Source organism: Ascaphus truei, chromosome 3, assembly GCF_040206685.1.
Source record: "Ascaphus truei isolate aAscTru1 chromosome 3, aAscTru1.hap1, whole genome shotgun sequence".
NCBI classification, from domain to species: domain Eukaryota; kingdom Metazoa; phylum Chordata; class Amphibia; order Anura; family Ascaphidae; genus Ascaphus; species Ascaphus truei.
In genome coordinates this window covers 290,184,592-290,328,770 of record NC_134485.1, presented here as the reverse complement: position 1 = coordinate 290,328,770, position 144,179 = coordinate 290,184,592, and positions in this window count along the sequence as shown.

Here is a 144,179-nt window from a genome sequence, read left to right as displayed (position 1 = left end):
CTAAATCCCCATTGAAAACAACGGGTTCCGCCGCCATAGACTTTCAATGGCAAACCGCCGCCATTGGCGGCTATGGGAATCCCCGCCATAGACTTTCAACGGGGCGATGCCGCCGTTGAAGTCAATGGGGGATTTCCGCCGTAGCCGGTCAATGGGGTTTGGCCACCATTGAAGCCTATGGGAGAAATCCTGAACTTTCAAGGGGGTCCATACTCCGTCGGGTTGGTCCAAGCGGGTCAAGGATGGTTCTGCAGCGATGCCGGAGCAGTGGCTACAGATACCCCAAACTCTGATCCGCTGGGCCCTCCGGAACCGGAGCTATGGATTACCAATATTCAGCTTTTCACACTTAGTCGTTTTCTCGAGCTGTTTCTGCCGCCGCCATTGGAACCTATGGCACGGCCCGCTCTTCTCAGTTCGACCCTTATCGGGGTCCAGGATACGGGGATCCGTTGTGGTCGAGTGGGGGGAGGTCTAGGAACTAGGGACCGAAAGAATTTTATGTCTAGGGGCCCTAGAACTGTTTATTCCCACGCCACTTGTCGTTGAACTTGACTTGTAAGTGATCAAAGCTCTCCTATTGAAAATGTATCTGCTTTGCGGTTAAGCGGTTTGGACGGCAGCCAACTCGTTCCTGGAAAGCTCTCTTGAGGATTTCTCCATCTGCTGGTCTTCTCAGGAACAGGACCCAAACAGCAAGATTCACCATTAGAAAGCATTGAGCCCTAATGACAGCCTATGGGAACCTGCAAAATGGTGCCTGAAAAGGTGGGAAAGTTACACAAAGGGCTATAATCACTATACCACTATTAACCCTTGTGCTCCCGGATGGATCCCAGTGTGTGTGTGATGCAGACACTGATTAACAATAAAACATGGGGGAACAGGGAATATACATTTTCAGGTTATGACAAGGGTTAAATCACATGTCTGGGCCTCAGCCCAGTTAACCCCTTGTCTCCCCGGTAAGGTTAAAGGGTGGCCAATTGGGGTGTAACCCCTTAATCCCGGGCCAAATCCTCATGACTGTCACGATACCCTCCCACACTAACCCCCCACCCCGTGAGGCCTAACCACCCTCACCCACTACCCACAAGGGGAGGCCTACCCACACACCATTGGGGCCAATAACCCCTCCCCCCACCTCCAGTACCCACAATAAAAACAATACACAGCCCCACAACAAGCATCATTCTATTTATTAAATACATTACCCACCCCCTGTGCCCCCCCATAAATACATGATTTTCCTTTTACATATAGGGTTCATACCCCAGCCCCACGCGAGTCCCCGGCGGGCTGGCGGGGCACCTTACAGACCTACAGGGTACCAGCAACTTGTTTCACACAGGTTCTGGAGGCCTGTTGGTGGGTCCCGCCAAGCGCCATGGCCCCCAGGTGGTCTCCTTGGGTCACCGTGGGCCACAATTGGGTCCCTACGGTAGGCCCGCGGATGTCTGGGAACTCACGAGTGCTCAATACGGGTCCACGGTGCCCCCACGGATGTGGGACCACTGCTTCATCCCTGCAGACTATGGGTCCGCGTTGCCCCTATAGATGTGAGGCCACCGCTTCATCCCTGCAGGTGTCACACGTGGAACCACCAGCCTGATACCCGTGAGATACCCGAGGAGACCGCAGGTGGTCTCCAGAGGTCTCACGCAGAACCAAGGAACCAACCCAGAATGTAAAAAAAATAAACCTGGCCTATACATTCAATACACACATCCCCCTCCCCCCCAACACATAAAATAACTGTTATCCAGATAGGGATCATAGATTATTTGCCCATTATTAAACACATTAACTAGCATATTAAAATACATAAAGTATTACTGACCTCATCAATAAGAAGCCCCCGTCGCCAGCAACATCCTTGTCTTTCGTTGCCCACAAAATACATAGCCAATACAAAGCCAATACATTGCAATTACATTCAGATATCAATTAACCCCTTAAACACCTTATCGGATAATAACCGCAAAGGTAATTAAGGGGTTAAGCCACACTGGCCCGATACCCACCCTTCACCCATTCATTTGTACAGTGGCTTCATCATGCATACATATATATAAACCCTGTCTTCCCATAAGAGAAGGCACAAAAGCAGCAACACTCAGATAAAGCAAAAAGACATGTATTAGCAGTTACAAAACAGCACAAAACAGCACACTATAAACCCAACGTTTCGGTCCTAGGCAGGACCTTCCTCAGGGGGTTAGGGTTAGGACCGAAACGTTGGGTTTATAGTGTGCTGTTTTGTAACTGCTAATACATGTCTTTTTGCTTTATCTGAGTGTTGCTGCTTTTGTGCCTTCTCTTAAGGGTTTCTATATTGATTTCTATGGAGCATGCACCTTGACTTTACATTTGTTGCTTGGAGTGCTGGCTGCTGCTTTTTGTTGTATGTATATATATATATATATATATATATATATATATATATATAGAGAGAGAGAGAGAGAGAGAGAGAGAGAGAGATACACACACACATGATGAACCAATATACAAATAAATGTAGAAGGGTTATCAAAAACATGCTGTACTACAAATACCACTTCTCCATACAGACACACTACAATAAAATCAATTTCCTTTAATAATCCAATCTGATCTTCCAATCAAAATCCTCAAATGCCAATCAAAAACCTCAAATGACAATCAAAACATTGCATTTACATTGTATATATGATGCATACAATCTGTGCACCATATACATTCTGCAAATGAATGTTAAAAATAACATATTCAAAACAAAATACCAATACATCCTAACAAGTATACTATTTAAACCAATCCAGTAAACATAAATCAATTAGCATTCATTAATTACATCCATAAACCATTTACATTCCATCCCTAACAATTAAACAATTAACTAATTCAAGCGTTGAACAGAACAAGTTATCCTGTGAAAAAAATATAAGTACCAACAAGAATACAAAATACAAAAGCAAGCCTCACCCTGACCTAAAGAACACCATACAATAGCAACAATTACATCTATCTAATTTTAAAATACATTATACACACATTTATGCATAGCAACATAGCCAAATTAATTTAAAACACAGCTAATCAAGCTTTTAAAACAACATCATTTCTTACCCTGTATGTATATATCGATCTAGACATACATACATACATACATACATACATACATACATACATACATACATACATACAGTGGCAAGAAATGATATACCAAAAATAAATAAATACACATGTTTAAAAAGCTTTTTAAAAAATTAACAAGTTAAATAAAATACATTTCTTTAGTTCACTTACCATTACTTGACCCCACCGACTCCCGTTGAACAGCTTACTCTCGAACCAATCCACCAGGCACAGGAACCCATAAAATAACAAACCATAAAATAATAAACATTAAAATAAAAATCCAAAACAATCCACGGGTCTTCTATTTGTAATCCATCTTCATCTGTATTCTTCTTTCTTCTATCTGCGTCTCTCTTCCGGGGTCTTCTTGTCTTCTACGGCCACGCCCTGACCTTCTTCTTCTGTAGGAGGTCCTTCCTCCTCGGCGTCTGGCTTCAAAATGAGACGACATAGGCTTTTAAAGGCCTATGACGTCACATTTTTGTCATGGTTCCCACGGCCCTGATTGGGCCGTGAAAACCATGTGTTTTGGCTCAGAGAAAAAAAATGGGGCTGGGGTATGAACCTTGTATGTAAAAGGATGGGGGGGCACAGGGGGTGGGTAATGTATTTAATAAATAGAATGATGCTTATTGTGGGGCTGTGTATTGTTTTTATTGTGCGTACTGGGGGTGGGGGGAGGGGGTATTAGCCCCAACGGTATATGGGTAGGCCTCCCTTGTGGGTAGTGGGTGAGGGTGGTTAGGCCTCACGGGGTGGGGGGTTAGTGTGGGAGGGTATGTAGGCGTCTCGAGTGGTGGGTGAGGGTGGGTTAACCACTTAATGACTGTAGCGGTTAATAACCGCTATGGTGATTAAGGGGTTAGGGGACATTAAATTGGATGTTTTCATTCTTGTGTCTGTTTTGCTGCAGCGGATGGGGCATGGGCAGGATGAAGATGAGGATGGCCTTCATCGTGGCAGCCGGACATGGGTGAGTACTATATGTATTTAATGTATTGATTGGTGTTTATGTATTTAAAATGGGCACATTCACTATTATCCATTTGTGGATAATAGTAATTGTGGCCATAACTATACTGTTTGTGTTAAAGGGGGGGTTATTTCTTTATAAGTATGTATGTGTTTTGACATTAATTTGGGGGGGACACATAATTGGTACTGCAGGCCTGCGGGTAACACCCGAGGGCCCCCGCCGACCTATAGTATCATTGATGTGCATATATGTGTATGTTAGGGGTTGTTGGGGTTATATATATATATATATATATATATATATATATATATATATATATATATATATATATATATATAGGGAACCATGTTACAAATGGTTATTGAGGCAAAAAGTGACACTATGTGCTCATTTGCATGTCATTTCCCAGAATCCCTTTCTGCAGTGGAAGTGCTGTATGCTGGGTGATAATGGGGAAAGGCGGGGTTGCAGACCTGCCTAAGACATGCAGATGAGCATACAGCTATATTTGCATATATATAGCATATATGAGCATACAGTTATATTTGCATATTTGCTTTCCTGTGGAGGGTTTTTGTCACTTTTTTACTCATATATTTATATATATTTTATTTATATTTATTTTATTTATATATATATAAACCATAATACTGAGTTAAGTTATGGTGAGTAAAAAAGTGACAAAAACCCTCCACAGGAAAGCAAATATGCAAATATAACTGTATGCTCATCTGCATGTCTTAGGCAGGTCTGCAACCCCGCCTTTCCCCATTATCACCCAGCATACAGCACTTCCACTGCAGCAAGGGATTCTGGGAAATGACATGCAAATGAGCACACAGTGTCACTTTTTGCCTCAATAACCATTTTTAACATGGTTCCCTATAGGCTTAAGCTTGCTGCATGGTCACAGCTTTGAGCACAGCCAGGGTTAAGGTGCCTACCCAGAAAACCACCCACAGACAGCTGTTTCGACTTTTTTTTTTTTTTAAATGTTTTATTCACATCACATATATTTACAAACAGAAAATGAGAACTTTTCCAAAAGATAATAAATCACATAATTACATTTCTTCAAATACACATACTGTAAATACATTACTTTCTTTATAGAAAAGGTCAGAATTTATCTTGTCATTCCACAGCTTTTCCTTCTAAACACACAACAACAAAACCACTTTTCCACACCTTCAACTAACACCACCTAGATTCTCATATTCTCCCTATATATACTATTCTCATTACATTTTCTTTCTCTTTTTCCTCTTCATTTCTTTACATAATGTTATACCTCTATTCCTTTTCTAAACCTCCTTTCTTTATTTTTGCTTTCTTTTTCTGTTTTTTCTGCTTTTCCTGCTTTTTAACATACACCCATTCCATTATCTCCTCCCCATTTACAATCCCCACAAACTCCAAAACTTTTTCCACCTCTTCCCCTGAACAAAACTCTTCTCTCCTCCTCTCCTCTTCTTTTGCTTTACAGGATGCTGCTTCTACCTCTGCTGCATATCTAATTATCCAATCGTCCTCACAGTCTTCCTCCACTAACTTTTCCCTTTCCACAGAAAGACCCTTCTTACTTCCCCTCTCAACCTCTACCTCCTCCTCTACTCTAGTCTGACATTCTTCATTCTCTTTATAATCACACAGAAAGTCACAAAATAACCTCTCCTCTGTTGTAAGCTGATATACTTCCTTCTCTTCAGACTCACACAATATTTCACTCACAAACTCCAAAACTTTTCCCGCCTCTCCTTCTTTTCCCTTTCCATCCTCACTGACATAACCTATGAGCTGACCTTTCTCACTATTCTGCACCTGTACATTAGTCTTTTCCGGACTCTGTCTCGTCATTTGTCTAGCACGATTACCCACAATTGATGACATCGTACTTGTCCTTTTTGTGCACCAAATCTCACTCTTCTTTAAACACTTTCTCGCCAAATGTCCAGACTCATAGCAAAAGTCACATTTCTTTTGTACTCTGCATTTTGCAGCCACGTGACCCTCTTTACTACAGTTGTGACACACCATTCCCACCTCCCCACATCTCTCTTCCAAATGTCCATATTGTTGACAGTTCTTACATCTCTTGGGTTGGCCCCAATATTCCAAAAAGCCTTTTTTCCCACCCACCTTGAAAACAGCAGGGGGGTGCATCATTCCCCCTGCACATGCTGGGTCCGGTCTTAGACGTACGTGAAATTCCCGCTTGCCATTAAATATCCCATAGCAATTCAAAAGTTCTTCACCATCTCTTACAGTTGCACAATAATGTCTCAAAAAACAAGGCTATCTCCTCCTTCTTCACAAAAGGATCATACATGTGCACAATTATGCTTCTTTCCTCCAACAAAAAACTTGGGATAACACTGATCCCCTTCATCCTCTGGTCACTCGCGTTTTTCTTGCATCTCTCATATGCACTCAAGCAGTCCTCCTCCTTGCAGAAGGTCACATCAAAGATTCCCTCTTCCTGGAAGTCCTGCAGACAGTAGACTTGTGCAATCTTCATCTCCACCAGGTCAATCAAGATCTCCTCCACGATATACTGGAGTCTCACCCGGGCTCTCTCCGCCTCAACCACCAGGAATCTGATGGTCTGCTTTCGGTTCTCCATCGCTGCCGTCTTTGTCCTCGTCATCCTGAGCTTCGGTGCGACGCCCTAATAGCAGCAGGGGGGTTAAGCCTATTATGGCGATCCCCCCAGGCCAAGGCGTCGGCCCGTCACTCTCTCTCTCTCTCCTGCTCACGTGCTTGTCCGCTCCTGACCGCCCCCTGCGCTCAAGCTGTCATGCTCCGTCTGTCCGACCGTCAAGGATCTGGTGCGGCACCCCAAAAGCAGCGAGGGGGTTTAGTCCATCAGGACGATCCCCCAAGGCCAAGGCGCCGGCCCTTCACCATCTCTCTCTCTCCTTGTCCGCTCTTGATCACCTCCCGCTGCCTGAGATGGCGTACCCCCCTAATAGCAGCATGAGTCTTAAGTCCCTTCCGGAACGATGACTCAAGGCCAAGGGGGCACAGTCTCAGCTACACAGCTGTTTCGACCTTGATGGGTCTCATCAGTGTGGGGTTGATTTTACTGGGAATGCAAGAGAGGCTATGGGATAGGCTAAACCATAATACTGAGTTAAGTTATGGTGAGTAAAAAAAGTGACAAAAACCCTCCACAGGAAAGCAAATATGCAAATATAACTGTATGCTCATCTGCATGTCTTAGGCAGGTCTGCAACCCCGCCTTTCCCCATTATCACCCAGCATACAGCACTTCCACTGCATATAGGGAACCATGTTAAAAATGGTTATTGAGGCAAAAAGTGACACTATGTGCTCATTTGCATGTCATTTCCCAGAATCCCTTGCTGCAGTGGAAGTGCTGTATGCTGGGTGATAATGGGGAAAGGCGGGGTTGCAGACCTGCCTAAGACATGCAGATGAGCATACAGTTATATTTGCATATATATATATATATATATATATATATATATATATATATATATATATATATATATATATATATATATATATATATATATATATATATATATTTATTTATATTCATTAATTTATTTATTTATGAAGATATATTTATTTATTTAGTGTGAGGCTGGTGTGTGTGATTATTTTTTATTGTGGGTAGTGGGTGTGGGTGAAGGGGGTATTAGCCACAATGGTGGTTGTTTAGGGCTTGCGGGTGGGTAGCGGGAGGGCTTAACCCCTTCATGACCATAGCGGTATTAACTGCTACGGTCGTGAAGGGGTTAAGTGCACCCGCAACCCCCCGCAAGCCCTAAGCAAACAACAAGGGCCAAATACCCCCTTCACCCACCCCCGCTACCCACAATAAAGCTGGCACGGTGGGTTAACCCTTTCATTGCCTTAGCGGTTAGCCGCTAAGATAATGAAGTGGGCTTTACATGCATTTTTCCTGCCTCGGATGCATGCCGGGGGGCTCCGGTGCTGGTATTAATGGGTATCAGCTCCGGAGACCCCCGGCATCAATCACAGAGAGGAAAAAGGGCTGATTTTTTCTAAGTGTCGCCCTTGCCGATGCTTCTCCTCCACCAACTTGTCAGCTTTAGTTGGCGGGACGAATTGCCAAAAAACTCTCCATTCTGGAGTGCCGATCAGCAGCGAAAAGCTGATCGGGGCTACCTGAATTCAGCCGAGTTCAAAAAGTGCCGATAAGTGGCTTATCGGCACCCGGTTGCTGATAAGTTTTTATCGGCAGCAAAAATTGCCGATTTTTCCCACTTATCGGCCCTTACTGAATCGGGAGGGCAAATTTGGCGAAAAAATTGCGATAAGCGGCTTTTCGGCGCTTACTGCATGAGGACCTTAACCCTGAGTATCCACCAGCTATCCCTTCCCCAAAGAGTGTGTGTGGGATAGCGCACTTCCCTGATGTGTTGGGGCCCATTGGTGCATGTGTTAATACCTCCCTGGTCTCAGTCCAGACCAGGACAAATAGTAGAACGCCTCAGATCAGTGACGTGGTTCAACGCCGCAATCTGCTGCTCCTTCCTGGATGAATCCTTAGGCGATGCCTCTGGAGGGGCTTCCCGTCGGAGCGTACCCCTGTAAATAGTCTCTGTCAAGGAGTCTTGGTAGGCTCCATTGCAACAGGCTGCACTTCTCTTCAGGCAATGTCCTGCAGCATATCTCACACTATTACTACTTTGAAAAGGTCCCTATCTGAGGCCTACAGTACTCACTGCACACAGTATCTACTGGGAGTCAGGGGATCTAACTTGGACCTTGGGGGGCATCTGGTCTAGTCCAAGAGAGCATTGCTCCCTGGACCCTACCTGCACCCTCTCTGTCCGGATCCTGACTGACATCTGCTCTCCCAGCATGTAATATCTCTCTCCCTTCCAGGGGAAACAGCCGTCCCATTGGCTGTCGTTGGTCACATGGTGCCATCTCCCTAAGCAGCATGGGACTTGTAGTTCCCCACTGAGCCCTTTTCTATTACAGCCACATGCGTCAACATCACTGCGCATGCGCGACTGTCATGGCCACCGCGAATCTCTCTGCGCATGCGTGAGCCTCCGTGAGTGTGCGCGCAACCTAACATGGCGGCGCACTGCAGAGGCAGCCACCGCAGCCTCCGGCAATGTGCTCACCCCAGCAGCAGGCCCACGCCTCCCGCATCACCCCATATGTCAGTGGAGGTAAGGTGAAGACATATTTACACCAGGGGAGTGGAGGGGACCTGGCTACACACATATCAACATTTTTGCAGCATTAGATGATGCATGTGTTGCCTAGCCACCGGCCGCTACTTCTTTTCCTGGGCCCTACCAGTGTAAGGCCTGATAGGTGCAGGCAGTGGATGGGCTAATTCCTTCAAATCGGCCTTGTGTGCTTTTGCAGCTTTAGATATATTAGATGTATCCAAGGGTAGGCTTAGCAACAGCCAGAGAGTGTAAGCCCAGTCCTGGACTGTGAATATCGGAAGTGCAGCAGTGAGAGAGCTACACTTCCGTGTATGCGCGCGCACCCCCCTGGGAGGTTGCTGTCGGTACACGGAGCGGTCCCACGCAGCTAGGGGTCGCAGGAGGGGAATCCAGCACAGGCAGTGTTGTCCTTACGGATCATTATTGGATTGGCGGTACATGCAGAACAAGACCTTCCACAATTTGGTGTAACATCTAGTTTCCAGAGCTGGACCCTGGATCTGAGGAAGACATATCCCTAATGCCCTTTTGCTTTTGGGTTCTTGCAAGTAGGGTTTGAATTTTTACCCCTCCTGGAGCCAAGCACCAAAGCCACTAATCCAGTTTATGTCATTTATTACAAAGTGTATTTTATTAAATCAGGTTTTTTTTTTTTTGATTCATCATTAGATGTTGTGGTGTTTCAGTTAGTTTAAGTACTTTGTTTTATGTGTCTTGGTCTGTCTGTTACTGTTTGTCATATCAGCAGCTAATTCTTTTGTATGTGTATATATCACATATTTATTTATTATTATATTTTTTAATGTTCGAGTGTCCTTCAGTTATACACTATGATTGGTCTTTCATTTTCTGTTTCCCACATGTATGAGACAACAATCAAGACTATATAAAGGAACTCTGTTTTCAACAGGACTGGACTTTACCACTTTGGTCAGGTCTCTTTTTCACTGAACTATGTCATAAGGCGCCGGGTTTTTTTCTTGTTATGAGTCAGAGGTACAGTGACACCCAAAGGATATTAATACTGGCACTTTCCTAAAGTGGGGGTCTCTCTTTCCTTCCCCTGCGGAGTGAATACAGCTACCCTTTGTCTCACTAGGTGACAGAGGAGGAGTCCTGAAGACCTGGTCTGGGCTTTAAGCCCTAATCAATGCATCTTTATTAGGGGAAGCTAGGAGAACAATGCCCCTGCTTTGTACATCTGATCTAACTGCCATAAATATCATTGTAACATAAGAAGTGTGTTTCAATGTCTGGCTGCTGAAAGAAAGGTGTCAGTGTCGGCCATCCTGCTGCTATCCAGAGGATCCGTGCTGACTGGAGGCGCTGCACCAAAGAACTAAGGTACCCTGAAAACCTGTCCTGCCTGTACTCTCCACAACACTGCGGAGCACTAAGCCCTTCTGTTGCAACACAGGTACAACACCACACCTAAATGGAGTAGCCAGAGAAGCAGATGACCCCAATCTCACTTAGGGGGTGGGGGGTACAAGGGCTACACATGTGATGTGGGTAAGAAATGTATTTGCAATTGCAGAACATGAATGAAAAGATATTTGATCCCCACATTTTTCTTGGCAAAAATATTTTAATGAACGAATAAAATAAATACTTTGGTAAGCATGTTTCCAATTGAAACTGCTATGTTATGAGGAGTACATTGGAATATGTTTGTTTTGATGTGTCTTGCCATTTGGCCAAACTATGAAGTTTATATCCCTATTTTTTACAATTCACACCCTTCTGCCCACCCTAAAGCCACCTTCACACAGCTGATGGATGTACAGTCCTACATACTCCACACATTTCTCATCATCCCTTTCATCCATTTATTGCCCTGTCTGTTTATTTACTATCCCCTCTGCCATGACTTCTCTACATCATCTGCCTTACATATGTAGCAGGGTTCCCCCTGGACCCCCCCTCCTTATTTCCGCTGCGGTGGTTGGCGCATGTGCCGCCGGAGTCAGCATCAAAACCAGCGGCTAGCCAGACAGGTGCGGGCAGGGAGCGCTCCAGTGTTTCGGAGGTTCCATAGTGCATCCGGATAGCAGGGACAGCCATCTTTAAAGCTGCGCATGCGAAGAGTAGCCAGGGTATGGTGGCCAGTAGGGAGAGAGGCACATGCGCAGTAGCTCTGGCAGAGCGGCGGCCATTGCCTAAAGGCTCCGCAATGGGAACTACAATTCCCAGCAGCCCCAGGGGCTGTTAATTAACTGAGCCAGCAGAGCCTATAGGGCTGTAGTATTCCCCCTGCAGGAATTAGATACATTTGGTACGCTAGGACCATGCCAGTCTGTGCTGGGACTTGGACAGGGTAGGAGGTACATGCAGGTGTCTGTGGCATCTGCACTAGGACAGAAAAGCCTTGTTAGGCCCCAGCTAGGCCCCGACTCCCCTCAGTGTGTGGTTGCTGCAGGGACCGGCCCATAGGATAGGGACACGGCCCTGTAGTACCAGAGAGAGTGAGGACCACAGCCAGGATGCTTTGGCGATTGGTGATTTGGTGATCTGGGACTAGATCACCCTCTGAGACTAGAGACATTCTAAAAGGTGGATCACTCCACGTGGGAGTCACCCACCATAGAGTCGGAGGCGTCACGGAGCTCCTTTCTGCATCCGTGGATCCCAACGACGCATCTGCGTGCACGGGTGTGGCATCACCTGGCAGGTACCTCACCGCTACATGTTCACCAACGTACACCTCAGTTTTAGTGGGCAGTGCTGTCTCACACACTTGGGTGGGTGTGGGACTCTGAGGACACGATGTTGGGGGACATGGTGTAGGACGACCCGGTGTGGGGTTACAGCCCTGCGAGGCCTAGTGCTACATGTGTGGCACTATTGTGTATTTGGTTTATGATCATTATTGTGCATTTAGTAAACTTGTTCTAATTACACCATTGTGTATTGTTTATTGTATGTATCCTGTAACGGGGTCATTCTACACCATAGAATCCAGCCCAGGAGGAGGCGCTACCGAGCATCGTTCCAGGATACACCCGAGGCTCAGGCCTCCTGTGAGCCACCAGGTATTGCACCCTACACACACCGCAGCTACACATCTCCCAGGGGGTGGGGGAAAGTGCGCTACACATAGTTATCTTGGTTTTTACATCTGTTTTAAACTCATGGAATATTTTGTAAAACAGTATTAACCTGTAACGGGTGCTCACCACAAACAAGATGGGACCCCAAGGCTGAGGTTGGGAAGTTAGTGTACACCGACCTCCAGCCGCAAGAGCGCGTCCGGAGTGCAGAGGGTTGGAGAATTGAGAATAGTCAAGATACTCGCCATGGTCAGGGGTTTGAGAAGTCGGATGGTCGTAGAGGGTAGCCGGGGTCCAGGGGTAGAGAAGGTAGAGGTCAAGATGCAAGCCGAGGTCGAGGTAGAGAGAACTCGGGGGTCCAAGTACAAGCCGAGGTCAAAACACTGAGAGAGACAAGACAGTATCAAAATTCACAAGGCAACAAGAGAAGGCAGCAGATGCTTGGGATTAGCACTACGTTCAAAAGAATTATGCTCAGGCAATTTGCCAGAGGTCTAGCTGAGCATATAAAGGGCAGGTAGCCAATGAGCAGCCAGCAAGCAGCTACCACACATTAGCATCAACCGCTACAGGTGCTGGTGATCCTGTGTTAGTGTGGAGTTTAAGGATTAACCCCTCACGTGCGCTTCAAAGCATGGCGCCTGCCCGTGGTTTTCTGTGGGCGTGGTGCATCACCCGTGTCATCACGGAATGTGACGCGGGGGTGGGGCCTAAGCCCGAACCAGGAGGAATCCCCCTGCCTGGTAGTGCGACGCCTGTGGTTAGCTTTCCTGTTCTCCGGCGCGTCACACGTGTCATCACGGGGGCGGGAACCAACGCCGATCCTCACAGAGGAAGAGAGTAGACCTTGAAAGCTTATCTTATCATTTCAATTGTTAGTCCAAATAAATAAGGTATCAACTAATACCGAGGTACTCATTTACAGTACTCTGCACTATCCATATTACAAATATTTACTATTTCTGTTATATGCAGAGCCAGTGCAAGGGTATTTGGTGCCGTAAGCAAACTTTGTCTTGTGCACCCCCTCCCCCCCAAAAGATAAATTTCCCCAAAAATGACAGAATCTTTGGTATGTTAGTTGGATTTGCCAAGGCCTGACACAATTCTCTCTCTATCCCATTTCACACCCATTTATTCACTCTTCATCCTATCTCACCCCTTCATCCTCTCTCACCCCCACCTTCCCCCCCTCTATTTTTACACCATCCTTTCCCCTCCGTTTTTACACCTCCCCACCCCCCTTGGTTCCCCCCCCCTCTTACCCTGAATAGTAGCAGAGAGAACAGTGGAGCATGGAAGAAGAGGGACGCACACGCAGAGTATAATAAGCTGCCTGCTTTGCTCCCAGCCTCCTGCTGCCTCCTCCCCAACCCCCCAAAATGTGCCGCCCTAGTCACCTAGTGGTTACACTGGCCCTGGTTATATGCATATTATACTGCAGCTGTTGGCAGGCGAAAATACAATACTGTGTAACTTGTTACATTTTTGTACTCTGAATATAAGGCAAACAGGCAATGTATTTATCGCAGAAATAACACTTTGGTCCATGTTTACAGCACTGAGCTATCTTCTGCCATAAGCCACCTTCTGGCATTGGAAGACACTTTACAGCCCATTGACTTGAATGCGTTGCAAATTGCCATCCAGTGTCAAAAAGAAGCCTTGTGGCAGAAGACTTCTTAGTTAGGTGGGGCCTCTTCTGGTGCTCAAAGGTACCTTACGGCAAGAGATGTGCACAACTGTACAAAAAGCATTTGCTAAATCATAAGCGTTTATTTCCCAAATTTGTTTCCTCTTCACAACATTTTGCTATTCCTCAAAGGGCTAATAATGTTGCCAAATTAGTAAACTTTAGGTGACCGATCACACATCTCTACTTATGGTGAAGCACAATTTACTAAAAATGGGCATGCATTTACCATGTATTTGAAATCATTAGGCCGTGATTATACCCAAAAACCCAGCGATGCCAACACAATATGCTTAATTCCACTTAAACTGCTCATACCGCTGCCGATGGTCGCGGCGCGCTGTACTGTAAAGCGGACGACCGGGGAAGAGACTTTGGAATTTGGTTTGATTTTTTTTTTGCGATGGCCTTGTCATGTGAGCGTTTCAGCCAATGAGGGTTAACCGCTCACAGCCAGGCCTCCTCTACTCTCCTTCCCCGGTAAAATCAAGATGCTGCTCGGCTGGGTGATGTCACAGAATAGCGCTGCCGCCTTGCAGCACTTGGTATAATCAACGCCTTAGAAAGAACAGTGGAACAGACAAAGTGGATTTAGGATTGTGTATCAATAAATAGCATTTGATAAAATCCCAGTGCTCACTCCTCTATCTAAGGATGTCATGCATTCACAAATGTGGTAGGACTGCTGTACAGAATTGTAAGCACCTGTAGAGGAATCGCAAGTATATTCTTACTAATTTGGAGTGAAAGCAATATTAGAGACAAGCTCTGTATCTGTGCTCAGAGAAAGTGCATGTATCACTTAGTCCAGTAATAAATCCAATATTTCATATCGCTTTCCACATCAACACAGGCAATAATCCAATAATGACTTGCTAGCAGATATAGTCAAATAATGCTCCTATAATGGGGAGGTATAGGGAAATACAACATAGGTTGGCCACAATGCTCAAAATAAATAAACAGTGGGACCCCAGCTAGTAATCCCAAGCATGGTAACACTCCCCTAGAGCTAGACTAGATAACATCTATGGAAGAAAAATAATAAAGCCTACTCACACTTGGCAATGTTGCCAGAAGTCCTGTGTTTAGCGTGCAGCTGCAAGATAGATACTGAAGGGTGTATCCCTGGAGGGGACGTGCAGGCAGTGCACTGCTTTGAGGTGCATATAGAAAAAAAGATGTGATGGTGGCTGGATCAGGTGCAATAAAAATAAACGTATTTTTTGAGGAACAAGACAAACAGGGTTCACATGACGCTGTAGAGGTACTCTGATGCGTTTCGGGCTCCCAGCCCTTTGTCAAAGGATGTCATGTATTCACAAATGGGGTAGAATTGCTGTACAGAATTTTAAGCACCTGTAGAGGAATCGCAAGTATATTCTTACTAATTTGGAATGCACCAAGGAATTACAGTACATTGTTTTAACATGTACAGTAGTTAACATGTATTTAAATTGGGTAAGCCTTCATCCATCCTTAGTCCAGGTTCCCCTTTTTTTTTTTTTTTTAACAATGTTGCTGGCAAATCACAGGTGCCAAGTATTTACAGCTGATTTTGATTCCTCTAGAACAATTCTTTAAGTGTGAAAAGATTTGGTAACATGGTGTCTCCCTGTCTTGCTCTCTAGTTGATCCTTTTTTTTTGCTTCTATCTTCATGTAATCTGTGGATTGATGTGGCATTCTTGTAAATGTTCCTTATAATATTTATTTATTTATTTCTAAAATGTTTTACTTGGAAGTAATACATTGAGTTACCTCTCGTTTTCAAGTATGTCCTATCAATGTATGCTTCTTCAGCATTTTGACTTCTTCATACATGTAAAATGGCTGAGTTGTCGACAGAATCAAATGCATTTTCATAATCTATGAATCGAAAGATGAGTGGTAGATCATAATCATTACTTTGAGAAATCACTTCTTGTACAACTTGGATGTGGTCAATTGTGTTGTATCCACTGCTAAATCACACTTGGGGCCTCATGCAGAGAGCATCGTTATTTCGAAATTCGACATTTTTTGTACAATTTCGCGCAGAAACCGGCAGAAAATGGCGAGTTACGAAAAACGCGCCATTTTGTTTTTTCTATTGCTAAAACTCGCCTCGCGGCTGGCGAGAACCTCCATCTCGCCATTTTTAAAACTCTCCGAATGCAGAGAGGTGCGAACGGCATGTAGCGGCTGTTCGCGCCAAGAAAATGGCGCGATTCTCGCATTTTTGCCGCGCCAGGAAAAGATGGCAAGATAGCGCTCGCCGCCTATAGTAAAGGGGGAAAAAAAGGCGCGAATTTGTTTTTACACGTTTCTGAAGCGCGCATCTCGCCAATTTAAACTCGCCACACGCATCCATGTTAAACATAGCAGAATTCGCACTTTTCTGCATATGGAGAATAAAACTCTCCAAAAAAGCTACTTTTTATGAAATTCGCCAATTTTAAAATTCTATGCTCTCTGCATGAGGCCCTTGTTCTTTATGCTTATGCCTAGTTCAAGGTCTTTTGCAGGCAATTGGTGATTATCTTAGTAGAAATATTGTAAGTGATGGAAAGTAGCCTGATTGGTATATAGGTCTTGAAGTATTCTTTGTCTCATTTCTTATGAGGATAACTACTTTATGGCATTGCTTCTCTGTTCTTGAATGTTCCTGTTCCTCAAGCAATATGTCATGAACTCTGCAAGGAATTTTCCCACATACCCAAGCATATAGTATACAGTATGTAGAATATACTCCAGTAATTCTCATTTTACTTGAGAGAGAGAGAGAGAGACATAATGTTTAAAATCTCTTCAGACTCTAATTTTGTGCCTCTAGATAATTTCCTGTGCAGCACTAACAAGTAGGCAAGATACCAATGATAAATTGATTTCCCACTTGTAAAAGTATAGTAACACTGTGATTGGATATTAGCATCTAAAATCCTCTGTCTTAGATTTTTTTTCTCTTTATTTTTTCTTTTACATTATCTTTTCCCCTGTGTCATCAAAAACACAAGCAATTCTCTGTATGTGTTCATATTAAATTAAAACCAATATAAATTACATGCTACAAAAATAAAAACAGCAATTTGGCAATTTTCTACATCGATCCAGCATACATAGGTCATTTTATTTGCATGATTTGCTGTAAAAGTGTCTGCCCATGGAGGAATGGAAGACATTTGGAATCAGCACTGTCAAAGGTCAATTAAAGAGAATTCAATAGTTTAGAAATGAAGAAAAAACGGTCAACAGACTGAAATTGGAAAATGACAATGAAGGTCTGAAAAATAAGCAATAATGTTTGTATTAGTAAATTAATGCTTAACTATCCCCACTTCCAGGTCTCTCACACATACACCAATTCAAAATCACTTGGGATCACTGTATCAAGCTAACTATTATTGCCAGCTATGTACTGTCTGTACCTTTGTTTCCTATGCATAGCACAATTAGAAGTATTTGAGGGAGTATCAATTCCAGTCCAGACTGTCTGATAAATAAACCCAATACCTTCCAGTCCTTGATGAAGGAATTCCAGACTGTGTGCAATTACTGTATTCTCTGCAGCACATCACTAATCTTCAAAACTCCAGATCAAGTGATATATCGCTGATGCATCCATCAGAGTAGAGATAGAAGGTGCTCAAAATTTTGTTTTAGTAAAAGTTTCTTCTTTATATTAAAAGCAACATAGCCAACCGGATTCAGAGTACATAAACACCATCATCGGTGCATATGCACAGGGTGCTACCATGACTTCTCATGCCTCAATCTGGTTCCAATCTTTACCCCAAATAACCACACTGCAATGACATTATGGGAGGATAAATCGGGCACAATTTTATTTAAATAACACTATATATGAAACATATTGATTAACCCCGGGGACCCAGGGAGCTTGCCCTACCATCATTATACGAGCCCGAGAGATACCCTCGACTCCTACCCAACATTGCGACTAGCCACACAACCCGCATGGGCCTAAAGCACATCACACCGGAAGGTCACTCCCAAGCCGGCTGCACCAGCCAGGCATAACACAGCGTCCCCCATGCATATAATACAAGACTGAAAAAAATGGAAATCGAAGAAGAAACAGGTGCACAAATCACATCAGGACATGGAAGAGAAGTAAAAATACCAAATAGTGCAATATTGTCAATCCCAACAATGAAATCAGTGCTGATAGCTCTATAAAATTTGCACTCACGTGTACAACGTGATAGTAAGGCATTGTGGTTATTAGAAGTTACCAACTTTAGTTTCCAGATAGGTACTCCAGATCCATAGAGAAGGAAGGGATATCCATATACAAAAAAGGAAAAAGCAAAATAGTATAATACTGCTTTTAATATTAAAAACACAAAGTATTCCACTTACATAAGTGCCTTTGTGGTGAGTATTCAGACCACCCTGGGTCATATGGACAGACAATTGTTTTTCACAGCAACATCATCTGCTCCGCGGCCGTCAAAGCATACACTGTCTTCCTGAGGAAGACATTTATGTGGAAACGTGCGTTGGGTGAATCATTGACTACAGAGTGGCACTTTGTTGGTGACATCTAAAGTGGAGGACTACTTTATCAGCCCAGTGTATGCTGTAACGGCCGCAAAGCAGATGCTGTTGCTGTGAAAAACAATTGTTTGTCCATATGACCCAGGGTGATTTGCGCACCTGTTTCTTCTTCGATTGTTGATTGGATTTGGTCTGAATCCTGTGTCGGGAGCTGCACTCTCTAAGGACAGTATATTATTTCATATTGTTTGTTTTAAATGATGTTATTTGCGCTTGACTTTTTCTTCGCTATTGAAAAAAATGGAAGCATGTGCTTCCAAACTCTGGGCTCTAAAGTGTGCAGGTACACCCAAAGAAATATATAACAATGTCTATAGGACATGTACAATATGTACAGTTGTAACAATGATGAAGTTGGTAATGTGTCCGGGTCCACTGCAGTGAGTTAGAGCAGGGTAAAGGCAGGTCAAAAATGCTCACAAGTACAGGGTGTAGCCATATAAAGATACTAGGGATGTCAGAAAAACCCAAAGATGGGAAAGTCAGACCCCTAGTTGACTGAAAATACACAACCCATAAAGCTAGACCTTGAAGAAGTTAAGTTTGAGAGTCCATATAATTCAAAATTATAATGGGTGTTCACGACCTTGTGGAGCTGGTTGCCCAAACACAGCATGCTCTCTGCCTGGTTAGATGCCAGAAACGGTGTCCCAAGAGGGAATGTGATGGCGGTGCACTGCGTTCCAAAAAACGGAAAACGGAGGCCGAGTTGCTAAAGAAACTTGACTTTATTCAATCCACTGCAACATACTGACAGACAAGAATCCTGAGAGGAACCTCTGATGCGTTTATCGCATGCATGCGCTTTGTCAAAGCTCGACAAAGTGCATATAATTGCATCCCACAATTAAGGGGATGTAAATCTTTATCCCGCATTAATGTTTCCCTGATGGCATCTATACCCTTGTTATGGGGAATACAGGTATATAACGACTGAACGTCGAATGTTGCCCATCTATAATTCTCTTTCCACTTTTTAGTTTTTAGTGAATTCAAAACGGCAGTCGTATCTTTTATATAAGAGGGCAAAACTTTTACATATTTCTGTAAAAAATAGTCCACATATTGGGACAAATTTGCCGTCAGGGAGTTAATGCCAGAAATTATCGGTCTGTCAGGTGGATTAAATAGATTTTTATGTATTTTCGGCAGATGGTAATATACTGGAATTCTGGGAAATTGAACATAAAGAAATTGATATTCTAATTTTGTAATCACTGTGGACTCAACAGCTTCATCAAGAAGAGCCTTCAATTCTAATAAAAAATCATTGGTAGGGTCCTGTGGAAGTTTACCATAATAAATGGAATCATTTAATATGCGAAATGCCTCCAATTCGTAATCATTTCTATTCTGAAGAACGACTCCCCCACCCTTATCCGCTTGTTTTATAATAAGATCCTTGTTATCTTGTAATTCTTTTAAAGCTTGATGCTCTTTAAACTTAAGGTTATGTTTGATGTCTGAAAACTTAAAATCTTTAACCAATGTGGTAAACTCATTATTAACAACATTAAAAAAAGAATCTATAAAACTGCCTTTACTATGGGCAGGATAAAATCTAGATTGTGGTTTAAATTTAGTATGTTGGCATGTGTTTACTTCATCCTCATTAATAGATACCGAATCAACCTCAATATTAGGTTGATCGATACCCAATTTATTCCTCATGAAATGTCGTTTTAACGTCAAATTTCTAGTGAATTTGTGTAAGTCAGTAAACAATTGAAACCCATTCGGCCCACTTGATTGGGAAAATTTGAGGCCTTTGTTTAAGACTTGTTCCTGATATGAGGACAAAACAACTGAGGATAAGTTAAATATGCCTTTTGATTTATCCTTATTGGAATCTATTGTGATTCCCTTCTTTGTTTGGGATTTCCACCCTCCCCTTGTCCCTCTTCGGGTGAATGATGTCTTTTCTGAGATCGTACTGTCCCTTGACACTGTTTCTCTTTTTCCGATTTCCCCCCCTCTGTCGGCCCCAAATAACGAGATTTGAGTGCCTCCAGAAAAGGGAACGTGGAGGGGATTGTCGATCAGAATCGATTCTTGGGGGTGTACTTGCCCGTTTATATTGTTCCTGATAATGTTCTCTCTGATAAGTATCTCTATATTGTGTCTCTTTCTGGGGATGTTCAGATCTAGTATTAGAGCTGTCTCTTCTTTTGTTCTGATATTTATTGTTTTTAGAACTATCCCTTCTTTTATTTTGATATTTATGATATTTATCATACGTTTTTTTGGGGTAATATTTGAAAGGTTTTTGATATTCTCTATCATGTTCTCCTTGGCTCTTCTCCTTCCCTCCCTCAGTCCGGTAACTACCGGGTCTCTGTTTTTGATGTTGTCCATTTGGTTGTTTTTTGGGGGGATTTTGGCCATTATTTGAGATACCTTTTTCTCTATCAAATTTAGCCCAATCTTTCTGTCTGCCATTATCATAATCGTGCTTATCACGGTATAATTTATTTTGTTTATTTAACATTATTTCCTCCGTAGTTGACTCTAAAGTAATTTTGAGTTCACATTCCAATTTGGAACAATCTTGATGTAAAACCAAGGGTTCCAAAATAAGAATTTTCCTACCAATATCTTTTTCTAATTCAGCAATGGTTCACCACATGTACGAAACGCGTTGGATAAAGAGGGCGCATTCCTAGCACTACCCGCTGTGGATTTACCCTTTCTGTCATTCGTTTCAACCTCCGACATCCCCGTTACTCCTTTGGCTGGCCGAGACTGCGTGAGACACCTGTCGGCGCCACCTGATGACGTCACTAATGCGCGCACTCAGTGGATGCCGTGCACGCTAACCGACGCCAAGGAACCAAAGAGAGAGAGTTCACCTTCCCACAGCAGTTGCTGTATCCACGCCGTGTAGCAGCTGATTTCTACCCGAGCGAGTGGAGCGATGCTGGGACTACTTACGGGAGACGTGAAAGGAGATTCCATCCGGTGATCGTTGCTAACCCACCAGTTGTTACTGATTGGTAACATGTCCATATACATGTCCTGCTACTAATTTTTAATCTGATGTACGTGCAATACTCACCTGTTTTACCACAATATAATTTTATATACTACACTATGAGGTTTTTTGCGCTGTTTCTTTTGTCTTTTTTTGTATACATGTTCCTGAATTTAGAGGTAGATTCTTTTTGGGTTTAGAGCTGCTACTTTCTCCTTCAGTTCACATATTAAGCGCCGGGTTATATTCCTACATCACCAAAACATAGATTATAAGGTCTGCGGGGCAAGGACCTGTGCAGAAATTCTATGTACAGCGATGTGTACACTTTCAGCGTTATACAAGAGAAAACATTAGCAGATATTAAAAGGCTAAACACACCTCACCTACAGGACCCAAGAAAGAGTGGATCCCAACCCCGGGCCACACATTTCCCACCACCAGAAAGATTATTTAACTAACATTAAACTGGTCTTAGTGAAAAATATAGAAAAAGTGTCACACCGCTGCACATAGAAAACTAGATAAAGTGTTCTCTCTCTGGTGCTCACCCTTCATTGATCCCAAAGTCTCAAAGCTGGACCCAGAATTTTGCCAATAGTGATGAAGTAAGCACACAGGAACCAGGATTGTAACTTACTTACTCTGTATTTAATGCATAAGCAGAGCAGGTACAGACATCTGACGTTTCAGCGCACAACAGCCCTTTTCTGAGACCTACACCCCTATAAACAATAAACACAAATATCCCTAGGGATTTTATTAACTCCCACAACCTGTGAATTAGGCTGTGTCCATAGAAGCACCGACAGCACTCCTCCGCGCTGACGCTGAGGCTCGCCTGCTCAATCAGGAGCAATTGTATGGACTTGCAGGCGAGCCAGCGTGCGCGATCGGGAGGCGAAGCACTGATGTCATGGGGCCAATAGCCCACGAAGCGTCGACGTCAATGTCACGGCGCCAACATCACGGCGCCGACATCGTGACGCTGCTTTCGCTCCGATTGGGTGTTTCAGCCGACAGCGGGTTCAGATACAATTTATTTTGTCAGCTGAAAATCCCTGCGCCTCAGCACACTTGCGGACGCTCGCGGAAGCCCCCTCTCAAGACATCCTCATTGAGGATGACGGGGCTCATCGCGGACGTCCGCACGGCTCAGCGCTGTCGGTCCTTCTGTGGACTCAGCCTAATACAGGGCAGTGACTCCAGCCTCCACACTTCCTGATTGACGTCTGATGTCATCACGCACCACAGCGTCAGTAGACGCACGTGACTCAATGACGCGATGATGTCACATTACCAGATAAAGAAACTACTAAAAACGGATGCGCAGACACTGGTGATGGTTCCTATGATACTTGCAGCACTACCATAGTAACCTTGTGCTAACAAACTACGCATTAATAAGTTAGGAGACATAAAAGGACCTTACAAAGTGGTACAACAGTTTAAAATGACCTTCTATATATCTGAGATAGGTAAAAGGAAACCAAAAGGACAAAGGCAGGTTTTCACAATGTTCTTTGTCTGAATCACAGATAATTTCAGACAGAGGGGAGTATTAAATGCTGAAAAGGAATAAGGTATATCTGGTTAATATCTTAAATTATAGTATACCACTCAATATTCAAAGTTAATATACAACGTTAATGTAAGACAATTATCCACAAGGAATGTAAAATGAAATGAAGATAAAAGCTGAATATAACATAGGCGACCAAGGAGGATCACAGATTCTATATCCGCTGTACTTTCAATAAAGGAATACCCAAGTTGGAAAATTGAGCTTGGGAGATAGGTATACAGGATCAACCCATAGCAGACATGGATCTGGACCACAGTATATATGAACTGTGTCCCTAAGTAATCCACCCGCAACATTTGGATTTAAGATGCAGCTGACCTTACCCTAGAACCACTTAAGTTGCATCTTTTCATTCAGTCACCTGGGGGCTACAGTGTCCAATATATAGGTCCATTTATCTTCTTTCTGCAGCAAAAATGTTTCTCTATCTCCACCTCTCTGTGGTGGTTTCACATGGTCAATAACCTGGTATCTCAACTGTGCCAAGTTATAACCCATAAGCCTAAAGTCACGTACTACAGAGATATCAGACATTGGGGCCTAATCACTAAACTTCGATAAGTGCGTTAATGCACTATAAATGCCCTTTTAGTGCAATATTGTGCTAAAACAGCTTTTTACTTAGCTATAACACTCTGGCCGTGTGGTAGCTGAAATAATGCCCAAGCTTGCATTTTTTGCCAGCAACTGCTATTCACTAAACTTTGATATGCATATTGTTCTATGAAAACTTGCATTCTTTTGTCGCCAGCTAAAGGGTGGTGAGATCAGGTTTGTGATATGCATATCAGGGGGTTTCTTTTATTTTTACTGTAATTGATAGCGGGGATCTCCTGGTGTCAATGGGGGTCTCCGGGAGCCTCCGGAGCTGACACGCATTTTCTTTCTGCTCCAGAGACCTCCTGATTCAATCCTATGCAGTAAAAATAAAATTGCAGCCAGTTTCATTACCTTAACAACTAACTTCTAGGGTAATGAAAGGGTTAAATAGCCGGCACTTTTTTGTTGTTTGGACAGGTGGTGGATGAAACTTGTAGTTGCCCCAGGGTGGGTGTTTAGGCCTTGTGGGAGGGTGGCAGTAGGAGATAACCCCTGCATTACCTTACCGGTTACAGCTGCTATGGTAATGAAGGGTTAACCCCTCGTGCTACCCTCCCGCAAGGCCTAAACACCATCCTGGGGCAACTACCACCTTCACCCACCCCATGTACCAACAACACTACACCGGAATGGGCAAAAGGGCTTTTAGCCAAAGATGGCTACAGTAATAGCGCTTTTCCGCATTCAAAAAAACATAACAGTGCAATACAGTAAAAATCAATACAACCCATCCTCTATTTCCCCCCATTGTCACGATGACACCAACTTTTATCAACACATTTATATTTCTGGGTACTTGATTGAAAAGAACAAGTCGCAAAATAAATTGTGATTTATTTCCTTAATAGACAAACACACGACATCTGCAGAATACACTGAAAACAACACTCACTGGGATAAGGGAACGAAATAAATTGTCCTTGGAACGAAAGAAATTGTCCTTTGCTTGCAAGCGCCAGAAATGCAACCTTGGTTTTAAAAGTCCTGTGGTTATGTTGTTATTAACCCCTTCACTCCTGGACTGGTTGCTGCTGGGCTGGAACAAAGTCTTGCATCTTTACATCATGGATTAAAATTCAGGAATCACACTGGGGATACATGGGGAGCCACAGTTATAGACTGCCCAAAGCTATCTTTAACATGTGGGTCCAATCCCCTCGTGGGAACAAAAAACCCCACGAATAGCCAAGTTACCCACAGTTCATAAGACCGGTCAAAAAGGCTGTCCGGTGGGCAGGGCGCATGGGTCAGGTTGACACCCATGCCACTTAGCATACCTGGGCTACACCCATAACTTGGTGCCGCTCCGTCTGATTTTTGACCAATAAATGTCAATAAACTGGCATCTGTGATACCTCAGAATGCCGGCCGTGTATAACATATGGGTATCTGGGTCTTTTCATAACTGATACCCTTTTAGACAGGGAGACTCTAAATCTGTAAGACCACTTTTGAGGCTCCGTCATAAAAATACCTACAGCTCATTGAGACCCCTTTGAAGCTTCGTCATAAAAATACCTACAGCTCATTGAAATGCCGGTTTCTATACTGCTATCATGTGTCGGTTAGAGGGTATGGCGAGCAATGCATTTTGTCTTTTCACATGGCAGCCAGGGAATGGCTTGTAAATGGGGAACAAAAACGTCTGGGACAGGGCAACCACAGTAATGCATAGCAAATCAGGTATTAACCCCTTCCTTCCCGTCACACCCATCCCCCAAACCCCAATAAACACTGTAATGGGCAAAATTCCTATTACCCAGATCTGGATAATAGCGCATGTGCGCATGTGCCCATTAAAAATATAAAATTAGCCAGACAGCATAAAGTAAATGAAAGTTTGTTACCCCTGCCAGGATGAAGGCCGTCCTCATCTTGCTCCTCGTCCTCTACGTGCAGCAAAATTACAATAAAAAAAAAAAAACAATTGGCCACTAACTCCTTAATCACCTTAGTGACTGCTATAGTAATTAAGGGGTTAACCCCCTTTCCCGCTAGCCACCCGGGTAGTGAAGAGAAAAAAGGGATCCCGGGGCAACTACGCCCACCCCCTGTACCCATTGATTGTCACAGTGGTAAACCACACCCACAATTTGGGCTTGGAATGCCACTATGGCAATGAATGGTCAAGCTAAAAAAAAAAACGCCACAAAATAAAACACATTACATTTAAGTAAAAACAAGCATTTTACAATAAAGCCATTGATTGTGACTGTGGTAAACTATGTCCCAAATATGGGCATGGATTGCCAAAATGTCAATGAATGGGCAACCTAAAAAAATAAAACATAACCAAAAACACAATACATTACAGGCATACCCCGCATTAACGTACGCAATGGGACCGGAACATGTATGTAAAGCGAAAATGTACTTAAAGTGAAGCACCACCTTTTTCCCACTTATCGATGCATGTACTGTACTGCAATCATCATATACGTGCATAACTGATGTAAATAATGCATTTGTAACAGGCTCTATAGTCTCCCCACTTGCGTACAGCTTCGGTACAGGTAGAGAGCCGGTATTGCTGTGCAGGATGTGCTGACAGGCGCATGCGCGAGCTGCCGTTTGACTATTGGGCGATATGTCCTTACTCGCGAGTGTACTTAAAGTGAGTGTCCTTAAAGCGGGGTATGCCTGTACAATAAAATAAAAAGAAACATTTGCCTAAAAATGCATTGATTGTCACTGTGCTTATTTATACCCAGAAAGAGACATAGATAAACACATTTGCAGTCAATGAGCAACCTAAAAAAAATACACAGTTAAATAACATACAATCAATGTGTTTCTTATCTTTGTTGTCTTCACCTCCATCATACTCGGGCACCATCTCTTGATCCACGTCACAATGCTCCTCATCAGCCTATGCATAGAAGTCCTTGATCATATGCTGATTGAAGAGACATCTGCGGTAACTTCTTTCCTTCTTTCTTTTCTTCTGTCTTGTCTGCTGTATAATCCAAAAGGGGCCAGAGATGTTGCCCCGTCATCTTGTTGGCTTCAAATGAGATTGGAATGGCCTTATATAAGGCCTGTGACGTCACATTTTAGTGTCAAATGGTACACTCCCAATCCGATTGGCTGGTGTACCGTGTAACAGGTTCCCTTTTTTTAAGGATGTCACATTCTTAAAAAAAGGGAACCTGTCACATGGTAAGGAAGCCAATAGGATTAGGGGTGTACTGTTTGACCCTCAAATGTGATGTCAAAGGTTTTATATAAGGCCTGTTCCGTATCATTTGAAGCAAAGAAGATGATGTGGTGACATCTCCGCCTCTTTTGTATTATACAGCAGTTGCAGTGCATCTGCCTGGATCCAGCACTCATATCCAGTTTGGCTCTATGAAGTTTCTTGCCTCTAGTACGCAATATCTATAGGGGAGGTTAGTTCCCAACGCTCTTGGTTCTGCCTGATTCCATTTACCACCACTTCTTGTAACTGCGGGATTTAGTTGTTCTACTCTCCAGCTCAATCTTCATCTCGCACATGTACTGTATACTGTCTTTTTGCAGCATAGTTAAAAATAAACAGATTGAGCAGTAAAGTGGGTTACAGTTTGGCACTGGGTGTGAAGATGCCAATGCTCATTTTGTTTCCTCAACTTGGGGTCTTCGTCCAATCAATAGAGTATTACTTCTTTTCCCAGAGTTATATAGAACAAAACCGGAAATACAATTAGTGATCCAGCGGACGTTATTCAAACACATCACGACGCCGATTTTGAGTTCTCTGCTGTTCCCCACGCAGCATGAACGTGGCCAATCGCCCCAGGCACCCGCACTTATCGCGGATATTTTGTTTGAATTTCATGGATTCTGTTTCTTCGTTTGCAATAAAATGGATGAATTGGAATGTGTACAGTACTGTGCTACTGTGTCAATTTCATGTTTTTAAAAGCCAGAAAACTAAAATTCATTTTTCTGCACTCGCCACACTCGCATCTTAGTGCGGGGAGGCTGGAATTCATCCCGCGGTTTCAAATCGGGATTCCGATGTACATGACGCGTGAAGTGTTCGAATAACGGCCGCTCCATCAGTATACAGAAATAAGCAATCATTTTGGAAAACATACAAACAAAACATAACATGGGGGGGAGTTCCCAGCACTCTAATAAAGATACAATGGCAACAATGTTTGTCAGAAAAACTTAATATTTATCATCGAAATTTCGTAGAGCAAACATACACGTAAATATACAGAGATAATATTGTAAACTTATTATCACAACAAGAAATGCAAAAAGTAGCAAAGCCCTGTAATACAACTCAAAGAACTAAGTAGCTCAAAGTAATCAAATCATATACAAGAGGGGTGTGAACAATGTAATCAACACAGGAGACACTATGAAGGAGACAGGGAAAAAAGGGGAAAGAGGGGGGAGAGGAAAAAACAGGAAAATAAGGGGGACAATGTTTCGGGGCTCCTATCCCCTTCTTCTGGCCTGTTCCTTAGAATCAGTTAAATCTAAGTACTTCCCTTTTTCCCTGTAAAGAGACAAGTGCCCCGAGACATACCAAAAACACCTAAAAAATGCAATTTAAGAATAAGAGCCATATGTTGAAAATAATCCCCAAATGGGAGACAGAGCACAAAAATAATTTAAATTACTGAAGTGCTATTGGCATACAGATAGGCTGTCACATATACAGAAGCTATGTCCTGAAAATATTCTAGAGAATAATATACCAGAGAACCAGTCTGTTCCTTATAATATGGTATACACAATGCTATATCAGAGCCCTATAGGCAATAAGGATATAATTAACTGTAATACATGAAAAAACAGCCTGATCCTTATATAAAGGTATACACAATGCTATATCAGAGCCCTATAGGCAATAAGGATATAAATAGCTGGAATACACAAAAGGATCAAACCAACTGGTGCAACGGACTCCCAAACACCTGAAGCAGACAGCCGGTTAGATCCTTTAACTGCTGCATTGCACATGACGTCATTGGGGGCCGGTTAACTCGCAATCAGTCCTGATTGTTCTTTCATGGACGCCATCCCCTTTCCATTCTGCTCAGATGCTGCGATGAGAGAAATAATCAGAATCTGGTTTAAGGGAACATGGTTAAAGGGGAACACATTAACACATTTCACTGATCCCAAGAGCTGACACAAATAGCCCATTACACACGGTTTCCAGGGCAGCCAGCCGGGCTACCCCTACCATGATAAACACATAAAGGGGAGACATAAAATTAACATTTAGGAAAAGGAGTCCCTGCTCCAAGGAGCTTACAGTCTAATTGGTTGATAGGAATAATGTACAGAGACAGTAGGAGGGCGTTCTGGTAAGTGCGTCTGCCAGGGGCCAAGGTTTATGTATGAGGTGTTAATTATCAGCCATGGAGCTACTCATATGCTTCCTTAAGCAGGTGTGTTTTAAGTTGGTTATTATAAGTAGATAGTGAGGGTGCTAGTCGGATATGGAGGGGCAGGGTATTCCAGAGGTGTGGGGCAGACAGTGATAAAGGTTTAAGGCAGGAGGGGGCTTTTTATACAAAAGGGGTAGAGAGAAGACATCCTTGAGTAGAACGCACGTGTCGGAATGGTGTATAGTGAGAAATAAGGGTTGAGATATAAGGAGGGGCAGAAGAGTGTAAAGCTTTAAAAGTGAGGAGGAGAATTGAGAGTGTGATACGGGATTTAATAGGAAGCCAGGAGAGGGATTTCAGCAGGGGAAAGAGGCCAGCACCAGAGTGACACAGTCGCTTTGCGATCATGTGACTGCTCCCCGAGTCACATGATCACGGCATCACTGCTGGCGGATCGGGAGAAACGGGACTCTCCTCTTCCATATCAGATCTGCACTCCACATTAGTGCAGAATGAGCTCTTCCCTAGAAAACTAGCACATAGAATATGATGTAGCTACTATATGTAACACATGTACCCCCACCCTGTGGGAGATACTGCTTCAGTTACAAGGTGTTGTGGTCTGGCGTACCTGTGAGGGTCCAGGAGAGCTAAGCTGTCTGCGATGGGATTGAGACCAGGACAGGCTTTTGGTGACCTTCTTTCTGGTGTTCAGCGCCTCCAGCTTCAGGGGACTCTAGGGTTTCTGGAGGCAGTCCTCACTAAAGCAAACTCTCATACACCCCTGCCCACAGACTGGAATTCAGGCAGGGGTATAAATTAACAAAGGGACTTTATTGCATCACTGCAGCAGGTGGTCTTACAGCGGCTTCAGGGGTCTCAGAGAATCCCAGGTCTCTGGATGGTGCGTACTCTGCATTGGGGAGCTTCAGAAATCTTTCTGACCCAGCCAGCCCATGAGGGGCTGATTGGCCTCTCACTCCCAGCCGGGAGGAGAGGTCACACACTTCCACTCCTTAGGAAGCAGACTCTTATCTTTTTGGTACTGCCTCCCTGAAGAACTAGAAGGGCGGGCTCATGGTCTGTACCCTGATAGGCTGTACACAGACCATGAATCCCCACCTCTTCTCACTCAGAGAGTAGCATGAGGGTGGTCAATTGCCCACAGGACTGCCTGTCACAGCCTAGACTGCTAAGGACTTATGTGACAGGGGGGAAAAGAGAGGCAGGGTGGACTGAGGCCCCTGGAGTACCAGACTCCATGACACAGAGCTATGTCAAGGGGCACCCAAAGGGTAAAATATTACCGCAATTTCCAGTCTCCATTACTAGCAGGAAAATCATAATTCACCATCCACTGCGGTTCCTCCTCCTTCTTATATACTCTTGTATCTGCTTTAATGTACTCAGCCCTACTACAGTATATGCAAGAAAAACGATTGTTTTTAATGTAATGCTGCCAACACCTTTATTTTCTCACCTAGATAAACAAAGTTTGTTTATCTGAAAAGCTGTACCAACTTATTTACCAATCAGTTTTATGCACCAGATAGTGTGTAAATGCATTTAAATTGCTGACAGTTGCTATGCACCTTCAAGTAGGCCCTCAAAGAATTAGAGAGATATGAAACTTGGACACAATCGCATTATTCCGACTTCGTCTACCAGCAGCTGCAAGACGCCATCCTGATGCTTGTTAAATATAAAGATACAGCTGAACCCTGTTATAGCGCGGTGCTTGGGGTCCAAAGAATCTGCATTATATGAGGATCATGTTTAAAAAAATTACGCGAACATTGCACCCCCTCAGGGGTTTCGCAGACGGCACCCCCATGCAGGACTGACCCGGCATCAGCAACAGCTGGCAGCTCTCTCCTCTTCCTGTTTCTGACTTCAGTTTCTGGGTGACAGGGAGAGAGAGGGAAATCAGAGCCAGCTCTCTTAAAGAGACAGTATGCCTCAGTGTGTGTGTGTGTGTGTGTGTGTGTGTGTGTGTGTGTGTGTGTGTGTGTGTGTGTGTGTGTGTGTGTGTGTGTGTGTGTGTGTGTGTGTGTGTGTGTGTGTGTGTGTGTGTGTGTGTGTGTGTGTGTGTGTGTGTGTGTGTGTGTGTGTGTGTGTGATGGAACTGGAGGGGTTAAATGCCCGAGGCATTTCCAGGCTCTCTGACAGCACAGTTAGTTTTAGGTTCAGACTGACAGAGGTCCCTCTGAACAGAGAGCATCAGAGCGATGTGTTGCCATGGTAACCAGCGTCAAAAGATGCCGATGGCAGCGTGACATTACATGACCCTGCGACGTTATTTGACGGCGGAGCCGAGGAGGAGGAGGAGGGTAGCAGCAAGCTCCCTGCCACCTGACAAGCTCTGTCACCCCAGCAAGGCACAGGAGAGCTAGAAAACTTAACGGCATGGTAGGAGTTCTGCATATTATTGGGAGCCACGCTCACATAGCGTTATAAACGGATTGTTGTAACGGATCGCGCTATTTCGGGGGTTGAGCTGTAGCTAAAAGGCATCTTGTGGCACCAGAAGATGTGATATGGTGCAGATCTCAACTTAGTAAACTACGGTTATAAGTTTAATACATCATATCATTCTCAAATATTCCAACAACACTCCCCAGTTTTTTTAAATACCTCACTAATCTCCTGTGTCTGTGTTACTTTAAATTCAAAACAAAAGCTAAAGGCAGTGTATTGTAGTTCACTATGAAAAAAGATTAATTAAAACAACTATCCACGTCGCAGCTTTCTAAGAATAATGCTTGATGTTGATTTATACACAAATAGATATTAAAAATGATCATTGAATGATTAATGCTCAAGATTCCTATTAGCAAAAAAAACAATAGATTTTTTATACTTCTGATGCTATTTTTCTTTTGAGTCCTTGCCTGTAATTGGCCATGAAAGAATGATTTAGGCATAAGATGTATTTTAAACTGTAATTTCTATTTAATAAATCTTAGCCTTTGATCATTATTAATACCCAAGCACCAGCGCAGCAATATTTTATTCTTCTTGCCCTAGCACAATTATTAATGATACCCATAAGACCAAGAATTACCATATCGGATATGACCATGGCTGTAAACTAGTAAAGAATCCAGCAGTTACAGCTACGGATGATTTGAATCAACAAGGGTGAAAAGATTGGGTTCTCTGGGCATTAATGTTAATAGGAATAGATTATAGAGGAATATTTGTGATGTGACCTTCTGTGCACTAATTGAAATAGTACTCAGAGTCAGCACTGGAGTAATCAAGTTAAACATTGACTCATAAATCATCATGAAAAGTGCTGTCACAATTTAGCCATTATTGCCCTATATATCTGGGCGGCCTCATGAAAATATCTGCTATGCCGATCTTTAGGTTAATGGGAACAGATATGGCATTTAAAGACTATTTGGATCAAATCTGCACTGAGGTTGAAAGTGTTGCTCTGTTAATTTACTGGTAATTTGAAGTGATGTACTTAGGGTTAAGAGCTACACAGCTGAGCCCCTTTAGCCAAAAAAAAAAAAAGGCCATGAGAGTTGCAATTCCTTGCTTGAGGTTTCAGTGTTAATTCTATTTACACATATATGTGCACTGTAGTTTCCTTTGTATTTGTAAAGGTGTTAAGATGATAATGTATCTATCTCATAACTACATTGTATTATTTACACATTAGAATCAGTTTGTGTGACCTTTAAAATGTGTTTTTATTATTTTAATTAAACATTCAGATGTGTTATGTGTAAGGTGAGGTTGGTACAAAATAGTTACTATAATATTAGTTCTACAATTTACATATTATTTTTTACAATTGCTGTTGTGATTGCATATTGTAAAAAACATGATGTGTATAATTAAATTGGAAAACACACAACGGTTGCAGAATTCCTTGTATTACTTCTTGGCTTACATAATTATTAACCTTTTCCAGTTCAGGTTCAAACCTACACTTTATTAGAAGCGCGCCTCACATTTAGGTCTGGTATAGTTTTCCAAATTCCACTAATTTCATACTGCACATTTTTTTGGGAATACTGTTTTAAAAAAGCAGATGTATATATAAATAGTAGTTGTTAACATGATGTAAGTATATCTTTATTTATATAGCGTGCACAGTATACTCAGCACTTTATAAAGAGAGAACAGTAGAGGGAATTATAATACAATAAGTGCAACAAAGTCAGACAATAATAAAAGGGAGTCCCTGCCCTGGAGAGCTTACAATCTAAGTGGTATGTTGGGAGACATACAGAGACAACAGGTGAGGGAGTAATCGCAGTAGATTGCAGTGTTTGGCCACAATGGTTGGTAGGAGTGACGCTGGTGGGTGTGGGACAAGAACCAAGAGCAGGCTATTGGAATGTTTAATTTAAGAGGTTAGTTTTAAGGGTTGTCTTAAAGGTGGGGAAGAGATGGTGCTTGGTGTATTCAGTAATCCCTTCAGCCAATTAGGCGAGTGATGCCCATGACCTGGGGGCAAGCCCCCCCCCCCCCTCACCTCGCTAGGATCCCTAGGCCGCCGTCGCGGTCTGGGGGAGGGACAGGGGGTGGGGGGGCAGGCCAAGGGAAAGTCTTAAGGGGCAGCCGGGAGCTGAATCTTTAATTCCACCAGCAACAAGAGCTGCGCCAGTTCTAGCAATGCTAATCGCATCAGCAGCGGCGATAGCTCCGTCAATAGCGACAGTCGTAACGCCAGCATTAAGGGCGGCGCCAGTGGAAGCGGCAACAATAGAGCCAGCAGCGGCAATGGCTCCGTCAACAGCCTCAGGCTGTTAGCGACACAGCCCTGGGGGCGGGAGGGCAGCCCGGGCAGGTGGATTCACCATCTTCCACCCTTCCCTTTCCTCCGGCGTCATCCTCTTCAGAAGAGCAGGCCAAAGATAAGAGGATGCCCGACGCAGCATATAAGGTCTCTTACACATCCAAACCTAGCTCAGTGGGCTTGCATTTGCTTAAAGAGGTGAAGGACAAGATATGTCCGGGGAATATGTGGAGATATTATCTCCGCTACCAGGCTACAGGGAAGCATTGGGTGGGTCTACAAAGACTGGGGAAGCAAAGAAGGTGGACATGGAGAAAAGGCTTTTCCCACACACCTTTCGCAATTGGTCAAAGGCTTTTGTTATTCTGGCTGGGGTAATTGGGCAGAAGGAACCGCAGGCGTGTGCCTCACTCTTTACATACCACGACATGATCAAGGAAGCGCACCACATTTACGGGGGAACGGGTTGGTGGACATATGACGAGCGCTTTAGGCAATCAATGAAGGCCCAAGATGAAGTGATACCATGGAACGTCAAGGACGTTGACCTTTATTTGCAGTTTGTTTCTGGGGGCGGGGCGGAATCCTTTCGAGGGAGCGGCACCGGATGTGGGGGCAAAAGGCGAAATAATGTACTAGGGGGTAGCCAGTCACTGTGCAGCAACACAGGCCGTTTAACCAGTCCAACTGCACGTTTGACAACTGCCGTTTCCAGCACATCTGCTCCTTTTGAGGTGGTCGCCACGCCAAGGCAATGTGTTTAAGAAGGGCGTTCGCAGGAGGAGGGGCGCAGGGCGGAAGTTTGGCCACGAGGGCAGTGACACCAATAATCATCGCCAATTTGGCACCGTGGCTAGCAAGGTACCCCAATAGAGAAGCAGCCCAACTACTTTTAGCTGAGTTTAAAGAGGGGCTTAGGATTCCGTTTGAGTATCAAGCGGGATCAGAATTTAGGCGGATTTGAAATCGGTCAGGACACACGTGACATAGCTAGGGAGAAATTTTGTAAGGAAGTCGAATTGGGGAGGATGGCTGGCCCCTTCGATTCCCCTCCCTTGCCTAATCTCAGGATTTCCCCATTGTGGGTAGTCCCCAAGAAAGAGGCAGGGGCGTATAGGTTGATACAACACCTATCCTACCCCGAGGGGTCGTCAAACGACGGTATTGATCGGGAGTTGTGTTCAGTGACTTACGCAAACTTAAATCAAGCCGCAGCTCTAGTGGAAAGGATGGGAGTAGGGGCTTTAATGTCAAAAGCCGACATCAAATCGGCCTTCAGACTTTTGCCAGTTCACCCTGAGTGTTTCCACTTGCTAGGATGCGTGCTCGAGGGCCAGTATTACGTAGATTTATGCTTGTCAATGGGATGTGCTCTTTCTTGTTTTATTTTGAGACATTTAGCACCTTCCTAGAATGGGTGGCCCAGAAAAGGTGCAGGCAGCGGGGGTTATGCTCTACTTGGACGACTTCCTTTTTGTTGGCCCCGGGGGTTCAGACTTATGCGCTAGGTGGCTGTTTGAATTTGCAGCCTTGGCGCATGAGTTCGGCGTTCCTTTGGCTGACGAAAAGACGGTGCACCAGACAACCACCCTTACTTTTTTGGGCATAGAGATCGACTTGGTGACGATGGAGTACAGGCTTCCTCTGGAGAATCTGGTTGTCCGAAGCAGTCTTCTCCGCAAATTCATGGGCCTCAAGAAAACATAATTGAGGCACTTCCAGGCACTGCTGGGCCACTTAGTATTTGCGGCGCGCGTCATGCCGGCAGGAAAGGTGTTCGCTAGGCGTCTCTCCACAGCAACAGTCGGGGTGAGACGTCTCAACCACTTCATCCGGGTTACCGACGAAATCCGAAAGGATTTGGCGGTGTGGCTGCTTTCTTAAAGGAGTATAACAGCAGAACCTTGTGGCGAAGGCGCACAGCCAACAACACCGAGTTACAGTTGTTTACAGACACTTCAGGGTCAGTCAGTTTTGGGGCTTACTTTAACGGGGCATGGTGCATGGAGCAGTGGCCTCACCACTGGCGGGAGACACCGCTCATTAGGAACTTAGCGTTCTTAGAATTATTTCCCTTGCTCGTCGCGGTGCGCCTATGGGGTCACTTATTCGCGAATAAGCAAGTCATCTTTTGGATGGATAACATGGGGGTAGTGGAAGCAGTGAACAATTTTGGTTCACGCTTCCCTCCGGTGCTGTCCCTTCTGTGCAGTTTTGTACTTTCATGCCTGCAATTGAACATTGCGTTCAAGGCTCGACATATCCCGGGGGTGACGAATAACATTGCTGATTCTTTATCCCGGTTACAGATGGTGCAGTTTCAGGACTGGCACCCGGGGCGGACCCAAATGGCAGTCCATGCCCTGCAGACCTGTGGGAACTGGCAACGACCCAGTGACCTCGTTGGTGCGATCATCGCTGGCTCCGGATACCTGGCGGGCCTATTCGGCAGCGTAGCACTATTATCAAAGTCTGGCGGGGGAATTGGGTCTGGAAGTATCAGGAGTCGGGACCTTGCTATCGTTTGTCCTAAACTAAAGGGCAAGGGGCTTAGCAGGAGGATCCATAGGGAAAAAACTGACAGGGGTTTCCTTCTTTTTGCAGCTAGAGGACAAAGGAGACCCGACGAAGGCGTTTATAGTCAAAAGGGTGCTAGCGGGGTTAATGAAGGGGATGGCGGCGAAAGACAGCAGAAGGCCAGTAACGCCAGCGATATTAGAGGGTTTAATGCAGACAACAGACCGAGTGTGCCTATCCATGTTTGAGGCGATGCTTTTCCGGCTGACGTTTGCATTGGCCTTCTTCGCAGCATTGCGAGCCGGGGAGCTGGTGTGTGCATCGCGCAAAGGCGAGGGAGGCATGCAGTTAGAGAAGGTATTTTTAGGGGAAGGATGGGTAAAACTACACATTAAAAGGCCAAAAACAGACCAGCAGGGGAAGGGAGCGTGGATTTCTCTGCTAGGGCTACAAGGGACCACTTTTTGCCCAGTGACAATGCTCAGGGAATACTTGGTATATAAGCCATGCGGTCAGGGTCCCCTGCTCCTTCATGCGGACGGAGTACCGTTATCTAGATTCCAGTTCTTGCGGGTTTTCCGCATGAGCCTAAAACACCAGGGTCTAGATGAGTCACAATACGGGATGCATTCTTTCCGGATTGGGGCGGCAACGGAAGCATCACGCGCGGGGCTGTCAGTAGCGGTGATATAGAAGATAGGGCGGTGGAAGTCTAACAGATACTGGTCCAATATCAGGCCCGCATTATCTGGGATTTAGCATGCTCAGATAAACCTCCTGCTTTATGCCTTCGCAGATGCTTCAGACGCATGGATAATCGGAGACTCGCTTATACACTGGGCAGAGAAGCGGGCCGTCAAACGCCCATACGGGTCAAACCTTGGGTTGTGAGCGGAGCAGGCAAAAGTGTTATGGGAGTAGGTAGGGGGCTTTGGTGGACTCAGTTGCTTGACGCTACTTCGAGCTGGTCAATACGATAAAGCATGACCTGGCCCTCTGTAAGGAATCCGCTCCGCGGTTTACTGGTTGCCTTACCTTGCAGAACGGTGCAGTTCTGGAACAGCTCTCCTGATGTTTGCTGCAGCCTGGATTCACTCACCAAAGCAATACACACTCCCTCTGGTATCTACTGCAGCTGTGCAGCCTATCACTGCAACCTAGAATTGCATTCACTCATTGGAGCAGTACCTTCACACCCCCGCCGGGGATTGGCCCGCTGGCTTTTAAGTACTGCTTTCCCACAATGCTCCATGCCGAGAATAGTCCTTACCGGATGTCACAACCTGTTCTGCCACAAGCTCCCGCTTGTTCTCCCGTGCTGAAGCGGAGGTTCCGCCCTGCGTCCCTTAAGCTTCCTTCAAGCTTCCGCTTGTTCTCCTGTGCTGAAGCGGAGGTTCCGTCCTGTGTACTTCAGCTTCCCTCAAGCTCCCGCTTGTTCTCCTATGCTGAAGCGGAGGTTCTGTCCTGCGTCCTTCAGCTTCCTGTTCTCCTGTGCTGTAGCAGTGGTTTCGTCCCTGCGTCCTTCAGTCTCCTGGATTCCTGCACTGAAGCAGAGGTTTCGTCCTTGCGTCCTTCAGCCTCCTGGATTCTTGCACTGAAGCGGAGGTTTCCCTCTGTATCTTCAGCTTCCTGGTTCCTGGGGCCTACTCTTTCCCTAATCTAGAGAGGCCGTGTCCTGGTTCCTGCGCTGAAACAGAGGATTCCCCAGCCCGCTCAGGACTCTTGCGCTGTGCACTGGTTTACCCGTGCAGCTAGGCGGTGTGTAATCTGGTCAGTCTTCCACCTCCTGTGACCAGTACCATGGGCCATGGTCGCCGCATGCGCAGAGGCCTCCCCCGCGCTCCTAAGCTGAAGCGGGGCTTTCCTGACTCCCTGTTGCCGAACTCCTGCGTGGACAATGTTTATTTTGACGTCGCCTGTCCTGACCCTGGCTTGTACAACGACGATGCTGTCTTCTCCAATCCTGATTCTGCTACATATGACTACAAACTGCGCAATCCGGATCAGCCTGCGCGGTCTAAGGTCGGTGCTTTTACAACCCCACCTCAGCCTCGCGGTCCGACCCTGGTTTGTGGCGAGCACAACCGTAACAGTATGCTCGGCCACACAAACTCGGACCGCGCTGAGGTGGGGGTTGGTAAGTTTTTTCCTAAAAACCTGTCCCGGTCTGTAGACCAGTCCCAGTTTGAGAATGATTATTTGTGCGATATAAAACCCGTAATGGAAGATCCGTTTATGTCGGAGGGCTTAACTCCCTTGCAAAAGAAATGCCGTAATGATCTGGTTTGTAAGGCTTTCTGCCTCCGAGATTTAAAACAGTATCTGGCTAGTGTTCTGGCCAGTGAAAACAGTGTTTTCTCCCCTGATTCCCCTTTAACTGGGGATAAGGTGAGTCCTGTGGAACTGGTCAACGCCTGTAGTACACTCAATGCCCTGGCTTTATCATTGGACATTCCTGTAGTACTCCCGAACCCTTCCGTCATGATGGCTCTCGCTCACGACACGCTGCATGTACTTTCCTTGGCATTGGACGGTTACTTGTTAAAACAGGATCGCCCCCTGGCCGCTAACGCCGTCCTCTGGCGGTTTTCCTCTGCTGCCAGTCCTGTCGCTAAACCGGGGGACGTATCTCCCTCTCCGGGGGATGAGCAAACGGACCCATTAACAATATCTCCTAACGTAGTAACTACCACAGTCCCTAGCTCTGATTGTGTGCCCGGGTTCCCTGACACTAATGATATGTCTACGTTAACCCCTGCCGATCAGTCCTGTGAGGTTCCCCTGGAGAATACATATGTTTCACTAATCAACACTAAGGTTCTACTATCAGAGAATAAGTCCCTTAGTTCCCCTATTTCTAACTCCGAATCTGTCACTCCAGGTCTTGAGGGTTTTCCAGCTTTAATCGCTGCTAGACAGTCCTGTGCGCTTTCCCCGTCAGAGAAAGAATCCCTAAGTTCTGTTCCCAGGGTCATTTCTGTATTAACCCCTGTGGGGCAGCTCTCTGAGTTTCCTTTGGTAAATCCCTGTTCTCTGTCAGCCATGGTCACGCCCCTAGCTCCAGAGGAGAGATTCCTGTTCTCTCCTAATACAGAGAGAAGATTACCTATGTTTTACTCTCAGGCATTGTCTGCATTAACCCCTGTAAATTCTTGCTGCCTCCAAGTTAATGCCTTCGTTTTAGCCTCAGAGAATGAGTCCACAAGTCAGACAGCAGAGGTTGCATTGAGGGATTCCCATAACCGTACGGATTCCTTAGATATTCTTTGCTATAAATCCCCTCCTTCAGCTCAAGTTTCTGCAGTTTCGCCTCCGGAGACTTCGGCTAAAGTTCTGGTTCCTGATAAATGTATTCAGGAGTCAGGTTTTTCCCTAAGCTTGGTCGCAGAGTTCCTTCTCCCGGGTATTTCACTGAACTAGCCTGTCGCCCACATAGCGGTGATCCCTGCTTCAGCGCATAGTTCCCACATTATGGAGTCTGCAGTAATTTCTGGTTTCCCAGACATTCCTTACCAAATACCTACTTCAGAGACCAGTACAGTTATGATTAATCCCCGTGTACTGTCTAAGTTCTCCTCTTCTTTAAGCTTAGGGTTAAAAGCATACAGTAGTCTGTATGTCCCTCCTGGGGTTCATATTGTGTTCCCAGGAATGTTTGCTGACGCACGGTTTTCTCCCAAAAGTGACGCTTTTTCTATAGATTAGTAAAAAGCCTGCACACTGTTTCCCTTTTCGCTGAATTGTGTCTTACTAGTTTTGAGACTCTGAGAGGTAATGATTCTTCTTCTGATTCTGAAGCTCTTCCTACAATGAGTATCCTGACTGGGGGTCCCCCTGATTTCTCTGTCCAGGCTAATTCTCCAGGGATCAGCATATCTGTGGTCACTCCCTTAGTACTGTCTGAGGTCACCATGCATATATTACAAGTCCTGGGGTTTAAATCTGAGCTATTTAGCTGTCCTGCCTTTGCTGAAACCCAGTCCCTCAGTACTGTGTCTAAATATGCCCCAGCAAACATTCGAAAGAAATTAAAGCTTCTGTCTTAAAGGGTATTTTTTCTCACATGTCCAGCAAATCTAGAACCTCAGTAATTGTTTCTAAGTCACTTATCAATACATCTGATTTTTTTCTCTAATCAAACCCAGACACCCTCACTATCGGTTAGGAGTCCTGTGATCAGAGATTTTGCACTAGAAAACACACCTATTCATGTTTTTGTCAGGTTAGGTACCCCTGTGGTTAGGGCCATTGCAGTTTCGGAAAAGACTCCTTGTACTCCTAAGGTGCCTGTCATTAAGAGTTTTCATAGTTCATACTTGCTGCTTGTTGATTCTCAGGTCCCTGTCACTGAGGTACAGACTTCAGCTTCTGATGTTAGCTTCCCTCCCACCACTACCCTGGCTCTGCCTTTTTCTCAAGCTACTGATATGAAAATCCCAAGGTCTATTCCTGATTCACTGACAATACTATCTTCCTATGAAGATTTCCCAGTATTGGAGAGCCCTACTGTTGTTTGCTTCTCTGCACCTGCTAAACCATGGTTTTGTCCCTCGGAATTTTCGGTTGCCCCTGTTATTTCCTCTCAGTTGGAAATACTCTGTACGTATCCCAAGATTTCGGTCCCTATGCCTGGTTTACTGCTTGCCTTGTCACCTTCCATACCAATACCGGGAGATGCTTCCAACCAGCCTATACCCTTACTAACCATTACCTGGGAGCCTTCTAGAGGAAAAATTCCTCGCAAATTCCAACATGCAGTGGTCAGCCAAGACTTTTTCTGTTACAAAGTTCCTCCTGGTGTATTCGATCAACTATCAGGGCCGCCTATCATAGATTCCGGTTCCTTTATTAAAGACTGGGCTTTCAGTGGGGGTTCTTCTGCCGTTTCTGCTTTGAAACTCTCTGGTTCTTCACAGCCCTGGATTTTCAAGACATTTTGCGAGGCGAGCCATGTACCAAGGATGTTTCTTCCATCAATCTCATATCCTAGAACTGTACTCACCAAAGAACTGCTCGTTTACGGATGCTCTTTCCACCTAAAGAATTTTAGGATCAACTCAATGTCCCCAAGACCTATGGATGGTCCTGTCTGGCCGCAGTTCTCACGGGGGGGTGGGGGTACACTAAGGACTAACCACGAGTCTCTGGACCACGACTCTAACCCCAATCCTAGACGGTTCAGCAACAATTCCCGGTACTCCAACTCTATGAGTGCTCATGTTCGCCCGGAGGTCTCGCGTGAAGGGGGGGGTACTGTAAGGAATCCGCTCCGCGGTTTACTGGTTGCCTTACCTTGCAGACCGGTGCAGTTCTGGAACAGCTCTCCTGATGTTTGCTGCAGCCTGGATTCACTCACCAAAGCAATACACACTCCCTCTGGTATCTACTGCAGCTGTGCAGCCTATCACTGCAACCTAGAATTGCATTCACTCATTGGAGCAGTACCTTCACACCCCCGCTGGGGATTGGCCCGCTGGCTTTTAAGTACTGCTTTCCCACAATGCTCCATGCCGAGCATAGTCCTTACCGGATGTCACAACCTGTTCTGCCACAAGCTCCCGCTTGTTCTCCCGTGCTGAAGCGGAGGTTCCGCCCTGCGTCCTTCTGCTTCCCTCAAGCTCCCGCTTGTTCTCCTGTGCTGAAGCGGAGGTTCTGTCCTGCGTCCTTCAGCTTCCTGTTCTCCTGTGCTGTAGCAGTGGTTTCGTCCCTGCGTCCTTCAGTCTCCTGGATTCCTGCACTGAAGCAGAAGTTTCGTCCTTGCGTCCTTCAGCCTCCTGGATTCCTGCACTGAAGCGGAGGTTTCCCTCTGTATCTTCAGCTTCCTGGTTCCTGGGGCCTACTCTTTCCCTAATCTAGAGAGGCCGTGTCCTGGTTCCTGCGCTGAAACAGAGGATTCCCCAGCCCGCTCAGGACTCTTGCGCTGTGCACTGGTTTACCCGTGCAGCTAGGCGGTGTGTAATCTGGTCAGTCTTCCACCTCCTGTGACCAGTACCATGGGCCATGGTCGCCGCATGCGCAGAGGCCTCCCCCGCGCTCCTAAGCTGAAGCGGGGCTTTCCTGACTCCCTGTTGCCGAACTCCTGCGTGGACAATGTTTATTTTGACGTCGCCTGTCCTGACCCTGGCTTGTACAACGACGATGCTGTCTTCTCCAATCCTGATTCTGCTACATATGACTACGAACTGCGCAATCCGGATCAGCCTGCGCGGTCTAAGGTCGGTGCTTTTACAACCCCACCTCAGCCTCGCGGTCCGACCCTGGTTTGTGGCGAGCACAACCGTAACAGTATGCTCAGCCACACAAACTCGGACCGCGCTGAGGTGGGGGTTGGTAAGTTTTTTCCTAAAAACCTGTCCCGGTCTGTAGACCAGTCCCAGTTTGAGAATGATTATTTGTGCGATATAAAACCCCTAATGGAAGATCCGTTTATGTCGGAGGGCTTAACTCCCTTGCAAAAGAAATGCCGTAATGATCTGGTTTGTAAGGCTTTCTGCCTCCGAGACTTAAAACAGTATCTGGCCAGTGTTCTGGCCAGTGAAAACAGTGTTTTCTCCCCTGATTCCCCTTTAACTGGGGATAAGGTGAGTCCTGTGGAACTGGTCAACGCCTGTAGTACACTCAATGCCCTGGCTTTATCATTGGACATTCCTGTAGTACTCCCGAACCCTTCCGTCATGATGGCTCTCGCTCACGACACGCTGCATGTACTTTCCTTGGCATTGGACGGTTACTTGTTAAAACAGGATCGCCCCCTGGCCGCTAACGCCGTCCTCTGGCGGTTTTCCTCTGCTGCCAGTCCTGTCGCTAAACCGGGGGACGTATCTCCCTCTCCGGGGGATGACCAAACGGACCCATTAACAATATCTCCTAACGTAGTAACTACCACAGTCCCTAGCTCTGATTGTGTGCCCGGGTTCCCTGACACTAATGATATGTCTACGTTAACCCCTGCCGATCAGTCCTGTGAGGTTCCCATGGAGAAAACATATGTTTCACTAATCAACACTAAGGTTCTACTATCAGAGAATAAGTCCCTTAGTTCCCCTATTTCTAACTCCGAATCTGTCACTCCAGGTCTTGAGGGTTTTCCAGCTTTAATCGCTGCTAGACAGTCCTGTGCGCTTTCCCCGTCAGAGAAAGAATCCCTAAGTTCTGTTCCCAGGGTCATTTCTGTATTAACCCCTGTGGGGCAGCTCTCTGAGTTTCCTTTGGTAAATCCCTGTTCTCTGTCAGCCATGGTCACGCCCCTAGCTCCAGAGGAGAGATTCCTGTTCTCTCCTAATACAGAGAGAAGATTACCTATGTTTTACTCTCAGGCATTGTCTGCATTAACCCCTGTAAATTCTTGCTGCCTCCAAGTTAATGCCTTCGTTTTAGCCTCAGAGAATGAGTCCACAAGTCAGACAGCAGAGGTTGCATTGAGGGATTCCCATAACCGTACGGATTCCTTAGATATTCTTTGCTATAAATCCCCTCCTTCAGCTCAAGTTTCTGCAGTTTTGCCTCCGGAGACTTCGGCTAAAGTTCTGGTTCCTGATAAATGTATTCAGGAGTCAGGTTTTTCCCTAAGCTTGGTCGCAGAGTTCCTTCTCCCGGGTATTTCACTGAACTAGCCTGTCGCCCACATAGCGGTGATCCCTGCTTCAGCGCATAGTTCCCACATTATGGAGTCTGCAGTAATTTCTGGTTTCCCAGACATTCCTTACCAAATACCTACTTCAGAGACCAGTACAGTTATGATTAATCCCCGTGTACTGTCTAAGTTCTCCTCTTCTTTAAGCTTAGGGTTAAAAGCATACAGTAGTCTGTATGTCCCTCCTGGGGTTCATATTGTGTTCCCAGGAATGTTTGCTGACGCACGGTTTTCTCCCAAAAGTGACGCTTTTTCATATAGATTAGTAAAAAGCCTGCACACTGTTTCCCTTTTCGCTGAATTGTGTCTTACTAGTTTTGAGACTCTGAGAGGTAATGATTCTTCTTCTGATTCTGAAGCTCTTCCTACAATGAGTATCCTGACTGGGGGTCCCCCTGATTTCTCTGTCCAGGCTAATTCTCCAGGGATCAGCATATCTGTGGTCACTCCCTTAGTACTGTCTGAGGTCACCATGCATATATTACAAGTCCTGGGGTTTAAATCTGAGCTATTTAGCTGTCCTGCCTTTGCTGAAACCCAGTCCCTCAGTACTGTGTCTAAATATGCCCCAGCAAACATGGGGTTACTCTGGAAAGAAATTAAAGCTTCTGTCTTAAAGGGTATTTTTTCTCACATGTCCAGCAAATCTAGAACCTCAGTAATTGTTTCTAAGTCACTTATCAATACATCTGATTTTTTCTCTAATCAAACCCAGACACCCTCACTATCGGTTAGGAGTCCTGTGATCAGAGATTTTGCACTAGAAAACACACCTATTCATGTTTTTGTCAGGTTAGGTACCCCTGTGGTTAGGGCCATTGCAGTTTCGGAAAAGACTCCTTGTACTCCTAAGGTGCCTGTCATTAAGAGTTTTCATAGTTCATACTTGCTGCTTGTTGATTCTCAGGTCCCTGTCACTGAGGTACAGACTTCAGCTTCTGATGTTAGCTTCCCTCCCACCACTACCCTGGCTCTGCCTTTTTCTCAAGCTACTGATATGAAAATCCCAAGGTCTATTCCTGATTCACTGACAATACTATCTTCCAATGAAGATTTCCCAGTATTGGAGAGCCCTACTGTTGTTTGCTTCTCTGCACCTGCTAAACCATGGTTTTGTCCCTCGGAATTTTCGGTTGCCCCTGTTATTTCCTCTCAGTTGGAAATACTCTGTACGTATCCCAAGATTTCGGTCCCTATGCCTGGTTTACTGCTTGCCTTGTCACCTTCCATACCAATACCGGGAGATGCTTCCAACCAGCCTATACCCTTACTAACCATTACCTGGGAGCCTTCTAGAGGAAAAATTCCTCGCAAATTCCAACATGCAGTGGTCAGCCAAGACTTTTTCTGTTACAAAGTTCCTCCTGGTGTATTCGATCAACTATCAGGGCCGCCTATCATAGATTCCGGTTCCTTTATTAAAGACTGGGCTTTCAGTGGGGGTTCTTCTGCCGTTTCTGCTTTGGAACTCTCTGGTTCTTCACAGCCCTGGATTTCCAAGACATTTTGCGAGGCGAGCCATGTACCAAGGATGTTTCTTCCATCAATCTCATATCCTAGAACTGTACTCACCAAAGAACTGCTCGTTTACGGATGCTCTTTCCACCTAAAGAATTTTAGGATCAACTCAATGTCCCCAAGACCTATGGATGGTCCTGTCTGGCCGCAGTTCTCACGGGGGGGTGGGGGTACACTAAGGACTAACCACGAGTCTCTGGACCACGACTCTAACCCCAATCCTAGACGGTTCAGCAACAATTCCCGGTACTCCAACTCTATGAGTGCTCATGTTCGCCCGGAGGTCTCGCGTGAAGGGGGGGGGGTACTGTAAGGAATCCGCTCCGCGGTTTACTGGTTGCCTTACCTTGCAGACCGGTGCAGTTCTGGAACAGCTCTCCTGATGTTTGCTGCAGCCTGGATTCACTCACCAAAGCAATACACACTCCCTCTGGTATCTACTGCAGCTGTGCAGCCTATCACTGCAACCTAGAATTGCATTCACTCATTGGAGCAGTACCTTCACACCCCCGCTAGGGATTGGCCCGCTGGCTTTTAAGTACTGCTTTCCCACAATGCTCCATGCCGAGCATAGTCCTTACCGGATGTCACAACCTGTTCTGCCACAAGCTCCCGCTTGTTCTCCCGTGCTGAAGCGGAGGTTCCGCCCTGCGTCCTTCTGCTTCCCTCAAGCTCCCGCTTGTTCTCCTGTGCTGAAGCGGAGGTTCTGTCCTGCGTCCTTCAGCTTCCTGTTCTCCTGTGCTGTAGCAGTGGTTTCGTCCCTGCGTCCTTCAGTCTCCTGGATTCCTGCACTGAAGCAGAAGTTTCGTCCTTGCGTCCTTCAGCCTCCTGGATTCCTGCACTGAAGCGGAGGTTTCCCTCTGTATCTTCAGCTTCCTGGTTCCTGGGGCCTACTCTTTCCCTAATCTAGAGAGGCCGTGTCCTGGTTCCTGCGCTGAAACAGAGGATTCCCCAGCCCGCTCAGGACTCTTGCGCTGTGCACTGGTTTACCCGTGCAGCTAGGCGGTGTGTAATCTGGTCAGTCTTCCACCTCCTGTGACCAGTACCATGGGCCATGGTCGCCACATGCGCAGAGGCCTCCCCCGCGCTCCTAAGCTGAAGCGGGGCTTTCCTGACTCCCTGTTGCCGAACTCCTGCGTGGACAATGTTTATTTTGACGTCGCCTGTCCTGACCCTGGCTTGTACAACGACGATGCTGTCTTCTCCAATCCTGATTCTGCTACATATGACTACGAACTGCGCAATCCGGATCAGCCTGCGCGGTCTAAGGTCGGTGCTTTTACAACCCCACCTCAGCCTCGTGGTCCGACCCTGGTTTGTGGCGAGCACAACCGTGACAGTATGCTCGGCCACACAAACTCGGACCGCGCTGAGGTGTGGGTTGATAAGTTTTTTCCTAAAAACCTGTCCCGGTCTGTAGACCAGTCCCAGTTTGAGAATGATTATTTGTGCGATATAAAACCCCTAATGGAAGATCCGTTTATGTCGGAGGGCTTAACTCCCTTGCAAAAGAAATGCCGTAATGATCTGGTTTGTAAGGCTTTCTGCCTCCGAGACTTAAAACAGTATCTGGCCAGTGTTCTGGCCAGTGAAAACAGTGTTTTCTCCCCTGATTCCCCTTTAACTGGGGATAAGGTGAGTCCTGTGGAACTGGTCAACGCCTGTAGTACACTCAATGCCCTGGCTTTATCATTGGACATTCCTGTAGTACTCCCGGACCCTTCCGTCATGATGGCTCTCGCTCACGACACGCTGCATGTACTTTCCTTGGCATTGGACGGTTACTTGTTAAAACAGGATCGCCCCCTGGCCGCTAACGCCGTCCTCTGGCGGTTTTCCTCTGCTGCCAGTCCTGTCGCTAAACCGGGGGACGTATCTCCCTCTCCGGGGGATGACCAAACGGACCCATTAACAATATCTCCTAACGTAGTAACTACCACAGTCCCTAGCTCTGATTGTGTGCCCGGGTTCCCTGATACTAATGATATGTCTACGTTAACCCCTGCCGATCAGTCCTGTGAGGTTCCCCTGGAGAATACATATGTTTCACTAATCAACACTAAGGTTCTACTATCAGAGAATAAGTCCCTTAGTTCCCCTATTTCTAACTCCGAATCTGTCACTCCAGGTCTTGAGGGTTTTCCAGCTTTAATCGCTGCTAGACAGTCCTGTGCGCTTTCCCCGTCAGAGAAAGAATCCCTAAGTTCTGTTCCCAGGGTCATTTCTGTATTAACCCCTGTGGGGCAGCTCTCTGAGTTTCCTTTGGTAAATCCCTGTTCTCTGTCAGCCATGGTCACGCCCCTAGCTCCAGAGGAGAGATTCCTGTTCTCTCCTAATACAGAGAGAAGATTACCTATGTTTTACTCTCAGGCATTGTCTGCATTAACCCCTGTAAATTCTTGCTGCCTCCAAGTTAATGCCTTCGTTTTAGCCTCAGAGAATGAGTCCACAAGTCAGACAGCAGAGGTTGCATTGAGGGATTCCCATAACTGTACGGATTCCTTAGATATTCTTTGCTATAAATCCCCTCCTTCAGCTCAAGTTTCTGCAGTTTTGCCTCCGGAGACTTCGGCTAAAGTTCTGGTTCCTGATAAATGTATTCAGGAGTCAGGTTTTTCCCTAAGCTTGGTCGCAGAGTTCCTTCTCCCGGGTATTTCACTGAACTAGCCTGTCGCCCACATAGCGGTGATCCCTGCTTCAGCGCATAGTTCCCACATTATGGAGTCTGCAGTAATTTCTGGTTTCCCAGACATTCCTTACCAAATACCTACTTCAGAGACCAGTACAGTTATGATTAATCCCCGTGTACTGTCTAAGTTCTCCTCCTCTTTAAGCTTAGGGTTAAAAGCATACAGTAGTCTGTATGTCCCTCCTGGGGTTCATATTGTGTTCCCAGGAATGTTTGCTGACGCACGGTTTTCTCCCAAAAGTGACGCTTTTTCATATAGATTAGTAAAAAGCCTGCACACTGTTTCCCTTTTCGCTGAATTGTGTCTTACTAGTTTTGAGACTCTGAGAGGTAATGATTCTTCTTCTGATTCTGAAGCTCTTCCTACAATGAGTATCCTGACTGGGGGTCCCCCTGATTTCTCTGTCCAGGCTAATTCTCCAGGGATCAGCATATCTGTGGTCACTCCCTTAGTACTGTCTGAGGTCACCATGCATATATTACAAGTCCTGGGGTTTAAATCTGAGCTATTTAGCTGTCCTGCCTTTGCTGAAACCCAGTCCCTCAGTACTGTGTCTAAATATGCCCCAGCAAACATGGGGTTACTCTGGAAAGAAATTAAAGCTTCTGTCTTAAAGGGTATTTTTTCTCACATGTCCAGCAAATCTAGAACCTCAGTAATTGTTTCTAAGTCACTTATCAATACATCTGATTTTTTCTCTAATCAAACCCAGACACCCTCACTATCGGTTAGGAGTCCTATGATCAGAGATTTTGCACTAGAAAACACACCTATTCATGTTTTTGTCAGGTTAGGTACCCCTGTGGTTAGGGCCATTGCAGTTTCGGAAAAGACTCCTTGTACTCCTAAGGTGCCTGTCATTAAGAGTTTTCATAGTTCATACTTGCTGCTTGTTGATTCTCAGGTCCCTGTCACTGAGGTACAGACTTCAGCTTCTGATGTTAGCTTCCCTTCCACCACTACCCTGGCTCTGCCTTTTTCTCAAGCTACTGATATGAAAATCCCAAGGTCTATTCCTGATTCACTGACAATACTATCTTCCAATGAAGATTTCCCAGTATTGGAGAGCCCTACTGTTGTTTGCTTCTCTGCACCTGCTAAACCATGGTTTTGTCCCTCGGAATTTTCGGTTGCCCCTGTTATTTCCTCTCAGTTGGAAATACTCTGTACGTATCCCAAGATTTTGGTCCCTATGCCTGGTTTACTGCTTGCCTTGTCACCTTCCATACCAATACCGGGAGATGCTTCCAACCAGCCTATACCCTTACTAACCATTACCTGGGAGCCTTCTAGAGGAAAAATTCCTCGCAAATTCCAACATGCAGTGGTCAGCCAAGACTTTTTCTGTTACAAAGTTCCTCCTGGTGTATTCGATCAACTATCAGGGCCGCCTATCATAGATTCCGGTTCCTTTATTAAAGACTGGGCTTTCAGTGGGGGTTCTTCTGCCGTTTCTGCTTTGGAACTCTCTGGTTCTTCACAGCCCTGGATTTCCAAGACATTTTGCGAGGCGAGCCATGTACCAAGGATGTTTCTTCCATCAATCTCATATCCTAGAACTGTACTCACCAAAGAACTGCTCGTTTACGGATGCTCTTTCCACCTAAAGAATTTTAGGAACAACTCAATGTCCCCAAGACCTATGGATGGTCCTGTCTGGCCGCAGTTCTCACGGGGGGGTGGGGGTACACTAAGGACTAACCACGAGTCTCTGGACCACGACTCTAACCCCAATCCTAGACAGTTCAGCAACAATTCCCGGTACTCCAACTCTATGAGTGCTCATGTTCGCCCGGAGGTCTCGCGTGAAGGGGGGGGTACTGTAAGGAATCCGCTCCGCGGTTTACTGGTTGCCTTACCTTGCAGACCGGTGCAGTTCTGGAACAGCTCTCCTGATGTTTGCTGCAGCCTGGATTCACTCACCAAAGCAATACACACTCCCTCTGGTATCTACTGCAGCTGTGCAGCCTATCACTGCAACCTAGAATTGCATTCACTCATTGGAGCAGTACCTTCACACCCCCGCTGGGGATTGGCCCGCTGGCCTTTAAGTACTGCTTTCCCACAATGCTCCCTGCCGAGCATAGTCCTTACCGGATGTCACAACCTGTTCTGCCACAAGCTCCCGCTTGTTCTCCCGTGCTGAAGCGGAGGTTCCGCCCTGCGTCCTTCAGCTTCCTTCAAGCTTCCGCTTGTTCTCCTGTGCTGAAGCGGAGGTTCCGTCCTGCGTCCTTCAGCTTCCCTCAAGCTCCCGCTTGTTCTCCTGTGCTGAAGCGGAGGTTCCGTCCTGCGTCCTTCAGCTTCCTGTTCTCCTGTGCTGTAGCAGTGGTTTTGTCCCTGCGTCCTTCAGTCTCCTGGATTCCTGCACTGAAGCAGAGGTTTCGTCCCTGCGTCCTTCAGCCTCCTGGATTCCTGCACTGAAGCGGAGGTTTCCCTCTGTATCTTCAGCTTCCTGGTTCCTGGGGCCTACTCTTTCCCTAATCTAGAGAGGCCGTGTCCTGGTTCCTGCGCTGAAACAGAGGATTCCCCAGCCCGCTCAGGACTCTTGCGCTGTGCACTGGTTTACCCGTGCAGCTAGGCGGTGTGTAATCTGGTCAGTCTTCCACCTCCTGTGACCAGTACCATGGGCCATGGTCGCCGCATGCGCAGAGGCCTCCCCCGCACTCCTAAGCTGAAGCGGGGCTTTCCTGACTCCCTGTTGCCGAACTCCTGCGTGGACAATGTTTATTCTGACGTCTCCTGTCCTGACCCTGGCTTGTACAACGACGATGCTGTCTTCTCCAATCCTGATTCTGCTACATATGACTACGAACTGCGCAATCCGGATCAGCCTGCACGGTCTAAGGTCGGTGCTTTTACAACCCCACCTCAGCCTCGCGATCCGACCCTGGTTTGTGGCGAGCACAACCGTGACACCCTCACACTCGCCCGTTGGCCAGGAGTACAGATCGTCTAGTCGGAGATAGTTTGCAGGGCAGTATGGAGGGGTGATCTTCCAACAAATCAGGGGAGCTCGTCTCATAGTTATGAAATAAAGAAGCACTACATAGTGTATTACTGTTGTGAATAAATTTGTGCAAACAAAGCTCAAAAGTGACTACACACAATAAAGCAGTCAAATTCAGGCAGTCATCCAACTTAAGGGGTGGATGTTCCCTGTGTATACAGCAGCCACCAGCCCCCAGCCTCCAAGGAGAAAAAAAGAAGAAAAGAGACCATATAGTGCAGATGGTATTTAGTATTAAAAGGGGATTAAAAAAATGCAGGCTTAAACTTCATATGATCGAGGTAGGCAGTATGATATTATAGGTAGTGGGTGCTCATCTGGTCGCGATCCTTTTGAGTTCCTCACTATCCTCTGCTCCACCGCAATACTCTCGCGGCCACGCCAGGCACTCCCGTTGCGTCACTTCCGGTTGTTTGGCGAACTTCCGGATCTGATGGCAGGGGTGGACCTCAATTGTTCTTCCTCTTCAGTATGGGCTGAAACACTCTACATGTTTCGCCGTTGTTACGGCTTCATCAGGAGTGTCTGTTGGCTGCTAAACTGGGTATTAAATACTCTAAGGCCCTCCCTCTCTGTAACATTCAATTGGCCAAACAATTATGATTCACAGGCAAACAGAGATAGTGGGCGTTGATTAGGTGCATACACCTCCATTCATTTAAAAAGGGGCATTGTTTACATACATTTTGCCTAAATCGGCACATATAATAAAAACAACCTCTTTTTATGATTCCAAAAGGAGGTGCAATTTATACAAATAATAGCCTAATGTGGCATATAAAAACAGCATAATAAATTATATAAAATTTATAAAATTGTTAAATGATAAAAACTCAAACCTAAATCTAACTTTATTTTTAACTTCATTAATGACGATAGTGGTATTTCTCAAAAAAAGGAGCACCTCCTTTTGGAATCATAAAAAGAGGTTGTTTTTATTTTATGTGCCGATTTAGACAAAATGTATGTAAACAATGCCCCTTTTTAATAAAGTGCTATGCACGAAACGCGTAGAAGGGTTGCATCCCTTGATTTTATGATACCTAAATAAAGATTCTTCATTTTTGGCCAGACCTGTTCTTCTTTTGGATCGCGGTGCGCTGCATCATTTTTCTGCATTTCTGGACATCACTCTACAGCAGCACGCGATGGAGGGGAAACTCTGGTGAAAGCAGTGGTACAGTGAGTACATAGGGCCAGCCCAATGAGGCAGAGGAGGCTGTCCTAGGACTACCTACCCCTGCCTTCAGGGTATCTGGTGCCCGACTTTATTGAGACTCCAATGAATGTATCTTAAATAGTCAATATCCAGATTGTATTCCCCACCTAACTGTGTATAGGATACTTTTGAGCACCTTACCTCATACAAATCAATCTGCCTATTTTGGGCTTATGGCGTACACTTATCTGAGATAGGGGCGTTGTTCAACAACGATTTGCAGGAGGGGCTGGAGAGGGTCCTAGCGTTTTTTTTGGCGGCACGGTCTAATTTAAGGATGTTTAAATAGAGCCGTGAGTGGCGGCAGTTCGGGGGTAAGTGCTTGTCCTTGCCAGATGGGCTCGGGGCGGGCGTCGCCCAGGGGTAGGAGCGAATGGACGGGGTCAAGCGAACTTAACTCCCGGGAACCCACTCGCAATAACGGCCGGCTCTGTGGGGCTCGGCCGGGTATGGGGGCAGCAGGGCAAGGCCTGGCTGACCCCCTGACCCCACTCTGGCACGTATTAGCGCTTTCTCCATTATTGTTTAATAAACAGAGCCGTGGCCTTTTATACCTCCAAACCGAGTCTGTCGTTACTTGTCTGTTATATGTGGGTACCGGTTGCAAGGGGAGGGGGGGCCCTCGCAGCCTCCCTGTCATGCGTATGAGGGAGTTCCATAGATAAGTTGCAGTGATGGAAAAAGGTTTAAGGCAAGAAAGAGCAGTAGAGGTGAAAGCGGTAGAGGAGAGACAGTTATGGGTAGAGTGGAGGAGACGAGCAGGGACATAACGAGAGATCAAAGCTTGTGTGAGGACGTGGCAAGGGTGGACTTGGTGCATGGGAGGCTTTCACAGCCTCTAGTACGGCTGTGAAAGCGATGAGCGGATAAGCAGCCTTTGACTGTGAGCGTGGCGCGGCAAACACAGTATCTGCGCATGCACATGTTAAAACGTACGGCGGTGTGTGCCTGCATGCACAAGGTAAGCAATTGTGCGCATGCCCATTGACAGCCGTTAGGGACGCGAGGGTAGTTGTGTGCATGCGCAGTAGATGATTCATTTGAAGGGCTTTATTTCGAATGTGGGGAGGCGACTATTGGGTTCTGCGCATGCGTGCCGCGGCCCACAACCTCTTCTTCTGCGCATGCGTATAGTGTTAACCTCGGTGCGGCCAGGAATTGTGTTTTTTGCGCATGCACGAGCACAACAAGCACGTTCCCATTAGGAGTGTGACGTCACCCGCGTTACACTTTTTAATTACAAGTTAAGGATTTTTTCCCATGAAAACTGCCAGCAAAGAAATTTAATTTCAAAACTCCATGACCAATCTAGTGTTGTCAGGTTTCAGTCAAAGGCAAGGTTTCACAGCATGTCTTTAGCATCAGAGGAGACCTTGATTTGTCAGATACTTCCTGCTCAGCGCTGTGCTCATGGGAGGTAGGTAGTCCTTCTGCATCAAAACAATTGCTTTCTGCAATGCATGCACAACTACACTTCCCAGTATGCTCCACTGACTTCACAGGGGATAGTTAAATATGGTACTGTAGGGACGTTTCCCTGGGGCTGGTTTCTCCAACTCTATGCTTCAGCAGTGCCCCTTAGCAGATTTTACTTTTAAAACATCGATTCGAAGACACATCCCAATTTCACACATGTGGAAATGGGAAAAAAGGTGCGTCTTAGAATTGAGGAAATACGGTACTTTTAGCCAGGTCCAAAAGGATTATGTTTAAGGGGGAAAAATGATAGATCAGATGTGTCTGGGGAAGTGGAATACATAGGGTTAGGTCAAAATAAGTCTACTGTAGAAGGGCGGGACCACAAAGGGGAAATGAGATGAGAGGAAGTTAAATATTTTTGTGTTCCTGGATCTGAGCAGTTAGTAACACCCTCCTGCCTGTCCTTACAATAATGGATTAAAGGTTGGGTAGGAAGTGGTAAGGTAGAAAATTGTATGATAAATCTTTTAAGGAACAGGGAACCTGTTGCAAGCATACTACTTCCATTTGTATGTGTGTAATCGTGGTGTGACGACAATGTTTTAATGTTTAAAACAATAATACAACATTTAAAAAAAGAAAAAAAATGCGGGCTGTTTGGTCATTCTTTTTACATTTTTGTCACAGCAGCAAAAGGATCTAGAGAAAAGTTTTGGCAGAGTTGATAGGAAGCTCTCCCCCACTTCCACTTGGTGGATTGATTGGGAGAGGTCCTACTGTAGGTAACAGGCGGTGTCCTCTCATGGTGGTAGAGACAGTGCTACAGCCTATGATTGGTGGAAGAGTTTGGTGCTGGATATAGAGGCAGCTCTAATAGCTAATGGTTAATCGCAAGGCGTGGTAGTGTCCTCTCATGGAATGTTGGTTATGGAATTTGGAATTTGGATATGGCTGGTGTCTGGTGTACAAGTTCGTCTGGAAGTCTACATATAAATGGTGCTAGCAAGGTCCTCTTCATTTATTTATACAATTGTGTGTAGCCCTTGTACCCCCACCCCTAAGTGAGATTGGGGGGGGGTAGGCTCTTCTCAGCTACTCTGATGCTGTTTCTTGACTTGTAGGTAACAGGAGGGCTGAGTGCTCCGCGGTGGTGTGTGGAGAAAACAGGACGGGAAGGACAGGTTACCTTGATCTCTCTTGGTGCAACGCCTCCAGCCAGCAGGAATCCCCTGTAGATATTCAGGGGATGGACCCCTACTGACACTCCTTCATTCACAGAGACAGGAACACACACAGCATTGTCTTTTTCTGTTGTTTATTGGCAGTCAGCTCCAGGACAGAGGATAGCAGGTTTCACATATTCTTCATCATCTGCTTATTTCTCTCCCTATTTCTCCAATTCAGAGCCCTGCCTTAAGCAGCATAATTCCCCTCCCTCCCAACCCCTCATGAGTGGGAGGGAGAGACCTTTCTTTCTCTATCTGCTCTCTCAACTTCTTTCGGAACTCTACTGAACTAATTTGGGAGGATGTCACAATTTTAGTACCATCTTTGGGGAGTGTCTCTAACTCTGACTCATAGCAAGCCAGAGCCAGATACAGATTGGCCCACACACTACAGGGGGGCATTCCAACCAATATCCACCCCTCAGATTGACATCCTCAGAAGTTGCTAGGCCTGCCCTTGAATACTGATGACATCATTCAAGGCTGTAACACACACACACACACAGGCCTAAAGAAGGAAGTAACCTTTCCACTGCCTGCACTAACAGGACTGACAGAGGAAAGTCCCAGGGAAAAAGGAATAACTGCCGGCAGGCTATGTTATATGTGAATAAAATGTTGTGGCCATTTTATTCACAATTGTGTTTTGTGTGTAGGAGTTGAACACAGGGCGAAGGAACAATTGTGGATATCATATCCCAAAAATTATCACATTACATTACACATTACATCAATCTCACATTACATTTCCAAACATTATATTAGGCTGCTGAAAAACTGCTGAAAATTATATTTATTAACACCTACAATTTATACTAATAGGCTATTAATTTTTTTTTAAATACAGGGAGAGACTTGCATACATTTCTTTATTTATATAGCGCCATTAATGTACATAGTGCTTCACAGCAGTAATACATGAGACAATTATATAAATGACAAATAAATAATATAATGGGCAAGACAAAACAGTAACATTTTGGAAAGGGAGTCCCTGCTCCGATGAGCTTACAATCTAATTGGTTGGTAGGAAGGAAGACTTGGAGATAATTGCATGGTCTTTAGGCACTAACTGAAATAAGTTAAAAGGTCTTTATACATCTCTATATATGCAAACATGAACAAGAGTTAGAAATAAATAATAACATTCCTAATGCAGTTCATTATAGGTATAGATGGGCCTCAGCAATGGAGGGGGAGATTTAACCTGCTAAATAACTCCTTAATTATACTTTCAAAGATTTTCCATAAATAACTACAAAAAATGTAATTATGGTTATTTCATGAGAAACTTCAAAGTGTATGACATCATAGTTGCAATCCATTGGAACCTGAAATACGTTCAGATTAAGGGAGAAGGAGTGGCTCAGTGAGTAAAGACACTGACTGTCACTGAGATTGTTGCATGGGAACCTGGTTCAATTATCGGTGTTGGTTCCTTGTGACATTGGGTAAGTCACTTTATCTCCCTGTGCCTCAGGCACCAAAAATATAGATTGTAAGTTCCACGGGGCAGGGACTGTGCCTGCAAAATGTATCTGTAAAACTAGCAGCACTATACAAGAACATATTATTATTATTATTATTATTATTAAGAGCAAAATGGTCCTGCCCGGGATTTTCCTTTTTTTTTTTTAAATTGACCGATTACCCAAATAATCAATCAGAAGCTTTGACATAAGAGGCAGGAATACAGTATATATGGTCTGAGTCATGTTGTAGCACCAACATTTTTTTAACAGTTGCAATCTCTCACTTTGCTTATTCTAAATTGTGAATGTATTATATGTCAAGTAGGTCTGATGTCATCTTCATCTCCTAGGTGTTCTCATACAGTTTATTTAATCCTTTAACTATCAGAAGGGCATGATACACAATGTACAGCAATTTTTTTTTTATTATTCAGAATTAATATTATGAAAATGCACAAAATGTATATTTTTAACATTTTGGATATTATGAAACAAAAATAGTGTACTATCTCCGATTTTGTCTTTTAACGTTTCTGCAAAATATGACTAAAGAAAAACAAGATAAGTTAATTAATTCATCTTTCAGCATCCCTTATTTAATGTGACTTTGCAAATGGCTATAACCATATCCTTTACTCACAATTTTTTTAGGGAAGCCACATTAACCTTTATGGTTCATAAAGTGGGGTGAGACTTTATGAGGTGCTCTGAAAGTACAGTTACAAGCATGCAATGTAAATGGTCTCTGAGTTCAATTTGATTGCATTAATGCATTATTTGAAATTAAAAGAAGAATTAGAAGATTTGCAGTTTTTCACCTTGTTTCAATACATCTACGGCTTACAATGTTCTACCCTAAAAGTGGTTTCACAAATCACCCACAGCTTGTTAGCAATTACTGTCTGTTTTTAATGACAGTTTCTATTTAGTAGCAGCCAACTATATTAATATGCAAACTGTTACAACGTTGTTGTGCATTTAGGATTACTGTTCTGACTCGTGCACACTGTGGCTAGTGAGTAGAGCCAGACAGCGCAACTCAATCCCTACTCTATGCAAAGGGAGGCCTCCAATATTCTGAAATATTTATTGGGGGAACAACACAGAAATAAAAAGGGGAACAAATTCTCAGGATATACACACTAAAGGATGGGAACATGTGAAAGAAATAGAGATACTGTAGGTTAAAAAAAAACAAAGGCTTCTCACAGGGAAACAGTGGGAGAACCTTGCTGCAGGGAGGCACCCTTTTAAAAGGCAGGATATGACACAGTCAGTGGGCAAATAGGAGGTAGGACTGCACCAAAATGCAAGGGGAGGAGGCCAACTCAGAGAAGAGAGAAGGGGGGTTACTATGGCAACAGGGGTAATCAGGACATGCTGGGAGAGAAGACAGAACCATTTCCAATAATACGTTGTATAGTAGGTATCATCTTACTTGGTACTTAACTGCTGTCAGTTAAATTCTGTTACTACTAGCTTTATTTATTTGCTTGATACCAAGTGCATGTCAAAATATATAAACCAAAAAGAGAATATGAGAAAAATTTTGCCATTAAGTATTAGTCTTACATGGTTAAAGTCAAACATGTGCATTTGAAAGATAATTCTTATGAAGTTTGAAATTGAAGTATGTTATCTAAGATATGGATTTAATTACTTTTCAGCTCAAGAGCAACTTTGGGTTATCCCTCACTTTTGTTGATAAAAAAAAAAGGACATTTCACAAATTAAAATCTAAATAATCATTCAGAAGCGTTGGCATAAGCGACATGACTACATACGCTCTCAGTCATATGCTAGCACCAAAGTTTTGTGATTGTTGCTTACCTAAGTTTACCTAACTTGTTTGCACCTCCTAACCCTGCAAGGCCTGTACAGATGTAGCTAGACTTACTATCCCTGGCACTGCGAATGAAGAGATCATGTCTGCAGCACCAGGACCTTTTGAAGATGAAATTAATCATATTTGGAGGAAACAAGACAATAATCTTTCAAGGGAACCTTTCACTGTGCCTCGAGGAAAGTGTTCAACCAGTGCATTCTGCCAGTGCTCACATATGGCTGTGAAACTTAGACACTAAATATGAAGATATTTAATAAGTTTCAGACATCTGAAAGAAGTATGAAGAGATGTGTGCTACACAGTTTGTTCAACTCAACCCCCTTATAACGATGTGCAAAGAATCCAAAGGTCCAAAGAATCACATCGCGTTTTAAGTGGATCGCGTTAGAAATAATGTACAATTGTACGCATTGTACAATAAAGAATTTAAGATACCAAGAATCGAAAATTGGGAGCCACGCTTGCATCGCGTTATAAGCGGATTCGGGTTGTAACAGATCGCGTTATAACGGGGTTGAGTTGTATTAGGATAAAGAATGAATGGGTTTAGAAGCAAACAGAAGTCTGTGACATTGTCACAAGGTTGAATAAACTAAAATGGCAATAAGCTGGACATTTTGCAAGAAGAAATTACCATTGTTGGACAAGAATGGTACTCAACTGGATTTCAAGAGGTATCAAAAGATAAGGACAAGGGTCAAAAGTTAAATGGGAGGATGAAATCTGCGTTGTTTAATCTCACCTGCACTGTAAGTACAGATGAGATGATGCAGCTGGCGTACGTTGATTTAAATCCCAGCTGGATGGAATATGTGACTAAAGACTTCAAGATGTGATAAGTGCTTCCGGGGTGTCGGCACTAATAATATACGTTGTACTGAAGAATTAAACAAAAAACTGAAACTGAGTTATCCTCGAAGGCCAAATTCCTGAACTGCTCAATTCAAACATTGAATTGTAAGTTGGAATTTGTGGAATTAGAATTTTAATCATGCGAACATTGCCATGCATACTGTACAGCTTCAGCTGGCTGTTGTCGACCACATCTCTGGCCAATCTCGCTACCATCTTTCGTGTTCCTCACGTGATTTAATCAATCATCCTTCTCTCAACTCGTCGTCAAGTTGTAAATCACACCCTTGTTTACCTGTAGATGATTACCTGAATTTTGATTTGTGTAGTTGCAGTTCAGTGCCTGACCGCCAGATGGCAAAAGTGAATGTCTTTGCATATACAGTATGTACAGTGGGTAGTCAATGTCCAAGTGTCTTTATGCCAGATAAAAAGAGTGGACATTACAGTAATCCATTGTTAAGTGACCTTGGACTGCGACGTTCGAAATGCATTGGATGGGTCTTTTGCCACATTAAAGTGCCCTTTTAATCATTTTTTTGTCCTGGTTTCTTCCTGCTCTGTTTGTGCTGGTGCGCTTTTTGGTCTCCCTTTTCCCTGTATTGCATTGAGTAGCTGCACAGCCTGCCTGCCTGCCCTACCAGGATGTGAGTATTTGCATATTTTTCAGGGGAACCTGCCAATGAGACTGATGGTGAGTGGGTTGCACCACACACCACCTGTCTTCAGGAGGATAGTACCCATTATATGACACAATAGGTACTATATCAATTGTTAGTACCCTGGTACAGTGGTCTGGCTTATTATCATTTTGAGATATACCTGCATTTGAGCGCTTCAGCTATTTTCCATAAATGGATATAGGAATAGTAGTAAATAGAGGGGAAGGAAGAACAAACCCCAGGAATATGGAGAAACCATATACTGTGATAACAGAGGAATTGTGAATGACCCCCCATGAGCAAGGGGGTATTAGCCCGAACAGGGAGAACACAGACAGCAAAAGAAGAACAAACTCAGACCAATGTACTAGTATCTATACACTCATTTAAACCTTTAGGTGAGAGCGTGTTAAGGGAATATATCCAAAAGGATTCCCTGACACAAAGTACTTTAAATCTATCACCACCCAGTTTAGTATCAGATATAGTCTCCATGCCCATAATTTTGAGTTCATTGGGGTTTTTGGAATGAATCTGAGAAAAGTGCCTAGGAGCACTGTGTGCCAAACCCCCTTGATAATAGCTCGCCTGTGCTCAAGGAATCTGACACACAGTGCTCTTTTGGTGCGACCTACATATTGAATGTTACATGAACAGGAGAGAAGGTACACAACGTAGGTGGATAAACAGTTAACAGAACTCTTCAGTTGATGCACCGAATGATTGCTGTGTGAAGTGAAAGTGTCAGACAATAGGAGGTGTCTGCATGTGATACACCTAGATCTACCACACTTCATATTCCCATTTGCAGTCTGATTACTACCCAAAATTTGAACAGTATTACTAAGTTTTTCTTGGGGCTATTAGATTTTTTATGCTCATATCTTTACGAAAAATAATGGATGCCGAAGGAGAGAGTAGATCTTTAAAATGAGGGTCTGAAAGCAAAACCTTCCAATGTCTATTGACAATGTTTTAAGTTTTGTTTGAATAACCGGTACATTTTGTAATAAACTTGACACTACCTTCAAGGAAGTTTCTATTTTGAGACTGAGATGTCTGTACTGTGTTCTTAAATTTAGATTTCAAAAGCAAGTCCTGACGTTTTGTTGCTCTAACTTTATTAAAGGACTCCTGTATTAAGTTGTGATCGTAGCCTTTTTTCTTAAAGCTGTCAATAAGATGACACGACTGCATTTCAAATGTGAGTTCGGATGAACAATTTCTCCTGAGCCTGTTGAACTGGCCCAGGGGAATATTTTGCAACCATTTCGAGTGGTGGTTGCTCGTTGCATATAAATAAATATTCACCGCCACATCTTTGAAATGCACCCGCGTAATGATGTTACATTCATCATCTACAGACAGCTCCAGATCTAGAAAGACCGTACATGAGGGGCTAATCTGATGGGTAAATCTGAGGCCAAAATCATTGTCATTAAATTCGACAAGGAGTTGTTCGAGAGTGCCCGCGTCTCCATCTCATATGATAAGGATGTCATCAATATAGCGACCATAGAACACCAGGCCAGCCCCCAGCCGCACATTGGACCAGATGTGTTTGGTCTCCCAATACCCCATAAAGAGGTTTGCGTAGCTGGGGCCAAACCTGCCCATGGCCGTACCACATGTCTGGAGACGGAAGCACTCATTGAACAAAAAGTAATTGTGTTCCAGAATAAAGCCGATAAGGGAGAGAATGAATTTGCACTGTGTGTCGGGCAAATTTCTACCACCACCCAAACAAATGCCCAACCGCCTCGAGACCCTTGTCATGTTGAACACAAGTATATAACGAGTGGACATCACAGGTGGCCCACTGATATGTGGATTTCCATGAGATCAGGGAAAGGGAGTCTATGACGTGGAGCGTGTCCCTAACATGCGATGGTAATTGAACCACATACGCTTGCAAAAAGTGGTCCACATATCTGGACACGCTCGATGTCATAGAGTCCACCCCCGAAATAATGGGCCTACCTGGTGGGTTCTCGAGGCTCTTGTGCACCTTCGGGAGGTGGTAGAAAATAGGTATACGTGGATTAGCAATATATAGGAAGCGAAACCCATTCTTGTTAATGAGCTTATTTTCCAATGCTTGTTGTCACAGGGAATATAGCTCCAATTGATAGCCCACAGTAGGATCATCTTTTAACAACTTGTAAGAGTGATCATCTCCAATAAGCCTTATATTTCAAAATTCAGATTTTTCAATGGTGCAACATGATATAGGTTGGCACTTTCAGAAGACAAATTAATTAGTCAGATTAAAAGATTTATTCCATAATTGGAAAAATACAAACATTCAAAATGATAAAAGAGAAATATCTTGCTCCCAATTCAGAGTCTGGGAAATATATGCAAATCAAACACTTCTTACAGTTTAAGAGTAAAACTCCAGCAACATGTAGGGAGCATAAAACATATGAAGACATTTGTAAATCTGGCACTGTGAGAAAAGGGATATAATCTATATCTTATTATCTAAATCCTCTACAGATACTAAATTACAATATGTGATTAAATGGGTAAAAGAGTTGGGGTCAACATTAGAGACGGAATATTAGGAACATATCTGGCTAAAGGATCTTCTATATGATATACAATAAAAGAAAATAGCTCTAAAATATTAATAAGATGGTATCTTATACTAGGAAGACTCAAACATATATACAACTCGTCAGGTAAGTGTTGGAGAATATTAAATCAGGTTGGAACTATGGGACACATATGGTAGTCGTGCACTAAAAAACAAATATTTTGAAAAAATATGATATTACTAGCAAAAATGACGTGTATGAAACTATCTCTTGCTCCATTGACATTAGTTCTGGGTAAACCTGTCTTGGTGGAAGATTGTCCTTTTTGGCGCTGGTCTCCAATTATTAATAATGTGCAGTGAAATATATTGAAAATATATCAAGAGAAAGAAACACTGTAAAATATCAGACAGTATTTTCGTTGTTAGACATTCATACACCAGTAAACATTAGTAGACAGAAGAGCCTGATACAAGAATTCAGTGTTTTTTATCACATTGATGGTAAAATGAAGGATATAATACACCCTTAAATGTGAAAAATCCTCTTTGACAACCTTTACCCTTCTGTAATACACAGTGCAGTTAATGACAATAGTGCTCCTATAATGGAACAGACTCACACTCTGTTGCAAATTGATAAGATTCACGGCTCCTCGTATCGCCGTCAGTTGGTATTGTACGTACAATGATTACATCAGTGACATGGAAATTGGAAGAGAAAACAACACAATACAGATCAACTAAAACAATGTATTTCTCTTTCTTTCTCTTTTTATATTTTCAATGTATTTCACAACACATTATTAATAATTGGAGAACAGCGCCAAAGAGGACAATTTCCCACCAAGACAAGTATAAGGATCTGGACAATCCATGTGACATCAAGGCTGCATGACTTCTGATAAGTGGTAAAACATCCTGTATTACATAATATACGTTAATTTGTGTTATTATTGTTTTTAACTACAGGCTCAAAACCCTGTTTTTCATGTTGTTCAAAATCCCTGATAACACTGTGGGTATAGCGCTGAGGTTGTTTTCTTCTATCCTGGGTAAACATGTACCTGGGAAATATCATCACATTAAAAAGATGGTGAATCATATTCCTACAGTACAGCAGCTAGATGCTCTATAGCAGTAGCTTGGTAACAGTCTGAACCTCCCAACAATCCACAAGTTATTAGTACAGTTTGGGATGTATTATTTATGGAAACATTAACAAATATGACTAACAATACTTACCGAAAATTTTCTGAGGATATGGAATCTTTGGAAAGAGAAATCTCCAATGAATCTATAGTTTAAGAATGAGTTAAGTGTTATCAATCTCTACTTGGACTAAATTAAATGGAATACTGGATCTCGAGCTATAGTTATTACTATGAATAAGAAAGAGAAAATAAGCATCATCACCTAAACGCATTTCTCAGAAGCCTGTCCCAAAATCCCTCCCCTTCCCATTCATTTTGTCATTTTTCTGTTTTCATTATTATGTAATTATTTGTTGTTTCATATTAAATGTTAGTTTTACCTTTGTTTTAGAATTGTATGCACTTTCACTTTTCCTTCTGTACTCCCAACAAAATTTTATGAAAACTTTAATAAATATTAAGTTAACAAACAAAACAGTAACTTATCATACAACATAGCTGTCAAGGGAGACCAGGTTTATTGTACACCTTTTACCAGGTTCATATATTGAGCAAAACAAGATAATGAAATAAATTGAGGGTTATTCACAAAAATAGGCATACACACAATGATACACAAAATCCAGGCGAAAAGACACACTTACGTGAGGGCTGGGGTCAAAAATTAGACTTTCCTAGCTGCTGTGCACTCTAAAACAGAGTTTTTCCTTGACCGGGACTTTGCTCCAAACATCCTGGAACTAAAATCGGCTTGAAATCCCAACCGCGACCGCTACGTTCCTTTCCGAGAACTTGGTCGCAAAAAAAGCTGGACTTAGAATATTTTCTGGGCAGACTTTTCTGAAGCCGGTGCTCTGCTACTCGCTCAAGAGCACTTTCAAAAAGCCCGCCCGACTACTGACGCCTTTCTCAATAGCCAATCAGAGCGATGTCAGTCTTGAAAGCCAGGTAAATGGGGAATCTGAATCTGACAAGGGACATGGGCAATTTTCAACCTTAGTCCGTTACTATTCAGATGCCCCCTGCTGGGTCAGGCTCCACCACATCTGGTGAGGCAAATGGCAGCCCGGGCGACTGTCATTCATCCCAGGATGTGGGTACTTAAGCCCTTCCCTGCTACCCAAATGTAGGGCGGACAGCTGCCATCCATCTCACGTCATAAAGGCCATAACAAGGGGACAGTTTCTCAGGCTGAGAAGGAATTGTTCCACTTTCAATGGTTTCCTTTCTCAGTCTGAGGAACTTACAAAGAGATTTTTGGAAAGGGGATACCCTAAATCCCATATTGCAATTGCTTTTGATAATGCAGTACATACAGAGAGGGCATCATTGTTGCCCGCACATTCAATTGGAGATTCTCGCCTTGTTAACAATAATAAGACAATTGATATCAAACAGGACACACATGGATTGATAAAATCAAAAAATAAATGTCCTCTTTTTATTTCACAATTTAATAAACAAAGTGGAAAAATTAACTCCATAATTTCAAAACATTGGAATATCTTATCCATGGACCCTGTACTTAAAATATATGTGGAATCTGGTCCTACTTTTGTATATCGTAGAGCGAGAACAATTGGATCTCATGTTTCACCAAGTGAACTCAAAACTTCTGGGTCTAAAAAACCTTTTATCACTAGGGGTTCCTTCAAATGTGGCTCTTGTAGTGTATGCAAACACATGAAGCCGGCAAAAAGTTTTCTACAGTTCGCCTTGCCACTGAATCATGGTGTGAATAAATTAATAAATAAGGAATTTAAGATCAACAGTTTTATAAATTGTAAAAGTCAATGTGTGGTTTATCTCATAACATGTGGTTGTGGCAAGAGGTACGTGGGGAGGACGACTAGAGCCCTTAAGGTCAGGATGTTAGAGCACTTAAGGCTCATAAAATTGAAAGACACCAATCATCCAGTCTCTAAACATTTCACTGAATGTGGTCAGGGAGGAACTAGTAATTTTTCCTTCCTTGGGGATTGAATCAGTTAGTTCTAAATCTAGAGGAGGTGATCACATCAACCTTCTGGACCGTAGGGAGGCATATTGGATCTTTACTCTCCAAACACGCTTCCCTATGGGCTTGAATATTGACTGGCAGCTAACACATTTCTTGTAAAAACATTTCTTGTAAAAATATTTACAATGGTTCTACTATATTGTAATTTAGGTTTAATAAGATCAGCTGACAATATTTCAGACATTAAATTCTGCTCAAAAATAACCCTTGAACTCAAGCTTTATTATGAAAATGTTATAAATGTATTTTATAAAGTTCTAGTTTAAATTTGTTCTTTGATGTATTGTGTTGATAATACTCTATACAATGTGTTTTATACATGATAATGGTTGTATTTCCCTGGTTTCTAGGATTTAGGTCCACAATCTGTGTTATGCAGTATATATGTTTTAATATGTCTTTAAGTCTATCTTTTTGCACATTTTTAACCTTAATTATGTTCATATGTTTTCTATATTCTTACTTTCTTTGCATATAGCTTAGTTGTAACACAACAAGTCTTTTAATTTACTTTTCTTATGTTTTTCTTTTTGATATATTAGTATTCTTTAATAAGTGTTAGTTTAGCCTTGTATAGCTTTATTTCGTTGCAATGCGCATGCCCATTGAGTAGCAATATACCTCTGTCTTGCAGGGATGTTTTGTAATGCATTTGTAGTGTATTCCTATACCTGCCCTTATCCAAAATGGCCACACTGCTTGTGGGACTTCCCTTTGCCCTTAGATCGGCACTGAGTCGCTCTGCGCATGCACGATGACACGCGCAGCCTCATGACGTCATCAGGTTCCGATTTTTGGCGCGAAACGGCCCACAGGTAAGAGGGTATATAATGGATGTTATCACATTGTGTTTTATCCTTGAAAAAGAACGCTGTGACGTTCGAAACGCGTTGGATGGGTCTCTTGTCACATTAAAGTGCCCTTTTAATTATTTTTCATTTTGGGTCCTTCCTGCTCAGTTTGTGCTGGTGCGCTTTTGGTCTCCCTTTTCCCTGTATTGCATTTAGTAGCTGCACAGCCTGCCTACCTACCCTACCAGGATGTGAGTATTTGCATATTTTCCAGGGGAACCTGCCAATGAGACTGATGGTAAGTGGGCTTGTACCATATACCACCTGTCTTCAGGAGGATAGTACCATACTATTACACATTAGGTACTATATCATTTGTTAGTACCCTGGTTTAGTGGTTTGGCTTATTTTGGATTTATATACCTGCATTTGAGCGCTTCAGCTATTTTCTACATTGCAATATATACAGGTTGGAGCTGCACATGCATAGGTTTTTGGAGCTTAATTTTTGACTTTATAAGGAAGGTCCCTATTTTTATATTTTTGCTATTTATGCATATTTTATAGTTACTTTTTTGTGGCTTTAGTACCCCCTTTGTTTTCCATTATATCGCTATGGAGGAACCAGGGGATAATATGGATGAATTAGAAGATATTTCAAATACTTACTTCTTCAACAATTGTGATGATACACAGAGAAAAAAACAAGCTTTACGTGTGTTTGATAACATTGTGGATTTGGATACCACTGACATCTCTGATCTCAAAATCCATTTTTAAAAATTGGAAAGTTTATTGATTCATAAAAACCGCTTATGGTGGGACATTATAAGCCTGGAGAACTATGCCAAATGTAAAAGGATCCCAAGAGGATTAAGCGTGAAGAAGGCCCCCTCTTTTGGTTTTCCAGATGTGGATTTTGAAAATAGATGGGTTGCAGCCCTTAATGACTGCTCCTTTTGTTTAATGGAGTTAATAGTGACAGAAAATGAAGGAGAAAGATCAGCTTGAAATTCAAATCACAGAACTGCAAAAAAATCTATACAGTTTTAAAGGTTTAAAGGGCTTTAAGGAATTTGACCTTATTCTCTCCAAAACGGTGAAAAATGTGGAATGTGGTATCATGTCTAAAAAACAAAGTAAATATGATCGGGACAGATATGACTATGAAAAGAACCAGGTTTACCATTGGCAGAGGATAAATTCCATTCAAGAGAGATCAAATAACAAAGATAAATCATTCATTCAGTTCAAATCTACTCCCAATAAGTCTATTTTAAAATCTAAGAATGTGGATTATCAGAGTGGCGAATCTGATGTTTCAGATGCAGAAACTGCCTCTACCTCTCATTCTGTATCTTTTCTCAATACATTTGAGAATGATGATCATCGTGGTCGTGGAGCTCCATCTAGGGGGCGAGGGAGGGGTGGACGCACCTTTTGGGGTCAACCACCTAGGTCTGATTCTGGTCAGGACCAGTCCCATGATGCTTTTTCTTATCAAAATGTTAACCAACAGAGACAGCAACAACAACAAAAATCTTTCCCTTTATTTAAAAAGGACACAAGAGAATCAGAAGAGGGAAGAGGGGGGGGAGGACGAGGGGGCTACAGGTCCGCCTCCAAAAGGAAGAAGTTTTGAATGATGTATCAAATGTCATAAATATTTCAGGAACTGCTCTCTCCCCCATAGAGTTGTCACAACTGGATAAAGGCCTAAAATTTTCACCTTCAATGAACTTTAATTTGTTTGAAACCACTATTGATGTGTATAAGTTTGTTCGGAAATTATCCTTGAAAAAGTTTTTTGACAATTTTATTCCAAATGTTTCTAGGTCGACCGGAGATGGGGATTTGGATGGGGGGCCACCACTCGCTATCGAGAGTGATGTCCCCTCATCCGACTCTGTTCCTCCGGTATCTATTGCTTTACATACATTTAATGACTTTTGTACCCTGCAAAATATGAATGATCTTTTGTCTGAACAGACTGTAGATGATATCAGTATTCCTACCTTTTCTGAATGGAATTCTGGCCTAAAAAAGAGCTCTGTCTTCTACCCCACTCATGTTAAGGGTCAATTTCTAACTATGTTTGAAAATCTGGTCATTAGGGACCTCTGTCTTCTAGCTCAGGGATTCTCCCTATCTTATATAGATCATGACAATTTGAATCAAAATGAACGTTTAGCTTTAAAATCTTTGAAAAATAATTCTGCATTGGTCATTAGGAGTACGGACAAGGGGGGTGCGGTGGTGGTGCAGGTTAGAGACGGTTACATCAGGGAGGCTTTACGCCAACTGGATGATGGCCGGTCTTATCGTGTACTACCTGCTGACCCCACTCCTCATTTCTTGGAGGTCCTTGCAAAACTGGTTGACTCAGGTGTTATTATGGAAGTTCTATCAAAGGAAGAGGTCAAATATATTATACCATCTCATCCCATTATTCCTATCTTCCACCATCTCCCAAAGATCCATAAGACATTGGTCGACGCTCCAGGTCGCCCTATTGTCTCTAGAATTGGATCTTTGGGAGATGGTCTGTCAAGATATGTTAATGGTTTTCTTCAGCCATTTCTTAGGAAGTTGCCCTCATTTATACGGGACTCTGGTGATCTCCTTGATCAGATCAAAAATGTCAAATGGGATAATCATTACCTGTGGGTAACACTCGATGTTACCTCTCTGTATTCAGTTATACAACATGACCATGGGCTAGCAGCTGTCCGCCAATTTATTGAGATACCAGAAATATCAATTTTTCAATCGGCTTTTATTTTGGACACTATTCACTTTTTACTCACGCACAATTTCTTCACATTTAATGGTAAGTTTTATTTGCAACTCATTGGCACTGCTATGGGCACAAGTTTTGCTCCTTCTTTTGCTAACTTATTCATGGGGTGGTGGGAAGCACTTTTTATTTATTCAATCACCAACTCATTTCGTCACAATATTGTTTTTTATAAAAGATTTGTGGACGACTTAATTATCATTTGGAGAGGGGACGTCACTACACTTCACGCTTTAGTATCTTATCTTAATGACAATATTTATAATTTTAAATTTACATTAAATTTTCATTTTCACCACATTGAATTTCTGGATCTACAATTATTTGTGGACATAGACAAAAAAATCCAAACGGACGTTTATAGGAAGCAAAACGCCAGGAATACCTTTCTTAGGGCGGACAGCTGCCATCCATCTCACGTCATAAAGGCCATACCAAGGGGACAGTTCCTCAGGCTGAGAAGGAATTGTTCCACTTTCAGTGGTTTCCTTTCTCAGTCTGAGGAACTTTCAAAGAGATTTTTGGAAAGGGGATACCCTAAATCCCATATTGCAATTGCTTTTGATAATGCAGTACATACAGAGAGGGCATCATTGTTGCCCGCACATTCAATTGGAGATTCTCGCCTTGTTAACAATAATAAGACAATTGATATCAAACTATGGAATATCTTATCCATGGACCCTGTACTTAAAATATATGTGGAATCTGGTCCTACTTTTGTATATCGTAGAGCGAGAACAATTGGATCTCATGTTTCACCAAGTGAACTCAAAACTTCTGGGTCTAAAAAACCTTTTATCACTAGGGGTTCCTTCAAATGTGGCTCTTGTAGTGTATGCAAACACATGAAGCCGGCAAAAAGTTTTCTACAGTTCGCCTTGCCACTGCCACATGGTGTGAATAAATTAATAAATAAGGAATTTAAGATCAACAGTTTTATAAATTGTAAAAGTCAATGTGTGGTTTATCTCATAACATGTGGTTGTGGCAAGAGGTACGTGGGGAGGACGACTAGAGCCCTTAAGGTCAGGATGTTAGAGCACTTAAGGCTCATAAAATTGAAAGACACCAATCATCCAGTCTCTAAACATTTCACTGAATGTGGTCAGGGAGGAACTAGTAATTTTTCCTTCCTTGGGGATTGAATCAGTTAGTTCTAAATCTAGAGGTGATCACATCAACCTTCTGGACCGTAGGGAGGCGTATTGGATCTTTACTCTCCAAACACACTTCCCTATGGGCTTGAATATTGACTGGCAGCTAACACATTTCTTGTAAAAACATTTCTTGTAAAAATATTTACAATGGTTCTACTATATTGTAATTTAGGCTTAATAAGATCAGCTGACAATATTTCAGACATTAAATTCTGATCAAAAATAACCCTTGAACTCAAGCTTTATTATGAAAATGTTATAAATGTATTTTATAAAGTTCTAGTTTAAATTTGTTCTTTGATGTATTGTGTTGATAATACTCTATACAATGTGTTTTATACATGATAATGGTTGTATTTCCCTGGTTCCTAGGATTTAGGTCCACAATCTGTGTTATGCAGTATATATGTTTTAATATGTCTTTAAGTCTATCTTTTTGCACATTTTTAACCTTAATTATGTTCATATGTTTTCTATATTCTTACTTTCTTTGCATATAGCTTAGTTGTAACACAACAAGTCTTTTAATTTACTTTTCTTATGTTTTTCTTTTTGATATATTAGTATTCTTTAATGAGTGTTAGTTTAGCCTTGTTATTGAGTAGCAATATACCTCTGTCTTGCAGGGATGTTTTGTAATGCATTTGTAGTGTGTTCCTATACCTGCCCTTATCCAAAATGGCCACACTGCTTGTGGTACTTCCCTTTGCCCTTAGATCGGCACTGAGTCGCTCTGCGCATGCACGATGACGCGCGCAGCGTCATGACGTCATCAGGTTCCGATTTTTGGCGCGAAATGGCCCACAGGTAAGAGGGTATATAAGGGATGTTATCACATTGTGTTTTATCCTTGAAAAAGAACGCTGTGATGTTCGAAACGCGTTGGATGGGTCTCTTGTCACATTAAAGTGCCCTTTTAATTATTTTTCATTTTGGGTCCTTCCTGCTCCGTTTGTGCTGGTGCGCTTTTGGTCTCCTTTTTCCCTGTACTGCTACCCAAATGGTCTTCACACCCCTGGCATCTTCTGGTGGCTTTCATCTCCGATTTCCTGCAGACTTACTGGCACCAACTTGGTAGCCCTTAGCTAGTCAGAACATTGGTTCTGAAAGTCCCAGCTCATTTACAGTACCATGCTCAACAGTATATACCATATTAGCCAAACTATTAATAAAATATACTTTTATTTGTCCTAAGCCTCTGGGTATGGGGAATAGAAAGCTGCACTTTATTTTCTACTAGCCTTCATTCCCCACACACTATCTAAGAAACTTGGACTGGACTCTAAGAGTCCCCTCATAACCTTATAATTATGGTTGGAGTGCCCATGAACCCCAATACTGGTTCTGGGCTACATGGGTATCCCCCTTAACCTAGGGACTCCTCATAGTTACAGGGACACTTTGCATCCCTTTGCCCCATTTACCTTTCTGGGCTGTGCTGAAGCAGGGAACCCTAGCGGTAAGTCGCACAAGCATTATCAAGGGGAGATATTTACATGTGCCTACATGTATCCAAGAACCAAGCATGATTCTCGGGTACATTTTTAGGGGAAGCGATAACTTCGAACCCCAACTACCTAGGCACATTCTGACAATAATTTCTTAAACCCCGCCTTGAAACTCATAAACTAGCAATCCCTGCTCGCTGGCATCCCTGGAAAGGCAAAAACACATCAAATTATTTATTACCGCAAAGTACAGGTTATGCAGTTACAGTCAGTGGGCTCAAGAGCTGATACTCTGGAACCCTAATATTCAGGTCAGAGGTAACCAAAACAGGGCTTGACCTTTATTAAGAGTCTGGTTATCCCCCTCACCACCACAATAGCATCCTCATTTCACAGCGTAAATAAATAAAACAACATACATCACATGTACATATGGTGATGGGACAGTCACACGACTTACAAAAACACATACTTATGTCATTGTAAAAAAACAAGTTTACTATAGAATAGGCTCAACAGATCTGTTTTAAATGGCATAGTTGCATGTAATGACTAAGTCACTCAATGTTAAGAGGCTGATCTAAATGCTACCATTGCATTAATCATATACCAAGTCTAATTAAAAGAGCCACGCACAAAGCTTTTTCAAAATGTTGCCCAGGTATTGCAATAACTTTTGATCACCCAAGCCTGGAAGACAAATAATTAGAGCTGCCGGAGCATTCTGATGAGTGATGTCAGCATCTCCAAGTGACCTTCCCTTTACTAATTAATTTTCCTTTTACGAAAAGAGACCCTGTTGTTGCACATTATTAATTGAGTTCACTAAGAGATGCGCCTGATTAATTTTTGTTGATAATACTTGTCATTCTGAGCCAAGGCTCTAATTATTCTATTGTTTTTTTCATTATTTATTAATGTAACTGAGCCTTACTGCTTTAAAGTGTGACTGGTATGTCCATAATAGTAGCATTTGAATATATGCTGCAAAGTCTGGGGGTTGGATAAATAGTGCTTTTTATGGACTTAGATTTCGTTGTACTTTGTACTGTAGCTATTTAAAAACACCTCTTTTTGTTCTGTCATCAGTATAGCTTAGTGATTCTCAACCGGGTTTGCTGAGCCCTGGGGTTCAGTGAGAGGATCAAAAGGGTGCCGTGGGATTTGCCCGATCTCCCAGAACAGGGCCATTGCTAGGGGGCTGGGCAGTTTCTCCATCCTGATTGGCTGCATTACCTAACAGCAGCCAATCAGGATGAGGTGTCATGATCCTGGGGTGTGTGGCCAAGCAGAGCAGGGAGCATCAGGGGCCAGAGAGAGGTGAGGCTGTGTGTGTGTGTGTGTGTGTGTGTGTGTGTGTGTGTGTGTGTGTGTGTGTGTGTGTGTGTGTGTGTGTGTGTGTGTGTGTGTGTGTGTGTGTGTGTGTGTGTGTGTGTGTGTGTGTGTGTGTGTGTGTGTGTGTGTGTGTGTGTGTCTGTCTGTCTGTCTGTCTGTCTGTCCGTCCTGTGTGTATGTGTTCTATCCTGTTGTTTGTGTGTGTATTTTCTGTTCTGTCTTTGTGTGTGTCATCTGTTACTCTCTGTCCCCTCTGTCTTCTATGACTCTACCCCTTTTGTCTCCTGTGACTCTGCTCCCTCTGTCTTCTGTGATTCTGCTCCCTCTGTCTCCTGTGACTGTGCTCCCTCTGTCTCCTATGACTCTGCTCCCTCTGTCTCCTGTGACTTTCTGCCCCCTCTGACTTCTGTGACTTTTCCCCCTGTTTCTCCTGTAACTCTTTGTCTCCTCTGTCTCCTGTAACTCTCTGTCTCCTCTGTCTCCTGTAACTCTCTGTCTCCTCTGTCTCCTGTAACTCTCTGTCTCCTCTGTCTCCTGTGTCTGTCTCTTGTGACTCTGTCCTCTCTACCTCCTGTGACTCTCTGCCTCCTCTGTCTACTGTGACTTCTGCCCACTCTGTGTCCTGTGACTATGCTCCCTCTTTGTCCTGTGATTCTCTGTCCCCTTCTGTCTCCTGTGACTCTCGGCCTCTTGTGACTCTGCCCCCTATATCTTATTTTACTCTCTGACCCCTCTGTCTCCTTTTACTCTCTGACCCCTCTGTCACCTGTGACTCTCTGATCCCTTTGTCTCTGTGACTCTCTGCCCCCTCTGTCTCCTGTTACTTTTGTCTCATGTGACTCTACTCCCTCTTTATCCTGTGGATCTCTGCACTCTCCCTCCGGTGACTTTGTCTCTTGTGACTCTGCCCTCTCTATCTCCTGTGACTCCCTGTCCCCTCTATCTCCTAAGACTTTCTGTCCCCATCTATCTCCTGTTATTCTCTGTCTATCTCTGACCTGTGTCTCCTGTGACTCTTTGCTCCCACTGTTTCCTGTGACTCTCTGCCCCCTCTCTCTACTGTGACTCTTGTTCCCCTGTGACTCTCTGCCCTTTCTTTATCGTGTGACTCTGTCTATCTCGCGATGAACAGTGTATATATTGTTTATATTGTTTTTTATATATTGCTAATACTATTTTGCCAACTTCTGTCTATTTGTTTTTCTTGTTCTAATATGTAGACCCATCATTGTAAAACCATACTTAATACACTCAATATTATATACCATATTAGGCCACATAAACATATCCTACATTCCCTTTAATCATTAAAAACCATAGTATAGTTTATTACATGAAAATGACACAATGGGGCCTGTGCACTAAGCACCGATAAAAAAAAATTGCCAGGATTTTTAAATCGCCATTTTTGACAGCGTTTCTATCACAGTATGCAGAAAGCCCAGAATAACAGTGATAGCAACATTTGCAAAAATGTCGAGTAGCCGGCGACGTAAAGATCACCCCTCTGAAAAGGTATCACCCGGCGAGTTATTTCTGCTATAGAGAGAGTGAGCCGCCTCTCTCTGCGCAAATCTCGCCCGGAAAATAATTTTTATTACTAGTGTACTGTAGCAGGAGGTCTCCGGAGCAGAACCGCGTTGATTTCAGGTCCCGGGACCCCCTGCTTCCCAAGATAAAAGCCCCGTTATGGGGTGCCGGTATCTCCTATGCATTTTATTCTCACGATCATTTGACACAGGACATTTAAATGCATAGGAGATACTGGCACCTCATAACAGGGCCTGTATCTCGTGAAGCAGGGGTCCCCAAGGCTGAAATCAATACGGTTCAGCTCAGGAGAACCCCTGCTCCCACACACTAATAATAAAAATTACATTAAAGCAGCTTCATTACTTTAGCGCAGTTGAGCGCAAACATTTTTAGCTGCGCCCCCTTGCCTGCTCCCCCTTGCTCTCGCGCCTCCCTCACCTTGCTCGGCGGCAGTGATCTCACGTGACTCTTATGCCATGGAGATGGACGTGCGACATCACTCTGCATGGCACCGCAGTGTCATTTGACACCAACGCGTCCCTGCAGCTCTTCAGAATCCCGTTAGTTGCAGAGGCCTCACGCTATCCCCTGGCATTTCATTTAAATGCCTGGGGGAAGAGTGCTGGACCTCTGCGCAAATCTCCCGCCCCCCATGGGGGGGCGCGCATCCCAGTTTGCACACCGCTGCCTTAGCGGATAGCCGCTAAGGCAGTGTAGGGGTTAAGGCACATTAGCAGCTTTATTGATGGCAGAGTACTTGGCCCTTCCTTCACCCCCTCTGTCCCAATTAACATTACAATATGTACTAAACACCAATACACAACCCATCCACCCCCTGTGCCCACACATAAAACAAGATTTATATTTTTATACACATGATTGATACCAGAGGCTGACGGGGGTCCCAGGATGGTCCCGCTGGTGTCCGTGGTCCTCCAGGTGGTTCCCGCGTGTGTCAGGGAGCCCCAATGGGGTCCCTGCCGGTGTCCTCCAGGGCCCCAAGGGGGCCTCCAGGTGGTCTCCGTAGGTGTCTGGGGGTCCCAACGGGGTCCCCGTGTGGTCTCCACGGCTGTTTGGTGGCCCTCAGGTGGTCCTGCGGGTCCCTGATGGCCTGTGATACCAATCCTGTATCAAAAAATAACATTTGGAATACATTGCAATAAATACACCTACCCCCCCACCCCCCCCCCAACACATACAGTACAGTAATGGGCAAAATAACTATTATCCAGATATGATAATAGCTCATTTGCCAACTATTAAATCAAACATTAGCCAGGCAGCAGAAATAAAGTAAATAAACCTTTCTACTTACCCCTGCCATCATGAAGGGCATCCTCGTCAGTATATTGCAGGTCCATGTCTTCCGATGCTAGCAATAATACATACAAAAATACTATCTAATGGCCCCTAACCCCTTAATCACCTCAGCGGTTATTAACCGTTATAGTAATTAGGGGGTTAATTATGTTAAGGTATGTTAAAAATAACGTCACAAATGCAAACGTAACTTTTCCTGGCGGGATGATTTTGAGAGGAAATCTCAATTATAGAGCGGTAATTAGATCGGGGCTACTAGAATAGCACCAGTTTGAAAAGCTGGCGATAAGTGGCTTATCGCTGCACGTTTGGCGATATTCTTTTTTTTTTTTTTTTTCCCTTGGCAAAAATTTTTGCCGCAAATGTCTCTTATCGATGACTTTTCGGGGTTTACTGAATCGCTGTAGGCTTTTTTGTCGATAAGGTGGCTATAAGTGGCTTATTGCTGCTTAATGCATAGGCTCCAATATCAGATGCATCTGTTGATGTGTTTCTGCCATTAATATATTCCAACATAAATATCTTTATATGACACGTCCTACACTCAGTATAATCATGTGGGTAGCATTTAAGACCTGTCCCTTTTCCTTGTAGGATACTCCCTGAAATAACTTTATGATAATCATGGTCTGAATGTGAGTAACGGCAAGTTTTGGTGTGACCTAATTATCATAATGCTATTTCAATGCACTAATATGAATGGAGGTTTGTGTATCTGCGTTGTTAGGTAAACTACTCATTAGCATATGATTTGCATAAAAGTAAGTAAGCCAACCATTCATTAAAAGTTAGTAATCCTCTAATTTTCAGGTGACATCATGATGACATCGTAATGCTAAGCCCCTTTGTGGATATCCATTATGACTTATCATCACTTTAACCCAATTTAACAGCTTGATAAATATTTTACTCTTCTGGGCTCTGAGTATCTGCCCCTTAGAAGATTGAGCATTCTGCATTTTCTTGTGTTTCTATGTCACACTGTTAACTTGACTGAGATCTTAAGTACAGTGAACTATAGTGAAAAGCACAAATGATATACCTTATGAACACTCCTACTTCTGAAACTTATTTTTTCTATTCTGCAAATGCTCCATGGAAATCCCCAGTGCGAGACGCTGCTGTCTCTAAAGAGGTACTCAGTATTAGAATAACAACAGTAAGTTTCTCTATAAACAACTGCTTGTACCCAATAGGACACAGCTATCTATACTGTGATCAAAAAGAGTATACAAATCATTTCTGCCAGCTGAATACAAAGTACTGAACATCTGCTACATCTGTGATCCTGGGAGTTGTAATCATATTTATAAAAATGTGCACACATTAGTTATAAATATTAGAACTGAAGCTTGTGAAAGCGATCAAATATTTATATTAGGAAAACTTAACACATATTTGTACTTTGTTGAGCACTTTGCATTAACACTTTCCTGCTCTGAAGTGGGCTACAAGGGATGAAGCCTTATAATAATTTACAGAAATTCTTAGATAATACAGTGTAATTTTCTATCAACTTTCTGAGCATTTCAATACCACACGGACAGCTACCACCAGTACTACCAAATCCAGCTCACATCAGACACAAATCAGACCCCTTAAAGTAATATCATTATCAAGATGAGATATAGGCCAATGACATCCAGGAATATATGTATTCAATGCAGCAACAGGATCAACATTACAGGTGAAAAGCCAGCAAAACGGGAATAACTTTGGTGTCACAATGGCTAGCACTCTTGGCAAATTATGCATCATTAAATCTTTATTCTTGTCTTGGGATCTGTGTTATTTGTGCACTTTACAAAACACACAATCTAGAAAATGTGAGTGAAACAAGCAATATTTAAGAAGAAATATGTTTATTTATTGGCAAATGAACTACAGGTTTAAAGTTACTGGTAATCTGAAGAGATGCGATACATACATAAAATATGTTATTGCTATTAAAAGAAGAAAATCATGTTTCTTGGAAATAAGCATATAGTAATATACCATCACCTGCTGTGCACCTGTCATAGAATTATGGATTGAAGATTGCAAATTGACACATTGGTATTAAATTGAGAGTCAATTACTGTATGGGTATTTTATTTGCTATCCATGGAATAATAATCTGCTCTCTGTGGTGCTTTGAAAAATGTCAGTGCAGTTTTTGTGAGAGGTACTGTATGTTATAAAGGGGCTTATTTTATATCCACCAAAGTAGACAATCAACTAATTTTTGGCTGAAATCTCCCCACTTTGGCAGCTATAGCATAAACCTCTAAGCACAGTAAGATGTGTAGCAGGGTCCCCCTGACTACTATTCTGCCCAATGGGCTGGAAGTAAACCCTGGTACTATCAGGTTGCCAGTAGTCGGTATGGGATTTCCCCCCTCACCTTTGGTACTGCACTTGAGTGACAGCAGAGGGTGGTACATCCTGTTGTAGCTGGGACAATGGGGTGCCCACCTTCTGGCTGTATTTAAGGGCAGGACCGCCCTAGAGTTGGTGATGTTCCTTCCCCTCTGAGGAAGGCAGGTCACACAACTAGGAGCCTGAGATTGGGGCCTTCCCATGTGCTATTCCCTCCAGGGAGAGTGAGAGTGGACCATACCTCTGCTTCCGCTAGGGAGGTGGGGAAGGGCTAGGATGGCTGCGGGTGCCCTTGGTCTGTAGTTACGGTCCAGGGACATCTTCAGTGATAGCTGACCTGACAGACTGTATCCGGCAGAAGACTGCTGTGTAACTGTTACTGCAGAGAGTAGTAATAAACCGTTCCTGTTTTGCAATATACCTCCTGCCTGGTGCGTGACCTTACTGGTGGGAGAGGTAATAAGGTCTACCGTGGGAAATCACCTTCAGTTCCTGGAGTCCACGGCAGATGGAGGCGCTGCACTGCTAAGGAGATATGTGGGGTATGAACCCCAGAACCCTGTTCCTGTGTCCCCACTACCATAGGCGGGCGACTCAGCCATCCTGTTGCCAGCAGGTATATGCACCACACACCCTGTAATGGCCCATATCTGCGATTGGGTGGGAGGAAAGCTAAGGCTATTGTTGTGAACCTAAAGTATTTCATATGTACAGAATACTGAGCCAACCAGCAGCAGCACTCCATGCTGCTGTTACAATATACCAGCAGCAAACACTGGATACATACAGTGATAAGAAAAAGTTTGTGCACCCCTTAGGATTTTCACATATTTCAAACCTAAAATGGAGCAATGACTTCAACTAAGCGTTTCCTGTAACTGCGGGTCAGCCTCTCAAATCGGTTTTGAAAAATGTTGGCCCATTCCTCGTTACAGATCTGTTTCAACTCAGTAACATTTGTGTGCTTCCTTACATGGACAGCTCGCTTCAAGTCCCATCACAACATTGCTATGGGGTTTAGGTCCCGATTTTAACTAGGCCATTTTAAAATGGAGAATTTCTTCTTTTGCAGTCATTCTTTTGTAGATCTGTTTGTATGTTTCGGATCACTGTCTTGCTGCATGACTCACATTTGCTTCAGCTAACGGATGGATGTTCTTACATTCTCCTCTAGAATCATCTGATACAATGCAGAATTCATAGTTGTGTCAATGATGACAAGCCATCCATTTCCTGAGGCAGCAAAGCTGCCCCAAACCACCATATTCCCGCCACCATGCTTGACGGTTGGGGTGAATTTCTACTGTTTGAACGCAGTTTCAGTTTTTGCCAAACATAACGTTTCTCAATAAGGCCAAAAAGTTCTACCTCGTCTGTACAGAGAACATTGTTCCAGAAGTCTTGTGGATAATCTATGAGCTCTTTGTCAAACTTCAGACAGGCAACAATGTTCTTTTTAGAGCGCAGAGCTCCTGGTTATCCTTCCATGAACAACATTCTTGTTCAGTCTTTGTCTGATAGTTGAGCCATAAACAATCACATTATCCAAGGCAAGAGTGGCCTGCAGATCCATGGATGTTACTCTGAGGTTCTTTGTTACTTCATGAATGATTTGCCAGTTTGTTCTTGGAGAGATTTTGGTAGGATGAACGCTCCTCGATAAGGTGACTGTGGTGTTGAACTTTCTCCACTTGTTGTCTGTCTGACAGTGGATTGGTGAAACTCCAAATCATTAGAAATAGTTTTGTAACACTTTCTAGACTAATGAACATAAATAACTGCTATCCCAAGGTCCTCAGAAATGTATTTTAATCATCGCATGACGTGTTTCCACACACCTGTATGGTAAAGACAAAACTCACAATGTTTCTGATCTTTATATACAGTAGGGTGGGCCTCCCAAATCATACCTGAAGATCTACCTAATTATTTAAACGCCTAATTCTAATTATCCCTTTTAATTTAGCTGATAAAACCAGGGTTTCACTTACTTTTTGCACATACCCTGACTCTTAACTACTCAGTTTTTGTCTAATTCATACATCATTTTGTTTAAAAAAACATGGAATTTGTTAATATAAACCCTAATTGATATTTAAGAAAAGACTGGTTTTGATTCAAGAAGGTTATCATGGAAAAACCATGGAATTTCCGTAATTATCATTATTATCAAACTTCTTCTCGCCACTGTAAATGTCTCAGGTATAAATCTAATAAATTATCTTTTAAGCAGTCATTGAAACAACATTTGTAGTGTGTTCACAGGCTTTCAGCAAGAGCATAAGCAGCAGTAACTAGTGGACGAGCGCATGCAGCGGAGCCCAGCAGAGCAGGACTTGACAGCATGGTGTGAGAAAGAGAAAGAGACAGCTTTGCGATGGAGGCTAGCCGAGCTGGACCAGGCAACAGGTTGTGAGTGATTGAGACACACAGCAGAGGGTACCTCCCGCCGACTGCATTCATATTGGTACTGAAGCAACTTTGCCCAGGGCATACTTGAAAACGAGATGTAAATCTCAATGTATTATTTCCTGGTAAAACATTTTTTTAAATAAAATAAATAAATAAAGTAAAGAAGGATGATGGATTTAATCATGGAAAAGCTGATCATAGTTTGTGAGAATTCTAATTCCACCTCTAACACAGACAGATCTGGTGCATATTCTGATCCCAACAAAGCTAAAAATAGACTTTTTTTTTGAAGGAAAGAACCAACAAATATAAAAATAAAAATAAAAGGGCTTAACTTATATCGGGCATATGTACTAAGTATTGCAAATGCCTTTTTGTTGTAAAATTGGCGCACAAAAATCTCATTTTAAATTGCACTTGTGTGCACCTACTGTATGTACTAAGCTGACATTACTCAATCAGCTCCCTCGGCATCAAAAAATATATTTCATTTTTTATTTTATTTTTTAATTTATTTGGGGGGAAGAGGGCGGGTTGCACAGAAATGGCCTCCATTAGAGGTACAGATGTTCATGGTATGTACTAAAACATAAAGTTTCTGCGCAAAAAAAAACTAAAAAGTTGAAAGTGTGTCAAAATCATCCACCAAATTCAACTTGGCATAAACCCTAAAAAGTCTGTTAATAGTGTTAGTTCAGCATTAAGTTGCTATGTAACAACCAAAAATGATTTTGACACAGCACGGATGTTTAATTCTATAGGTTAACAAAATATATTATTTTTACAGTATTGCTATTAGAAATAAAATTACACTAATTGAAATTTACAAACACTAGTTCTAAATAAAGAAGAGGTAGGACCTGCAGTAAAGGGTTTATCTTGCTGTGGTTGCAGGCTTGGCCAAAGAATTTAACTAAAAATGTGCATGTAGTGCAAAATAGTACAGCAGGAGCCTCCTGTAGCACATGGTGATACTGATACTTTTGGACCTCAAGGCTCCGATCGCTCGATTTCCCCCAGCGTATCATGTCATATCTGGTGAGGTTACTTCCCGTTTCGCTGCACACAGAGATGTCTCCGATTCTCCATCCTCAAAAGCAGAACAGCTCTCTGCATTGGGGCTCCGGACTCTACGTGTTTCACCCTAGCTGGCTTCATCAGGAGTCAATAATCAGTGTCCCTACTAATTCGCCTTATATAGTGTTAACTATTAGACTATGCAACCTCCTGTGCCTACAAGCAACACATAATGACTGCCCCTAGTAGTTTCCTATCTACAGGACAGATGACTGTAGCAAGCCAGTGGGAAGGCTGGTGAAAGAGGAAGGACTAAGAGAGAGGAGCTGTTAAGAGGGGGCAGCCATGACAGTTGAGTCAGTTCCTGCTTGACCCTGAAGGAGTTTCGGGGACACTCATTGGAGAGTTCTGCGCAGCGGAATGTGCCAGTGGCACAGCTGAGCATATATGAGGGCGAGGCACCAATGAGAGGAGAGGCTGAGCGGGGTTGCGTCCTCGGCGCAAGCAGAGATTGGGCATAGCGATGCAGGAGACAGGTGCTGGCTGAATCACTGATGAGGCCAATTGATGCGGAGGATGCATGCGCTGTGCACACGTCACTTGCGCGCACCGTGCACCGACCCCATCTGTGCACAAGCGCAACCTGGAGATGGGACCTTCCCTTGCCATTTTAGGCAGTGTGTTAGATGGGCGCTTGCACGCTGTGCTGTTGGCGGTAGACGTGGGTCCCGAAGTAGTGTAGCAGGGAGCGGAATCCCTGATTGCAGATGGAGATAAGGTGGGAGCACGCCGAGGGCGGCGTGACTCGCGAATCCTTACACCTACATGGGGTTATGTCTGGTTGTTGTTTTCTGCTCTTATTTTGTTTTGCTGATATGAAGCTGGTTTCTGTTTTTTTAAAGCTTCTGGCTAATAAAGCCTCCATTTATTTCTCCTAAAACATCTCCATTGTTCTACCCTCAGCACACATCTCCTACATATGGGAAAAGTGGGGGAGGCGGGGGTCATACACGTGAGTAGTAATCTGACAATGACAGTTATGAATACTAAGTCCAAAGGAAAAAACACAGAAGGGGAAGGAAAGGCAAGGAAACACCACAAAGGGGGTGCAGACAGGAAAAGGGAAAATATTGGGGGCAACGTTTCGGGGTAATGACTCCTTCCTTTCCCTAAGGTCAGGAGGACCAAAGGTCTTTCCCTATACCCTATGCCCCAAATGCAATGTTAAACCCAACTTAGATTAGCTAGCAATAGTATGTACACACATTAAATGCTAAAGCAAAAAGTGCTATTTCAAGGAAATGTCCAAAATCAACAGGAGATGTATATATTATACTTGTATAGCCATGCATAATAATGGTATATTACTTTCCTCTCTGTTGGCAGTAAGTCCTGATAAGAACGGGTATGTAGCAGTAGTTATGGAGGTTTTCCCTCACACCATGGTGAGGTGCCCTATGTATGGAGGGGAGTGGCTGTATGCTCTGAGTCCCTGGATAGTGAAATCAGGGATGCGCCTGCCTCCTGAAGTATATAAGGCACAACACAGTTAGTTAGTGTGTGGTTCCAGCAGCTGTGGGAAGTTGTTGGGAAGTTGTATTTTCCTGCATAAGGGATTGTAGGAACACTTTGTGACCCTAGTGCAGTAACTAGCGGTCCAGGTTGACCAATCGGCCTGTCTAAGCCACTCTGTGTCCAGGGACCTGGCACAGAGAGGATCTCCCTAGGAGAAGAGGGAATCTCACTTCAATTTTGGAGGGCGTACCTGGCAAAGGGACAGCACGGAGAGATGTGCGGCTTGAGCCGGCAGCTGCATGGGGCAGTCTGCTACATCCCAATCTGCAATAAAGATGACCTTGTTAACGAAACCCCCACTGTGTGAGTGTGAAATTACTCAACAGTGGCAGTCACCACCGAGAAGGAGTTCCTCACCAGGACCATCTCCCTGCGGAAGCACAGATCCTGATGAGGTGGGGGGCGCTGCACATGATGTAAGTTGAACTTGCACCCACTACCTCAGCTACCTGTCCTGATGACATCCCCTAATACCATCAAGCGGGAGACTCAGGAGTCCTGTTGCCTACAGGTGCACCACCAAACACGAACACGTAATGGGGGTTGGTTGTTAGAGTTCCCGGGCCAATGTGAGATTGGGGGGGGGAAACCCGTTACACTTGGTATAGAGGAATCCAACTGCAATGTCCTCCGATCAGTCTCACTATGATTCCAGCTGCTGCTGCTAAAGAGGGGCTGCTGCTCCCATGAGCACCTTGAATCCAGCTTATAGTTTATTTTGAGTGCTGTCTATCTGCAGATTTCTTTCCAGATTTGTTCTCCTACATATGGTGTCAGAAGTTGAGATGACCCTTGAATTTCAATGGGGCACCAGAGACCGACAGGGACATTTTTTTGAGCTTCTGTTTGCCACAGTTCATGGAACAGCTTGAATAACAGGAATAACAATGGAAGAAACGTGCAGAGGTAATCAGAATAAAGCACTACAGATACTGGCAGAAAAAACTACTTCTAATATGAAGCTGGTTTCTGTTTATTTAAAACTGCTGGCTAATAAAGCTTATGTTTATTTCTCCTAAAAAGTCTCTCTTCTACACACATCTCTTACAAAGGGGTGTAATATTAAATTGTTCACCTTTCTTGTTTGAGGTAAAAATAAGTTTTTCTTTATTGCTGTAGGTGCACGCTTTGCAACTGCAGCACCTAAAGAAACCTATAGGTTTGTGCAACCACGTTCTATTTGTTTTCTCTTTCAAATGACTGGGAATAAGATTGTTTTTTTAAGATTATTGGCCCTTTTAAACACCAAAAATGGCTTTCCAGGTAGATAATCTTTCAGATAGTCATCCTTCCTCAGGGTTGCCAATGTTTTGCGATAATTCTTTTTATCTGCTGTACCTGATTTTTATTCCTGGTAATGAACATTTTCTTTCTTATTTCAATGTAATGGATTGATCAGGTCATTCCTAGCTAAAAGTTCAGTTTTATTAGCGCTTCTTCAAACTTAGTGTTGTCATAATCGGTCTGAAAACCTTTTACTTAAAATACTGGCCTGTTCTGTAAAGTCTTCTTTTCTGCTGAAATTTCATTTAATCCTCTTGAATTGCCCATTCGGTATATTAGACAACCATCATTGATGGTGGCAACAAGATTCTAAGATATAATTGTTAACATCAACATCCTTAAAAAAAATAATCTCTGTTTTCTATTACCTATTATCTACTGTGAAGCGCTATGTACATTAATGGCGCTATATAAATAAAGACATACAATACAATACCTTCAGAGAACAAAAGTAAATATAAAAATGCAATCCTGTTTATCAATTTTACTGGTAGATTTAAGGTTGAGATTGTTGTCATTATTTTAAGTCGAAAGCGATCTATATTGCCTTTGCACACAAACACAATGTTGTCGATATATCTCCGCCATAGTACCAAGTCCGCACCGAACTTGTTCCAAATCGTATTCTCCTCCCAAACGCCAATGAATAGATTGGCATAGCTGATGCGAACCTGGTTCTCATAGCAGTACCTCTGACTTGCAAATAATATTTGCCATTAATGACCCTTGCTTAATTTGGTGCATAAAGATTAGCTATTGTGATCTATGCCCCTCCAAGCACGATGTAAGACATTTGGTCATGGCTGCTTCTCTGCAACCAAATGGCCGCCAGCACTTCATTGCGACTCTCTCCGTCGCCGGAAGCTACCGCCGCCTAACGCTTAGCCACAACTAAGTTAAGTAAACCCCTAAACTAAAACCCCTACCCTAAAATCCCCTACGCTAAGCTTTTACTCTAAAAACACTCTACCCTAAACCTTTAACCTAAAACGCCCTACCCCAAGCCCTTACCATAAACCCCCCTACCCTAACCACTTAAACCCTTAAATTAACCCACTGGCCTAAAACCCCTAAATTAACCCTCTACCCTAATCACTAAAACCCTTAAATTAACCCCTACCCTAACCGCTAAAACCCTTAAATTAACCCCCTACCCTAACCGCTAAAACTCTTAAATTAACCTCCTACCCTAACCAATAATAAAACTTACCTTCAAAGCGGCCGGCGGCAGAGGTTCCAGTGGCTAATCAGCTCTAGCGGAGGCTCCGTCTGCTGAAAAGTGATGGCAGGCCATTAGGTCGCTGCAAAATGGGCGTGACCAAATGTCCCATTTTGCTCCAAGCACACCCGTCAAGCAGAGATACCTGCCTTGTCTGCCCTTTTAAATAGTGTCTACTTTGAAGGGGATTGAATTATTAATGTAAATGGCAGCCTCTTTTTCCTTGACAGGGGTTGAAGCTAGAAAACACTTGAAGAATTTTTTATGGAAATACTTAGGGAACAATCTCCTGCCAAAATGAGTCTTCTGTAAAAGTATTTTGTCAGGTCCTCTCTCATATAATTGGCAAATGCTAGCCTACATTGCCTTGGAGTGTTAAAGCTCTTTACATTTATGGAGACATGGCGAGGAGAAAAGCTAGCAAATAAAATGCCTTCACCTTCTGGAGCACACGCTACTTTGTCCTGAAGGCCCTGCCTGCGACCACTGTGATGAGCCATGAGCCACTGGAGAACGGTGGACGGGAGAGACATTCGTATAGGAGAAGGGAGAAGGGGTAGAGGAAAAAAACGTGACATTTGAAGATGCCATGGTCATGAGCGGTAACTAAAAGGAACTGTTACTAGAGGGGTAGTGAGAGAGCATATGTCTGTGTCAGGAAGCAGGGCTCACCCAACACCTTCTTACCTACCTCGGAGGTCGTTGCTGCCGCCCCTCGCTCCCCGCTGGCGTGTCCTCGGCGTGGTACTCGGCGATCTTGCCCGACGCTGGCTCTTGCGTCCGCCATCTTGTCAGGGCGCGCGCAGGAGGATCTTACACAGCGCGCGCCTCCGGCAGTAATTTATTCACTCCTCCGTTCTTCTAGCCATGCCCCCTTGTACAGCTACAGCCCCACTCCTGCTCTCACACTCCACAGCTGATCACAGGCAAGGATTACAGCCTGCACTAGTCACAAGGCGCTCCACGGCACACCTCCGCTCTGCCTCCTTCCCTGATTGGTCCCTCCACGTATATTACCCCTGTTCTCCCTGGGAATCATTGCTTTGCAGAGCTTCTGCTAGTTGGGCTATTATTCGTGTGTGCTCTTGTTCTTCGTGTACTTCAGGTTTGACCCGGCTTGGCTTTAGATTCTTCTTCTGGCTCTGGACCCCGGCTTACTCCTTACGACGCAGTCTCTCTCCGCCCTTCGATCTCGGCTCGCTCCTCCACCTCCCGGACCTCTGGCACCCTCGACCCCCATCTACGGCAATCACCACGATCCTTCTACCTCCGGATACGGCAAGTACCTTTGGTTCTATTACTAAAGACTCCTGGCCTGGCAACTAAATTACCACACTCCGGACACGCCCCTCTGCTGCGGGTGCGTGGTATTAAACTTTCCACCTCAGTCTAGGGACGGATCTGGTCCGCGGGCAGCACTACCGTGACAGTCTGTCATCGTGGACACCATCCAGACCACCCAGAAAGGATCCAACTTAACTTAGAACTGCTTTATAGTCCTTAAAGTGGGTTAATTCTTATACATATATATGAAAACCGACCTCACCACAGGGTGAGACCACACTATTGCAAACTATCCGGGCTTGGTTTATATAGTCTAGGGGGGACCAAAATTGAATATTATTAGTTGCAGAAGGGCTGCCCCTGGCGAATGAGACCTTGCCATGTAAGCGTATCCAGAAGCCGTCTCCCAGACCCTGGAAGAGCAGTTATCTTGATTTTGGCACTCCTCAATCTCTGCCATTAACACAGTTAAGTGCTTGGGATAAATCTTCCTGGGAGGACACCACCTCGATCATCTGGTTCTCCAGGTCATTAATTTTCTGCTACAGCTGGGCTATGTCTCCCCAAATTTCCTTAAACGCTCTTCTTTTTTTATGTATCATAAGTAGAAAAGGGTGAATGTGCCCAAATCAGTTTCTTGTATTTTCACGCATTTTCAACCCAAAATCCATTTTGCAATGTAAAATCCGCAAACGGATTTGGTCGGTTTTAATCCGCGCAAATTTATAAAAAAACACCATTGTATACAACCCATCGACCGATTTCTAGAATCCAATCCGCGGATTCAGCAATCCGTTGCGGTTTTCTGAATCCGCTAATTGGATTCTACAAATCGTAGTCTAGTTGCGGATTCCGCAGAGTGTATTGGTAATAATAATAAAAAATCCGCAAATCACCCTTTTTGAGATTGATCTGCTGAAATCTGAGGACCAAAGAAACTGACCGATTCGCTGCGGATCCAAATTCGCCCAAAGAATTCGCCCATCTCTAATTATTAGGTAAAAATGTGATGAGTTTATAAAGGTGGTTATATGCCAAAATCTACTGCCTGCAAAATTGTTGCAAAAAGTAGCATTACATTTAAAAAAAAACGATTAGGTCCGACAATCAAAACACACAACTGCTGCTATTTAGAGCAACAGCTCAAGCAGTGAGTTTAACCAGCTGCTGGATTGCACCTTTGTCACAGCATATTTTTTAAACTCTACTACTCACTGCTCACACCTGTTGCCAATCGACCTCATGGACACTCCCCCTGGTTTCCTTTATAAGCTGATTACTTCCTGATTGACAAATCAATGTGCCTTTGCCTCCTGCCTGGCTGTCAGAGCATTTACATTATGTGTCTGACTTGCCTGCTGCCCAATCTTCTATCTGCCTACCTTCCATGGGTTACACCTGACCTTATAGCACTCTACCAGTTCAGGGATGCCTTGTGGAAAAGCTACAAAGTAACTGGCACTACCAAGGATCGCAATCACTACAGATGCCTGCAGAACATGTGCATAAGGCAAACAAGGCATGCAAAAGCACAATATTACTCTCAAAATCTCCTCCAGAATACATCAAACCCAGCTAACTTCTGGAAGGTTATAAACAACATATTCCAGCCTTCTAACCATCAACAGCCAAGTAATATCACTAAGGGGGATATTACGCTGACAAACCCCACCGACATTGCAAATGCATTCAATGATTACTTTGTGGGGTGTGCTACTAACTTATTAGCGAAACGCAACCCAAACCACAAACCTGAATCTCATCCTGGGAGTACCCCAATAACCTCACCCCCTCCCAATTTTTCAATTTGGCCCGGTATCCGAAGAGGAGATTACACAAGCGCTCCTCAAATTAAAACTAAGCAGCCAATGTGGACCTCACTTACTACAATCTAGGTTCCTACGACTTGGTGCCCCAGCAATTGCCAAACCAATTGCTTCGATAGTCAACTCTATCCTGTCTGCAGGCCATATCCCTAAGACCTGGAAAGCTGCCAGAGTTGTCCCAGTCTTCAAAAGTGGGGACCAAAAACCTTGTCTCAACTACAGGCCAATCTCCCTTCTCTCAATCCTATCCAAAGTCATGGAAAAATGTGTTCACTCCCAATTAAGCGATTACTATAACAAGACAAATTTTCCTAGCCAATTCCAATCTGGCTCTCGCCCCAAACACTCTACCGTAACTACCCTGCTAAAAGTTTGCAATGAAATCCAGTGTGGAATGGAACGGGGTCAACTCACTGGTGCAATATTCCAAGATTTTGCAAAGGCTTTTGATACTGTTGATCATGCTATACTGCTTAACAAACTCCAGAGCTCTGGAATTGGGAAGCATGCTTTAAATTGGTTTCAGTCCTACCTATCAGGTAGATCCCAACATGTGTCCATCTCAGGCTCTAAATCCAACCCCCTGGATATCACCTGTGGCATCCCGCAAGGCTCTGTTCTGGGGCCGCTACTCTTCTCAGTGTTCATCAATGATCTTCCCGCAGCTTATAAGGAAGCCTCAATACACATGTATGTAGATGACACAATCCTATATGCACACAGCCATAGCCTCTCTTACCTTGAACACATACTTCAGTCTGACTTTTTGAGACTCGAAAACTGGATTTCCCAAAACAAACTGTTTTTAAACACTGACAAGACTGAAACAATGGTATTTGGGACCAAGACTAAATTTGTAAAGCTTCCAGTGACTGAGCTCCAGATCAGAACCAACGCTAACACCACCCTAACTCCTGTTACTAGTTTTAAATAACTGGGCATATGGTTTGACTCCCACTTAACATTCGGAATGCACATTGATACCCTGACATCCAAACCTATGCCAAACTAGGTGTACTTTACAGGAACAAATCCTCCCTAAGCCTGCTGGTCAGAAAGCGTATTGCACAGCAGATGCTAATGCCAATTATCGACTACGGAGACATAGTATATGGCTCGGCATCCCAAACCCACCTTGGCAAACTTGAAACCCTCTACAATTCAATTTGTCATTTCGTTCTCCAATGCAACTACAACACACATCACTGCAAAATGCTCAAAAAACTAGATTGGTCATCACTCGAGTCTAGGCGCAAAGTTCACCTTTCCTGTCTTGCCTTCAAATACTTTCTGGGCAAGCTACCCACCTATCTGAACAAGCTCCTCACCTCTACCACATGCAGCACCTATCATCTGAGATCTGACTCCAAAAGACTGTTCATGGTCCCAAGGCTCAACAAAATATCCGTCCGCTCCTCTTTCTTTTACCGTGCACCCCAAAACTGGAACAACCTACCGGAGACTCTCACATCCACCACCAGTTTAAGTTCTTTCAAAACTAGGCTGTCTCACATTTTAATCTGGTCTGTAACTGTTACATAAGCCTATAATATACATCTTCTCTAACTGTGCATGCAATGTATTGTATATAATGTTTACCCTGTTCATTTATGTAACTGTATTTGTAACCATGTATTATTTGTCATATTAACTATGCCCAGGACATACTTAAAAACGAGAGGTAACTCTCAATGTATTACTTCCTGGTAAAACATTTTATAAATAAATAAATTAATCTGTCTAACTACGCTTGTGACTTCTGTCTGCTCTAACCCCTTGTCTCCTTGACTAGGTTGTTGCTTTCTACCTGCTGTACCCCAACCTGCTATACCAATATCCTGTCTGCCGCCTGCCCTGACCTTAGCCTGTCTGACCTTCGCTTCTGCCTCGTCCATTGAACATTTGTTTGTCGATCCTACCCTTCAATTCTGTAGCACTCAGCCTGTCTCGACGACCACACTCTTGGCTCTGTTCACTTCTGCCTGCATCAGCCATTGGCATATGCTTCCTGTAGTGGTTACTACTTAGAGGTATCCAGTGTTGATATGTGAGTTAATTAACTCCGATGTGCACACCCTTTCTATGATATATAGACAATGATTACCAAATAACATTTAGTATTAGGGATGTGGCACCAATTTATGTCAGCCCTATTTAAACATGGTCCCCCAGGTCTGCTACATGAACCTGACAAAGGATTACCATATCCGAAGCGCGTAGTTCATGTAGGGACCTGGAGCTTTTTGGCTGCACGTGGACACCGTAGCTGGCGCCTGCACTTTGGAACTGCAGACCTGTATACCGGAAGCGGTGATCGGGAGCACACTGCACAGGGGTGTGGTAGCTGTAGACGTGCACCGGAGGCAACTACTTATATGTGAGTTACACTGTTACTCACTTTTTTATTTAATAACATTTCTTTTAAACTTGCATTTGTGGCGTTGTCTTCCCTCTTATACCTACTGGCAAGGTCATGTCTGTTAAAGACACAGAAGGGAACATGGTCTGCCAGCTGCAGAGAAGGAGCAGCATAGAGAAAAGACACCTTTCTAAAGACCCAGTACCACACATGGCCGTGTGAGTACACCCATAGGCTATTTCTCATTCCACATCACTGGCATTTTATCAATGTGCTATTTTATTGTTTTATGAATCATTGACTTTCAATATTTTATTTGATACCTTTTGCACACCCCTATTCTTTCTCTTTCATATCTTCCTGTAGTGGAGCGCACCTTCATCCGCGCCTTACAGAAAACTCATGCTGAGCGCAATTGGATTCAGTTTTTGATCAATATGGCACTATTTATTATACTTATACCCAGTGGTTGACAAATCACCAAAAAATCTACTCGCCACACAAAAAAATCTACTCGCCACCTAGTACCAAACGTGTGCTGCTTGGGCCAATATTTACTCGCCCGGGGGTTAAATCCACTCGCCCGGTGCGAGCAAATGTATAGGTTTGTCGAACACTGCTTATACCTGTCTGATCAATGTATATGTATTGTGTTACTCACTTACATTTAAGCAACTAAATATGGCACTACAGTTCTGTCTCCTGTTCTGTATTCTTCCTGTTTCCTGCTTCTACCTGTTGCCTTAGCAACCTCTCTTTCCCCACCCCATGGGATTTGGCCCGTTCCTTTCTCCCTGTCACATGGTGCAGACCAAGCTGTTTCCCTCTGTGACTGTGTTTAGCTCCTTTCTTTCAGAGCTTCAGAGTCATAGCTTCTCCCCACTGCTACCCCTGTAAAGAGAGCTTTGTTTCTCACCTATTCCTTCTTTTTATGCATTCTCAAAACATTTTCCCCCTTTTATTTCTGTTTATGTTCCCAGAATTAATACTTCAGAAATTCAAGAAGACTCAATTTTGCATAGAAGTTGAAATTAAGTTAACTGCCTGTCTCAATTTATTAGGCCACAGTAAGCGTGGGAGAGAATTACCATTTGGTAATTTTCCTTTGGTCCTCAGAGGTTCTGCTTGTTTAAAAGTGCAACCCAAAAGCAAACATTTGCTTTATTTTGTTTTGTTTTCTTGAAACAAATTCCAAATTGCATGGGCTTTTTAACAGGGGAGAACAGTGGAGTGTTTTGTTAGTTGTATTCTGTTTATACTTTTATAATTTATACTTTTTGGCCCACCCTGACTTTATCAAAGAGCCCATAAAGATAAGAGGTGGTGAAGAGATAAGGAAAGGGCTGTGAAAACACTTGTTTTACACGTACCGGGTCATGTACAAATATTAAGAACTGGCGCAAATTTAAAACTGCATGAAATTGCTTAAAATAAAAAAATGATAATTTTGTGTCTATTAGCAATTGGATAGGAAAAGAAGATACAGGAACTTTCGAAAGTAAGGTCTGGAAGCAAGAGAAATTGACCAATTTGTCGCCAAAGTTTCCCAAAATGGTTCTATAACTTGTAACTGTAACTTTATTTGAATACATTGCTCTCCATAGGAAGTGTACTACAAGTATGTATAACTTTAAAGGACAAATTTGCACTTGGCTTTTTTCAGACATAATTATGCATGCAAATTGATCTGTACAAATAAAGAAAAATGAATAAAGCCATACTTAGTCATCTGAGAATGAGGTATAGCACTTGAACACTGGCATATGAATAGTGCCCATAATTTTAGAAGGTTAAATGCAGCAAATATCACCGATAACTCCCACATCAAGCAAGTGAACCAAAAAAGGGGAGATTCCCTCAGTGAAGGAGACATCAAGGAGATTCTGCCTAATCACTTCTTAATAGACTCAAAGGCACTGGAAAAGAAGTTGCTTCAAATAATTAATCCTTTATTACTTCGTTCTCTACAGAGAAAATTACTAATGTAAATGAAAGCATAACAATAAAGAGGGATTCAGGGAATCATTAGTATCTCTGGTTTAGTATATATTCAGTACAAACTTACTCTGTAAAGAACAAAACATTTTTTGTTTGGCACCATGTAAAGAAAAGTGCATGAATGTGAAACATCCTCCACAAGCAAAGATAAATGAGTCTCTTTGGAGTCGCATGCAATTGCTCAGTGTACAATGTAATATTCTATGCAGACATTCCATTCACACTTCTAGTTGCATTTAGGGCAAGCAGTGCCTGAGAAGAATAAGGTGTCACTTTTCTACTCAGTCCCAACATGTTTTCCTTCAGTTGACGGTGCCATCTAAAAAGGACTACATTAAAATAATGATAGGGGTAAATTATATTTCATACCTGTATTTTCCTCCTTCTGTTGTTCTCTCACACAGCGCGCAACTGCCATCCGCTATCTTTTATCATAAACTACAATAGAACTAAGATGTAACACACTGCCTGTCACCCCTAGGTTAGGTGTATTGTTTAGGATTTTATGCCATTTGTATAAACTAGTATCCGTGTATGTAGACACCCTCGTATACATATATATGGAATATCTGTAAGGTGGTCTGTGATATGGACTTATTGTTCACATTCCATCATGGTATCTGTGTTATATATTTGAGTTAATGTCCTGAAATGTTTTATGTCAATCTTATATCGTGGAACCCCTCATAAAATTACAATGCACTCCCATATTATAGAAGATCTATATCTATGACGGAGCTCCCCTACTCTTATATAATTTTGAAGTACCACAATATATATCTGTGTGACAATTGTGAATAACGTGACTGTCATGCCCCCATAGTCCTGCCATGAGAAATTCTCTCTCCCCCTATAGAATATAGACATAAAAAAACTTACTTAAGCCCTTTTAAACTCTTCCCTGACGGGCTACATTGTTAGAAAAATTCATTTTATAATAATTAAGCCTGCTCTAAACCTGTCCCATATGGGAACTATTCTAATTATACTATTAAGAGTCTAAATTCTCAGTGAAAATAAATAAAACATCAATTGAGCATCAATCATTAAATTAGACCACCCATTCCCCTCAAATGTAGAGAACTACTAGTTTATTTTACCCATTCCCTCTAAATATTAAGGAATATATGGTTCTTTTATCCCACATAACCATGCCAAACTACATCAAGATGTATAGGATTCCACTCCTGTTAAAAAATGAGCTCCTTCATACAAATGGATACATAAACAGTGCAGACCAATTGATTTTACAAGTGTTTTATTGATTAATTAAAAACCAATCATGGAAGGTATATATAGATAGTTGAGAGGAGGGGGCGGTACACTCCTGAGGAAGCCACACACCTGGCGAAACGCGTAGAGTGCTAGCCACCCTGTGAGAAGAGAGGAGAGATCTGGGAGCTGACACCCTTACAGCCGCGACCGGAAGTGACGCAATAGACCAAGCGGAAGTGACGTATCGGAGGAAGCAAGGCGGGACCATCGATCGGTGAGAGAGCTGGAGTCTGAGTCCTCTGCAGCACCTGCATGCACCCAGCTAAGGTAGCCGATTAGCCCACTTAAGAGGGCATTTCTGATGGGACGAGACCAGCGAGACAGCGAACACCAGCGGAGGTGAAAGGTCACAAAGAGCGGTGGTCCATACACAGTCACACCGGAGGAGGCGGGTGAGCCTGGAGCTAACCATTTTCTCTCCTCAATCACTATCAATGTGATACATGCCTTAACCAATTGTTTTTATTGTAAGTGTTTATTTTTACCCTATAAAGTCGAGTTTTTTATTGTTACTGGTCTGCACTATGGTACTATTTCTTTTACATATACACTGTTGCTGAGCTGAGAGTTGGAGATCCCTACACCTGGTTAAGAAATCTTCCTAGCAGAGACCATTGTGTGTCAAAACCGCTCGTTTTTGACTTACATCTTGTAAGTAGGCAACACATAAGAGCCGAGACAACACAAATGTATACACCCCTTCAAAAAACTGTCTGCACTTAGATTGTTTTTTTGTTTTTTGTTCTATTTCCCTTTATGCTCCCCCTGGATTGCAGTTGGAGAGTGAAGAATTGTGGGACTAGTGAAACCAGTCCCCACCAGCTGGGTTTTGAGCAGGGGGTTTGAACTTATTTATTGTTTCACACGTTATTGAATCACGTCACAAAGTTGTATAAGTATTTGATTTTATTATTAACCCACTGTATAAACACCAGTGCACACTAATAGAGTTAGCGCCGTTTTCCTTCACCCTCACTTTGCACATACCTGTAATTTATAACACAATGATAGACACTTGTTAAAGTATACCTAACTCAAATCATTATGAAAGTATATCCTGACAATGTAGCAAAGGGGTTGATCCGCACTCGTGCTTACAATCAGTGTGTCAGGACGTGCTCACCACAAACGAGACGGGACCGCGGTGCTGAGGTGGGATAGGATATAACGCCACCCACAGCCACGAGGGCACGTCTTGAGAGTAGAGTGGTCTGGGAGTCCGGATCGGGGCAGGAGAGGTACGGATGGTAGAGGGTGCTGTTTGCTAAATCCGAGGTTAGAGAGAGGGACGTAATCGTTTACCGTTTGCCGAGATCGGGATGCCAGAGGTGCGGAGAGTCGTGTTGCTGTATGCCGAGTTCGGGATGCCAGAGGTGCGGGTAGACATAGCGGAAGCCGGTTCGGTACACGAGGAAGACTGCAAAACAAGACAGGACAAGACAGGACTAGGGAGGCAGAGAGTGATGAGAACAACTGGTTCTATGCTCAGCCGATGAGTTAATGAAGCTGCAGGGTATATATAGGCAAGAGGGTCCAATGGCTGAGTAGCAAGGTGCAGGTGTGTGAATGGGCCAGACTGAGTCAGGGATAGGTCCAGAGGAACTCCTGGGGGAGGGAGTAGACGAACTGATGTATTTGATTGCAGCATTACAAATGGGCGATATGCCTTTAAGAGGCTGACGCTCCTCTATGTGGGCGCGCCCCATGTGGCCGTTCCTACGAGTGCGTGACCGGACACACGCCCAGACCCGACAGTAAAAGGGGAGTGCTGGCGTGCGCGCCCGCGTCTAGGCAAGATGGCGACTGGCGTCCTGGAGGAAGGATCGCTGCGAGGCGCGGGAGAGTCCGGAGGAGCCGCGGGTAAGTGAGGAGAGCGGCGTGACTCCCAGGTCGTGACACAGTGTAAGATTGGAATGGTAACCTTCAACCCACTGATCTTAAAATACCTAAATTGTACGTTTTCACTTCTTTTTATTGTTGAAAACACAAATTCTACGTACCTCTGGTGCGCTTTGTGTTTCTTTTTTCTTTTTATCCTGACAATGTTTGTAAATAATATAACCTGACATGTAGTGCCCTAATTTCTGCTTTATCACCCCTTTAATACTTTATTATTGTCCCTCTTTTTAATAGGCCCTCAGATATGGATTATGGCCTATATATACTAAATGGTACAAGAAGACCCCTTACAACCTATTCACTTGAATAATAGGCCAGAAGGTATCTTCTGTCAGCAGAAGGTGTCTGACTTATGGCATACACTACCTAGTAAATATTGACATAAACATCAACAAATCTTATATTCTTGTCACTAGCGTGGGGGAAATAAAATGGATGATCATCCATCTGTTTGGAGCTCACGCTGAAGACCAACGATAATTTTCAGATTTAAAAAAATGCTTTGAAATATTCATAATACGTTTTTTGTTTTATTTTTAAAATATCAGACACCAAGTTTTAACTTATTAAACTAATTCCTGCTATTATCTTCCACGCTGGTGATAAGTTGGACAGCATTTAACAGCTAGTGGTCCACAGAGCACCAAACATAGCTGGAGATTAACTACGCTCCAATATGGGTTATCATCTGGCAAACCCATGTTAACTGCCAATTCTAGTCAATGGCATTTAAAGCGGGATTGTGGTGCAACAACCTGTAGTGAATTCTAGAATTGGTTCCTTAACTTCACAAGACTGTCTGTCTGTTTTTGCAGACTTAGGCTGTGTTCATCTCTGGATTGCTATTAGCTCTATTGTTCAACCTCTGTGTGACTATTATCATCTGAATAAATGATGTAATATGGTACAGGTCGCATTGGATCTCAGATCCTCTCTCACTTTTCTTTCATTATTGCTGACTCAATATCTTGGCCTGATATTCTACCACTGTACATGCATGAGGTAATCTTTCACTTGGGTTGTGTAAGGATTTTTTTAATGATAGACTCTGGATGCATAACATGAAACATGCCCTATAAATCTTCCACAACATTTTGTATATCTTTGGCCCCATTCTAGACCAAAAACTTGTCCTTTTCAGATGGCCAGTGGCTAGAAAGCATACTCATGCTTAACAGTCTATAGAGGGAATGTGATGCCAGCTTCTCTTGAAGCAAGGAGGTTAATGTAAGAACAATAATAACTATCTGGTTACAAATTATGTCTTTATGAAGTGTGCAGTGTGACATTCCATTACTCTGCCAATAAAAAAACATTTCAGCTTTCAATCTATCCAGGCAGTTGGTCACTAGAGTTTAATGCTAGTCCAAGTCTTTGTCATTTAAAAGCAGTCTCTTGACTTAAATATATAAGCCCTGGCTTATGTGGTAAAATTCTGTAAATCTCTTGAAAGCATTTGAACTGATCAATCAGGCTTTCCGTGCAGTGATTTGGAGAATCATTGCCTAAAGGCTTTGGGACCTAACTGTGTTAGAGTAATATATGGAATTAATTATGTAGCTTGTAGCAACATTGGTTTGTTTGTTTTTACCACCTAAATAACACCTTTAGTTTTGATTAAGTGGGTTTATGACAAATCTGAAAAATAAACCCTTGTGCATTTTTGTGTGTGAGCCATGGGCCCGGTGTTAATCAACTAGGCATAATTTCTTGACTAAGTATGAACATTCATTTATATAAATTGAGTTTCTGTTATAAATTCCTACTTTTAAAATCTGTTTTTATTCAAATGAGTGGATTCACAGACACATCAATTAGATGGCAAAATATTGTATTCATGGCTTTAATTGAAAGTTAACACAGACAAAAGTGACCAAAATAATATGTTATACTTATCAAATGCAATTTAAATAAATGTTTTAAAATAAGTTAATAGTACAATATATAAGCTTACAGTGTGAGGTCTTACAGCTGCTAAACTGGGCCACAACTGGTGCAAACAATTTTTAACATAATTCATCAAGGGAAAAAATCCCATTACTATTATTGGGATACCTGTTTTGTGTTAAATACAGAGCTGATTTTATGTAACACTTTTGCCAAAGTTTTGCAGCTCAGGACGTGTGTGTGTCACAGATACTTACACTCTAACACACAGAGCACTTTTATTTAATTATTTTAACAATCTCTGGATCCTACAAGTTTAGACTGGCTCCTAAGATTTAATATTTTTGGCCATTCCTAAATTTTGAATAGAATTGCTTCGTAACACGTAACACGTAACCCACAATAGGACTGTTCACCAAGGAGTCTGCGAGAAGTAAGCAGCACTATACGGACAGGAGCTGTGGAACCAGGAGAGGTATCGCGATTGTACCGGGGGACTACTATGTGGACGCACATCTCTGAAGTGTACCCAGATCCGGAAGTGGATACACAGCACACACCACTCACCACGAGATTCCAGCTCTCCATCTGAGGAATACCAGTGACGACCCAGATGAACCTTGTACTTTGTGCAGATCCTGAGCGCATGTTTTATCTACTTTTGTGAGTGGCCTAATTTGATCTCGTTTTTGAAGTGAAACTTTTTTAGTGGCACATAGTAAATTTTGATGGAACAAAACTCCTTCATGGAGATGAAAATGTGAAATGGAAATGACGTCAGGTGCATGCATGAGCGGCTCCTCTGGATAATGTCACAGTCACTCGCGCATGTACTACATTTTGATGGGACAAACCTGCATCGTGGAGACGCAAAAGGGGGAATGGATGTGAGGTGCATGCACGAGCACGCGTGGCACCGTTGAAAGGAAAAAGTGATGTCAGTGCTGGCAGATGAGGTCAATACTTACCTCCATGTCCACATTCATCTGCGGCCACATAACTGTATGGCGCTGTTCGCATATGCCGTGCATTTGCAGTAGTGATGGCACCGCTGATGGATGCCACCCATGCGCAGAAGCGGCTGGCATCGCTTGCGCATATTGTGCATGCGCAGCAGTGAACACCGCCTAAACTTCAACAAGCGGCACATGCGCAGAAGTAGCCATACTGTCTTGCGCCATTCACATATGCCACGTATGTGCAGTAGTGATGGCACCGCTGATGGATGCCACGCATACGCAGAAGTGGCTGGCATCGCTCAAGCAGAAACAGTGGTCTCCGGCGCGCATGCGCAGAGGCCTCTGGAGCTCGGCAGCACATCTCGCATGGGCAGCAGAGGAGAAGAGGACACAGAGCGCAGACCACCCACCTACACTCCCTGTGTCACACACGCTGTCACACGCACACATACTATCACACAGTCACACACATACACTGTCACACACACACAGACACACACTTTCACACACTGTCACACATGCACACACACAGACACACACATATTCACACAAACACACACACACACACACACAAACACTATTACACATAGTCACAGACACACACGAGGAATTCACAGTTAGTGCAAATAGCTAATATAGGGGATTATGTGCCAAGCACGCGCGTTCTATGTCAAATTTATTTGCGTTTTGTCAATGAAATTGTATTATGATTTTTAATTAAAACATCACCAACACAAATACAATTTCTGTGACAAAAGTCAAAGAAGTTTCACTTAACATGTGCGTGCTCGGCACACACAATTTTTTAATTAAAATATTGTACCGATTTACGCTATGGAGGCCGCACTGTCCTTTTTTTTTATAGTGAATCAAGGAAGGTGGTTGCTCCTGTGGATAGCTGTTCGGTGTTTCCAGCGTTTTTTCTTCTCATTTTTGCTGTTTGCCATTTTTTTTTTCTTCTTTCATTTCTGTATTCCACAGGAACCCGTTGGATGCCTTCTGGTCTCCGAGATGAGAAATGGTATTCACTTTTAGGCTGTAGACCCCTGTTCACTGGTAGCGGTCACAGCTCTGCTCCATGGAACCTTCTCTCTGCCCGACATGCGTCCTCGTTGCTGCGGTATCCTCCCAGATCTGATGTCACCGACCCGGAAGTGGTATGTCCTAAACAGTGCTCCTGCTCATGGATACGGCTTGCTCTCTGGGTGGAGACAGCTGGGGAGAGATGCCACAAACTGTGCCTGCCGCAGTATTACAGGCAGGCACCAAGGCAGGCACAGTTTGTGGCATCTCTCCCCAGCTGTCTGGTGGTGTCATTCCGGTTTGGATGGTGGTATTGTATATATTTCCTGCTTAGCTGGTACGGCTGGTGGGTTCTTAGGCTTAATTGCTGATGAAGGTTGATCATCACATGTGGGTGCAATCTGACGCTACTATTTGGAATATGTTGCATTAATAAATGCTGTGGCCATTTTACCCCAATTTCAAAGTCTGTGTTTTATTGGGAGTTCGGGGATGTTTAGGTACCAAGTGGTAACTCAAGACCTCCTGACATCATGATCTGGATGTGAGTAATGGCAGCTTTTGGTGTAACCTAATTATCGTAATGTTATTTCCATGTGCTAACATTAACAGAGGTTTGTGGATATGTGATGTTAGGTTAACGGCTCATTAGCATATAATTTGTTAGTGATCAATATTTCTCTGGTTAACAAAATTGCATTATGATGCTAATCACCATTATGGATATGTGTTACGACTATCGATACATCAAATGGAGGTAATGCCACAAAAAAAAGATTTAACGGACCTGTGAGGATCTACCACATAGATGTTTGCACCACATACATATAGCCACAAGGGCATTTTAAGGTGTAGATAAGCTCTTACTCTCCTTACTCTCTCCCCCCCCTCTTCTCTCATCCATATATAAAGTAAAGAAAATAATGTGCAACAATGTAAAACTAATATAATACACATATACACAAACAAAGAATACCTGTGCTGTATTCCCTATACTTGTAATGTATTTCCTATGTGGCCAGCGGTCCCTAGGTGGGCCTAATGTTTATCCGCACTCCCCATGTTAGAAATAGGATGCCCATGTATGGGCATGTCGCTTTGGCCTTTCCGGACCGTGTGCAATACTTTTCATACTTGGGAACCTGGGTGTGAAAGCCTTTAGTTGCCCATACAGCTCGTCATTCCACTAATTAGAAGGATTAGGATTGTCCCAGGACTTCTCTCTCTGTGCTCCCTAAGTTCCTGTAACTCTGTCCTGTGTCCCGTGTGATTGGGTTACCTGCATACATACAGCCGGTGTTTCCCTTGCCGGGACGTAAGACAGCAAGCCTGTTTCAAAACTGCTTAATCACACAAAAGAAACACTTTTTGTTCAGGTACTAAGAGAACTTCAGGAGGTAAACCAGCTATGGCAGCATCTGGCATCTAGTGAGATTAGGTGTTCTACGTTGTCCCCGAGTGCCGGTACTGTATCATTGTGCATGTATGTTATGGGTTATTTCACGGTTAGCTTGGGCTAAATACACTCCGGTTCATTACTACTCAGTAATTACTGTTATGTTTTCTGTTTTTTCCATGTCTGATATTATCATCTGAGTCTACGCGCCCGAGGACATCTCTTTTTCTCTGCATGAGGGGGGATGTGTCTGGAATCTCCGGACACCCTCATGCTTATGTAATTAGTATTATGAATTGAGTTCCCTTTCATTTCTATTTTTGCGGTATTACTATTACACCGGTATATTGCCCAACCCTAACTGAAATTGAACTAACTACGCATTATGTTTTACTTTTATTAATTAATTATTTTTACTTTTTTATTTTCTTTCTCACTTTTGCTCATTCTTCGACTCTCACACTGTTTCTCTCACTCACTGTCTCTCTCTCTCTCTCTCACATCAAACACAGAAAATCAAGTGACTCTATATACTGTAATTGTTGCAAAATTTAACTGCGTTTCTGATTTTGCTACATATTTATATGTAGCACCTTTACCCCCACCCTATGTGAGAGTGGGTCGCTACCTGTATGTTTCCTAGTGCTGTGCATACCTGTGAGGCAAAAGGAGGGCTCTGAGTGGCTCCGCGATGGTGTGGGGAGAATGAGGACATGCTTTCAGGGTTCTTTATTCTCTGTTGGCAGCGACTCCAGTCAGCGAGGATCCTGAGCTGGCAGGATGGTCCATGCTGACACTCTTCTATAGTTCAGACAGTAATTCACACTCATGGATCATTCAACTGATGTTTATTGCTTGGTCCCAGACATCACAGCATATCCATTACCCTGAAGGTCACTTTAAGACTTGAGGCCTATCTAAGCTCCCTTCTGGTGTTCCTCTTGTATCCTTTTATGTATACAGGGTAGTTGTTGTCCACTTCAAAGGGGAGGGAAGAGACACACTCACTTCTGGGAGAGTGACAGTATATACCCTGGGGGTTGTGCTTGTAACCCTGCCCCATAACAGGGTAGGTCTGATACTGATAGGCTTCATGCATTTGCATATGACCCAACCAGTATCCTCCCCTAGGATGACACTATCAGGTTGTTGCTAGACCTGTCCCTGGATACAGCCAGTGTATTCAGGCTACAACAACAAGCTAGGCCTGCATGAGAGAATCTAACCCCTCACAGTGCCTGTACTTACGGTACCAGGACATACCCTGTGGGGGCTCAACAGAAGGGTAGCGGCTGGACGCTATGCTACATTTATACTGCAATTTTGCTTAATTTCTGCCAACATTTAGTGGGAAGCTGCTGAAAATGCATCTAAGACTATTTTTGTGAAATCTAAAGTATTGTGACCACTAGCAAAAATGTACTAAAAAATGTGAATTGAAGAAATAAACGTTTCCCAAACTCATTTTCTAGCCCTTTGCACAACTCAATATTCAGACACAGATAAAATAGTTTCACTTTTAGAAGCGTGCTATGCTTTATTCTATTTTTCTACTCAATTTTTTTTGGCGAGAGAAAATTAACAAATAAAGTACAGATATTATTTGTATTACTAAATAACATTTATGTAGGAACAAGCTTTTTGGATTGCTGTGGAACATTCTTTAAATATACTGTGCAATCATATTTTTTCCTCGACATCTCCCACCATGTAAGCAATGGATAATGTGGTGTCAGATTGGTAGCAATTAAATTTCCAAGGCCAGAGAGAAAAACATCTCAAGAAATAACTTTCACTATGTTATTCCTAAGAGGAAATAAAACTTAGGTATCTACAACCATGTCAGCTCAGCTGTCAGCACACAAATCAGGCAGCACAACTGAATTACATTACAAATTGCCTCAAGTTTGTGAACAATTTTCAAGATGAGTTCAGTGCTCCTTATATTTGAACTTATTTTTTAAATGTACCGCTTTATCTTCTGAATGCCTGTGAATCGTTTATATATTTGGCAAAAATAAAACTATTGGTATTTGCATTGATATTTTTGTACAAAACTCTTGTGTAATTGTACAAAATCTTTTTGTATAATTTTTGTATTATGCTTTTATTTCTTTAGATATGTATATGGGGATTGCATCAAAACAGTGTCCTTTGCTCCAAAACACAAAGCACACATTTAATCTGTGTCAGTTTGCACCAGCAGCATATGTATGAATCTTGTTTCTCACATATGGCAAAAATACATCTTGTGAGCATATTCACATGTTTCAAACAGGTCTGCAACGCTGATTTTTCCCATTACCTCTGAACATACAATGAATCCACTGCAGCCATGGATTCTGGGAAATGGCATGCAAATGAGCCCTCACATTTGAAAAAAATCTCTTAGGTTGATGTCATCTCAAACCTATAACAACAAAACAATAGGTGGCGCTCCAAATGCTCACATTGATTAGTGCACAATGAATTAATAGTGAATATAAAGTGTCCAAACGTGCAATAAAAATAATAATAATAATTATCAAGGTACTCCTCCACTCAACCCTCGTAAGACTGTTCCAAAAAGTCTTCACATCATACTCTCCAAAAGCAAGAGCGGGGGACTGTACAAAAATAAAATAAACTATATCGAGTAATAATGTCAGTGAATGGGGAAAAAATCAATGAAAATACCCTCCAATGGTCCTACTCACAATGTTGGAGGGTAATTTAGACAAACTCCAAATCAGTGGCAATCTTGGTAATGAAGTGGGTGATTTGGTGATGTGCTCATGTGGAGAGAAAGACACAGCAATGGTGTAGATCAGGGGTGAGCAAACTTTTTATGCCGTGCCCCTCTTTTTATCCATGAAATTTCTCAGGCCCCCCCTGCCTGATGTAATCAAAATCACATTAAAAAAAACCTTTATTAAACGGTATCGAATGTAAATACAAATATGTCTGAATACTTATATATTTCAACAGCTCGCGCTTGCAAAATTAGGCTGCATCCACGCTGCCGCTGAGAGCAGTGACATCCATTCCCTTTAACATGACGAAATCAAAAGCAAGATGGCCAGCGTCACATGGTACTTGAGTCAATCAGATAGTGGGAACTATATCCCCAATATGATTGCTGTAGTAGACCATGTGACTCCCTTTGGATGACGTCACATCCTTTCTCACAAAAACTCGGTCACATGGTCTAGTACTATCATACACCCAGTAGCACAAGCCCGCTGCCCAGGGGTCACACTTAACTTCTCTCTCACATTCTCCTTTCACATTCAAAAGGTATCTAAAACCTGTCGCTTTTTCCTCCACAATATTACAAAGATATGCCCTTTCCTCTGTTGCTCGACTGCTAAAACTCTGACACAGGCCCTTATTGTCTCCCATCTCGAATACTGTAACCTCCTGCTGTCCAGCCTTCCTGCATCTCACATGTCTCCCTTACAATCTATCCTAAATGCTGCTGCCAGTATCCCAATATTCTTTCCTAAATCTGTCTCAGCGTCTCCCCTGCTGAAATCCCTCTCCTGGCTTCCTATCAAATCCCGTATCACACACTCAATTCTACTCCTCACTTTTAAAGCTTTACACTTCTGCTCCTCCTTACATCTGAGCCCTAATTTATCGCTATGCACCAGCCCGACGCTTATGTTCCACTCAAGGATGTCTTCTCTCAACCCCCTTTGTATCTAAAGCCCTTTCCCACCTTAAACCTTTCTCACTGACTGCCCCACACCTCTGGAATGCCCTTCCCCTCAATATCCGACTAGAACCCTCTGTATTCACTTTTAAGACCCACCTTAAAACACACCTGCCTAAGGAAGCATATGAGTAACTCCATAGCTGATAATTTACACCTCTTACATAAACCTTGGCTCCTTGCAGACACACTTACCAGAATGCCCTCTTAGGCTTTGGTCCCACTGTGGCCGGCGGTGCGCGGGGCCGCGGGCCACCACCTGCTTGCCTCTCTTCTGGTTGTCCCCGCTGGCTCTTTACGGTTTGGCTGACTGCGTGCTGTGACGCGTCAGCCAGCCGGAGCTACAAGGAGCTTGTGATTTCGGCAAGTGCCGCATCACATGGCATGCAAGGGAACTAATCACGGATTGGATCCCAGCAGCCAATCCAATTTCCCCCCCCCCCTGCTCCGATCCCCCCCTTCCGATTCACCCCCCCATTCTGATTTTCCCCCTCTTCTCCGATCCCCCTTCCGATCCGCCCCCTGCTCCGATCCCCCCCCGTTCCAATTTCCCTCCTTGCTCCGATTCACCCCTGTGTGTATTTGCCTGTGTGTGTGTGTGAGTGTGTGAGTGCCTGTGAGTGTGTGAGTGGAGGGGAGCAGGGAAGGAGCTGCGGGAGGGAAGCTGTGTGTGTGTGGGGGGGGGGGTGGACGAACGGACGGACCCTCCGCTCAAACCACGCCCCCTCCACTCAAACCACACCCCCTCCCACTCCAGCTCCCTACAGACCGCAGGTAGCGGTCACTTGCCTCTCAGCGCGCCACCTGTCTGCAGTGCGGGCGTGCTGACTGAGGCAGCAGGGCCTTAGCCTTACTGTCTCTGTACGTTCTTCCTACCAACCAATTAAATTGTAAGCTCCTCGGAGCAGGGACTCTTTTTCCTACTTTTATGTCTGAAGCACTTCTTCCCTTTATGTGATATTTGTATTATTTGTTATTTATATGATTGTCACGTGTATTACTGCTGTGAAGCGCTATGTACATTAATGGCGCTACATAAATAAAGACAGACGTACATACGTTTGTAGCACCCTTTGCCCCCCCCCCCCCCACCTACCCCCTAAGGGAGATCTGCAGTTACATGGCATGGTTGTGTTGCAATGTAGCTCACCTGTGATCTACCAGGATGCCAGAGTCTCCGCAGATGTAGAGGGAGCAGCAACAGGACAGGTTTTGGGTTCGTTGGTAGAACACCTCCATCCTGCAGGGCTCTGCCAGTCACAGGGAGTATTCCCTACAGGAACCCATTCCAGTAATTCCCACTCAGGCAAGGGAACAGTTCACCATTTATTGGCAGGCCAGTCCTGATCCTTCCTTCTCATGCAAGAGAGGTACTTTACACACAGCATCCTTAGTACACTTCCCTCGCAGCTTTCATGGTCATCCACCCTGACTAGGCCCCCAAGGGGCTTGAGGCCCCTGAGGCTAGTCTAAAGCCCCTACCCCCTGATGGGGTAGGGTAGAAATCTTGCCCAACTCCCTAAGGAGCAGGCTACACTGAAACTCACTAAATTTGGTAGGGAGTTATCTTTTATAACTGTGCCAGTTTAGATGACTGACAGGCATCACACCATACTACATGTGACCCATTTAGTACCCTCCCAGGCATGACACTCCCAACTGCTGTTAGGCCTGCACCTGAATGAGGCAACAAATTAACCATACGCCACATGGTTAAGGAACTCACATGCTGGCCCATGTGAGGGATATTTATCCCTAACACTGCTTGCACCTTACCAGGACTTACAATGCTAGGGCCAGAAAACACATAGCCAGGAGCACTAGGCTATACATACATATAGGACCTGCAGTTCTAAAAGATCTTGCCGTCATGGCAAAGTATTTAGGCTGCACGGCCACAAATGTCCACTAGGCAGTAAGTGGAAAAAACGCTCACTAGCCTCCTCCTTGCCACACTCTAGACATGACTTTACACTTTTTACACACAAAAACCACTCACAGCTTTATCATATGGCTGGAGCATCCCCTGAACCCCTACACTCGGTTCAGGGTATCTGGGCATGTACCTGGGCACCCCTCCTTATGTTAGGCAACCCCTGTATGGTGCAGGTATGCATTAATCCCCTTCATGCCCCGTTTACCTTGTCTGGATCATGCAGCAGCAGGAATTCTGGCTGTGAGTAGGGCTTTTCATGTCAAATCTTAAATGTCATTGTTCAATACTACAAATGGTAAAAATATAGTTCTCTCACTAGTTAGTGTTTTATGTGCATGTCTCTGTTGTACAAAGAAGAGCCTAATGTGGTTTCCTGGCTTCTTTTGAAGTACCATAATGTTTTGCTTCTTTTTTTCTTTTTAAACCCATTTTGAGAATTCAGTTTATGAGGCATTGACAGGAGGCACAAAATTCTCAACATTCAATTTTAACCACTAGGCAATGCTCTGTTTAGATGATACTGGTTTACAGAGATTTAGAAAGCGGATATATAGGCAGACATGTGAAACACAAACACACAATATATTGTTAACATATAAAAAGGTTATAAAGACTTTTCCACAAGATCATTCAGTAATTTAGCAAAAGGGATTATTATGAATGAAAGAAGATGACAGTTTAGAACCATGTATCTTACAGTAAGTGACAGATTTCATTAAGTCAAAATCAAAAAGGGACAGCAATTCTGTAAGCGCAATAATTAGTGGGTGTTTTTAAATATAAATTACACCTTACTTTCCAAGTAGTGCTCCTCAATCACTTGCACTAAAATATATGGAAGTTTTTTTAATTTTCCATATTGATGATAACATTAAATTATACAATAAATGTAATGATAAATCAAAGAGACTAATGCTCCTTACAGGAACTTATTTTTTGTGGAATTCATTGCAGAGAAATAATGAAATGATTGAAAAGACAGATTGCTTTAAAAAAAAAAGAGATTAGTTTTGGTTACATAAACAGAACACAGGATAAAAAATGGAATAACCAAGCCTAAATTTATTTATTTATTTATAAAATGTTTTACCAGGAAGTAATAATACATTGAGAGTTACCTCTTGTTTTCAAGTACAGTATGTTCTGGGCATAGAGTTAAGATGACAAATAATACATGGTACAAATACAGTTACATAAGTGAACAGGGTACACATTATATACAAGACAACGCATGCACAGTTAAAGAAAATATATATTTAAGGCGTATGTAACAGTTACAGACCAGATTAAAATGTGAGACAGCTTTAGTTTTGAAAGAACTTAAACTGGTGGTGGCTGTGAGAGTCTCCAGTAGGTTGTTCCAGTTCTGGGGTGCACGGTAAGAGAAGGAGCAGCGGCAAGCTTCTTTGTTGAGCCTTGGGAGCATGAACAGTCTTTTGGAGTCAGATCTCAAGATGATAAGTGCTGCATGGGGTAGGGGTGAGGAGCTTGTTCAGATAAACGGGTAGCTTGCCCAGAAAGTATTTGAAGGCAAGACAGGAAAGGAGAACTTTGCGCCTAGACTCAAGTGATGACCAATCTAGTTCTTTGAGCATTTCGCAGTGATGTGTGTTGTAGTTGCATTGGAGAACAAAACAGCATATAGAATTTTACAGGGTGTCAAGTTTGCTAAGGTGGGTTTGGGATGCCGAGCCGTATACTATGTCCCATAGTCGATAATTGGCATTAGCATCTGCTGTGCGATATGCTTTCTGACCAGCAGACTTAGGGAGGATTTGCACTGTAGAAATCTGCCATGCGCTCCATGGATAGATGGAATGAATTTAAAACCAGAGACGAACATGAAACACAGACAGAGCTCAATGCACATCCAGCGAAACTTCATACACGGTACAGTGCCTAAATATACATATATTGATATCTATTAAATAAAAATGGTCTTTTATTTTAACATTTTGACCAAATTGTTGTAAGCCCCTGAGCCACTGCACGGCAGACCAAATCTCAAGGGTCCCTACACCCATATAAATTCTTAATAACCTGTGCATTGCCAGGAAGAATGATTTATAATAAATCTGTCAAAATTAGTTGCAAAGTTCTAAGTATGATTGAAGCTTTTATTAACCTGTACATTACCAGGAAAAGCACTCTGTATTAGTTTTGTCACAATTACACTGCAAGCAGGCAAGATCCCCTGAGAGTGGGAGATGCTATAGAATGAGCTTTTAACCATTTAAAAGTGGGAGGGGGTGAGCTCAGGGGCTTACAACAATTTGGCCCAGATTTTCCCATTTTTAAATTATTAAAAGCTCACTCCATAGCATCTCCCACTCTCAGGGGAACTTGCCTGCTTGCAGTGTGATTGTGACAAATCTAATACAGAGTGCTTTTCCTGGTAATGTACCGGTTAATAAAAGCTTCAATGAGACTTAGAACTATGCAACTAATTTTGACAGATTTATTATAAATCATTCTTCCTGGCAATGCACAGGTTATTAAGAATTTATATTAGTGTAGGACCCTTGAGATTTGGTCTGCCGTGCAGTGGCTCAGGGGCTTACAACAATTTGGCCAAAATGTTAAACAAAAGACCATTTTTATTTAATAGATATCAATACATGTATATTTAGGCACTGTACCGTGTATGAAGTTTCGCTGGATGTGCATTGAGCTCTGTCTGTGTTTCATGTTCGTCTCTGGTTTTAAATGTATATTGCCATGCTCAGTAGCACTCCTCTGTGACACTTATACGCTTATATATATGTTGTGGCTATTTTGGTGGTTCAATATGAGCTTGTGGGTGTTCTATATGTCTTATAGATGGAATGAAACAGGATATGTATGATCAGTGTGAATCAGATGGGGGGAGAGTAATTGGGGAGCATAATCAAATAGGCGACATCCAAGGGGAGGAGGTGGGGTAAAGAAAGGGGGCAGTGTAAGTCCTCTATATCTTCAGTTGAAACCCTCTTGTATCTTCCTCCCTCACAAAGAAACAGTGCAATGATGCAAACAGCATGAAAGTAGTCACAGGTTCAGGCAGTGGGGAAAACACCTCTCACTGCTAGATGTATATCAAACACAGAGCTCCCATGGTGGGTCAGGCAAAGGGAAAAACCAACCTCACAATGCTCTGCATATACTCACTTCAGAGCTCCCACGGTGGGTCTGGCAATGGGGAAAGAACCTCTCACAGCTCCCTGTATGCTCCACACTGTGCTCCTGCTTCAAACTCCTGCAATCAGTAGCACTGCACGTCCGCAGTGTAAGCTCCTCCCTCTCCCCCCAGACGGGTGCCTCCAGAGACCAAATGCAGGCACAGAAAGAGACAGTCTCCAGGGCACTAACAAACTGATCCTGATCACTTGCTTGATCAAACAAAATGAAAAACCATGGTCCCAATGTAGAAAAAAGTGAAAAATCTTTATTGCAGCAAACAAAAGTGACAGTATAAAAACCCACACGCGTTTCAACCAATGACTGGTCTTTCCTTGAGAAAGAACAGTCATTGGTTGAAACGCGTGGGAGGTTTTATACTGTCACTTTTGTTTGCTGCAATAAAGATGTTTCACTTTTTTCTACATTGGGACCATGATTTTTCATTTTGTTTGATCAAGCAAGTGATCAGGATCAGTTTGTGAGTGCCCTGAAGCCTGTCTATTTCTTAGGGAGGATTTGTTCCTGTAAAGTACACCTAGTTTGGCATAGGGTTTGGATGTCAGGGTATCAATGTGCATCCTGAATGTTAAGTAGGAGTCAAACTATATGCCCAAGTATTTAAATCTAGTAACAGGAGTTAGGGTGGTGTTAGCGTTGGTTCTGATCTGGAGCTCAGTCACTTGAAGCTTTAAAAATGTAGTCTTGGTCCCAAATACCATCGTTACAGTCTTGTCAGTGTTTAAAAACAGTTTGTTTTGGGAAATCCAATTTTCGAGTCTCAAAAAGTCAGATTGAAGTATGTGTTCAAGGTCGGAGAGGCTAGGGCTATGTGCATAAAAGAAGCATGTACTGAATGTGTTTTGAAGCTCCCTTACAAGCTGTAGGAAGATCATTGATGAACACTGAAAAGAGTAGGGGCCCCAGAACAGAGCCTTGCGGGACACCACAGGTGATATCTAAGGGGTTGGAGTTAGAGCCTGAGATGGACACATGTTGGGATCTACATGATAGGTAGGAATGAAACTAGTTTAAAGCATGTTTCCCTATTCCAGAGCACTGGAGTTTGTTAAGCAGGATAGCATGATCAACAGTATCAAAAGTCTTTGCAAAATCTAGGAATATTGCACCAGTGAGTTGTCCCAGTTCTATTCCACACTGGATTTCATTGCAAACTATTAGCATGGTTGTTACGGTGGAGTGTTTGGGTCGAAAGCCAGATTGGAATTGGCTAGGGAAATTTATCTTGTTATAGTAATCGCTTAATTGGGAGTGAACACATTTTTCCATGACTTTGGATAGTATTGGTAGAAGAGAGATTGGCCTGTAGTTTGAGACAGTGTTTTTGTCCCCACTTTTGAAGATTGGGATAACTCTGTCAGTTTTCTAGGTCTCAGGGATATGGCCTGCAGACAGAATAGAGTTGACTATGGAAGCAATTGGTTTGGCAATGGCTGGGGCACCAAGTCTTAGGAACTTAGATTGGAGTAAGTCAGGTCCACATTGGCTGCTTAGTTTTAATTTGAGGAGCGTTTGTGTAATCTCCACTTCGGATACTGGGACAAATTGAAAATTGTGGGCAGTGTTGAGAGGGGATGGGGCCATAGGGGTACTCCCAGGATGAGATTCATATTTGTGGTTTGTGTTGCGTTTCGCTAATAAGTTAGTAGCACACCCCACAAAGTAGTCATTGAATGCATTTGCAATGTCAGTGGGGTTTGTCAGAGTAATATCCTCCTTAGTTATATTACTTGGTTGTTGATGGTTAGAAGGCTGGAATATGTTGTTGTTAACCTTCCAGAAGTTAGCTGGGTTTGATATATTCTGGAGAAGATTGTAAGAGTAATGTTGTGCTTTTGCATGTCTTGTTTGCCTTGTGCACATGTTCCGCAGGCATCTGTAGTGATTGAGATCCTTGGTAGTGCCAGGTACATTGCAGCTTTTCCACAAGGCATCCCTTAACTGGTAGAGTGCTATAAGGTCAGTTGTAACCCCCGGAAGGTGGGCACCCGTACTCTTTTCTGTGTAGTGGAGCATGGGTATCACAGAGTTTTAAGATCTCGGATTGGAAATAGTCGAGCACAGAATCAGGGTTTAATTTACCTTACACAGTACACTATTGCATGGTCACTGAAAATGTCAGGAGGGATGCCAGAGGATTGGATTCTGCTGGGATTTGAGGAGAGAATCCAGTCTAGCAAGGAATGGTTATGCGATTTCAGGTTTGTCTGTGTGGGTTGGGAAATGAGTTGCATTAGGTTAAGTGTCTTGAGTTGTTTCTGGATTTTGTAGTTTTTAGGGTCAAGACAATTGTAGTTGAAATCCCCAAGAACTAGCAGCTTACTCTTCTCATTCAGAGAGGAAATGGAGCCAAGAAACTGGGTGATGTCAGTCAGGGACTGTAGAGGGGCTTTAGGGGGGTGGTTGATGCCAGCAAGCAAAATGGGCTTAAAAAAGGGGAGCCAAATTTCAAAAGAGGATGGGCTTGGGGGGCAATTTAACAGTGTAAATTGTAAGGTGTCTGCAATATAAAATAACACCCATCCTCCTCTCTTTGACCTATCTTTCCTAGAAATGGAGTACCCCTGAATGGCAATATTTGCATCAGGAGTTTTAGGGCTTGGCCATGTTTCTGTGGGAACGATGGCTTTGGCTTTGGGTTTATGCATGAGGCACCATGTCCTTAGTTCATCCAGTTTGGGCAGCAGGTTCTGGATTTTTATATGGGTGACAGATAGACCTTTTTGTATGGAACACACTGCCCACATGCGCAGCCCCAATGGGTCACCTAAAAAGCTCCGTTCCCATGAATCTAGTCTGCGTGGACTTCTTCTGCATAGAGCCCGATTCAAGAGGCATCGGGAACGTGCTGGTGGTGACCAACCACTTTAATCAGAGACACTATTATAGGGGCACACTCCAGCAGGAGACCCCTCCAGAGGTGAACACCTGAGGATCCGAGCGGTGAGGATCCGGGCTACTGCGGCGTGAGACCATGTTGAGGTTCAATGGACCCATCAGCCCTGTCAGCCTAGTCTGGCCTAAGACCAGGATGGTATCAGATCAAAGTGCACCAACGGCCTTACAGAGTGTGTAGCGCTACTCCACACACACACTCTTTGGGTGAACCTGGTCTGTGGACACTAGCGGGTTAAGTGCCCAGGCACCTCAGTACTTTGGGGGTTCCACCGGGGTGGAGTTACTGTGGGGGCAGTATATTGTGTGGTCACTGTTATATTGTGTTGTGGGTCTTATGTCAGTAAATACTATTGTTATATACTCTGGTGTGTATTTACTGTGTGAGTATTGGGTTCCTGTGAGGGGTTATAATGCTGCACGGGATCCTTCTCAGGTGGAGACGCTGTAAACCGAGAGACAAGAAAACCCCAGGCTCCCAGTAGCGGAGGTTTGGGCCTCCTGTGAGCCACGCAGGTAACACTCAGCATGCGTGTTCCCTTAAGTCACGGGGAAAGAGGGCTACACATATATTGAAATTACAGCAATAACAGATATGAAACAACAGTCTAAATAAATTCTAAACATGTCAACTGCAATTTCCTGTAGCTACAGACTTAAAGGATACAGAGTCTCTGGGTGAACACCCAGTAAAGTCTGTTCATAACTGATGATTGGTGTGCGGGTATACAGGCATACCCCGGTTTAAGGACACTCACTTTAAGTACACTTGCGTGTAAGTACATATCGCTCAATAGGCAAACGGCAGCTCACGCATGCGCCTGTCAGCATGTCCTGAACAGCAATACTGGCTCCCTACCTGTACCGAAGTTGTGCGCAAGCAGGGAAACTATAGAACCTGTTACACATGTTTTATTTACATCAGTTATGCACGTATATGACGATTGCAGTACAGTACATGCATCGATAAATGGGAAAAAGGCAGTGCTTCACTTTAAGTACATTTTCACTTTACATACATGCTCTGGCCCCATTACGTACGTTAATGCGGGGTATGCCTGTATTTGTTTTGTTTCTTCATTTCACATGTGCGGTACCCCATGGATCGATCACCATTTGGAGTCATCGTTTGTTGGACTTACCTGATATTGTATTCTACCAAGGACTTTCTGGTAGTATTGAACACTGACACTGTTTGGTCACATATACACTTTTTTATACATTTGTTATTTAAGTTTTGCTGGCGCCGTTTGGTAACATTTGTTCTACAGTACTGTGTCTGGCTAGAGTTGTCAGAGTTACCTATGTTTGGCACTCGGCAGATTACACTATAGCAATTATGTTTAAGTGATTTATTGTTCATCTTTATGCACTATATATATATATATATATATATATATATATATATATATAATAATAAAATAATAATAAAAACTATATATATATATATATATATATATATATATATATATATATATATAGTTTTTATTATTATTTTGATTAGTGCAGTACACACCCTTTTTTCACATCATTTCTTTGTACATCTTTGTCTTTATGGCTGATTTAGGATCAACTCTAAGCAATAAATCAAGGAAAACTATTTGGTTGGGATCAACAATATAAGTGAATACCAAGCCCAAGGAATTGGAATTGAAATGAGAAGATAAATCATTAATATTACCAAACTCTGTGTCCCAAGTGATAAGTATGTCATCTATGAAATGGCCATAGTGCCATGGTGTAGGCCAACCAGGCTCGCCTTCAGTGGGTTATGGGTCCAGACCAGGCTCTCCTCCCAAAATACCATGAATAGATTTGCATAACTCGGGGAGAACATGGTCCCCATGGCCGTTCCACAGATCTGTAAATAAAATTGACATTCAAATAAAAAAAAAATTATATGTTAAAATATACTCAATAATAGAAACAATAAATGTTCTTTTACATATGAGACATGCCAATATCCTAATCTAAAAAGTGTCTAACTGCTGACAGACCTTTTCCATGCTCAATGCATGTTTATAGCGACTGAATGTCGCAGGTCGCCCAGATGTAGGAAACCTTCCATTTTATCCCTGAGACGATGATATGCAACCCTAGTATAGGATAATATAGGTCTGTAGAACAATCTATATACTGGGACAGATTGAACGTCATTGGCTCCATCTCAGAGATAATAGATCTGCCAAGGGGATTAAATAAACATTTATGAACTTTAGGTAAATGATGAAAAATAAGGACTCTGTGATGGTCAATGTAAAGAATAAAGATTCCACTTGAGAGATGCTATCTTTAGACATATCTTCCTTAAAGATGGCCGAAAGAAGCAATTGATACTCCTTTGTGAGGTCTCTTTGCAAGAGAGTATGTGATGCATGATCATTAAGAAGCCTATTAGCCTCTCCTATTGCACATAGACATCTCTTCCCTATAGGAAGATACCCCCATCCATGTCAGTTTGTCTAATGACTAAATTGTCCACTTTCTTTAAGGTATTCAATGCCAAAGTTTCCCCTTTGAAAAGATTATTCTTACAATAAATGTTGCTTTGGCTTAAATTCTGAAAATCTTTAAGGACCATTGTGAAAAATGTATCTACAAAGTTGCCTTTTCATTGATATGGAATGAAACCTGATCTAGGTTTAAAGAGGAATGTATGATCGGACAGTCTATTGCAGGGGGAGAAATAGTTAGAAGTTGATACATGTAAGACATTTTCAACAGTGGTAGATCCACTTGAATGAACTGACAAACCACTAAAGTGGGTGCTGACATCTTAAACTAAAGTGTTTGATTCCATCCACAATGAGGCAATATTATCTAGATGTATCCGGTCCCTGAAATTGAAAATAGGGACAAGATCCTTTTTTTTGTCTATTATTAAAAAATTTATTTGCAATGTTAATTTGCGTAAAAAAATATTAATATCAAAAAAAGGCTCAAACGAATCAGCACCAGCACTTGGGCAAAACGAAAATCCTCTATTTAAAACCTTGATTTGATCAAGAGTGAGCACATAAAAAGAGAGATAAATATACCACTAGGTTCAGGGGGCTCAGTGTTCTTTATAAGTATATCCATGTTTGTGTGTAAATCCAAATTTATATATGTGTATGCCTGTAGCTTTCCCGAAGGCTCAGATAAACTCTCTATTACCTTTCCTTTCAGTTATCTTGCTACAGTATAGGCAGATAGGGGAGACAAAAAGCTCTTAACTTCCATCAATTGCTAAATCTCCTGACCTCTGAGCCTGCGCTGATTCTCCCATGGAAACATACCCACAAATGAAGCACACACACAAAAGGTGTGGGGTATAATAGCCACAGCTTTTAATTAATACAGATAATGGGAGGGCTAACCCTGCCAGGGTAAGGTCAATGGTGTTCAAACTATGGCCTGCAAACCCCTCAAACCAGGCACTGCACAGGCCCAGGCACTTGTCTGACTCATGAGCTGTGATGGCCTCTGGTACCCAAAGCATAATGAGCCCTGTGCACTCGCCACTCAATGCCACCACCAGGCATTACCGTACCACTGAGCCCTAGCAAGGTTACCCTGCACTTAGTCCCCAACCATCCGTCACCAATGGGGCTATTTAACACCGTTAAATTAGCCCTGGTCCACCAGACCCGCTAAGACTTTCCAACCCATTCTGAAGGAACATTAACTGAGTCAAACTCTGTGAAATAATCAGACACACACAGAACTATCTAAACTAACGTGGCAATTACACTAGTGCGGATGGAGAAAGCCTGGAGCCAATTAGCTAACATACAGGGGCCAAGATTGGCCACCATACAACTTCCACGCCATGAGACAAAATTGCCCCAGGTGTGGATACTGGCAATGAGGAACCCCCTTGCACTTCTGCCAGGGCCCACCCCTGACTCTCCAGAACTGCCACTTGCCTACTGTGATGAATAACCCTGTTATTGAAGCATTGTTATTCAAGAAAAGCCTTTTCTTTTAGCCAAGTTTTTTTTTATATGTATGTTATTGTCACATACTGTCACATCTGTCAGCATGTGACCTGTATATGGGAGTAGATATACTGCTATCTAGCTGGCCCACTTTTCATCTTCTACAAAGGTCCCTCAAATGAACAATATCTCCCCTCAATCTATCCCAATATACCATCTGTCACAGACAGAACACTTGTGAGCACATGACTTATCTATGCAAAAAGTGTTAATACACATGGCTAAACTAGTCATCTCCCCTTCCTCCTATGGAAGGTACTTCAAATGAGTTAATATTTACCCGTTACTCGATTGTAATCATATCTAACTTCCACCACCACCTAAAGATAAACGCAGACAAAATATGTATCTGCCAGGGTCTAATGGTCCCTGTTTATTAAGAGAAACTATACACTTAACACAAAAAAAATCTGTTATAGCAAAGTGTTCGAAAATATACTTTACTCTCTACAGAGCATGCAACAGTTCAATCAGAGCCCAACGCATTGCTTATTAAAGTGTTGTCTTTAATTTATAAAATACAGTGCTTAGATTACAGAAAAAAAATTATTACAAGAACATATAGTTATAATACATGCAGATAGTTTCAGCAAAATAAAAGAAGGTAAACAAACAATGTAACTTATGTAACCATCTAACATTGATCAGATCTTTTCCCAACGGGTCTTGAGTGGAAATTGAGATTTCACATGCTTCAGCATGGACATTCCCTTAGTAGTTGAAATCTATGATTCTATTCATACTTGCCAACTTTTATGCCTAGACCTTCTTCATTGAAACACATCATTTGTTATTGTTTTATTGGCCCATTAATGCAAAGACCATGTTGACTCAGGTGACCTGACATACGAGTGAAAATTGGTATTTTTAAAATAAACGTTAACCCATTGGTTGCTGTATTGTTACCACAACTGAATTGGTTAAATGCATTAATGTGACAGGTTCCTGTATAATTTACTTTTTATCTTTGCTTATTTTATATACAACAATTGCTTTTTTTATGCATAAATGCTGTGGATATGTTTATATTGACCATCTTGAGTGTGCCCTTACAAGTACCTCTTTTGGTCCTATTCTTTGGACTAAGATTTTGCTGTTCGATAATATGTATGAGAAGCATTGTCTGATTGTGACACATGGGAATTGTTATTAATCTGTCCAGTGCAAAGCGCTTAAGATATTTTATTGAAGTCTTCCTGCTACAAAACTAATGCAACACTGTTTAAAGATAAAACCTGGCTTCAATGGTCTTTTTTTCCCTTATGAGTTATGGTGACCGCTTGCTTATATGTGTATGTATTCAATCTAGTTTTGCAGTTTTACGTACTACATGTCATGTTTACAAGTAATGTTCCTTGACACATTCTTCACAAATACTGTATCTGTGCTTCTTCCATGTCTTATTGAGCTCGTATATGAATTATTACAGGGAAAACAACTTAATTATGTGATTCAGGGTATACATTCTTTCTCCAAGTTGATCTTTTACATCAGCTAGACAATCCATTTTGTTTATATAAACTTCTGCAACACATTCACATAGTGTAAATATGGAACAGGCTATAAACTATGAGCAGAGAGATGAGACAATATGTGGAGTTGGCATTACAGGCTTTTGACTAAAGTCAGCATCCCTCCCTTCAATTCATAAATACAAGTTGGCTGCCCTATTAAAGTGTTTTGTGTGCCTGGTGTTTCAAAGAATAGGACCATGCTCCCATATGTACCATAACAGAAAAGTGACACTATATTAGGTAGAGGTTAAAGTTAGTCTGTTAAGCAGGGCCAGTGCAAGGGTATTTGATGCCCTTGGCGAACCTTCAGCCTTGCCCCTTGCCACCCTCCCGCCCCCCTCCTCCACACTGAACTTTCTGATTTTTTTCTTTTCTTCTTTCTTCAATCTAACTGAAAATGTCAAATATTTTACTTAATAGATTTTTCTAACATTCATACACACTCCCCCCTTTTTCTCTCTCCCTTGTTCTCTCTTAAGAATCCGCCAACGGATTGCTGAATCCACGCATTGAATTCTACAAATCCATCCACTGGTTGCGGAATCCACGCAGTGTATTGGTAATAATAAAAAAAACGCAAAACGCGAATCGCCCTTTTTGACATTACAAATCAGTAAATAGACCGCACTCAAACAATGAGCTGAAATACATTTGGATGGTGCAGCGTAGAACAAGGAGTAACCCTATTTCCTCCAAACCCACAATGAACACAATATAATGTTCCCTGCACTCATAAATGACAAATTGAAAAGGGTATAAGCCAAAGGTTTTAATGATAAAGAAAAGCACACACCCATAAGGGGTATAAATAAATCACAATGCCAGAACAAATGTGATAAGGGAGGAGAGAAAAACAAGGTGAAGTGAAAAGGTGGTGGGGAGGTAGTGCAAGCAAGGTAAAATTACAGGGGAAGGGGGGCAACATTTCGGGGATAGGACCCCTTCTTCAGGCCTGTTCCCAAAAGGCAAAACATGTCCAATGGTACTTCCCTTGACCCTGTAAAAACTCCCTATAATACAATGCAAAAAGACAAAAGAAATTTCATCCCCAAGGGGAAAGGGGAAGCAAACAATCCGGCACCTTCCTGCAAAACGATAGATATTCAGCTCCTGGTTAAAGATCAGTGAGAGTCTTACAGACCATAAGGTAAAAGTTCCAAAGTATCCTTGGTGCACACCTTAATAAAGCTAAATTAGTGCTCATTTACTGGCAAGCAATGGGGAACAACAGCTCAGGAAAATGCTTAAAATAGCACAGAAATAATATGGCTGTACCGACCAGTGAAAGTCCGGAGTGTTGATGCTAACCCTGTGGGTGCTTGTCGATGTCTGCTAGCTGGCAGTGAGAGTGAGCAGAAACCTTGCTTGCCCCACCCCACCCATTCCCTTCACTTTGTTTTTCTCTCCTCCCTTATCACATGTGTTCTGGTATTGTGATTTATTTATACCCCATATGGGCGTGTGCTTTTCTTTCTCATTAAAACATTTGGCTGATACCCTTTTCAATTTGTCATTTATGAGTGCTGGGAACATTATATTGTGCCCTTTTTGACATTAATTCACTGAAATCTGTGGCTCAAGGGAACCGGCAGATCCGCTGCGGATCCTTATTCGCCAATATTTTTTCCCATCTTTATGCATTACCCAGCAGCAGCCAATCAGGGCGAGGAAACTTCCCAGCCCCCTAGCAACTGCCCTGTGGCCCAGTTAGGAAACACTGCACTGAGCAAACTAGACAGCAAAGAGTTCCCCCCCCCCAAATGATGCCTCCCTAGGTGGCCGCCCAGTTGCCATGTGGATAAACCGGCCCTGGTGGAAGGGATATACATAGTAGTTCTGGGTGATAAAGGTGAGCGATAAAAATTGACCAAAGTTATCTCATGGTTGGGGCATGTTTACAAGGTTACAACTGTATGTGATTGGCACCTTCTGACAGTCTGACAAGTAAGCATTTTTATTTTTAAATACTTTTGATGTTGCCATGGTAAAGCACTTTGTATTGCAATCTTTTATCTCTTTATCATGAAGCTGTGCATTTTTTGTACAGTAATTATTATACCATCATTAGCTGGTAAATGTGTAGAACAACAAGTATTAGATACTTTTATTTTGACTGGTAAATGTAACTTAACCTTGTTAGATAATAATATTTTAACAAATATATTGCTGGGTTAAGCTTATCCATGAAGGTGGCATGGCAAAAAAACCACGCATAAATTGATTGCAAATGACTACTTGATCCCCCTACTCTGTCAATGGTTCAGACTCCATTTGTTCGCTCTCTAGGATACCCCTGTGTATATTCCAAACCGTTTTGAATTCCAGAAGGTCTCTGGACCTTCACCACGTCTCCTGGGAGACTGTTTTTTAACCCAAGCAACAAAATGTTTTACAATATTCTGCTTTTTCCTCATGTCTTTCAGGACAGGACATACATACTGCAATCTTTTTGTCTTTATTGATAAGTTTTATGAAGCAACGTGTTCTGCCTTTTCCAGTCCTATTTCCTTTAAAGCAAATTTAATGCACATAAAGACTTGATTGTTTTTTGTTTGTTTTTTACAGCCAGAAAACATAGGGGCGGCTTAGGGATTTTTGGCAAAAGTAGTAATTTTTGTTGCTTTTTACAAGTTGCAAATGTCCAAATATTTGCAAATGTTTTGCACATCCCTACACTGCGGTAAATATATACGTTTTTGATTAAGCTTATTTCTGCCCCCATAAGGTCCTACTGCAGCCTTCCCCATTACAATTATTATCATCTCTTTATATCCTGCCCCAGAGGCATTCTTCTACTGTACCTCATGTACTTACGTGTCACAGAGCACACTGCCATAGGTACTGGATGGTGTGTTTAGAACATCTCTTCCATCTCAAATTCTGCCATTGTATGATGGATACTGTATGATATATATCTTAGCAGCACAAAAGATGTGGGAACTTGCTCAAATTCACTTCGTCCATGTTTTGCTTGAACTTTAAAAATAGTTTATCATTTGAAAAAAGTTTTCTATAGCCTGCCAGCACATTAAGGTAGTCGCTTTCATCTTTAATTGTTCCATTGTGCATATACCCAAAGCATTCTGTTTTTCATTGTACTGTACGGATGGAGAAGTTTACAGGTTTGAAATCCAAACTTGGCGAATAGTGAAGTTTATTCAGATGTTCGAGTCCAACTCCGAAACAGATGTGTAAATACAAGCCAAAACAAGAGACAGGCTCATCCTCATTCATTTTTTTACATTTTTATAAACTATGTAAACTTTTGGGTTTGTGAATACAAAACTTGAATTAAATTTATTTTTTTAAAAGACCTACTTATTTTGAATTTTTTTCCATATTTTTAAAAAAAATCCAAAACATAATAATAATAGCATGTTCTTGTATAGCGCTGCTAGTTTTACGTAGTGCTTTAAAGAGACATTTTTGCAGGCACAGGTCCCTTCCCCATGGAGCTTACAATCTATTTTTTGGTGCCTGAAGCAGAGGGAGATAAAGTGACTTGCCCAAGGTCAGAAGGAGCCGAAACCGGGAATTTAATCTGCTTCTGACTCAGTGCCAGTCAGTGTCTTTACTCACTGAGCTACTCCTTCCATTACATGACAATGTTTTCAACCAAAAACATTAGTAAAAGTGCCCACTTTACCGCACTTACCTTTACTAGATCTGCTGAGACCGTCAGACTTCAAAGCCATGGGAACAAGGAAACACATAGCTCCATTTTCTATCCCAAGGAGGCCACCGTAGCAGTCTGTTCAGACTGCATCTCAGCTGTGTCCCAAAGCTGTACACCGGACGTGGGAGCAGGGATGCTGTAGTGCCGTAGCAGGTACGGACTTTTGCGGTCACAGCCTGGAACTATTTTACTTTTGAGTGATAATTTTTTATGCTATATTAAAAGTTTATACTGCAATCTAACACTCATCTCTGGCCTAGATACTATTTGTGGGGGCGCATCCCAAGACGAAGGGGTCCAAGTATTTATACCTATTAGGATTCCAAGAAGGAGTACTCAGATGACCTGGATCGGATGAGGGGAGGAGAAAGAAAGAAACCATTGATGTGTGTGTTACTTACACATGGCCGTGTAAGTTTATATTTATATTAATACTTCTGATACAGATTCTTCTGCCATTGGAACATACAATAAGTGCTTTGACTGTGGTTACTGAACCCTTGTGCGCTTCTTTGTGACTTAAGTGGGCCGGTCACAATTCAGCAGCCTGCCCATTGTTGTACATTTATATTGAATATATTGAATTGATCCACTTTCTCATCCTGTGCTCCCCTATTTTTCTTTCTTCCCTATACTTATCTCTAAGGTTCCTGGATTGAGCCTAAGTGGGGTTGAACAGCCTTCGAGGAGCCTTCAACCCTGGCATGTTTTGAACAGTGGGGCATTATTGAAGGTAGTATTAATCATTTTTTAATTCACCATCCGCCGTATTTTAAGACTGCGCCCAAGTATTTTCTGTCTAGCGTTGCTTGTTCTGAGGAAGAGAGAGAGAACTCTCGAAAGCTTGTCCTCGAATATTAATTGTTACAGTAGTCCAAATAAGAAAGGTATCACCAAATACTGAAGCACTCATTTACTCTGCACTATCACAACTGGACTAACACGGCTATTTCTACTTCATTTATTATATTTATTAACACATTTGTAATAGTATTTTCTATTACATGGGCAAAATGATTAGTTCCGAAAACAATGACACTGACTTTGATACAGGGGAGCCTGATTCAAATCCCTGTGACAGCTCCTTGCGACCTTGGTATATTATATTATGTCGCTGTGCCTCAGGCGTCAACCATAAATTGTGAGCTTGTGTGGGCGGGGACAGTGCCTGTAAAATTCAAAGTACTGTGCAGCACTGCGTAATATGCATTATATTATAAGGGTGAAACGCTTTGAGTTTTATTGTGATCAAATCCTTACACAAAATAACAATGTACTGCATTGCATCACTCACTAGCTAAACTGTTGTTCAGAGCAGGAAAGCCCTTATAAAAATTTTTTATATACTTTGTCTAACTTTATCAAAAGACAGAAAGAATTGTTAAATTAGGTTTTCTTATGACTACATATGCATACAATGAAAATAAGTCCCCCCAAAGATTATATGGTTTGAATCTTTTCAACAATAAGCTAAGAATGGAATATGCTTCAAAAAATTCACAGTTGCAAAAGTGTGACAGTGTTAATTTAAAAGAACAGCGCCCAAACAATCCCAATTGTTTCCATATATGGTGGGGGATTTTTAAAATATAAATCTGGTGTTATTTTTTGCACCAGGTTTGCCATAATTGTGCACTGAGTAGATTTTAATACAAACCTCCATTTTTACATCAATTGGGTTGTTGAACAGAATTATTGCATGATATTTTTTTCATCTGAGATAAATTACCAGATATAGAATGTTGATATTTCTTTTTTTACTCAATAAGTCAACTAACACATTCAGTATACAGATGTGGACCACGTATGTGCTTATTACACATTATCTTGTGGAGGAGTTTAATGTGAATAAAATGGAAAGCTTGGGATATTTTCATTAACACTGTGATACAGTATGTCATTTCACTAATAAACATGCTAAGAAAGAAAGCAATGAAAACAGCTAATATGCTCATTATAGATTGGAGTGTAAGGCATCACAAGAAACGTGCTGATTGAGGACATGCTTTTGGAGTGTTTAATAAATAAATTATTATACCAATACTACGACTACCACTAATAATAATATTAATGATAATGCTTTTTTGTATACTGCATTTGCTATTCACCTGCAACTGTTGTCATTAGGAATGAAAGTATTTGTGGTATTCTAACTTTGATTCTAGTAACCGACATAAGGAATCTCCAACAGTCCAGCAAAGAGCTGTCAGTCTATAATGGCATTCAATAATTATTCACCTAGACAAGATTTAACCCCACTGACCTTGAGGTTAAAGGTTGTGTACCCAAGTGATATTTCATTGGGTTGGAATGTTTTCATTTACATAATGTTTTATGATAGAGCAGATGTTCCGTCTAACTGTGCGCTCATAAACATGACCTGTAAAACTGCAAGGTAGGTGTATTTTGATTAATTATACGCCATTGTAGATGTCTGTTAATTTTATAACATGAATAAAGAAAGTAAGATAATCATTTATAAAGTATTTAATTTGAAGAACAAAAATGAAATCCAGGCAGACGAATTCCCATTTTAGCAGTGTATTGCTAAGCGTGATTTATATCTAACAGAGCGCTCTGGCTACATATAATGTCAAACTTTATTATAAAGGATGCCATACTTTCCATTACATCAAGGTCTGGAAATAACTTGCAGTACGTATACTTCATTGCTTTACAGTAACTGCAAAAGAAACAAATAACTATAAAATGAAGCAACATTTTATGACAATATCAAGGTCCTTCTAATGTTATAGTTTATGAACAAATAAGCTTGACATCAGCATATTTAAGTAAAAATAAAGCTACTAAAATAGCTGACATATTTTGTTTTTGATGACATGAAAGACTGACCCTAAGTGACAAAGAAACCATAGGTGGGATATTAAAATGTTGCCAGTTAAGTGCATGCTAAGGCACACTGTAGAAGGCCTGATAACATTGATATGCTAATGTAAAACTATTTACCAAAGAAAGTGACAAAAACATCAATCAAATCAGAAGAAGCTATTAAGGATTGTTAACTCCCTTCTAGATGGGAAGCAATGATTTCTTCTCTAACATAAATAAATATTCATGAGATGAATCTGTGTGAGAAATGTCACCAGTTATTGAAAGGTTTGTGCACAAATTCAGCAAAAGAAGTTTGACATAATATTATTTACTAGTCACTTTTATGTAGTATCTCCATTTTATATAGTGTCTGATTTCTGTGTAGCATTAGCATACAGATTTTAAAATGCTGAGAATGATAATGTAATACAGCAATAAGTGCACCAAAAAGTCTGTCACCTAATTTATGTTTTGGGAGACTTATGTGGCCCCCTTTCCCCGTGACTAAGGGAACTGCGCTGTCTTTACCTGTGGCTCACAGAAGGCCTGAGCCTCCGCCACTGGGATCCTGGGGTGATCGTGTTCTTTCTGGATACAGTGCCTCCACCTGGAAGGGATCCTCGCGCTGAAGGATAACCCCTCACAGGAATCAATACAGTATTTAGAAATACGCACACACAGGTAAAAGATCATTGTTTACTAACACACGCTAATAATATAATAATAATAATAACCATACACAGTACCACAACACAACACAATAACTCACACAGTGTTCACTACCCCCGTTAGGGCTCCCCAAAGTACTGAGGGTGCCTGGGCACCTAACCACCTTAGTATCCACAGACAAGGCCCACCCCAAGAGTGTGTGGAGTAGCACTAACCCCTGTATATGGCCTTTGGTGGACGTGGGTACCTTTCCTGGACTCAAGCCAGACAAGGACAATCTGAAGAAGGTGGATCCGCACTGTGAGACCATGACGCTATCTACCGAATCATCTCTCTCTTTCTCTCCTTTCCGGAGGCGTCTCCTCTTGAGGGAGCTCCAGCGAGAGTGTCTCCCTTAAAGTCTATAGGGGCCTATGGTCTGGTCCCAGACCGCGGGTCACGTGCACCGCGTGATGTCCGTCCGATGGTGTCACCACACTCTCACAATAGTACTAAGGGGAGTGTCCCTATCTGGGGCATTCCCTACAGTGCACAAACTGAAAAGGGCTCAGGGGCTTAACTGGGGCCTTTGGGGCAGGTCTAGCCTAGTCCGGGAGCCACTGACTCCCAGACACTCTCTTCTCTGCTGCAGTCCCCGCTCGACTGAGCCTCACAGTTCTTTTGCAGCAAATGCAATGCCCTTTCCCCTCCTAGAGGATTTAGGGACTTGTAGTCCCGTGCGGAGACGCCTGTAATAGCCGCCGCACTCCCGCTCTACTGAGTAAGCACATTACTTCTCCTGCGCATTCACAAGAATTCAAGATGGTGGCTCCCTGCATATCGGGACCACGACGGAGCTCCTATGCTCCAACTGATAGCCCACAGTCTCCCCCGCACTGCGGTAGGAGGAGGAGCTCGGCTATACTTATAAGGGTAGTAGCAGTAAAATAAAGTGCAATAATTGTATGGTGCATAGCCATATGTGTTTAGAGAGAACAGTGCAGTCTTTTAAATGCATCATAGAAAATATGAATATATTGTATATACAGTATGCATGTGTATTTTTATTTATATAGCACCTCTAATGTATACAGAATTAGTAAGTACAGAAACATAATTTACAAATTGTCACCAGTGCATTAAACAGGAAGTATAAAATGAGAATTAGCGCCTCCCTGCACTAAAAAGCTTACAATCTATATTGAATAATGGGAGACTACAGAATGTAGTAGGAGCAAGTGCTTTATAGAGCATATCTGAGTGGAGAAGTTAGTGCAACAGGAGTCAGGAGTGTGAGAAGTAGCCACAAGCCCAGCCTAACCAAATGCTTTGCTAAAATGGTGAGATTTCAGGCTTGACTTTAAGATGTGGAAGGATAGGGATTGGCGAATGCTGGGGGCTGGAGCTCCGCATGCAGTGAGCCAAAAGAGAGAGAGGTTTCAGATGCAAGAATGCTGTAGAGGTGATTGGAGCACAGAGGAGCCAGCTTTAAAGCAGCAGTCCACGCTCATTTTTTTTTTTTTGTAACTTTTTTCTTTTTTTTCCCCTTTAATATGGGCATCAATACAATACACACAATGATAAGTAATTAGCTAAGTTGCCGATCGATCCGTTCTCCTGTGATCGATCGACGAAGATTAACCTCAGGGGTTCACTAAATGGCTATCAGTGCAGCAGAAGAAGACCAAAGATGCAAAGTTCTGTGGAGAAGATCATGTGACCAGGCAGTCACTAGATACAATTGGTGCACTGCTAGAGAGCGGGCAGGCTCAAAAAGGGGTGTGCCAGAGCCTGTTTCCGAAGATGAAGGGGGTGTGATTTTGTAAATAGTTGCTATAGAAACAAAAAATGCTTGTTACATTATACCACATTAAAAAATATCATTGAGCTGTTTAAAAAAAAATGAAAAAAGAAAGAAAATGCTACAAGAATGTTCTCATTGTACAGAACTGATTTATTAAAAAAAAAAAAAAAATTAAAAAAAAAAAAAATTAAAAAAAAAACATGTAGGATATGGCTTGGTGTGCAGCTTTAAAGTAGCAATCCAAGCCAGTGATTTATTTTTTTGCCAAGTTTTTTTATTTTTATTACAAAGGATTGAAGCAGGGGGTCTGCTGTGCTGAACCCCATTCATTTCAGCTCTGGAGACCCCCTGCTTCTAGAGATACTTATCTCCATAATAGGTGCTGATGTTCCTCTGCTTATTAAAGCTCCCACGTCACATGGGCCAAAAGGAAGTCGCACTGGATGACGTCACAGCTTTCTATTGGCCTGCAGGGACCTTTGAAAATCTTCCATTATGTGATCTACTGGCACCTACTACAGAGGTAAGTATCTCCAGTTGCAGGGGATCACCGGAGTTTAAATTAATGGGGTTCAGCTCCTTGTATGTGCATCTGATTTGTGATGCCAGTATGACAATTCAGAATGTAGTAGCCATGTACCTGAAGTCCTGCCATGACTCCCATATCTTGCATCACTCACCAGTCTCTATACTATAAAAAACTAAAATAAGTTTCACAGGTAGTGTTAGGACCTGCAAAGTGGCCATGCCGTGACGTGGCTGCAGGCTTCTCACGCTTTGGCCAAAGAGTTTAACTTAATGACCCATTCTTATGAGAACACAAAAAGCACACAGAACCACAAGAAGCTCATTTTGGGAACCCCTGAGCCCCCACAAAAATATATATGTATATAAGTGTCAAAAAGGAGGGCTACTGAGCGTGGCGGATGCATAAAACAAAGAACAAAAAAGCCCAATGCCACTTCAAATATGACAAAAATACACAGTAAAATACTTATATATTCTCTTGAAAAAGGATAATTTAGTTTAACCGTTTGGCCAAAGCGTCGTAAGCCTGTGAGAGAGCAGAATGAAAAAGACCTGCTGATTTGGGAAGTGGGGAGGGGCGGGCTTAATCCCTGGGAAGGAGGAGCCACTAACCTCCAACAGCTGAGACCAGCTGAAAATAAGTTAACAAACAACACACAGAACCCCAGCAAACTCATTTTAGGAACCCTTGAGCCCCCACAAAATATATATGTATATAAGTGTCAAAAAGGGGAGCTACTGAGAGTGGCAAATATATACAAGTGACAGAGAAGCCCAATGCTACATACAATATGACAAAAATATACAGTAAAATACATATATAAATTCTACTGGATATAGATCCAATGCTGGTCTTTCTCCCTCATAATAAAGGTACATGAGAATTTTAATTGTAATGGAGGTATATTAGTATTTTATCTGGTAGTGTTAGGATCTGTAAACTGGGTCTGCCTTGACGTGGCTTGCAGGCTAACGATGCTTCGGCCAAAGGGTTAACCTAAATGACCCTTTTTCAAGAGAATATATAAGTATTTTACTGTGTATTTTTGTAATATTGGATGAAGCATTGGGCTTCTCTGTCACATGTATACATTTGTCACATTCAGTAGATCACCTTTATGACACTTATATACATATATATTTTGTGGAGGCTCGGGGGTTCCTAAAATGAGCTTGCTGGTGTTCTGTGTGTTGTTTGTTAACTTATTTTCAGCTGGTCTATGCTGTTGGAGAATAGTGGTTCCTCCTTCCCAGGGTTTAAGCTCGCCCCTCCCCATTTCTTTGTCAGAGACGTCTGACATCCATCTCTTCTTTTTCCTTGCCTTCCAGTTGAAGACTTTTTCCTTCGGGGCAAATACTAAGCCTTCTGGGCCTGCAGACTGGTACTTCACTACCTTCTTGTCTTTCACTTGTTTGATTTTAGCGTTGAAGCTCAGCTTTTGGCGTGCTACTTTTTGGAAAAGTTCCTGAGCATCCTGCAGTCTGTTAGATCTCTCTACCAGCTAAGCTCGGACTCTATCCCGCTCTGTGACCATGATCTGCACATCCTGAGATGCATCTCCGTCTTCTTCCTCTTGTGCTCAGAGTCTCCCTTGACCTCGTTGGTCAGCTCAATGCGTTCACTTGCCAGTTACTGTTTGGCCTTCTCTTGTGAAGACAGTAACTCCACTTTAGTGGTGATGGCTTTTGGACTTTTCTCCATCAGCGTACCTTCAGCGTTTGAGACTAGAGACTGGTCATTCACCACAAGTTCTGTATTTGGTTCCACACCATTTATCTTCAGTACTTCAATTTGGGCGGGATTCTTATTAACACCAAGTGCACCTCTCTATTACAGTCGGCAGACTCGTAGGCTTGGGCCTTTCTTTCTTGATTCCTTAACTCAGGTGGGCGTGTCGCTGGACAATCTCTGAGGTCTTTCTCGTCTAACGATCTCGGACACACTTCCGTTCCATTGTCATCCGAGACTGTATCTTTACAGCGGCTGCCCTCATGGCAAGGAATCCACTTTTAACCCCATGGGCACTACAGTACGACTGGATTCTTACTGTGCTACTCCATCGCAACTTAGTCCTTTCATTTCGTGACTTGTGGAAAGTAGACCATGGTAGTGCAACGGCATTGTAGTCACGCTTACAGGTGCGCACAACTTGCTCAGGCGATTCAAACTTTGCTATCTCGTTTTGCAGTTGAGTGGTGTCCCCAGCTCTCACTGTACCCTTGTCTTGACGGGCATTCATTTCTGTGGGCTACAGACGCTTGGGCCAGGCCAATACATTTTCTTATAGTGGAGACACCTGTGCATTACTGTTCCGTGGAGCCTCATTCCTTTTTAACTCTACCACCATCTTTTCCACGGACTTCTTCTGTGACCCAAACGTCTGTTTTTGGTTTGTAACCACTTTCTCCAACTTCATCTGAGAAACCTTCTGCTGGGCAGCAGTAGAGTCCAATGTAGCGCCCACTCAGTCTTCAGAGTCTCAAGCTCCTTGCCCAGGTCATGCTTTTGTTTCTCTGCCATCTTGCGGCCAGCATGCTCAGACTCCAGGTCCTTCCACAGGTCTTGAAGCTGTCCTTCTGTATTTCTTTTTCCACTCAGGGCAGCTGCTAGTTCAGCTTCTTTGGAGTTAAGTCACGATTTCACATCTCCCTGCTGATTCAGAGCATGGCTTAAGTCTGTTTCCTTTTCTTTATTTCTGACCTGCAGCTGCCGGTGCTCCTCCCAGACCTTATCCAGCTCCAGGTGCAGCCGGGACCTCTCATTGGCCGTGTGGTCCAGCAGTTTGTGGGTATCAACCATCTCGATTTCATAGCGCAATGTCAGGCAGGCCATCTGATGGATGGACACCTCCTCCCTCTCGGCGAGCTATATCTTGCGCTCAGCACTCCGCATCTGCAGTTCTTCAGTTTGATCCTGCAAGTCCAATCTCAGGGCCTTCACCTATTCCCGGTGCTTGCTCTGGGTTTGCATCAGTGCCCCCTTCATATTTTGGAGCTCTGCAGTTTTTGTCGCAAGGATCGCTGCTGCTTCCTCTTTCCATGCCTCTTTCTCCTGGATGTACTGACTTTTGGAGATGGAGCAGCCTCTCTGCTTCTCCATCTCTTGCTCCAGTTTCTGGACCTTTTCCCGCTCCCTCTCATACAGAGTCACCTGGCATCTAAGCTCCGTCTCTAGCGATGCATTGGTTACACGCAGCGTGGCCTTTTATCAACCGCTTATTTAGGGATTTAGATTGTTAAAATTCAGCTTTCACCTACACTACAATTGATTTTACAGCCTGATAGGCTAGACGCATTACCAACTTTGCGGCCTATTCTCGTCGTTTGGGCATGTCTTTTGTGATGTTACACCTACTAGTGGCTGACCAGTAACTACCATCTGTATACTGGCAACTTGCAAATCATAGGCATAACACTATATATTCCCATTGACAATTGGTTATGTGTGATCTACATTTAGTTATTGGTCTACAACTTCCAGCTGATTAATAGTTAGTGTAGCGTGGGCTATACCTAGGTTGCTTTTGCTCTTACTTATGTGCAATTTAACACTAATCCCTATGTTCTAAATCCCCTTTCCAACTTTACTGAGTTGCATTTTGGGAGTTTTGTGACCCGTTTAACAACAGCAACATTGCTCTCATAACTATTGGGACACATTTATAAATGTGATTGTGAACACTTCTCCACCTTAGTGCACCATCACTTGGTCTTACACTGGCATTTTTTCAACCAGGTACTGTAAGATTCATCGGTTGAGGTTACGTTCTACGCTGTGTATTTTATTCACTGTTTCTCTTGTACAGTGATATTAGTTTTATTTACCCCATTTACTAATAAATGTATTGGTTATTAATTAATATTATTTGGTGGTGTGCTACGTAGTGAATTTATTTATAGTTAATACCTTGGTATTTTCCTTTTTTTTGTTATGTCTGTATCCCCAGTTCACGTATGCACCCCCCAATTATTTACTGATTTACACATGTCTAATTAGCTGGTAGTTTTTAGTTAATCATTAATCTCCCCTATTTATTTTCTTTTTTCCAATGAGCGCATTGAATTTTTCCATGGGGCAAATCTTTTCACATTTGACCAGCCTGGACCCGTTGAGTCTTTCTCCTGAAATCAGCGTCATTTCTACATAGTCATTTTGAATATGAAGATTTGTAGTAAAGCTAATTATTATTGAAACAATTTGCATTCTCTTCGATGACCCATAACCATGACACGCTAAAGGGGTTACAACCGGATGATTGATGCCTTAATAAAAAACAGAAAATTGAGGGTAGGAAGTCGATTTAATTTGACTACTTACGACTGTGTTGCATAGGCCTCTTGTGCTGAGACAGGCATTGGGTCGGGAATAGGTTACAAGAAACACTTGACTAATATGCACTTAGCTTTTCAGAATTTTCATTGCAAAGTAAGAACTTTCCTTTGCAAAAAAAGAAGTGAAATGGTTTGTTTTTAAGGAAGATTATGTTAGTATATTACATGACAATGAAGGTGCATTTACTCATTTAGATCCTATTTTACCAACCACAACTTTTCTGTGATGTGCACACATAGGCCCTATATTTGTATATGACCATCAGCAAACGGTTAATCAGCTGGTAAATGGGTATTATTGTTCCCTTGAGAGCAATAGAAAAAATAATTTGTGGTAAAAACAACACTGCTGTTAATACATTCTATTGTTTAACCTTTTTGTCCACATCAAAAATATCTTAATGTAGTTCTTATCTTTGACCTTCGACGATTGAAGCTTTATCAGTGTTTCCTTTGAGATCAGAGATGACCTTCATTTGATATCATTGAGCCCTGACCTGCCTGAGTGATCTGCTCAAACTGAATGCATATGCTGAGCAGTGCTGGTGTCTGCAGTAGGGGTAAGTGAATTATTTACAAAAATGTGAGTTGACACCTTTTATCAAATGTGGAAAGATGAAGACAAAACAGCTGCTATTGCTGTCGTAAGCAATCTGCTGGTGATTGAATAAAAGTGTCAAGAAAATGGCTGCTTGATGGCCTTTTGTTCTCTCTCATCCAGCTTGATGTTAGTTTGAGCTGTCAGTTAGGAATCACGGCAGTGTGATTTATCAATAGACTGCATGACCTTGTAATCAAACTAGTGCTTGAACTAGAGGACAGCACCCTCTTCTGAAATACATGTTGTGTTTGCTTGTAATTCTGAAAGGGGCACATTTATATACAAACTAGAATAGCACAGTCATTTCTCAAACAATATATTTGTGTCTTCTAGTACGCAGGAAATGGTAATACAATGTATATACAGTTAGACTCTCTTGCCAGAGAAGCTTTGCTGCTTTTTGTCTTCCCCTGCACAAGAGTCGCAGTGCCGAGTTACAGGCATGAGGGTAATATTGTGAGGCTACTATAGCATACCACAACACTAACAACCTCAGCATTAATCTCTGACTAAAAGGGCATGTGTATTGACGTATCATATGTAATATAATATTTAATTCTTATTGACGCTTCCTCCATTTTCTTTCTTATATTTTAAAGTGCCACGACCTGTGCAGTTATTCTATGTTATACTTCATGTAGGGTTTTAGTAAAATACATGATTTTCATTCATAAAAATAAGAAATTAAAAAGAATGTAGTCCTACATATATCTCTTCGTGGTTTATAGGATATGTATATGCTTATGGTTGTTGGATCTTTAGTCTGAGCTCATAAGCAGGAATGATGTTCTGAATATGAAATATAGGGCAAAGATCACTCTTTCGTGTTTGATATGACTGGATGTTCACAGTTTTGCATTGCTGTTGCCACTTTAGAAGAATAATGTGCTGTTTCAGGAAGTCATTTCACTTACTGAATAGTTACTGAATGATCCTCTTGAGTCTGGCAGATTTTTGATATAAAGATTACTGGTAATATTGTCCTGTCATCATTCTCCTTTTTTACATGTGTCTATTACTAATATGATCTCATTGTTGTTTACAAAATAATCTTCTTTGCACTACTCTCATATATTGTTACTGAAATAGGTACAGCAGAGTGGTAAATAACTAAAGACTACAAGGACTATGATAAATGATAAGCAAATGCCAAAACAATTAATTATTATAAACTACTGCAAATGTGTGTAATGACATATATACAGTGGCAAGAAAAAGTTTGTGATCCATTTAGGATTATCATATATTTCACATATTTCAAACCTAAAATGTTATTAGATCTTAATCTAAGTCATAATAATAGATAAAGATAACCTGATCAAATAAATGGCACCAAAACATGATACTTTTTCAACATTTATTTATCTACAAATGATTAAACATTCAATACCCAAGTGTGAAAAAGTATGTGAACCTTTAGATTTAGTACCCGGTGACACCCCCTTGAGCAGCAATGATTTCAACTAAGAGTTTCCTGTAACTGCTGGTCAGTCTATCACTTCAGTTTTAAGGAATTTTGGCCCATTCCTCCTTACAGAACTGCTTCAACTCAATGACATTTGAGGTCTTCCTTGCAGGGACAGCTCGCTTCAGTTCCTGCCACGACATTTTTATGGGGTTTAGGTCCGGACTTTGACTAGGCCATTCTAAAATGCATAATTTGTTATTCTGAGCCATTCATTTGTAGATCTGCTTTTATGTTTAGGATCATTGTCTTGCTGAATGACCCACTTATGCTTCAGCTTCAGCTCACTGATGGATGTTCTGACATTCTCCTTTAGAATATTCTGATACAATGCAAAATTCATGGTTGTGTAAGAGATGTGTGCAGAGGTATGCAATGGAGACTGTTTTAAGGTGAAATTAAAATAAGGCTTTATTGCGCCTGTTCCTTAAAACACTGCAAACACCAAACATAAAAGAAAAACCTACACCACTTTGGAGAAATCACTACACATTTTACTCCAACTTGGTGGGTAGCTAAGCTGCTTACCACCCCAAAAAAACACACAAACACACATATAATTTATATATATATATATATATATATATATATATATATATATATATACTGAGTTAAGTTATGGTGAGTAAAAAAAGTGACAAAAACCCTCCACAGGAAAGCAAATATGCAAATATTTGCTTTCCTGTGGAGGGTTTTTGTCACTTTTTTTACTCGCCATAACTTAACTCAGTATTATGGTTTGGCCTATCCCATAGCCTCTCTTGCATTCCCAGTAAAATCAACCCCACACTGATGAGACCCATCAAGGTCGAAACAGCTGTCTGTGGGTGGTTTTCTGGGTATGCACCTTAACCCTGGCTGTGCTCAAAGCTGTGACCATGCAGCAAGCTTAAGCCTATAGGGAACCATGTTAAAAATGGTTATTGAGGCAAAAAGGGACACTGTGTGCTCATTTGCATGTCATTTCCCAGAATCCCTTGCTGCAGTGGAAGTGCTGTATGCTGGGTGATAATGGGGAAAGGCGGGGTTGCAGACCTGCCTAGGACATGCAGATGAGCATACAGCTATATTTGCATATATATATATATATATATATACACAGTATATATGAAAGTCTCTTATCTGTAGTTTCTGTAGGGGAGGGCCTCTCTGTTCTCCTGGGTCAGCATTCTTGGGTGCTATGGCACTCTCCGTGTCCACGTTTTTCCCCTTGTCTCACAAATGCAATCAAGCCCCTCTTTTCCTTAGGTCAGCCCATTGTGGACTAAGGAATCTCCTTCCTGTTTCTCAGAAAAGGCTTTTACTGACAGTCGTAATCCACCATGTGGAGTCTGGTTGATTGCTGGGGTGCAATTAACCAGCACACTGCTGTATTAGAGGCAAGTTTTTCCAACAGTGATAAGTCCTTGTTACATACCTCCCCTGTTTGTGAGAAGCTTGCGCTTACCACGGCCGAAGTCCATGCTTCCACTCTCACTCGAGATATCGCTGCAGCTCGAATGAGAGTGGATGGAGTACGAGAAACATAAGTTCCACTGGGATTGGAGCCCTTTCGCAAGGATATTAGTGTCTCCTCCAGAAGATGCATGAGACTAGCACTTGTCAGTTGCTCAAGGAGGACTTTTTCCAAGTACAGTCTTTCTACTGACCGTGTGGTCATGAGATTTTCCCTGCGTCGGCCGATCCTCTCTTTGTAGACAGACTGTATGGCGACAGTCGCAAAGCATTTACGGAAATAGCTTTCTTTCGCCATCTTTTCCATGGACTCCATTTTAGCACTAAATGTCCATTCCTTGTACCCCTTGCTCAGGTCTTGCAAAGCCACTTTTAGCTTACTTTTGAATTCTGACGAGTGCAAAAAAATGGTGGTGCGCTCCTCTAAGAGGTGTATACAGTGATTTTAAATATATTAAAGTGCACAATCCAACTTATATATAAAAGTGCTTGTGTGTGTATATAAGTGAAAATAATATACATAGTGTATAAAGTAAACGTCGCAGCTCAACCCTATAAAGAGAAGGTCCAAGTTCTCCTGAAGTACTGCACCGACACACTTTATTCGAGCAAATACCCAGTATGTACCTGGCAGATACCTGGAATGCGCCGCTCCTCACCTCTGACAAGCCCCGTTGCGTTTGCCTTCCCAGCCTGGGTTCATGCCTGGCTGACGGGCGGCTGATCTGTTAAATGATAATGATTAGGATTTAATAGGTTGCAATGCTTCGCGTGTCTACCAGATGGCATAAATTCATGAATTGTAATGCAGTATATATATATATACTGTGCAGTATTGCAGCCAGCGGGAATAAAATGCTTCAATCCCTGCTTGGAAAATACCTCAATGCACTCGGGCAGAAAACAGTCACAAACCTCAATACACCCGGGTATACCCGAATTCGTGGGACTAGCCGAGCTCGAATAAAGTGTGTCGCCAGTGTAGATAGTACTAAGTAGCTTTTGGGGAGCGCAGATGTCACCATATGTGGAAAAAAATATATATATATAATAATAATATAGTGTAGTAATTTCAATATAAACGATAACTAGGTATTCACAGAGATGGGGACTCACACTTTCCCAATCAGGTAACAGCAGTGGGTATATCAATGTGGTCTAGGTTCTTCCCATTAGTAGAAGGCAACTGGTCTCAGCGTGATTTTCCTCGATATAATAGAGATGACACTCTTAGTGCAACATTGCATTATATAAATAATATATAGATACACACACACACATGAGAGAGAGAAATAATATATACTTTTTAAAATGGAGTTGTTGTTATACATAGTTACATAGTTACATAGTTACATAGTTACATAGTTACATAGTATATGAGGTTGAAAAAAGACGTAGGTCCATCAAGTTCAACCTATGCTAAATTTAGACAACAGATACTTTATCCTATATCTATACTTACTTATTGATCCAGAGGAAGGCAAACAAAAAACCCCATTAAGGGGAAAAATTAACTCTTTCTAAATTTACTTACTGTTTGGATATATTATGATATGTCTTATTAATTTGCTATACTAGCATTAGATAAGTTCTCATTTTGCTGACATATAATATTTGTTGTATACTGTATTTGATCAGTATAAGTTCTTTGTTGTATACAAAGTGTTAATGTAATACAAGCTGTCTCCAACTGCTATCAATTGAGCCAATTAGCTAGATCCTATCTGATTGGATTGTTTTAATTATATATACACTAATGATATTACATCTAAGATCCATCCCCTGATGAAATCACGTAATGTGAAGAAACGCGTAGGGTGTATGTCGCGTTGTTAGTGTGGATACTCACTTTTGCATCTTGGACTCATAAGACGCTACAGGCAACAATTTTCAGCTCGCACGCAGCACACAGTTCTGTCCGGAACTAAATACATGCCAGTTTTGTTTCCGGAGGACAATATGAACAACAGTGTCGCTTCCTGAGTTCCTGCTGGACGGAGACCCAGAGGAGCACTGCGATCCCATGCGGTGAAGATACCGAGATAGCTGAGTAGTTGAATCCTCGTCTGGTGCATGGGTATACCTCATAAAACGCTGTTTTTACTATGTTGTTTGTGAGTTAGCATTTTGTTGGATTTTAAGGGATAATAAATGTGTATTTTTTTGGACATATTGCACTAGGATCGGGCGCTTTCTTTTTGTGTGTGTGTATATATATATACTTATTACGGTTATGGTGTGTAAAAAAAGTGACTAAAACCCTCCACAGTAAAGCATAAAGCAACTGTAAATATTCCTGTATATTCATTTGCATGTCTTAGACAGGTCTACAACCCTGTCTTTCACCATTATCACCCAGCACACAGCACTTCCACTGCAGCAAGGGATTCTGGGAAATGACATGCAAATGAGCACGCAGTGCCACCTTTTATCTCAAGCTCACATTACATGAGCAACCCTTAGCCAATGCATGCTGCTTTGTCTAAAGCAGCATGCATTGGCTAAGGGCTGCTCATGTAATGTGAGCTTGAGATAAAAGATGGCCCTGTGTGCTCATTTGCATATCATTTCCCAGAATCCCTTGCTGCAGTGGGAGTGCTGTATGCTGGGTGATAATGGTGAAAGACAGGGTTGCAGACCTGTCTAAGACATGCAAATGAATATACAGGAATATTTACAGTTGCTATATATATATATATATATATATATATATATATATATATATATATATATATATATATATATATATATATATTATTGTATTGTATTGTATGTCGTTATTTATATAGCGCCATAACTGTACATAGCGCTTCACAGTAGTAATACATATCATATAAATAACAAATAATATAAATAACAGATCATGGGAATAAGTGCTTTAGACATAAAAGTAACATTAAGGAAGAGGAGTCCCTGCTCCGAGGAGCTTACAATCTAATTGGTAGGTAGGGAGAACGTACAGAGACAGTAGGAGGGAATTCTAGTAAGTGCGTCTGCAGGGGTCCAAGCTTTATGTATCATGTTGCCATGATTATCCAGTGCTATTCATATGCTTCTTTAAGCAGATGTGTCTATATAGCTCAACCCCGTTTTTTTTTTGCACACACACTACACACACTCACTGCACACTGCATACATTCACAGCACACTGCACACACTGCACACACACAGCACACTGACACACAGTCTCACACAGTCAAATACACACACACACAGAGAGACACACTGTCTCTTTAAGGGAGCTTGCTCTCGCAAGACAGAAGCAGAAGCAGGAAGCAGAGACAGGGAGAAGAGCTGCCAGATGCTGGGTAAGTGCTGTGTGCTGTTGCCGCTGCCCCACCGGGTCTGGGAACGCTGGGAGAGTTCTCAGCTTTGTCCCTCCGGCAAACACGGTACCACAACAAAAAAAAAATGTAAAAAAAAAAAAATTTGGCGGCCATTTTTATCCACGACCCTGTTAATAACGCGGTGGTCGCGGGTGACCCCCGAAGACCGCGCTCTCGAAGAAGAGAAGACTGTGTATCTCGAAAGCTCGCACAAATAAAAGCATTTCGTTAGCCACAGAACGGTATCATCTATTTATTTTTTGATTTTATATATATATATATATATATATATATATATATATATATATATATATATTTATCTATCTATATATATATATATATATCTATATATATATATAACTACTGACAACCACATTACGTTGAGGTCCCTTTTATCCCAAATAAGGCCGGAAACACAGTACTTCTATTTACATGGGGTTTATTTATATGGGCTAAGTAACATATTCGCAGGCCCACTGTCCCTTTAAGAAAGCCAAACCAAAATAAAAAGCATAAATAAAAACCTATCCCGGTCAGGGATCTAACTTACTTCTTCAGCCCTGTCTACCGGGCAGTCAGCTAAGCTAGTTCCCACCCCAAAACATGCCCTGGCATAGGCAATAAAGAAACAGCATAGTCTTTTGTAATATTAAAGCAATAGAAAGGGTTTTGCTTATCTTAGTCCATCTGGCGATGTCCCTGCTTCAGCATGGCTCTTTTAGCAGTGTCTCTCACTCTCTCTCAGCTTCTTTACACTGCTTCAGCACGGCTCTCTCAGCAGCTTCTCTCACATTCTGCCAACTTATTTAACCAGCCTCTGGTAGCTGGGGAGCCCCTTCTGCCTCCCTACTTCTCTGAGGGAAAACCAGTCAGTCTCTCTCACTGCCTCTCTGGCTTTCTGGGTCAGGCTCAGCATGTGACCAAACTCTTCCTTGTTTTCAGGAGTTCAGCCCAGGCTGATTAATTAGATTTCAGGTGTTCTTGACAAGTCCAAAGAGGATTAACTGGTTGAGTGCTGGAAGGTACACATTCTCCATTTCAGCCTACTGAGTCAGTGACTCTGTCACATATCCTCCCCCCAGCTCATTCCTACTGGGGTGAGCGACCAGTGCACACTTACTGTGCACCTATACCAAAGACGTCCTTTCTTTCTGTCTTTTCCTAGTCTTCCAGTTGAAAAATCTTCCCTTTGGGACAATTACCAGGCCTTCTGGGCCTGCAGACTGGTCCTTCGCTACCTCTTTCTCTTGTGCCGGCCTGAGTCTAGGGTTGAAGCTCCGCCTTTGTTGTGTCCCCTTTTGCGAATGTTCCGAGCATCCTGCCGTCCATCAGCTATCTCTGCCTTCTTCCTCTTGTGCTCAGATTCTCCCTTACCCTGTAGAACAGCCTTGACCTCAGTTAGCTCATGGCGTTCACTCGCCAGTGCCTGTTTGGCCTTTTCTTGTGAAGACAGGAACTCCGCTTTAGCGGGATGGCTTTTGGACCTTTTTCCATCAGCGTACCTTCAGTGTTGGGTTTCACATCATTTATCTTCAGAACTTCAATTTGGGTGGGGGTCTTATTAACCCCAAGTGCACCCCATCATGCTTCTCTATTACAGTCAGCAAACTCGTAGGCTTGGGTCTTTCTTTCTTTCTTGTCCCTTTAATTTACTCCGTTGGGAGTGTTGCTGGATAACCTGTGATGTCTTTCTCATCTTACGAACATGGACACACTTCAGTCCCATTCTCGACTGTCTCTTCACAGCGGCTGCCTTCCTTACAAGGAATCCACTATGGGTCCCATGGGTACTGCAGTACAACTGGCTTCTTACTGTTCTACTACATCGCACCTTGGTCTTCCCATTCCGTTCCTTGTGGAAAGTAGACTGTAATACGGCAACGGTATTGCAGTCACGCTTCCTGGTGCGCCTCATATGCTTTACCTCTACCGCCCTCTTTTCCCTGGACTGCGCCTCACTTGCTTTACCTCTACCGCCCTCTTTTCCCTGGACTGCTTCTGTGACCCAAGTGTCTGTCTTGGGGTGGTAACCTCTTTCTCCAACTTCAGCTGAGGAACCTCCTGCTGGGCAGCATTAGAGTCCAACGTAGCGTCCTGCTCAGTCTTCAGAGCCTCGAGCTCCTCCCTCAGGTCGCGCTTTTGTTTCTCTGTCATCTTGCGGCCAGCACACTCAGACTCCAGGTCCTTCCTCAAGTTTTGAAGCAGTCCTTCTGTATGTCTTTTCCCACTCAGTGCTGCTGCTAGTTCAGCTTCTTTGAAGTCGAGTCGCGATTCCAGATCTGTCAGCTGATTCAGAGCAAGGTTTAACTCTGTTACTTTTTCTCTATTCTTGACCTGTAGCTGCTGGTGCTCCTCCCGGACCTTATCCAGCTCCAGCTGCAGCCGGGCCCCCTCATTGGCCGTGTGATCCAGCCACTTGTAGATATCGGCCATCTCCGTTTCATAGCGTAATGTCAGGCACCTCACCTGATGGACGGACACCTCCTCCCTCTCGACGAGCTATATCTTGCGCTCAGCAACCTGCGTTTGCAGCTCTTCAATTTGATCCTACAAGTCTCCTCTCAGGGCCTTCACTTGTTCCCGGTGCTTGCTCTGAGTTTGGGTCAGTGCAGCCTTCATCTTTTTGAGCTCTGCAGTGTTTGTCACCAGGATCGCCGCTGCTTCTGTTTCCAGGCTTATTTCTCCTTGGCATACTGACTCATGGAGATGGAGTTGCCTCTCTGCTTCTCCAGCTCTTGCTTCAGTCTCTGGACCTTCTCGCGCTCCCTCTCATACAGAATCCCCTGGCTTCAAGCTCCGCCCCCAGCAATGCTCTTGTGGCGTACAGCGTGGCCCTCAGCTCCTCATGATGCTCTGTGGGGACATACTGGGTACTCAGCCATTCCTGTAGCACTCGCTGCTTCTCCTTGGCCTCTTCCAGATTTGCACATAGCTCTTGCAGCTGGCTCTGCCATAGGTGCCCTGCTTGTGTGTGCTGCTCCAGGGAGACATGTTGCATCCTCTTTGCATTCTGCAGTGCTTCCTGCACCTCTAACTTTTCCTGGATCAATTGCTTCTCCACCTTTCCTGCTTGGTGAAGCTTCTCATCACCTTTACTGATTTGATCAGTCAAGTTTGAATTTTTCTGTGTCAGACTTACATTCTCTTTCTTTACAGTCTCCAAATCGCTCAGGGCATTCTCATGGGTTTCCTTCAACAAACCCAGCTCTGTGTTTAGACTGTGGCACTCCTGGTGTGAATGTTCCACCTCTGCTGAGAACGTGAACCTCTTGTAGAGCCTTCCTGTATTTCTGTTTGAGGTTAGCAATCACTTTGTCCAATTTGTTCTGCTTTTCCTCCATGGTAGCAATTGAGGCGTTGGCATTTTCCAGACAAGTCGTCACCTCCTCCAACTCACTCCATAAAAGACACTCTGTTTCCTTCACAGCCGCATACTCTTGTAAAACTGGGAGTATACACCTCTGTAACCCGGCGTTCGCTTCTTCATCAATCCCGGCCACAGGACTTCAGAATCATCATGGCGGGCAGCTTGGAGTGCACAAATTAAAGCCTCTTTATCCTGGATCAAGGATTCAGCATCCCTTTGCTCCTCCTTTTCCTTTGCCACTGTTCCCATGACAATTCTGCCCATCACTCCGGTCTGCAGCACATCTTGACCCCTTTCTGACGCATGTCCTGACAGCGCAGGTTCAAGTGTTTCGGTCACTTTCCCTGTGACTTGAGGAAAAGTTTTCTTCTTCTTTTTCTTTCTTTTTGCTTTATTAGCTCGAGAGACATCAGTAGTGCTGGGCACACACTCACTGGTATCAGCTTCCACATCTTGCTTGCACTCCCAGGGCGTTGCTTGCTTTTGCAGTTGTTTGTCTTTGAAAATTTGGGGACACACATCTTCCATGTGACCTACTCCACGACAGGCCCAGCATACTAAATGAATCTGGTATGAATCGTCATCATCATCATCATCATCGTATGGCCTGAAGGGACACTGTCTTGTATGATTACGTACATTGCAAAACAAACATTTCACGTCGGCCATTTTAAACTCAGCGGGGAAATTCTGACACTCAGCCCTTTGCTTATGGCGTTATCTTTATACACAGCACTTGCTAGCTGCAACTTCACTCACTTCAGCAAAAGGCATTAGTTCTACACAGCAATCCTTTCATACCCCACGGGGCAAACTTTAAAACCAGCACTTGCTAGCTGTCAATTCACTCACTTCAGCAAAAGGCATTAGCTTTACATGCAGCACTTGCTAGCTGTCAATTCACTAGCTTCAGAAAAAGGCATTAGCTTTTCCTACAGCACTTGCTAGTTGCACTTTCCACTTTCTTCAGAAAAATTTAGTTTTCTGCTTGAGTTCAGTACCTTTCAATCTTCTGACCTCTGGGTGCTATTGCATCCACACTACATACATTCTGTGTGCATGCTGTAGCATAACTGGTCATACACATTGGGACAAACTTTGCTTGCTTTTCACTTCAGTTGGGCGGCCATTTTAAATCCCCGCATTTATCTTCAACCCCACAGTTTCCGCTGCATGGTGCCCTAAGGACTG